This window comes from Protopterus annectens, chromosome 1.part1, assembly GCF_019279795.1.
Source record: "Protopterus annectens isolate FY-2018-M chromosome 1.part1, PAN1.0, whole genome shotgun sequence".
NCBI classification, from domain to species: domain Eukaryota; kingdom Metazoa; phylum Chordata; order Ceratodontiformes; family Protopteridae; genus Protopterus; species Protopterus annectens.
Window position 1 is genome coordinate 1,494,248,489 of NC_056726.1, and position 142,692 is coordinate 1,494,391,180.

Here is a 142,692-nt window from a genome sequence, read left to right on the forward strand (position 1 = left end):
TAGAGCCTTCTCTGACCATTGTTTGCAGCTGATTGTGGCAACCAGTGGTTTATGCTGTGAGCCTACTGTTTCACTAAAGATAACTTTGCAATCACAGATTCTAGCCCACTGCTCTTTCCTTACTAGAAGGAATTCTACCTGGGTTGCATGCCAGCCACTTCTGATCTTGTGACTGCCTCTCTTTTTGAGCCATATGTTGGCTGCTGTCAAGCTATTTGCCAGACAGAAATCAAGAATGGCCTCTCCTTCTTTATTCCTGTTGCCCCACCCATGTAGACCCAAGCAGTCCTCATATCCTGTTCTGTCTGTCGCAATATTTATTTATTTAACATTTGTTGACCGAGAAAGTCCAACTAGGACAGAGTGTATTTTCAGCAGAGGCCCAGGGAGAAATTTCCCAGATGCATGTCTTTCGAATTTGAGAGGAAACTGGAGTACCTGGAGGAAACCCATGTGAACTCAAGGAGTACATGTAGACTCCGCAAAGAAGGCACCCCAGCTGAGAACTGAACTGGAAAACCTCTTGCTATGAGGGGACAATGTTAACCATTGCACCACTATACTTCCTGTCTGTTCTGATATGTGCATTCAAGTCACCCATTATCAACACCAATTCATGTTGTCCTGATTTATCTAGTAGGTCCTGCAGCTGCTGTCTGAATGCAGTCTTTTCCTCATTGTCACAGTCCTGCTGTGGGGTACAGGCTGAGATTATGAATACTGCCCTATCATAGGCTGAGATTATGAATACTGCCCCATCATAGGCTGAGATTATGAATACTGCCCCATCATAGGCTGAGATTATGAATACTGCCTCATCATAGGCTGAGATTATGAATACTGCCCCATCATAGGCTGAGATTATAAATACTGCCCCATCATAGGCTGAGATTATGAATACTGCCCTATCATAGGCTGAGATTATGAATACTGCCCTATCATAAACTGAGATTATGAATACTGCCCTATCATAGGCTGAGATTATAAATACTGCCCTATCATAGGCTGAGATTATGAATACTGCCCCATCATAGGCTGAGATTATGAATACTGCCCTATCATAGGATGAGATTATAAATACTGCCCTATCATAGGCTGAGATTATGAATACTGCCCTATCATAGGATGAGATTATAAATACTGCCCTATCATAGGCTGAGATTATGAATACTGCCCTATCATAGGATGAAATTATAAATACTGCCCTATCATAGGCTGAGATTATGAATACTGCCCTATCATAGGCTGAGATTATGAATACTGCCCTATCATAGGATGAGATTATAAATACTGCCTTATCATAGGATGAGATTATGAATACTGCCCTATCATAGGCTGAGATTATGAATACTGCCCTATCATAGGCTGAGATAATGAATACTGCCCTATCATAGGCTGAGATTATGAATACTGCCCTATCATAGGATGAGATTATGAATACTGCCCTATCATAGGATGAGATTATGAATACTGCCCCCATCATAGGCTGAGATTATGAATACTGCCCTATCATAGGCTGAGATTATGAATACGGCCCTATCATAGGATGAGATTATAAATACTGCCCTATCATAGGATGAGATTATGAATACTGCCCTATCGTTACACTGAAGTCTGGCTGCCATGAGTCGGTCACTAATTCTGATGACATCCTCACTGCTTTCTAAAGTGTCTTCCTCACTACAATTCCCACAACATGCCTGGCCTGTCCTCTTCCTGAGTAGTAGGATTTGGATCTCAAGCCAAATGGTTTTGCTGCACTGCCCTTGCATCTTATCTACTGAATTCATATGATGTCCATCCTGCTTTTTACCAGCATGTCATTGACTTTTAAGCTCCATTCTGTCAGTGGACTTACAGTGAGCGTTGCCATTCTTAGTTCATGTTTGGCAGGTTGATTGGTTTTACATCCAGCTTTTGCTAAACAAAGCTATCGCAGGTAACTCAAGCCAGGTAAGTGGACACTGACTAACCAGTAAGCCACTGACCCAGGGCTGCTGGGCTTATAACAGGTGCACACTGACCAACAGGGACACATACACCTCTCCCACTGTTAGCAAAGGTCCCTGGTGAAAATAAGAATAGGACACAACCTCAACCTACTTATCTCAGGCAAATACCCATGCCCATTTGGTAACATTATCATATTCAGTTGACATAAAGGTTAAGATCTATGGCTTCCATGCACAAGGTTCAATCCTGACCACTGGCCATTGTCTGTTTGAAGTTTGCATGCCCCACCCCCCCCCCCCATCTCGGTGGGGTCTCTCCCATCTCATTAAAAACATGCTGAGTGTTTCCATCTCAAACTCACTCAAGAATGGAGCTGTTGATAGCAGCACAGACTCTAAATGGTACCCTATAGGTGGAACAGTTGTATAGTCTAACCACTTTGGGCATAAATTGTGCTGTACAGTATCCTCAAGATAGGAAGACACAGATCACAGACTGCATGCTCTGGTAGGGCTGGCCACTCGACAGTGTAAAATATGACTCTTGGTGAGCCGTATTTTCTTCTAGATACATGGGATGTCCAGCCTCCTCCTTACCATCATGTCATCCATTTCCAAGCTCTGTCGTTCTATGTCCTTAAGTAATCAAGTCAGTGGAATTAATCAGATTTGCCTTACAAACACAAGGTGCAGGGTTTGAGTCTCACAAGGGATAATTGGCTATGCTTAAAAAATGGCTCGCAAGGGCAGTTAGCTTAGTACTAACCTATGAACCTATGAACCTATGAACCTAAGATGTCTCAAACCCTCCAGCTGCAAAAGGTAATAGCTTTTGTTAATATTTGTCAAATGTTATATTGATAAGTATTAATATAAATCATATTAATTAACTTCATATTCTGATATGTTTATAGCATCAGTGGTGCAACAGGTTGCACATCTGCATCTGATGCTGGAATATCAGAATGGTGTGACTTCTAATCCTACCCAGTTACATTGAAAAGACTTGGAGAAGTTTTCCAAAGCCATGGCTACATTTCCCCTAACAGTATTAACATCACCCGAGATAACCCCTATAAATAGACCATTAGCCTTAATAACCCAGTCAGGAAAGGATAAATATTTTTTAGAAGTGTAAAAACTAATTGTGATGTATATATCCAGCTATTTACCATCAATTTCTTTTACCAGCTTAACACTGTTTATTTATTATTGTTTTTTCAGTATTGTATTCTGTTGGAGTTTTAAGAGATTTTGGTTAGGATCAGTTAGAAAAAGTTACCAAAGAAATCCTTTGCAAACAGTGAATAACATCAACTAATTAGTGGGAAGAGGTGAGAAATAGCATTCCTCATTTAGCTAGAAATATTTGGAGGCATCTCTAGTTAGCTGGAGTACTTGTTTGGCTTGCTTGCTGTACTCTGCCTTAAAATTTATTTTGAATTGAAGTTTTTCATTTAAGGTTTGGTTACTTCTATTTTTTATCTTTTTCTTGTATTACACTTGTTTTGTTTTAAGTTTTCTGTTCCATTGGAGTTTTAGAGGTCTTGGCTTGGGTAAGTTCGAAAAGTTAGCAAATAATTTGTTATTTATTTATTTGACATTTATTTACTAGGATAGTCATTTTCGGTGTAGGCCTAGGGAGAAAAGCTCCACATACAGACATATCAGTAATTCCATCAACAAAATGAAATTTACAGCATACAGTTAGTTTAACTGTATAACATGCAACACAGTCTGAAACATCTTTACATACTACATGGTCAAAAACAGTGTTAATGGTGTACAGATAGTGCCTTAAGAATACACAGATGGTTAACATGATAGTTATAGTACACACATGGTTAACATGACAGTTATAGTACACACATGGTTAACATGATAGTTATAGTACAATAATTTTGAGGAGGATATGAGCAGTACAAGGAACATATATATTGGAACATGTAAACATGGTACTCAGATTGACTATAGTGAGATTTGTAGGAGATGGAGATTCCAAGAATAATTTTAGTGTTAACAGCACAGTTTGGATGAGATGAGTCTACTCTTATCTTCTATATACGTAAATGCCATGTTCATTGTGAATATAGTGAGTGTCCCTCTAATTCATATCAGAAAGACTCCTAATTCCTGTGTAAGGGAGAGTAGTAACATATGAGTTTTAAAGTGCAGATATAGTGGGAGCTGAGAGATTGGGAAACAGAGAGAGAGTGAATAATAGGACCTTGTAGCATAATGGTGGTTTAAAGAGAATGAAAGAGAAGAAAATAATTCCTTTGCAAACAGTCAATAACATTAGCTAATTAGTGGGAGGAGCTGAGAAATAGTATTTCTCATTTACCTAGAAGTATTTAGAGGCATCTCTATTTAGCTGGAGTGCTTGTTGGCTTGCTTGCTGTACTCTGCCTGATATTGCTGATCTCTGTCTGCATTTTATTTTTTTCCCACCCAGTCACCGGACTATTATTGTATTCTTAAACTTGGTGGCTTTTGAGTTGTCCAGCCCTGCTATAAATTTGATGTTTGACACTCCTCCCAGTCCCATCTCATCAGCTCATTCTACTGAATTCAGAGATCAGCCCATACATGTCAAGCAGAGTGCCTCTTTGGACCTCTTCAAGAGGAACCTTGATGATTGGATGGGAGAAAGGAGATTCACCCCAGGGATCACATCAGTCACCCTGCTAGACAGGGGTCCAGGAAAGTAAATAATGTGGGAAGAAATAGCCAGGGAATTGTTATGGCTAGGCTTGTATAGGCCCTAGGGCTGATAGCCTAGTACCAACCTATGAACCTATGAATAGGTTCATAGGTTCATAGGTTCATACTAGGCTATCTGCCCGAGGGCATTTACAAGCCTAGCCCATAGTTTTGTGGCTTACGCCACCCCTTTAGTTTGGAGAAACTATGCCCATTATTTTGCTGTGCCTCTGTCGAGCTGTGACACTGAGGTAACCCCTGGGGTGTATCTGCGATCTCCCATCCATTGGTCAAGATTCCTCTTGAACAAGGCCAGCGAGGTGCTCTGCCTCACATATACCGGGATTTTGTTCCACAGCATAGGGAGTCTTTGGGTGATGAATCAGTTAGGAAAGCCCGCTCCCTTAGTTTCTTAACCTTGAATTATTTTCTGTTTCCTCCCTTCTCAGTTAACTTAAAAATGCACTTTATTGAGCTGTTTAAGTATCTGGGTTTCTTCCTACATTATTACTTTATTTTGCTGCTTGTTCTTAAAAGTGTTCAATTGCATTTATTCTGCTGCATTTACTGCTGCTTGTCAGTAACCTGATTAAATTATGACTGTTATTCTAAGCCTCTTAGTTTTGGTTTAAGCACTTCTGCTTCATGCCAGTTGTTTTATATTAAGAAGGTTTGTAGTCTGCACTCTTGTGAGAAGAGAGGGTAGTCTCTGCCTTTCTGAGCTGGGAATGCTGGTTTAAGGCTTATTGCGCCTGTTGTGCTAAGTATGTTTGTTTTGGTTCAAACACTTGGGTTACAAACCAGTTATTTTATAATACGATGATTTGTGGTCTAAGCTCTTGTGGCTGGAGAGGATAACCTACACCCTTCTAAGCTGTTAATTGTTGGTTGAAGGCTTATTGTGTCTATTAATCTGAACATGTATTAGTTCTGGTTTAAGCACTTCAGCTCCAAACCAATTATTTTGCATTAGCAAGGTTTGTGGCCTAGACTGTTGTAGCAGGAGAGTGTAAGTTACAACCTTCTAAGGTGAGAATTGCTGGTGAAGGCTTATTGTGCCTGTTATACTAAGTCTATTTGTTCTGGTTCAAGCACTTGGGTTTCAAACCACTTATTTGATATAAGGAAGATTTGTAGTCTAAACTTTTGTAGTAGGAGAGGACAGCCTACACCATTCTAAGCTGGGAAGTGCTGGTTGAAGGCTTATTGTGTCTCTTATTCTGAAAAAGTCTTAGTTCTGGTTTAAGCACTTGGGCTCCAAATCAGTTATTTTACATTAGGAAGGTTTGTAGGTATAGACCCTTGTGGCAGAAGAGTGTAGCCTTGTGGGAGTATTCTACTGAATTGCTGCTTTATTTAAACTGTTTTTGCTGTTATGGCTGCAATTTTCTGCACTTCGAATTTCTAGTACTTCTGCATTTTATAATACAAACTAAATTCAGGCAATAAAACCAGCCATCTTACATTATCAAGGCCCCTCTGTAGCAGAGGTGTGCAGCCAAGGACCCATATAAGTTTGGGACTGCTGGAATAAAGCTCAGTCTTGGGATTTCCCTTTGGTTACTTTGCTTAAAATCTTTTAACTTCACTTGCATTTAAGTATCATGTTTGCATAGGTTTGCTCTGAGTTTACAGGAGTTGCACAGAGATTGCCTGCTGCCATCTGGGCAACTCAGTTGTGCATTGTGAAGCACTGGTGCAGTTTTCTACCCCTAGCCCTCCATAGAATATCCACTTTTTATTAGTTTTCCAGCAAAACCTGGTCCATCTACGCCACACCCCACTAGTTAATACAGTATATACCTGCCATACCAGACAGTTTCCCACCATTACTCGAGCCATCCTGATTGACATGGGCATCCTGAGGCAATGTGGCCATTGTCTCACGTATACTGACAACCAGTTACTCCTAAAACAAATTCAACATGTGAGAGATGTAGCTGTACTATAAATTTGGAATCAATTATCATACATAACAACAAACCAGATACCAAACAGGTTGTCAGCACACACACTCTTCACCTCTTGCACATAAAGCTCACGACACATAAACTCACATATGCAGAACTGCTTGCTAGAAGCCTACCTAAAAACCAGAGGCCTCCCAATGGTAAATCTACTGCATACACTGCAGACCCACCAGACTCCACTACACATAATAATGCACACAACAGTTCTCACCCAATAAGCCCCTATGGCAAAACACCTCAAAACCAAATGTTTTCGTACAGGCAACTCCACAGCAGGACACACAGATGTCCCCCTCACCAGGCTCAACAAGGAGAATGTCATGGTCAGCTGCCTGTCAGGTGTTAGGATCCCTCAGATCATGCACTCACTCAAGTCTCTCAGCAACAGCTACTGGTATGAGTCTGAAATATTCCATGTTCATAGGCTCATATGATCATAGGAAGCTACTAGGCTAATTGCCGTATGGCCCTTAAAAGCCTAGTCAAATTCTTATCCTTACTTCCATGATCAGCACCTATTGCCCCTGTCCAGGAGGGACACGGGTGGAACCTCTGTGGTGAATTTACAGTCACCCATCCAATCATCCAGATTGCAATTGAAGAGGGCCAGTGAGGTGCTCTGTTTGACATGAAGTGGAAGTCTGGAGTGAATGACTTGAGACATACCTCACTGGACTATATGAAGAGAGACATGACTGAGCTCTCTGATTATGTGTCCCAGGCAGGTATGTCCCTAGCCTTAATCAGCATTCTACCTTCACCCAGGATGATGCTACAATATAAATAGAAAATTATTGACTTCAACAATGGGCTTAGCTTCTGGTGTCAGTCCAGGGGAATCCAGTATCTCTCAGCCTGTGGAGATATGGTCGACAGACCAGGCTGCTTGGTCAGAGATGGTCTTCACCTGTCACCGCTTGGCTTTCAGTTACTGGCAAAGGTACTTGCCTCTCTCATAATGCATTTTTTAGGCAATGTCATAGCAACAAAATTCCCAACGTAAAAAAAAAATCCACTAGAGACAAATTCAGGGTTATGCTGCTTAATGTTAGCAGTCTAAATTGAAAACTGCATTCACTTGAAACACTTTGTAAGATGATGATGTCTGTGCAGTCAGTGAGACTTGGTTCAAGGCCATGGAGAGCACCCTGGCCTTGCAAGGCTACAATGCCTTCCACACATTCAGACCTCAAAACAAGCATGGAAGAACCAAGGCAGAGGTGTATCCATTTTCATTAAAGACAAATTCACCTCAAGACTAGTCAAACAGTACAACTCCCTAGAGTTACTCCAAGTCCAATTAACTATAGGTAAAACCCCCTTCATTATCATTGTTAGCTATAGGTCCCTACCACGAACCATGAGAACCACTGTGCCTACCTGGACCTACTTCAATCACTCATTATACAGCCAAACACCTTGCTCATGGGTGATTTCAACTATTCTTTCATCAACTGGGAGTCATACATGAGCACAAACACACTTGCCATAAGGTTCCTGGACTTTGTTAATACAAATGTTCTAGAACAGATAGTCTGCACCCCCACAAAGGGCTCAAATGTTCTAGACTTAGTACTCATCAACATAGGGGGTCTCTGCACTACCCCCTGTGTGTTGCCCCCCCCCCCTCTGGTAAGGTCTGATCAAAAATCAGTCTCATTTGAAGTAACAATCATATCTGACCCCCATCAAGAGTAAAAAGGATGAAAATTTTCTCCAAAGCAAACTACAGCCTCCTAAGTGATGGCATAAATAGTTTCACCTTCCCTGCTACCACTGTCAACAATGACTCCTATACAGAGGTGTACTCAAATGCCCTGTATAAACACCTATACAAATGTATAGCTGCAGCTGCACCTGAATGGATCAAAACAAGGTCTTTACAAAAAAAAGCCACCCTGGTGGGCATTACACATAAACAGGTTATACAAGAAGAAGAAACTAATGTCTAATAACAAGAGGGAAATGACTTAACAGAGGAAGGACACCCTCCACAGTCTGAACAGTCAAATTAGATATCTGGTAAAGTCCTCTAAAGCTAATTATAAAGCTAAACTAGCATCAGTAAATACACATGAACAGGTTATACAAGAAGAAGAAACTAATGTCTAATAACAAGAGGGAAATGACTCAACAGAGGAAGGACACCCTCCACAGTCTGAACAGTCAAATTAGATATCTTGTAAAGTCCTCTAAAGCTAATTATAAAGCTAAACTAGCATCAGTAAATAAGGATAAGCACAAGACATTCTTTAGCTACATCAGAAATCTAAAAGGGCAGGCCAAACTAGTAGTGGACGGTACCACTCATACTGACCCTGAGGACATTGGTAGCCTGCTACTAGACAGATATAGTGCAAACTTCACCCCCCCCCCATTCCCACCAGCCATGCTCCAAAGCACACTTGTCACCAGTCCTTTACCTAATATCTCCAAAGAGCAGGTCATAACTGCACTCCACATGGCCAAAAACACAGCCTCTATGGGACTAGATAGCATCTCGTCTGCCTACTAAATGGTCTACAACAGGACCTAGCAGAACCACTTGGCACACTCTTCAACCACAGTCTAAGTACTGGATTTGTCCAAGCAGAGTGGAAAACAGCAACAGTAATTGGTGCAGTGATGCAGCAGTTAATGCTGTCGCATCACAGCAAGAGGTTCTCTGGTTCGATTCTCGGCTGGGGTGCCTTCTGTGCGGAGTTTGCATGTTCTCCCTGCGTTCATGTGGGTTCCCTCTGGGTACTCTGGTTTCCTCCCACATTCTAAAGACATACTTCTGGAGCATTTCTCCCTGGGCCTCCGCTGAAAACAGGATCTGTGGAACCTAGTCGGACTTTCCCGGTCAATAAATGTTAAATAAATAAAATAAAAATAATTCCCTTATAGGTTCATAGGTTCATACTAGGCTATCTGCCCTAGGGAATTTATAAGCCTAGCCATAGTGTGTTTGGCTTTTGTCACCCATTTTAAATTAATTTTGCTATGCCCTTTTTCGAGGTTAGTATACTGTGCCTCTGTCTAACAGTAACACAGAAGTGATACCTGGGGCAGACCTACGATCTCCCATCCACTCATCAAGATTCCTCTTAAAGAGAGTCAATGAGGGACTCTTCCTAACTTGGACTGGGATTTTATTCCAGAGTGAAGGGAGCCTCTGGGTTATGAATCTGTCCCTCCAGCATGTCCTATTTATTTCAGTGCTGAGGTTCAAGTCTCTCGAGTGCGTAGTTCGATGGGATTTGGATTTTTTGAGGTGCAGCATGTCCATTAATTCCACGTTGGACATGACTTTATACGTCAGGCACAGATCGCCTCTGAGCAGGTGGTATGTCACTGAGTAGAGCTGGAGTTTCTTTAACCGGGCAGCATATGGCATCTATTTGAGCCCTTTGACCCTCTTGGTGAGGTACTTTTGGGGTCTTTCCAGTTGCTGCAGGTGTCTGGTAAGGTACATCCCAAAAGGGGCATTGTACTCAATTATGGGCCTGATGAGGGATGAGTAAAGAGGCACGATGACCTCCCCTGATCTAGATGTGAATCCCTTCATGATTAGGTGGGCTATATAAAATGTTTTTCTAACCACTTTGGCCACGTGGTTGTCAAATGAGAGATTACTATCAACTTGGGTCCCCAGGTCCCTAATTACTTCTTCTGTACTTAATGGATTACCACCTATGTGGCAATTTGTGGGCACTTTGTTTTTGCCAGAGGGGATGACTATACACTTTTTGGCGTTTAGCTTGAGGTCATGGCTCTGGCACCAGTTGTTTGTTTCTATGAGGCCCTTTTGGAAGATGCTTGTGTCGGCTGGAGAGTCGATTATGGCCCCCAGTTTGCAGTCATCTGCGAACTTGGTCAGCCACAGTCCTTCCATGTTGGCCTGTACCTCCGAGAAATATATACCGAACAAGAGAGGTCCCAGGACTTAGCCTTGTGGGACGCTACTTGTAACTGGTTTGGAGTCTGACATGGCTCCAGCAATTCTAACCATGTGGGTTCTGTCCTTGAGCCAGTTTGCAACCCATCTAGTGACATAGGGGTTTATAGTTAAGCTGGTGAGCTTATCTATAATGCCGGAGTGGGGTATTGTATCGAAGGCTTTTGCGAGGTCCAGGTAGGCTGTGTGGACCACCTTCCCCTTGTCAATGGCCTTGTTGACTGTTTCAAAGAAATCAACCAGGTTTAAGAGGTAGGATCTGTCCTTAACAAAGCCAAACTGGGTAGGATCAGGTGTCTGTAGGTCCCCAATATCTTTATTTCTGAGGTCCATGATGATCCTTTCCATAGCTTTGCAGACCAAGCTAGTCAGGCTTATGGGGCGATAGTTTCCAGGATCCGTTGAGGCACCACCTTTGTGGAGAGGGACCACTGTTGCTGTACGCCACTCTTTGGGTACATATCCTGTAGTAAGGCTGAGATTGAACAGTAGTTTTATGTTTGGGTTTAGCTCTTCTTGGAGTTCATGTAGGACGCAGCCCGAGACACCGTCTGGTCCCATTGATGCTGTGTTTTTTTGCTTTGGAGAGAGCAGCTCTTACCTGAGCATCTGAGATCTCAGGGGCACAGCACTCTGCTGGGATAGATATTTGCCCTTTTGGTGGGGAGGGGGGGAGAAGTTTGCACTGAACCTGTCAGCTAGGATGTTGGCAATGTCTGTGGGTTCGGTGTATTTTTTGTCATGTTGGACTAATTCTGAGCATATCTGGGAATTCCCACCCAGGTTCCTAACATAACTAAAGAAAGCCTTGTGATTATCCTTAGTGTCCTGTGCAATTTTTCTCTCGAAGCTGGCCTTAGATGATTTTATGAGTGCCCATAGTTTTTTGCTAATACTGATCAGAGATGCCTTCCCTTTTTGGGATTTTGCTCTATCATGTAGTAGCTTCCTCCTTCTATTGTATAGTTTGTTTGTGGCTGTGGTCCACCAGACAGGACATCTGCCTTTGTAAGATTGGGTCTTGGTTTTATTTGGGATTGCATGATCCATGCATTCCTGAAGATGTTCATAGAATGCATTTATAAAGGATTCTGCGGTCTGGGCCATATTTTCCACAGGCCCGGGGGCTTTGAAGGATTCCACCTCGGTTTTGAGGAGTGTGAAATTTGCTTTAGAGAAGTTTTTCAATGTAGTTTTCAGGGCAGGGGGTGGAGTCGGGATGTGAATATCCAGTGAGATTAGTTTATGGTCTGATCTTACCAGTGCGGGATACACTTCTGGTCTGGAGCATAGAGTCCCCATGTTGGTGATGATCAGGTCCAGTATGTTTTCCCCTCTTGTGGGAGTGGTAACAAGTTGTTCCATAGCATTTGAGTTTATAAATTCTAGGAACCTTTGGGTTAGGGTGTTGGAGCTAGAGTAATGCTCCCAGTCTATGTTTGGGTAGTTGAAGTCGCCCAATATAATGGTGTTTGGAGATACCTTCATATTTTCCAGTGTTCTCAGGAAGGCCGAGTGGGGTTCCTGGGTTTGGGAGGGTGGTCTGTAGCAGGCTATAAACTGGAAGGCAGTTTTACCCACTGTTAGTTGCACATGGATAGTCTCTGATGCTTTGTGCTGTGCCACCAACCTGGAGGTGTGGGTATCTTTGACGAATATTGATACTCCCCCTCCTTTTGTGGTTCGGTCCAAGTTTTGGGGCCGAAAAGCATGGTATGAGGTATAACCTGGTAGTGCTGGGGTGCTCTCGGGAGCCTGGAACCAGGTTTCTGTTACTGCACAGATATCGATGTTCTCCATGCTAAGGAGAGTTTTGAGTGCGTGCATCTTGAGGTTTGGACTTCTGGCGTTGAGTAGGATTACTCTTAGTTTCTTATCCCTTGTGATGCCTATGGAGGTGGGTTTGTCTTTTGAGCCTTGCCTAAAAAAGGCACTATGGGGGTAGCAAGAGCCTTTGCCAATATCCAAAAGCCTAGGGGTGACAGGTGCAAGCCGTTCCTAGCGAAGCATCGTGGCTTGTCGAGCATGTCATCCCAGGCTGACAGGCATTGGATCCCCTTTGAATGACACCAATACTAAAGCCAGTTGTTGAAATTGATCATTTTGTCTCCATATTGTGGCATCATTCTTGGTGCGGGTAAGATGCTACTCAAGGTCAGGGTCATACTGGCCTGGGCTACATGCTCAGAGAGCTCCTCTATGTCTCTTTTCATGTAGTCCAGGGAGGTACGTCTCAGGTCATCCACACCAGCAAAGACAATGACTGAGTCATATTTGTACTTGCCCTGGAGTGACCTGAGTGCTTGTGTTATGTGGCAGATCCTAGTGCCCGACAGGCAGCTCACCGTGACCTTCTCCTTGTTCAGCCTGATCAGCGGGACGTCAGTGTGCCTGATGATAGAGTCACCTATTACAAGTGTATCAGGTGTGTTGTTTACCTTATGGGCTGTGACTGTTCGGCACACTGGCTTTGTGAGCTATGTGTTGCACATGTTTTGTTTTGGGGTAGCGGTTGCTTGGGTGTCTGCTTTGGACAAAGGGGATCCATCATCCGACCCTGGGAACTATAGACTCATAAGCCTAACCAGCCTTATCTGCAAGGTCATGGAGAGAATTATCATGGACCTTATCAGCAAAGACATAGGTGGCCTTTATATTCTTGACACAACCCAATTTGGTTTCGATAAGGGTAGAGCATGCTTATTAAACCTGGTGGACTTCTTCAAGAATGTCACCAAAGCCTTGGATGAAGGCAAAACAGTATATACAGTCTATCTTAACTTAGCCAAGGCTTTTGACATAACCCCCCCCCACCACCACCACCACTCAGGCATCATTAGGAAACTCACCCAGATTGGAATTAATCCATATGTCACTAGATGGGTAGACAACTGGCTCACCGACAGAACACATACAGTCAAAGTTGGGGATTCCACCTCTATCGGTAGACCAATTACCAGTAGTGTACCACAAAGATCTGTGCTGGGCCCACTTATTGTTTAGAATCTATTTCTCAGAAGTCCAGACAAAACAGATGCCCTTTGGCTTACCAAGTTCAACTATGACTACCAACTGGAGAAGTCACTGAGTTCCCCAATGATGCTGACATACTACCAAAACAGCTTACAGACAAATGATTGGTTCCAAAACCATGGACTTAAACTAAATGTAAAGGGAACGTTCCTGCAAATTACAATATTAACAGTACCCCCCTTAGCTCAAACCTGTGGTGAGAGATTTGCAAATACAAGCTGATAGCAACCTTAACTTTGATCACCAAGTGTCCATACTGGAAAAGCAGACCTTCTATGTTGCACATATCATAAGTAAGGGCATCACATCCAGAGCTAAGGATGCTATAAATCCTCTTTATTTATCCCTCATCAGACCACTAATAGAGTACAATGCTCCCTTCTGTATGTACCTCACCAGACATCTGCGGCAGCTGGACAGACATCAGAGGTTTCTCACCAAGAAAATCCAGGGCTTTCAAATGTGACCTACATGGCAGACTGAAGGCCCTGTCACTGTATTCTTTATCTTTCTAGGTTGCTTAGGGGTGACTTGTGCTTGGCCTACAGAGCAGTCCTGACCCTGCCCTAATGGAAATGTTGCACATCCACAAGTCAAATGGGACAAGATTCACTTGCTCTAGTGACCTTAACCTAGCCTGTGACATTAACAGGACATGCTGGAAGAGACAGATATGGCCCCCAGAGATTGCCACTCCTTTGGAACAAACTACAACTCATACTCCCAGCCTGACATTGCTGCAACATTGTCTTGCTGGGGTATATGCTTCAGTTATTAAAGGTTGCTTTGGTGTGTTGTGTCATGACTTAATTCAGAAAGTCAGGCTTACTAATTAATATTCACTAATGCACACCACTCTGTGTGGAGTCCTCTTTCTAAAGCATTGAATCTTGCTCAGCATAAGGTGTAGCTCCCATGGCCATTTTCTGCCTGTGGTTTACAAAGCAGTCATTTTAGCATTTCCTTAGAAGCAAATGTGAGCAACTTTAAAAGAAAAGTGGATTTAAGAGTATAATTGACACAGACATTGTTCTGCATAATATTATCTACAAATGTAGCATCATTTAATACAGAGTCACCTCCAGCTATTCTCGTAATCCGCAGGTGATACTGAAAAGCTCACTGTTTTTATCACTTCTACAAATAACTCAGAACAGAAACATCGCAGGAATATAAACACTGCACTTAGACAACTCACAATTACCAATAAAATGTCAGTTATTTAATTGTATATCTCATTTACAAGAAGGTCTTCAACATGAGTCTTAAAAATAACTAGTTTTTCCTGAAAGCAAACTATTGAATTTGTGGTGAATATTCTGTATTCATTGCTATCAAGACTATATTAGCTTTCTTACATTTCTCCTTGGGCAGGACAGCCTTATAATATACTTGGCTTTCTGCTTGAACAACGCATATGTACCTATCTGCCCTTTTATATATCACTGTGTATGCCTATCTGCCCTTTTATACATCACTGTGTCCTATCTGCCCTTTTATATATCATTGTGTTCTAGCAGCCCTTTTATATATCACTGTTTATGCCTATCTGCCCTTTTATATCTCACTGTGTGTACCTATCTGCCCTTTTATATCTCACTGTGCGTACCTATCTGCCCTTTTATATATCACTGTATCCTATCTGCCCTTTTATATATCACTGTGTCCTAGCAACCCTTTTATATATATCACTGTTTATGCCTATCTGCCCTTTTATATACCACTGTGTATGCCTATCTGCCCTTTTATATCTCACTGTGTGTACTTATCTGCCCTTTTATATATCACTGTGTCCTATCTGCCCTTTTATATATCCCTGTGTATGCTCATTTGTACCTGGATCATGGCTGATAAGGGTCAGATTGCTAGTCCACCTATGTAGTTAACAAACAAAAATAAATGAATACATGCATACATAGCATACGTACATACATATGCTTTTTTCAAAACTATTTTATTTCAAAAAAGAAGCAAAAAGTTTTGCACAGCTTTCTACTTTTACACTGTTACTGCAGTTCCATCTAGAAAGCATTACCTTACAGAATGTACATTGCAGCCCATGAAAACTATTTCCTCTTACATACCTTAAAACTGGAAGACAGCTTGTGGAAAAACCACGTCGGATCTCCCCCTGCCAGAACTTACTCCCTCTTCCTCTCACCTTTTTGATGATCTCATCCATGGAACCATATATAAAAAGTTCCTTCTTTATACTGAGTGTTTGCTTTGAGTCTTAAACCCTATATTGCCTGAATCTTTACCATAAGTGGCAGCTAGGACACAGACATAAACCTCTACTTCTACAGGCGGTACAGCTATGACCGGTGACCTATTTCATCTGAGTTACCTAATATTGACTGTTATTCTCTGGGGTTCACAGGGTGGCCACGGTAGTGCAGTGGTTAGCATTGCTGCCTCAAAACAAGAGGTTCTCCAGTTCGATTCTCGGCTGGGGTGCCTTCTGTGCAGAGTCTGCATGTCCTCCCTGTGGTCGTGTGGGTTTCCTCTGGGTGCTCTGGTTTCCTCCCACATCCCAAAGACATGCTGCAGGTGGATTGGACACTCTAAATTGGCCCTAGGTGTGAGTGTGCCTTCTGTGGAAGGTTGGGCGCAGGGCTGGCAACTCGACACCGTAAAACTCCACTGCCAATCAATGTGCAGACATGGTGATCCGCTGTGGTGACCCCTAACCGGGAAAAAGCCAGAAGAAGAAGATTCTCTGGGATTCACACATTCACAGGATGTCCTTAAGTTTCTCCAACTGATATCCTGTTACACCTTTTCACTGCTAATTTCACTCTGTTTGAGGTTATCCCACTCTGTCTTCCTAACCATCTTGCCATAACTACCAGGCAGCACTCTGTGCTTCTTTCACCTTTAATTTTAATTTCCCTCACTGTGTGCCTCATCAGTCATGGTAAGGGTTAACATGATTTCATAGGTTCATAGGTAGCTACTAGGCTATTGGCTCTAGGGCCTATATAAGCCTGGCCAAAAAGGTACCCTGGCTTTTGCCACCCAAGAAAATTATTTTCCTTTGCCCCTGTCAAGCAGAGCCACAGAGGTGATCCCTGGGGGGACTTTCCTATTTCCCATCAAATCAAGATTTTTCTTGAAGAGTGCTAATAGTTCATAGGTTAGTACTAGGCTAACTGCCCTTGCAAGCCATTTTATGCCTAGCCAATTATCTCTTGTAAGACTCAAACCCCACATCTTGAGTTTGTAAGGCAAATACCTTAACCATTAGGCCACCCTCCCAATCCTAATGAGGAGCTTTGTTTGATATAGATAGGTAGTTTGTTCCAGAGTATGGGAAATCTCTGGGACAGGAATCTATCCCTCCAGCATGTTCTGTTTATTGCGGTGACAAGGTTTAGGTCCCTAAAGTGTGTAGCTCGGAGGGATTGGGATTTCTTTAAGTGGAGCATGTCTAACACCTCTGGGTTTGACATAGCTTTGTATGTTAGGCAGAGATTGCCTCTGAGTAGGCGATATGCGATGGAGTAAAGCTGGAGTTTTTTGAGATGGTCTGTGTAGGGCATCTATTTGAGGCTGGTAATCCTCTTTGTGAGGTATTTCTGTGGCCTTTCCAGTTATTGTTGATGTCTTGTGAGGTACATACCAAAAGGGGAGTTGTACTCTATAATGGGTCTAATCAGTGACAAGTAGAGGGGAACAATGACCTCTTTTTTCCTGGATGAGAAACCTTTTGTGATGAGGTGTGCAACGTAGAAGGATTTCCTGACTACTGTGGCGATGTGATTATCAAAGGACAGACTACTGTCCACCTGTGTCCCAAGGTCTCTTATCACACTTTCATTGTTAAGTAGACTACTACCTATGTGGTAGCTCATGGGTACAGAGTTTTCACCAAAGGGGATGACAATGCACTTTTTTGCATTGAGCTTCAGACCATGGCTTTGACACCAGGCATCTGTCTCTGTGAGGCCCTTTTGTAGGATGTCCACATCATTAGAAGTTTCAATTATGGCTCCTAGTTTGCAGTCATCTGTGAACTTCATTAGCCAAACACCTTCTGTGTTAGCCTGTACTTCAGGAAAGTATATACTGAACAGGAGAGGACCCAGGACTGAACCCTGTGGTACTCCACTTGTCACTGGTCTGAAGTCAGATTTGGAGTCTGCTACTTTCACAGTGTGGGTTCTGTCAGTGAGCCAGTTGGTGATATAGGGATTTATACCTAGTTTAGTGAGTTTATCTATAATTCCAGGGTGGGGGATGGTGTCAAAAACCTTGGTGAGATCTAGATAAGATGTGTGAACCACTTTACCCTTGTCTACGGCTTTGATGACTGCTTCAAAGACGTCTATCAGGTTTAGGAGACATGATCTGCTTTTTACAAACCTGAACTGGTGGGGTCCAGAGTTTGGAGATTACCAATGTCTTTGTTTATAAGATCCATGATGATATGTTCTATGGCATTGCAGACCAGCCTCATTAGGCTAATGGGTGGTAATTCCCGGGGTCTGTGGTGGCTCCCCCTTTGTGGAGTGGGATAACCATCACTGTGCGCCATTCAGTGGGCACAAAGCCTGAGGTGAAGCTATGATTGAACATGGTGCTTAGGTGGGGTTCCAGTTCATTCTGCAGTTTGTGTAGAATGCAGCCAGAGATGTTGTCAGGTCCCATGGATGCTGTGTTCTTGGCTTTGGAGAGTGTGGTTTTTACCTGTGCAGCTGTGATTACAGGAACTTTGCATTCTTCCGGTATAGAGATGAGCCCTTTAGGGGGTGATGGGAGGTAACTTTAGCACTGAACCTATCTGCCAGGATGTTGGCAATATCAGTTGGTTCTGTATATTCAGTGCCATTGTGCTGTAACTCAGAGCAGATCTGAATGTTGCCATTGAGATTCTTGACATAGCTATAGAATACTTTGTGGTTGTCTTTAGAATCAGTGGCAATTTTGTTTTTGTAACTAGCTTTGGAGGATTTTATGAGGGATCTCAGCTTCTTACTGAGGCTGACCAGGGAGTTCCTCCAATCATGGGATTTTACTCTTTTTTGCAACAGTTTCTTTCTTCTGTTGTAGAGTTTGTTTATGGCAGGGGACCACCAGATTGGCTTCTTATTTTGGAGGAGATCATCTTGGTTCTGTTAGGGATAGCATGATCCATGCACTCGTGCAAGTGCTTATAAAGTGCTTTTATGTAGGATTCAGCAGTCATACCTGTATTGTCCATCTTCATGGGTGTCATGACGTTTGCCACTTCTGTCTTAAGAAGTGTGAAGTTGACTTTGAAGAATTTTTTTACGGTGGTTTCCCTAACGGGGGTGGGGAGGTGGGATGTGGATGTCTAGGGTGATTAGCTTGTGGTCAGATCTGACCAATGAGGAATTGACCTCTGGTGTGGATCACCGGTCACCCATGTTGGTAATGACCAGGTCTAGGATATTGCTGCCCCTGGTGAGTGTGTGGATAAGTTGATCCAAGGCATTGGAATTTATGAATTCCAGAAAATGTTTGGCAAAAGAGTTGGTACAGGAGTAGTTTTCACAGTTAATAGTGGGGTAGTTGAAATTTCCCATCATTAGGGTGTTGGGTTGTACCCTAATATTTTCCAGTGTATCAAGAAATGAGGAGTGGGAATCCTGGGGCATGGTGGGAGATCTGTACAAGTTACAGTTTGGATTGCAGTCTTACCCAGAGTTAGTTGCACTTGGATAATCTCGGATGCATTATGCTGAGCAACTAGCTTGGAGGTGTGGATATCCTTAATGAATATGGACATGCCTCTGCCTTTAGTGTTTTGGTCCAAGTTAGGTGGCCGAAAGGTGTGGTATGAATTATAGCCTTGTAATGCAGGGGTGCTCTCTGGAGCCTTGAACCAGGTCTGTGTCACTGCACAGATGTCGATGTTTTCAATTTTAAGGAGTGCCTCGAGTGAATGCATTTTGAGGTTTAGACTTCTGGCATTGAGTAGCATTATCCTCAGATTTTGCTTGCTTGTACCTGTTAAAGTGGTGAATTTGTCATTTGAACCTTGCCTAAAAAAGGCACTATAGGGGTGGCAAGGGCCTTAGCCAGTATCTGGAATCCCAAGGGAGACAGGTGCAGGTCATCTCTGGCAAAGCATCGTGGTCTGTCGATCATGTCATCCCAGGCAGACAGATACGGGATCCCCTTAGAATGACACCAAAAGCTTAGCCAATTGTTGAAGTCAATCATTTTGTCCTTGTACTGTGGTATCATTCTAGGTGATGGCAGGATGCTACTCAGGGCTTACCTGCCTGGGCTACAAGATCAGAGAGCTCCTCTGTGTCTCTTTTCATGTAGTCCAGGGAGGTACGTCTCAGGTCATTCACACCAGTATGAACAATGACATTGTCATATTTGTACTTGTTGTGGAGTGACCTGAGTGCGTGCATTATGTGGCGGATCCTGGCATCCAACAGGCAGCTGACAGTAACTTTCTCCTTGTTTAGCCTGGTGAGTGGAACATCAGTGTGCCTGACTATAGAGTCACCTATGACTAGAGCGTTGGGTACATTGTTATGCCTTATGAGCTATGGCTGAGTGGCACACTGAGTTTGTGGGCTATGTGTCATTTGGGTTGTGTTGCGGGGTGGAGGTTGCTGATGTTTCTGCTTTGGAGGTCTCTGTTGCTTGAGCAGAATTTTATTGAGAGTCTCCGTGAATGTAGGTGTGTGTTTCATGTTTATATGTGTGTGTTTTGATGGTGTAGGTTTTGAGGGAATATGTGATGAGTGTGGTGTGGTGCAAGTGTTTACCTTCTCCTCTTGACTGTCTAGTCCAGTCTTGGGTGAAGAGAGCTTTGCTTCCAGTTTCGCTATATAAGTGCACCTCTCACAGGTTGTAGTGTTGGGTGGTAGGAGGAGAGGGTTGTCTGTGTAAATGAGGCATTTGCTGCATTGCCTCAAGATGCCCAGATTCATCAGGTAGACAGGGGAAAACACCGGGAGCTGACCCTTAGACATGCCTGGATAGGTGCTTATTTATTAAGTACTAAAAACTGTTTTCCTCTAGACAAGTGAGGAATGTTGAGTGCTGTAGTAATTTGTAGTTTATGTAGTGCTTACAATGAGTTCTGAACAAGTGCTGAGCTCAACGAACAGATTTTAGTGCTAAAACTAAAAAAACTTGCTAGTTCTAAGGGAAAATTTGAGGAGCAGACTTTATGGCACCGGGAATAGTTTAACCCTAGCTAAGCGGCAATGCATAAAGTGTATTTTTTTTTAATATAACAGTAGCAAATGAGCAAACTAATTTAAACAAATTAACCAGTAAACCAATAAAAATCTAAAAACTGAACCCCGTTCCATCAGTCGTCAATCAGACAAGTTCTAACTGCACACTCCTGCCACAAGGGTGCAGGGGAACCTTCTCCAAAAAAGATGGTCTGGATTAGTGCTCAAGTTATACAAAGAAAGCTAGATTCAGCAGGTCTGAATTTAATCTATGCTACAGCAAACAAGGCACACCAATTTCAAAAAGAAACAGTTCAAATAAGCAGGCACAATAAGCCTTTAACCAGAAACTCCCAGCTCAGAAGGGCAGAATCCAGCCTCTCCTCCCACAAGAGTGCAGACCACACCTTCTTAATGTAAAATAACTGGCCCAAAGCCCAAGTTCTTAAACCAGAACTCCTGTTTTCTCATTACATGTGTTGTCCAATGAACTTTATATTCCTATTCATCCCTTGGTTATATGTATGCGTCTGACAGGTATATTAACAATGTGATAATATAGTTGTGTTTTGTGTCCATTAGAGAGAACCCCAGTCGTAAGTTACAGTAGCATATTTCCATATGTCATATGCCATGATTCTAATGTTAGCATTGCAAAATTGTCACAGTTGAAATAAATTGTATGTTAGATATACTTCAATGTACTGGACAGCATACTTTACTTTTATCAGTGACAAGGCATATTTGACCTTATGTGATTGCTATCTACCTGAATCACCCATTTCAGGGTATTTGCCATTTACTGTCTAATGTGAAGATGGATTCCACACTCATGGTGTACTGTGCTTGATTTGAATACAGTGTGTACATTTAAGGTTATGCTTTACTTTTTTCTGTATTTTTCAGCAGTCTGGGAGCAGGTCTAGCTGAAATGGTTTGAAGGTAAGCCCTATTTATTTGGCCTTGATTCTTGAGAAATTCTGACTGGCAGAGTCCATTTTTAGCAAAGACCTAGGGAGAACAGCTCTTTAAATTGCATTGTACAGTGGATGCTGCTCCGGGTAAGACAGGCAGGCAAGCAAACAGGAGTTAAAGGAGTACCGCACCCACAAACTCAAAAAACATGTTTAAAACATCATGGCATGATGTTTCCTACACTTTAACAGCACTCTGGGATTATTTACAGGATTTTAAATATTTTTATATGTAATTACAGACTCTGACCACCTGGAGTCCAGCATACTGACGTGGTTTTGATAAATCAGGTGGCCACTCAGTATCCCACGAGTCATTGTTTGGCTCACAAATGTTACATCATGCAGGCCTCCATTTGCCTAAAGCTCTTGTCATTTCATAGATGTTGCATGCATACAAAGTTCTGAGTAAAACAGAACAGTTAAAGTAACATTCCCTGCTGCTGAATGACTACTTAAAACTGAAACAGTGCAAATGTCACAGAACACACACAAAGTGCTGTTTACTGCTGCCTTTTTTTCTAATTTAGTTTAAGTGGCACTAATTTGTGAGACAATGAATTCCAGTCTTTTTACTTCTCCCCTCCCCCGTAACACCTAGCTTCCCTAGCTGTCAAAGTCCTGAGGCTAATTTGACTTGGTAATTTCATTGACTGGCAGATCTCAGCAGGGTGCTTGACTCATGTAATTCAATCTTTGCTCTAGCATTTCTTTTGTTACAGGGGACATTTTTTATTGCTGCACTGTAGCCATGGCCTTACTTGACTGCATTAGCATCCAGTTTATGTAGCAACTTCTGTAACATCTTGCACCAGAGAGCTAAATAAAACTTTTAAAATATTAAACCAGTTTAGATCTTTATTACTGTAAGTGTCTAAGGTATCACTTCATGCTTCCACCTTGCTAAAAATGATTTACATGCGCAAAGTGTGTTGGTATTCCGTGTTTGCCTACATATTTTTTTACTGCACTGGTTGGTTCGCAAAAAAACATTCTGCAGTGTCCCTGGATTTGTCTTTGCACATACAAACCACATTGCTATATTTTCCCCTTCTTTTTCCCCTTCTTTTTTCGTGTGTCCAGAAGTCACTTCTCACAAAATATATATTTTTTTTAATAAAGGACATCAAGGTTAATTTACCTTGAATCAGATAATGGATGACACTGGAAAGAATCACTGTAGAAATATTTGTGCTTGGACTAAATCCCTTACTGAATATTTTCCAGACATACAGTTGAATTGGTGCTATGGCTTTAATTATCCACCATTACATACCAGTTTTGCAGTGTAGTAACCACCTGCCTTGCCCATATACCTTTAGCCATGAATATGCAGCTACTCCTGTTCATGTATGTGAATTCATCTTCAGACTTACGGTGTTGAAGCTACACTGAATTCTAGGTGCTTGTTCAGGTTTCACATGGGGCTTGCTTAAAGCTACTCTTAGTTTAAGCCACTATGAATAGGTTGCACTGCCACCTCTGATAAGAGGGTAATTTTTTAATGATTTTTTTCCCCGCACTGCACACTAGCGGTATCTGGTGCAAATACAAGAGAAGTATGCAAGCGATAAACCACCAAAGTATCATTTGCCATGCAGAATGTACAAGTAATACATACCAAATTTCTGTGTTTCAAAACATCGCTGTTACTACACTACTACTGAATAAAAGGAACATATTGAAATGTAACATAACCTGTTATCAGATGTAATTACGATTTTTTTCCTGTCGTAAATATTTTCCATGATTCTCTGGCTTTTTTGTTTCATTCACTTAACTAGCTACCTGTAGGTTTGCTCTTTCTTAGCAAGTTGCAGTTAATATTTTGTTATCCTTTTGTTTACCTGTTAGTTTGAATGGGCACACTATGAACGTTTGCAGCTGTAGTCCCTTAACTGTTGCCTTGCATATCTTGCATAAGGCAGATCTGAATTCTCCATTGCAATGTTCAGTTCCTATATCAGGCAGTATCAAAATGTTTGACTTAAAGTTTCTTACCTTAGTATTTTCGGGACAGCAATCAAATCTCTTCACCCCCTGTAAAATACAGCAGCTACCACTCATTTCTCATGTTCATCCGTTCTTGAGCTAGCATTATCCACATCATAGTGCCACGTGACATCCCAACTTGCCTGTTATTGTGCAATACCTGTCCATACAGGAGAAGATTAATGCATACACCTAACTATATAGCAGCAGTCATCAGTACTTACATGATGTATTCACAAGCTGGCTTTTGGTTACAATGTGCATATGGAGCAAATACTGCATATTGCACTATCGTGACAAGCCTCTGTACCACTTCACGGTAGCCAGCCTCACAGAGGTCCACTCGCACCACAACATTACTTGCAGCTGCATCCAGATCCACTCATCTCACCACTTTCATAACACTCCTGCAGCTATGCATACTATCCCAAACATGCCTCCTCTTGCCATTTATGCATTATGTTAATCTCACTTCTGTCCACAAAGACCAGTCCCTACAACTGCAGCTGCCAAACAAGCGCCACTACACTGCATGCACCACTTCACGGTATCCAGCCTCAGACGTCCACTCACACCACAACATTACACACATGGTCCACCACAGTTAATGTGATATTACTTCTCACCAACAGTTTAGCATAGTTTCTCCAACTAATGACCTCAGTACAACACAACCACCAGGTCTATACCAATACAAGTAATTCACAAGTCCTCGGACAAGTAGTGCATATAGGGACTTAGTGACATATGTCTCACTAACTGCTAGTCTGCTCTTTCATTTTTTCAAATTGAGCTAAGAGAAGAGTTGCTTGGTTTAATAGAGATAGATAGACAGATAGACATAATAAGATCAATGAAAGAAATAGACTGCAGTAGGTCAATAAACCCCCAAAGGTCAGAAGTCTGATAAAACAAATGAACTCAGTAATTAGGACTGGCCATAGAGATCCATGCAATATAACAGAAGTAAATAGGATATATTACTGTGCTGCTAAATTAATAACTGATAAAGTTCTACCACAAGAACACAGGATAGTGAGGGAAAGGAAGGGGAGAAATCAAATACCATCATGGAAGTATTGAATAGAGGAAAAGTATAAAGCAACTAAGACAAGAAGTGGCACTGTTAGAAGAGTATAGAAAAGGGAATAGATCAACAAAAATACCCAGAAAGATAGACGTGATAAAAGCAATGCGCAGTATTAGAACAGACCAGGCTCTACCATGCACTATCACAAATAAACTAAAAATCTCAGCACAGGCAGATAAACGTAAAAGATACACATTTATATATAAAGGAAAAATGCAAGATAAACAATTTATTGATGACCCAAAAAAGTTTTATAGACAGTTGGGAAACAAAGTAAAAGGAATTGAAAGACCACGAAATAAAAACGATATCAGTACAATTTTGAGAAGTATATAACAAATATGCTAAATGGATAGAAGAAATAAAAGAAATAATAAGAAGTTTAAAAGTACAAAATATGAAATGGGATGACATAACACCAGGGAGATTGAAACAAAGTTAAGAAAAGCTTCTAATTGGAAAAACCCAGGCCCAGATGCAGTACCTGATTTTCTGCATGAAGATTTAGCCATGAGTAAGAACTATTTATATGCTCACCCCGAACAGACACCAAGCTGGCTAACCACAAGAAAAACAGTGCTCCTACTGAAGAGTGAACCTGCAAGCTAACTTAAAAATTATAGACCAATAACGTGCCTTCAGATGACATATAAACAATACACAGGAATTGATGCCGACAAAATTTATAGTCATTTAGAAGAAAACTCAATTATGGCAATAGAACAAAAGGGCAATAAAAGAAAGTCATATGGAACAAAGAACCATTTGTTGTTCAATAAATTCATAGTGAAGAACTGTAAAAAAGGGAAGAATCTAAGTATGGTATGGATTGACTACAAAAAAGCATTTGATAGTATCTCACATTCACGGATAAAAGAGTGCTTAAAAATATGAAAGATACACCCTACACCGATCAACTGCATTACAGTGACCAGGAAACAGTGGCTGGCCACTTTGCAGTTAAGCCATGATAAAGGGCAAATTATTATTCCAGGGATAAAAATTCAAAGGGGGTATATTCCAGGGTGAATCTCTGTCACTGCTGCTATTCTGCCTTGCCCTTAACCCATTAAGCTGTCTACTTAACAGCTTAGGCCATGTTTTAATTTGTCTCCTAGAAAACAACAAAGTATAAAAACGTCTCATCTTCTCTTTGTTGATGATTTGAAACTGTGTAACTCATATGATGGGGAACTAAAAGTACAACTGCAAGTGATCAAAACCTTTTCAGATGATATAAGAATGTCATTTGGTCTTGATAAACATGCAAAAGCAACATTTAAAGCAGTAAAACTGCAACAGCAAAAAAATATCAGCTTGTGAGAAGAATGTAATATAAATGAACTTGAGCAAGAGGAAGTGTATAAATATCTGGGAACTGATGAACGATCAACAATAAAACATGAACAAATGTGAATAAAACTTACTAAGGAATACTTTAGAAGACTTAAATTAATACTGAAAACAGTATTGACATCTAGGAACAAAATCTAAGCTATAAAACAATTTGGTCCTCCTGTCCTAAATTACAGTTTTGGAGTGATTGAATGGCCCCCAAAATGTGTTGGATGGATTAGATACGAAAACAAAAAGGATGCTTCATGCTCATCAAATGACTTATAAAAAAAATTAGTGCATACCAAGATTATATATTCCCCATTCTGAAGGAATGATGGGCCTCCTTGAAATTGATTACATGTGTAGATCTGCAATCAAGGGACTCCACACATATCTGCTGACCTCACAAGACCCAAACATAGTGAAACTTTTGAAACATGATTAGAATAAATCTAAGATGACTTCTCTGTTTAATCTAGCAGAAGCATATCAGCGTCAATCAGGAATGAAATTCAAACCAGAAGTGGATAAAAAACATTTAGCAATTGAATGTGCCAAAAACAAAAGAAAGAATATAAGGTGAAGGACCAAAAGAGAAGACAAGAAATGTGGAAAATGCATAAATATAGTTGCAAGCCTCGAAAACTTTTAGAAGACCCTCATGTTGATCAGGAATGAATGCAGAAATGGTTAAAGAGAAGCAAATTCAAACCAAGAGATGAAAGACTGATATTGGTGTCCCAAGATAGAACTGATCCAATAGACGCTGGTTTTCAAAGTCAATTGAACATGTGTAGGTTTTGTAAAACTGAATTGGAAACAGTGGCACACCTCATTGCTTGTTGTAACACACTAATGGCAGAAGGACTGTAGTGACTCATCAAACGATATAGGGGTTGATACCTAGTTTTTTTAATTTCTCCAAGTCTTTTGTGATTCTAATACCATGAGAGGAATGGACCCCACTCCTAAGTAAAAGTCCTATTAAAGTTTAGGAAATTAGTATTGTTTCCATCTTTGATGTCAGCCAGAAGTGCTCTTCGCAGCATCTGCAATGCACCCAGTAATGACTCCTCCTGCAATTCACATTGGGTTCTATGTATCGGTACATAAGACACTGTAGTCAATGGGTGTAGCGATTTCAGTGATCAATGCTACTTTTGTCTTCTTTTCATGAACTACTATATCTGGTTTTCCTGCATCTATTTTTTGAACTATTGGTAATACCTGATCTCAGGCAATATAAACTTCATCATTCTCTATAATGCTTTACGGCTCATGTTTTCAATGCTTTTTAGCTACTTCAGTATTGTAATGTTCACAATCCCCAATGCAATAGTTTTGACGCATCATTATGCCTTTCAGTATGTAGGCCTTCTGCCTTTATTGTGATGTGTGACTGTTTCCAATTCTGTTTTACCAAACCTGCATTTTTTTCTATTTCTCCAACATGTTCAATGTACTTTGTAAACTAACGTATATGCAGTCCACTATCTTGGGCTGCCAATATTAACCTTTCATCTTTTGGTTTAAATTCATCTCTCTTTAACAATCAATATGAGTTGCTCCAGCAGTTTTCTGTACTTGCAACTATATTTATGCATTTTCCATATTTCTTGCCTTCTCATCTGATCCTTCACTTTCTATCCTTTCTTTTGTTTTTTTTTTTGGCACATTTATTTGCTGCCTGATGTTTATCTACTTCTGGTTTGATTTCCATTCTCACTTGACACTGATGTGTTTCTGATAAGCTAAGAAGAGAAGTCATCTTAGACGTGGTCTCTTCACATTTTAAAACTTTTTCTGTTTGATCTTGTGAGGACATCAGATATGTATGCAGTCCAATGATTGCGGATCAATACATGTAATCAGTTTTGAGGAATCCCATACCTCCTTCTGAATGGGGAATATATAATAGGTTCATAGGTTCATACTAGACTATCTGCCCTAGGGCATTTATAAGCCTAGCCAGAATGTGTTTAGCTTTCGCCACCCATTTTAAATTAATTTTGCTATGCCCTTTTTCGAGGTTAGTATACTGTGCCTCTGTCTAACAGTGACACAGAAGTGATACCCGGGGTAAACCTACAATCTCCCATCCACTCATCAAGATTCCTCTTGAAGAGAGTCAATGAGGGACTCTGCCTAACCTGGACTGGGATTTTATTCCAGAGTGAAGGGAGCCTCTGGGTTATTTATCTGTCCCCCCAGCATGTCCTATTTATTTCAGTGCTGAGGTTCAAGTCTCTCAAGTGTGTAGCTCGATGGGATTTGGATTTTCTGAGGTGTAGCATGTCCATTAATTCTGGGTTGGACATGGCTTTATATGTCAGGCACAGATTGCCTCTGAGCAGGTGGTATGCCACTGAGTAGAGCTGGAGTTTCTTTAACCGGGCAGCATATGGCATCTGTTTGAGCCCTTTGATCCTCTTGGAGAGGTACTTTTGGGGTCTTTCCAGTTGCAGGTGTCTTGTAACGTACATCCCAAAAGGGGCATTGTACTCAATTATGGGCCTGATGAGGGATGACTAAAGAGGCACGATGACCTCCCCTGATCTAGATGTGAAGCCCTTCATGATTAGGTGGGCTATATAAAATGTTTTTCTAACCACTTTGGCCACGTGGTTGTCAAATGAGAGATTGCTATCAACTTGGGTCCCCAGGTCTCTAATTAATGGATTACCACCTATGTGGTAATTTGTGGGCACTTTGTTTTTGCCAAAGGGGATGACCATACAGTTTTTGACATTTAGCTTGAGGCCATGGCTCTGGCACCAGTTGTCTATTTCTATGAGGCCCTTTTGGAGGATGCTTGTGTCGGCTGGAGAGTTGATTATGGTGCCCAGTTTGCAGTCATCTGCGAACTTGGTCAGCCACAGTCCTTCCATGTTGGCCTGTACCTCCAAGAAATATATACTGAACAAGAGAGGTCCCAGGACTGAGCCTTGTGGGATGCCACTTGTAACTGGTTTGGAGTCTGACATGGCTCAAGCAATTCTAACCATGCGGGTTCTGTCCTTGAGCCAGTTTGCAGCCCATCTAGTGACATAGGGGTTTATATTTAAGCAGGTGAGCGTATCTATAATGCCTGAGTGTGGTATTGTATCGAAGGCTTTTGCGAGGTCCAGGTAGGCTGTGTGGACCACCTTCCCCTCGTCAATGGCCTTGGTGACTGTTTCAAAGAAATTGCCCAGGTTTAAGAGGCAGGATCTGCCCTTAACAAAGCCGAACTGGGTAGGATCCAGTGTCTGTAGGTCCCCAATATCTTTATTTATGAGGTCCATGATGATCCTTTCCATAGCTTTGCAGACCAAGCTAGTCAGGCTTATGGGGCAATAGTTTCCAGGATCCATTGAGGCACCACCTTTGTGGAGAGGGACCACTGTTGCTGTACACCACTCTTTGGGTACATATCCTGTAGTAAGGCTGAGATTGAACAGTAGTTTTATGTTTGGGTTTAGCTCTTCTTGGAGTTCATGTAGGACGCAGCCCAGGACACCGTTTGGTCCCATTGATGCTGTGTTTTTTGCTTTGGAGAGGGCAGCTCTTACCTGAGCATCTGAGATGTCAGGGCAGCAGCACTCTGCTGGGATAGATATTTGCCCTTTTGGTGGGGAAGGGGGGAGAAGTTTGCGCTGAACCTGTCAGTTAGGATGTTGGCAATGTCTGCGGGTTTGGTGTATTTTTTGTCATTTTGGACTAATTCTGAGCATATCTGGGAATTCCCACCCAGGTTCCTAACATAACTAAAGAAAGCCTTGTGATTATCCTTAGTGTCCTGTGCAATTTTTCTCTTGAAGCTGGCCTTAGACGATTTTATGAGTGCCTGTAGTTTTTTGCTAATACTGATCAGAGATGCCTTCCCTTTTTGGGATTTTGCTCTATCATGTAGTAGCTTCCTCCATCTATTGTATAGTTTGTTTATGGCTGGGGTCCACCAGACAGGACGTCTACCTTTGGAGGATTGGGTCTTGGTTTTATTTGGGATTGCATGATCCATGCATTCCTGAAGGTGTTCGTAGAATGCATTTATAAAGGATTCTGTGGTCTGGACCGTACTTTCCACAGGTCCGGGGGCTTTGAAAGATTCCACCTGATATACACTGATTTTTGTATATCATTTGAAAGCATGAAACCTTTTTTTGTGTGTTTTCCTGTCCAACTGATCCAATACCTTTTGGAGCCAGTCAATCACTCCAAAACTGTAAGTTAGAACAGAATGAGCAAATCGGTTTATAGACTGGACATTGCTCCTAGATGTCAGAGATGTTTTCAATATAAATTTTTAGTCTTCTAATATATTCCTTACCAAGTTTTATTCACATTTGTGAATGTTTTTAATGTTGATCTTTTGTCAATTATCAAATATTTATACACTCTCTCTTATTCAAGTTTTTGTATACCACATTCCTTTCCCAGGCTAATAATTTCCTGGTGCTGCAGTTTTCCTACTTTAAAGGTTGCTTTTGCACATTTATCAAGACCAAATGACATTCTTATATCATCTGAGAATGTTTTGACCACTCCCAGCTGTGCTTTAATTTCTTCATCTGATAAACTATAAAGTTTTAAATCATCTGGAAAAAGATGAGGAGAAATCTTTACACTTTGTTTTCTGTAAGCCAAATTGTAGCCATGGCCTAATCTATTAAATGGACAGCTTTCCTAGGTTAAGAGCAAGACAAAAGAGCAGCCATTACAGAGAGTCACCCTTGCATGTCCCCCTTTGAATTTTTATCCCCGGCATAATAAATTGTCCTTTATTATGGCTTAGCTGCAAAGTAGTTTTCCAGTGTTTCATGATCACTGTAATGTAATTCATCAGTGTAGGGTGTATCTTAAACATTTTAAGCCCTCTTTTATCCATGAACATGGGATACTGCCTCAAATGCTTTTTTTTTTGTAGTCTATCGATGCCATATTTAGATTCTTCCCCTATTTACAGTTCTCCATCATAACTTTATTTAACAACAAATGATCCTTTGCTTCATATTTATTTATTTATTAAATGGCTTTCTTTTTTTACCCTTTTGTTCTATTGCCATGATTGAGTTTTCTTCTAAATCATTATAAACTCAGTGCCAGTGTATAGTTTATATATTGTTGGAAGGCAAGTTAATGGTCTGTAGTTTTAGGATATTTTGCAGATTCACCCTTAAGGAGGAGTATAGTTTTTCCTGTAGTTAACCAAGTTGGTGTCTGTTCAAGGTGTTCAGATAAATACTTCTTGGTCATGGCTAAATCTTCATGTAAAGATGTTAATACTTTTAGCCAAAAGTTAGGTATTGCATTTGGGCCTGGGTTTTCCATTTAGGAGTTTTTCTTAATTTTGTTTCAGTTTCTCTTGCCATTACTTCATTCCATTTCATATCCTGTACATTTCAACTTCTTATTCTTTCTTTTACTTCTTCTATCCATTTAGCATCTTTGTTGTATTCCACAGGATCTTCATAGGTATTTCTCTAAAATGTGTCTGTTTCTTCTGTTTTTTGTTGTGTTTCTATTCATTTTGCCTTATTTCCTAATTCTCTATAAAACTTTTATGGATCATCAATAAATTGTTTATTTTGTACTTTTCCTTTATATTTATCTGCATTTTTTTCTTCTTTTGCTGATATATTTAGTTTATTATTTACAACAGTGTACAATACATCTGGCCTGTTCTGATATGGCATATTGCTTTTATCAAGTCTATCATTTTGCTTATTTTTGTTGATCTGTTCTCTCTTCTGCACTCTTCTGACAATGATACTTTTCTTAATTGCTTTATAGTTTTCTCTGTTCGATACTTCCATGATAGCATTTTATTTTGCCTCTTCCTTTTCCTTACTGCTGTGTTTCTTTTGTTGTAAGATATTATCTCTTATTAATTTAGCTGCACAGTAATATATCCTATTTTTGGTTTACTATCATAATGTCAAAGACAAAATAATTTTTAATGAAAAGATCAAAATAAAATCTCAAAAACAAAAGCAACATTTACCCTAAATGTCGAATGTCAAAAACAGGACAATCGACATTCCACATACCAGACTTCCAGTTTCGAAAGTCCCTATGTCCTTTTACATTTTTGCAAAGGGCAAGCCCCACTGTGCCCCCACACCCCTTGCAAATCATATATACCATCTGCGAGATCGCACTACAGTGAGGAAAGGGTAAATTCCCCGATCGTCAGTGCACCGTTATCTCCATTCACAATGTCAAACCCATAATAATGAATCACTCTTTACTTTCGTTATTATGAGTTTGTAGTATTCCAGTTCAGCATTCTGCAACTTTAAAACTGTACTTTCCTCTAACTGACATTCGATCAACTACATTTCCAGCTTATGATAGTAAACCCCTATTATCTTCTGTCATATCACATGAATTTCTATGAACAGTCTTGATTACTGTGGTCATTTGTTTTATCAATTTTTTAATATTTTGGGTCTTATTGACTTTCTGTAGTCTTTTTCTTTCATTGATCTTATTATGTCTATTCATCCCTATCAAATCAATCAATTCTTCTCTTGGATCATTTTCTTTTAAACTAAGGACACAATCTTTGTTACCAATTATCTGTGAGTGTTCTATGGAAAGTTCCAGAAAATCTTCCAGTGCCCTATTCTCTTCAGCTTCACCCTATGTCATCCATTGATCTTTCGTATGGGAACTCACTGGCCTGTCACACCATAACATTGACTGCATCCGATTTGCTATAGTTTCCTATTCCTTCCCTTGCTTTGCAACTCGAACAGAACTTTTGTGCTGTTATGCAACTCCAACAAAACTTTTGCACTGGTTTCCTACTAAAGGCTCCAAAGTATGTTTGCATGGCACTGATTTCTCCTTAATTTGGGGATTCATTTTTCTATCATGCTACATCATCATAGTTAGATTTTTTTACACTAAATCCTTTGCTTTGTTCCTGTTTCTTTAACTTCTCCATTACTAATTATTGTTTCTGCTTTGCCCCTTTGTTTATTTTTTGTATTGTAAAATTTTCCATATCTGATTGCTTTGCTTGTATTTATCTTCAAATATTTTTGGTGTTGCTTTTTTTCTATTGATTAGTTTTGCTTTCTCATTTGCATAAATATTGCACCATATTAAATCTCTTTTTCTTTTCCATATTTCTTCTTTAGATGTCTCCAACTCCTCCTGTTTCTCCTTACTTGAGGAACTCATTGTTCTATCATGCTGTGATATAATCTATGTTGGACTTTCTACACTACACCCTTCACTTCTCAGGTATTCTATAACTTCAATTTCTATTTTTTCAACTTCTTAGGTTCATAGGTCCATAGGTGTTTATTAGGCTAATGGCCACAAGGGCCTTTATAAGCCTAGCCATGCATCCCAAATCTCTGGCAAGGGCTAATACCCTTAATAAGTGTAAGCAGGGGCTTGCAAGATTAAACATTTACAAGCAAGGGCCTGGGCTATGAACCATTTACAGGTTGCCTGTGTCCATTAGAGATGTAGGTGCTAAGCCAAAGATGAATTTCTTGTTCCCCATCCAATCGTCCAAGTTGCACTTGAATTGGGTTAGGGAGGAACTCTGCTTCAAAGGAATGGGGAGCCTGTTCCACAGATAGGGTAGTCTCTGGGATGCATACCTGTTTCTCTAGCAGGCCCTATGTATATCACAGGCAAGGTTTAATCTTTAGAATGGATAATTCTGGTGATGTTTGTTTTGTGGATATGCAGGAGGTCCATCAGACTGGGGTCTGACAATGCCCTGGATGCCAAGCATAGAACTCCTCTCAAAAGCCTGAAGGAGACAGAATATGGGGATAGGGTCTTGAGGTGGTCTTCATAGGACATTTTACTTAAGCCCTGTATTATTTTAGTGAGGTAGCTCTGATGACATTCCAGTTCTTGAATAGGCTAGTGTTGGGTACAAACCGAAGAGAGCATTGGACTGAGTGATAGGTCTGATGAATGCTCAATACAGAACAATGACTTCCTTGGGTTTAGATGCCATACTTCTGCTTATAAGTTGTGCAACACAGAATAATTTTCTCACTACTGTAGACACATGATGGGCAAAGGCTAGATTACTGTCTGTGTGTATCCCTAAGTCCCTGACAACAGGGTCATATCTAAGGGGTGTGTTGTCAATATGATAGTTACCAGGGGTGGATTGCTTTCCAAAGGATACTATTATGCATTTCTTGGCATTTAGTTTTAGACTATAGCTCTGACACCAGCTGTTTTTCTGTGTCAGCCTCTCCTGGAGAACATTTGTGTCAGTGTGGAATTCAATGACAGTTCCTAATTTGCAATCATCAGCAAATTTAGTCAGCCAGAGAACATTGACATTGGCCTTGATTTCAGAGAAGTAAATATCACAAAGGAGCAGTCTAAGGACAGATCCCTGTGGGACTTCACTTGTGACTGGACTTTTTGTAGAGGTGGACTCCCCAGTTCTAACTTCCTGGGTCCTGTCTGTGAGCCATTTGGCTATTCACGGGGTGACATATGAATTGGTACCTAGCCTCTTGAGTTTGTTAACAATGCCCCAGTGGGGTATTGTGTCAAATGCCTTGGCCAGGTCAAGGTAGGCAATGTGAACCATTTTACCCTCATCCATTGCTTTGGTGAACTTCTCAAAGAAGTCTACCAGGTTGAGTAGGCATGATCTGCCCTTGACAAAACTAAACTGGGTTTGGTCGAGTGTCTGGAGGTTTACTATATCACTACTGATCATTGCCATGATATTTTTTTCCATGGCTTTACAGATAAGACTAGTGAGACTTATGGGTCTGTAGTTTACAAGGTCTGTAGATGGCCCACCTTTATGCAGAGGGATGACTATTGATGTTCTCCATTCATGAGGAATGAAGCCTGTTTGGAAGCTACAGTTAAATAGCAATTCCAGAGGCCTTGATTGGCCATGTTTCATGCTATTTAGAAGGCATCCTGGGATATTGTTTGGGCCCACTGATGCAGTACTCTTAGCCTTAGAGAGAGCATTAAGGACCTGTTCCCTAGTGATAACAGGGTGAGTTATATTTGATGGTATTTCCTGATGGAAGTTTGAGGGGGAGAGAGGGGTAAAGTTGGAAATGAATTTATCTGCCAGTAGGTTTACTATATCTTCTGGCTCAGTATAGGTGGCTCCATTTACAATGAGCTCTGCAGACAATTGTGTATTGTCTTTGAGGTTGCAGACATAGTTAATAAATGCCTTGTGGTTGTCCTTGGCCTGGGCCTTCTGCTTTACTAATCATATGTTCTATGTTCCCCCTTGTGATCTCATTCTTTTGTATTGTGAACTTTTCCATATCTGGGTACCGTTGCCTGTATTTTTCTTTGAATATCTTTGGAGCTGCTTTTTTTGTATTTACTAATTTGGTTCTCCACTTTGCATAAATATTGCACCATATCAGATCTCTTTTTCTTTCTCATGTCCATATGAATTTTTATACCTTTCAAACATCTCTAGATTTTGTTTTTTATATTTTTGATCTTTGTCGCTTTTTTTTCCAAATGGTTCAAGGTTTCTTTATCTGTATAATATTGTTCATGAATCTGTTATATTAATGAACACAAATTTGTATTTGATGCTTTAGACAGTTTTTCTTGTACAAGTATTTTTTCTTTCCTCTGTTTTCTCTCTTAATCTTTTTGTATGTCTTCTGTCCAGAAATTCTCAGCTTCTTGCATAATAGTAACAATACATAATTTCTTTCTTATCATCAATAGTCCACTCTATCATCTTTTGGCTCTTTTTTTGGCCTATCACTTTTTATGATTTTTGTGGACTACTACTTCCTTCTACAACAGGGGGTCATCCTCTCATGTGCCTGACTTAACCCCACTGTAGGAGTATTTACATGTCTTGAGGATTCTACGTTGTCATTTTTTTCCAGTCCTGGCACACCAGTGCACCTACCAAGATTGAACACTTTTTTTATCCTGGTATTTGTGCACCCAGCTGTCTTTTTTAATTTTTTAACCTACCTCTGTCCATGAGATATGCTATATAAAATACCGTCTATATATCAGTGTCATCTTAGTGAGATTTTTAAAAACATAGTCCATCTTGTGAAGGTACTCACCAAGACTTCAGGAGGAATTAAATTCCAGCAATATTACTCTCCTTTGTTTGCTGATTCTTTCATCTCTCCATTTGTACCCCCAAATGGAGTGTCATCTCTCCATTGTACCCCCAAATGGTGTCATCTCTCCATTGTACCCCCAAATGGAGTGTCATCTCTCCATTGTACCCCCAAATGGAGTGTCATCTCTCCATTTGTACCCCCAAATGGAGTGTCATCTCTCCATCTGTACCCACAAATAGAGTGTCATCTCTCCATTTGTACCCACAAATGGAGTGTCATCTCTACATTTGTGCCCCCAAATGGAGTGCCATCTCTCCATTTGTACCCCCAAATGGAGTATCATCTCTGCATTTGTACCCCCAAATGGAGTGTCATCTCTCCATTTGTACCCCCAAATGCAGTGTCATCTCTCCATTTGTACCCCCAAATGGAGTGTCATCTCTCCATTTATATACCCAAATGGAGTGTCATCTCTCCATTTGTACACCCAAATGGAGTGTCATCTCTCTATTTGTACCCTCAAATGGAGTGTCATCTCTCCATTTGTACCCCCCAAATGGAGTGTCATCTCTCCATTTGTACCCCCAAATGGAGTGTCATCTCTCTATTTGTACCCCCAAATGGAGTGATATCCCTTACAGTTCACATACCTTCTTCCCAAGTCACCAGGTGAGAGCCTGCATGACCTTGTGTAAGTCACTTAAATTGACCTTGATCCTGATTTACCTTGTGGTTAACAAATGAGTATCACTGGGGGCTTGTCTACAAGCCACCCACACTGTTATCATGACTCCCGCATGTGGCATGTATGTTACCTTTAACAATGGTTTCTAATGAATACCTTCTCACTGGCGAATGTTATTAGTGACATCAAATATGTCCTGGAGCCCTGGCTGAACACATTCATCAGAAATCAACAGAGTGCAACAGATTATAGATACAACTGTGCCCTATCCTATTCTAAACCAGGGGAATTTTGGATGCTGTATCTTGGCTTCTGAAGGATGCATGGCAGGATCTTGTGGTGTCATGCAGTATGACCCAGGTGCATATGCTAAACCAGGGGAATTTTGGATGCTGCATCTGTTCTTCTGAAGGATGCATGGCAGGATCTTGTGGTGTCATGCAGTATGACCCAGGTGCATATGCTAAACCAGGGGAATTTTGGATGCTGTATCTGGTCTTCTGAAGGATGCATGGCAGGATCTTGTGGTGTCATGCAGTATGACCTAGGTGCATATGCTAAACCAGGGGAATTTTGGATGCTGCATCTGTTCTTCTGAAGGATGCATGGCAGGATCTTGTGGTGTCATGCAGTATGACCCAGGTGCATATGCTAAACCAGGGGAATTTTGGATGCTGTATCTGGTCTTCTGAAGGATGCATGGCAGGATCTTGTGGTGTCATGCAGTATGACCCAGGTGCATATGCTAAACCAGGGGAATTTTGGATGCTGTATCTTGGCTTCTGAAGGATGCATGGCAGGATCTTGTGGTGTCATGCAGTACGACCCAGGTGCATATGCTAAACCAGGGGAATTTTGGATGCTGCATCTGTTCTTCTGAAGGATGCATGGCAGGATCTTGTGGTGTCATGCAGTATGACCCAGGTGCATATGCTAAACCAGGGGAATTTTGGATGCTGTATCTGGTCGTCTGAAGGATGCATGGCAGGATCTTGAGGTGTCATGCAGTATGACCTAGGTGCATATGCTAAACCAGGGGAATTTTGGATGCTGCATCTGTTCTTCTGAAGGATGCATGGCAGGATCTTGTGGTGTCATGCAGTATGACCCAGGTGCATATGCTAAACCAGGGGAATTTTGGATTCTGTATCTGTTCTTCTGAAGGATGCATGGCAGGATCTTGTGGTGTCATGCAGTATGACCCAGGTGCATATGCTAAACCAGGGGAATTTTGGATGCTGCATCTGTTCTTCTGAAGGATGCATGGCAGGATCTTGTGGTGTCATGCAGTATGACCCAGGTGCATATGCTAAACCAGGGGAATTTTAGATGCTGCATCTGTTCTTCTGAAGGATGCATGGCAGGATCTTGTGGTGTCATGCAGTATGACCTAGGTGCATATGCTAAACCAGGGGAATTTTGGATGCTGTATCTGGTCTTCTGAAGGATGCATGGCAGGATCTTGTGGTGTCATGCAGTATGACCTAGGTGCATATGCTAAACCAGGGGAATTTTGGATGCTGCATCTGTTCTTCTGAAGGATGCATGGCAGGATCTTGTGGTGTCATGCAGTACGACCCAGGTGCATATGCTAAACCAGGGGAATTTTGGATGCTGTATCTGGTCTTCTGAAGGATGCATGGCAGGATCTTGTGGTGTCATGCAGTATGACCCAGGTGCATATGCTAAACCAGGGGAATTTTGGATGCTGTATCTGGTCTTCTGAAGGATGCATGGCAGGATCTTGTGGTGTCATGCAGTACGACCCAGGTGCATATGCTAAACCAGGGGAATTTTGGATGCTGTATCTGGTCTTCTGAAGGATGCATGGCAGTATCTTGTGGTGTCATGCAGTATGACCCAGGTGCATATGCTAAACCAGGGGAATTTTGGATGCTGTATCTGGTCTTCTGAAGGATGCATGGCAGGATCTTGTGGTGTCATGCAGTACGACCCTGGTGCATATGCTAAACCAGGGGAATTTTGGATGCTGTATCTGGTCTTCTGAAGGATGCATGGCAGGATCTTGTGGTGTCATGCAGTACGACCCAGGTGCATATGCTAAACCAGGGGAATTTTGGATGCTGTATCTGTTCTTCTGAAGGATGCATGGCAGCATCTTGTGGTGTCATGCAGTACGACCCAGGTGCATATGCTAAACCAGGGGAATTTTGGATGCTGCATCTGTTCTTCTGAAGGATGCATGGCAGGATCTTGTGGTGTCATGCAGTACGACCCAGGTGCATATGCTAAACCAGGGGAATTTTGGATGCTGCATCTGTTCTTCTGAAGGATGCATGGCAGGATCTTGTGGTGTCATGCAGTATGACCCAGGTGCATATGCTAAACCAGGGGAATTTTGGATGCTGTATCTGGTCTTCTGAAGGATGCATGGCAGGATCTTGTGGTGTCATGCAGTATGACCCAGGTGCATATGCTAAACCAGGGGAATTTTGGATGCTGTATCTGGTCTTCTGAAGGATGCATGGCAGGATCTTGTGGTGTCATGCAGTATGACCCAGGTGCATATGCTAAACCAGGGGAATTTTGGATGCTGCATCTGTTCTTCTGAAGGATGCATGGCAGGATCTTGTGGTGTCATGCAGTACGACCCAGGTGCATATGCTAAACCAGGGGAATTTTGGATGCTGTATCTGTTCTTCTGAAGGATGCATGGCAGGATCTTGTGGTGTCATGCAGTACAACCCAGGTGCATATGCTAAACCAGGGGAATTTTGGATGCTGTATCTGTTCTTCTGAAGGATGCATGGCAGGATCTTGTGGTGCCATGCAGTACGACCCAGGTGCATATGCTAAACCAGGGGAATTTTGGATGCTGCATCTGTTCTTCTGAAGGATGCATGGCAGGATCTTGTGGTGTCATGCAGTACGACCCAGGTGCATATTCTAAATCAGGGGGATTTTGGATGCTGTATCTGTTCTTCTGAAGGATGCATGGCAGGATCTTGTGGTGTCATGCAGTACGACCCAGGTGCATATGCTAAACCAGGGGAATTTTGGATGCTGCATCTGTTCTTCTGAAGGATGCATGGCAGGATCTTGTGGTGTCATGCAGTACGACCCAGGTGCATATGCTAATCCAGGGGAATTTTGGATGCTGCATCTGTTCTTCTGAAGGATGCATGGCAGGATCTTGTGGTGTCATGCAGTACGACCCAGGTGCATATGCTAAACCAGAGGAATTTTGGATGCTGCATCTGTTCTTCTGAAGGATGCATGGCAGGATCTTGTGGTGTCATGCAGTACGACCCAGGTGCATATGCTAAACCAGGGGAATTTTGGATGCTGTATCTGGTCTTCTGAAGGATGCATGGCAGGATCTTGTGGTGTCATGCAGTATGACCCAGGTGCATATTCTAAACCAGGGGGATTTTGGATGCTGTATCTGGTCTTCTGAAGGATGCATGGCAGGATCTTGTGGTGTCATGCAGTACGACCCAGGTGCATATGCTAAACCAGGGGAATTTTGGATGCTGCATCTGTTCTTCTGAAGGATGCATGGCAGGATCTTGTGGTGTCATGCAGTATGACCCAGGTGCATATGCTAAACCAGGGGAATTTTGGATGCTGCATCTGTTCTTCTGAAGGATGCATGGCAGGATCTTGTGGTGTCATGCAGTACGACCCAGGTGCATATGCTAAACCAGGGGATTTTGGATGCTGTATCTTGGCTTCTGAAGGATGCATGGCAGGATCTTGTGGTGTCATGCAGTATGACCCAGGTGCATATGCTAAACCAGGGGAATTTTGGATGCTGCATCTGTTCTTCTGAAGGATGCATGGCAGGATCTTGTGGTGTCATGCAGTACGACCCAGGTGCATATGCTAAACCAGGGGATTTTGGATGCTGTATCTTGGCTTCTGAAGGATGCAAGGCAGGATCTTGTGGTGTCATGCAGTATGACCCAGGTGCATATCTTCTGAAGGATGCATGGCAGGATCTTGTGGTGTCATGCGGTACGACCCAGGTGCATATCTTCTGAAGGATGCATGGCAGGATGTTGTGGTGTCATGCGGTACGATCCAGGTGCATATCTTCTGAAGGATGCATGGCAGGATCTCGTGGTGTCATGCGGTACGACCCAGGTGCATATGCTAAATCTTTTTCATTGCATGCACTGATGCATAACTACATACTTATGAGGCAGTTACAGCAGGTGGGACTATTGCAGGTGGAATATCTCACAGCACATAAGGCAGTGGAAGCTGTGCCACATGAGGTTTGAGTGAAGGACCCAGCAACAGGGGATGAAAATATTAGATACAGGCAGGTGGGTTCTGCTGTATGATTGGCAAAGAGGCAGAGGATTGCTCACAGATTTGGATCATAGCACTGTATAAACACTACAGTAAAAGTGATGTATGCAAACCCAACAGCAAATATGCTGCCCATGCATAGGTTGGCTGCACTGTGCATCAGACATAAGTAACTCAAGTAGTAAACTACAAAAGGCAGGGCACAGATATAATTGTCAGAAGGTTTACACTGAAGAACAGGTTTGCAATATCCAAAAAAGAAATGTGTGAAGACGCAGTGAGAATAAAGTTTAAAATGATAAATACCTCATTTATTGCCCATTGTGGTAGATGTGAATTGAGTGTAATAGTGTGAGAGGACAGGTCATTTATGAAAGGCTGGGTTATACATTGGAAGAAAAAGGTACTTGAGTGTGCAATAAGATTGATTTAAATGTGTTATAAAACAGGGCTCCTGATGCTTCCTCTCACCATGAACAGGTTGTAATAGTTGAAATTTTAGAGACCATGGTTGTAGTTAGAAATGTATTCGTAGGAATCCCGATTGACACAAGCTGTGACCCAACAGTTGATGAACTGACCATATGTTGAACTTATGCATATGCACTAATCATTGATGAAAACAATTAACTGATTGGAATGAGACTATTCCCATGCTAAACACTGAAAACAGTTAATATTCAGTTACTTTGCACAAAGAACAGACTAATGTTACTAGGCTAACATGCACACCTCACTGAAACAAACCTTACTCTGCGCAAAGAACAGGCTAATAGCATGCACACCTCATTGAAACAAATGTTACTCTGCATAAGGAACAGACTAATGTTACTAGGCTAATAACATGCACACCTCATTGAAACAAACGTTACTCTGCACAAGGAACAGATATGTCCTTGTCGCCCACCGGACTAACTTCATAGCTCATACCCTACTAGCCTTACTTCATCCTAGCATGTTCTTCTATTTAGAACCTGACATGTTCTTCTATTTAGAGAACTCACCAGCTCTCACCTCAAATCACAATTAAAATTATTTACCCTTATCTTGTCTATGTACCTCTAAAGGAAACTTATTCCATGCGTAATTATTACAGCATTAATCAATCATAATTTTTATTATCACTATATTGGTGTCTTTTTTCTAATGTAAATTTTTTTTGTCTGTTTGATTGTTTGATTGGAGCTTCTCCTCTCGCCTCTCTACTGAAAATGGACATGTATCCAGCTAGACTAGCCCGGTTAACAAATGTAAAATAAATAAATAAATAAATAAACAGATTAATGTTACTAGGCTAATAACATGCACACCTCATTGAAAAAAAATTTACTCTGCACAAGAAACAGGCTAATGCTACAAGGCTAATAACATGCACATGTCACTAAAACAAACGTTACTCTGCACAAAGAGCAGCCTAATGTTACTACATGCACACTTCACTGAAACAAACGTTAATCTGCTCAAAGAACAGGCTAATGTTACCAGGCTAATAACATGCACACCTCATTTAAGCAAACATAACTCTGCACAAGGAACAGATTAATGTTACCAGGCTAATAGCATGCACACCTCACTGAAGCAAACGTTACTCTGCACAAAGAACAGGCTAATGTTACTAGGCTAATAACATGCACAACTCATTGAAACAAATGTTACTCTGCACAAGGAACAGACGAATGTTACCAGGCTAATAACATGCACACTTCATTGAAACAAACGTTACTCTGCACAAGGAACAGGCTAATATTACCAGGCTAATAACATGCACACCTCATTGAAACAAACGTTACTCTGCACAAAGAACAGACTAATGTTACTACATGCACACCTCACTGAAACAAATGTTAATCTGCACAAATAACAGACTAATGTTACTAAGCTAATAACATGCACATCTCACTGAAACAAATGTTACTCTGCACAAGTAACAGGATAATGTAACTAGGCTAATAACATGCACACCTCATTTAAACAAATGTTGCTCTGCACAAGGAACAGACTAAAGTTACCAGGCTAATAACATGCACACCTCACTGAAACAAACGTTACTCTGCACAAGGAACAGACTAATGTTACTAGGCTAATAACATGCACACCTCACTGAAGCAAATGTTACTCTGCACAAGTAACAGGATAATGTAACTAGGCTAATAACATGCACACCTCATTTAAACAAACGTTACTCTGCACAAGGAACAGACTAATGTTACCAGGCTAATAACATGCACGCCTCATTTAAACAAACGTTATTCTGCACAAGGAACAGACTAATGTTACTAGGCTAATAACATGCACACCTCACTGAAACAAACGTTACTCTGCACAAGGAACAGACTAATGTTACTAGGCTAATAACATGCACACCTCACTGAAGCAAATGTTACTCTGCACAAAGAACAGACTAATGTTACTACATGCACACCTCACTGAAACAAACATTACTCTGCACTAAGAACAAACGTTAATCTGCACAAAGAACAGACTAATGCTAGTAGGCTAATAACATGCACACCTCACTGAAACAAATGTTACTCTGCACAAGTAACAGGATAATGTAACTAGGCTAATAACATGCACATCTCACTGAAACAAACGTTACTCTGCACAAAGAACAGACTAATGTTACTGCATGCACACCTCACTGAAACAAACGTTACTCTGCACAAGGAGCAGGCTAATGTTATTAGGCTAATAACATGCAGACCTGATTGAAACAAACGTTACTCTGCATAAAGAACAGGCTAATGTTACCAGGCTAATAATATGCACACGTCACTAAAACAAATGTTACTCTGCACAAAGAACAGACTAATGTTACTGCATGCACACCTCACTGAAACAAACGTTACTCTGCATAAAGAACAGACTAATGCTAGTAGGCTAATAACATGCACACCTCACTGAAACAAACGTTAATCTTCATAAAGAACAGACTAATGTTACCAGGCTAATAACATGCACACCTCATTGAAACAAACGTTACTCTGCACAAAGAACAGACTAATGCTAGTAGGCTAATAACATGCACACCTCACTGAAACAAACGTTAATCTTCATAAAGAACAGACTAATGTTACCAGGCTAATAACATGCACACCTCACTGAAACAAACGTTAATCTTCATAAAGAACAGACTAATGTTACCAGGCTAATAACATGCACATCTCACTGAAACAAACAGAACAATGAAAAGTGATCAAACAAAAAGAATAAGGACCAAAGATACAGACGCAGACAAAGACAGAGAGAAGAAGGAAGAACGTTGAAACAGAACAATGAAAGGAAATGGCAACAGTTTTGTTTGTTTCTTCATTAATATATGGTGCTGCAGATCAAATCACTAAAAACAAAACACTAACATAGTTATGATGGTTGTATAATATTTAAAGGTTTATTTTTGCTTTCAGTCTTATATCATTTGACCACATTATGTATTTGATCTCTAGTCTTTAAGTGTTTATGTTAAAAAGCTGTACATAAATGTTCTGACATAATTAAACATTATTTGGTTATAATTGTATGCTTCAGGAGTATTGGGAAGCAGCAGGTTTAATTTGGCAGTTTATTCATAATTATGCACAGGTAACTTTTGCTGTCAAAGCTTGCATTGATCAATTTTTTCTAATGTTACATTAGAATGCAGCTATATTAATATAAGCTAATTTTGATCAAAAATTACTTTTAATTGTATCACGGATGAGTTTTGGCCCAGGATAATCACTGACGACAATTCCTAGTCTTCCTTTTCGTCCAGTAATGTAGGAATGAAGTTTGGGATTCATTTTTCGTGCTAGTTCACGTGGTGCTTGTATACCAGATGTGAAACTTGAAAATGTTATGAACAGGGTATCACCTGAGCTTGTCTGTGCTTTATCTAGGTGAGCTTTGACCTCGTCCCACTTTTCATCTTCTCCAGCACTCCAAGTGTCTTCAAGATCTGCTGATGTGAAGTCAATTCCCAAATCGTAATCAAAAAAGTCTCTTAAAACAACAATCTTTCCACGGCATTCTCTCACATTTGGAATAATGTTTTTCAAATAAAATCTTTCTGCAGGATATTTACTAATTTCTGCCCTTAGTGTATCAGTGAAAGACCTTGTATTGCCTTCTGGTTTATACTCCTCCCTAATTCGCATAAGAAGCACTTCAGATGGATTGCCGTCCAAGTATGATATCATTTGCGACACTACGTCATTAAAATTACAATGCAGATAGAAGGCTTCATGATGGATCGGCAAACCATTATTGAAATGCCTACATCTAATGTCAAAGAATCGAACTCCAAGCCTCATTTGGGTATTTAAAGAAAGGCTTTGGCACCAAACCCAGATCAGGTCTCCATGACGGGCCATACTGTCATGTGTCCCAGGAATTGAAAGCTGTGATATTTTCTTCTCATCAGGAATAGATTTCATCCAGTCTTCATTGTATGATTCAGGTGGTGGGTCATCTGGCACATTCCAGTAATCAGGATCTTTAGCATTAATATTTCCCATTATTTCAAGGTATACCTAGGAAAATTTTAAACACAAGTAAGAAAAATGTTAACAACAACAAACAACTGTAGAACAGAATAAACATGGATATTACCAGAAAACATCACTTCCAACAAAATGCTAGAACAAAGTTGTTGCATTCCAACAGTATTGCAAAATTGAACTGGACAAGGATAATTCCGAGGCAAAATGACAAAACTTAAGAGCAATGGCTCAAATTCACAAATAGTATCTTCCACTTGCAGAGGGTAAAAGGAGCAGTTTTGAAAGATCACAGGAAATGTGACTCACAAAAATGTTAGCTGTAATGAGGAAGGAGCTCATATCAGCTAACTTCATGCCTCTGAATTGCTTGGTGTCACTGCTAACCTTAATCAGCACTTACTTGTGGAAATCATCTCTGGACAACCGTGCATATCATTGGCACATGCACACCTCCATTCACTTTCCCACAGACATGGGTGCACATACATGCACACACGCAGCCTGCTGCAGCCTCTTGTTATTTCCCTGCCCCTCATAATTTACAGATGCTTACATTCAGTCAGTTATACCAGACATTAGAGCTTCATTCTTCAGGTTCAGAATCTCCATAATGATGCTAGACTTGTAGCTCCAGTACCTTTTTCAGTTAGTCAATGTAATATTAAGAATGTCTTCTTAGTATTGTCTAACGTTCCCACATGGACACATCCCCAGCACTCAACTGTCCCTAAGTTTATGTAACATCCCTTACTTTGCCTCTTATACCTACCCTGTCCTTTTGTAACTCATGAATCATCACACTCATTCAATAATGCCAGACATTAGAGTTTCATGTTTCTTACTGTTGGGAAAATACTTCAGGATGGAAGGGCTAATGGGTCCTTTTGTATAGAGGACTAAAGTTCTGCTGCAGTAAGACACTGCTCTCTGTATTAAAAGAACAGAGTTTGAAGCATTTCCCCTTGTGTGTTTTAATGAGTTAAGGTACTGTTTAAATAATCACTCTGGCTCGTAGTGTTAGTGCAGAAGACTAAAGCTTTGCTTTCTTAAGGTGCTGGATTCTGTACTAACCGCACAGGGTTCAAAATCAAGCTTTTTAAGTGACTTATGGCAAAATTTAACTAATGCTCTGCCATCTAGTTTTCTCTATATGTCTTTCATCATGCACAACAATCTGTCATTGTATTACATTTTCAATTTCCTTACTGTGATTTTCAAAACTTCCCTGGTGTCTAGTGTATCCCCCCACTATTCTGTGATTTGCTCATTACTCTAGGAAAGTTTGGAGGTATTGCAGCCCCCTCCACATAAACACACACATTAACTACCATGAGTACATATCAGCATTTTCATGTGGTGGTTAACACCAACAGTCCATGCATCATGTTGATGCAGGCTCCCCCCTTACTATCTGCCACACACACACACTCACAGACATGCGCGCAACCATATGCCACATACCCCATACCTGTTCCTTAGTTGTCAGAATGCCCCTGATGTCTCCTTTGTTTTTCCTCCCCTCTGAATGCATGGATGACTAAAGTCAGTTAATCAAGTCAAACATTAGAGTTTCGCCCTGTGAAAGCATGGATGACTAAAGTCAGTTAATCATAGGTTCATAGGTTCATGGGTTCATAGGTTCATACTAGGCTATCTGCCGAGGGCATTTACAAGCCTAGCCCATGGTTTTGTGGCTTCGCCACCCTTTAGTATGGGGAACTATACCCATTATTTTGCTGTGCCTCTGTTGAGCAGTGACACTGAGGTAATCCCTGGGGTATATCTGCGATCTCCCATCCATTGGTCAAGATTTCTCTTGAACAAGGCCAGCCAGTGCTCTGCCTCACATATACCGGGATTTTATTCCACAGCATAGGAGTCTTTGGGTGATGAATCTATCCCTCCAGCACGTCCTATTAATAGCCGTGTCGAGGTTTAAGTCTCCATGCCCTTGTGGCTCTGGCGGATCTAGATTTTTGAGGTGAAGCATATTCATCAAATCTGGGTTTGACATGGCCTTGTATGTTAGGCAAAGGTCACCTCTGAGCAAGCGGTGGCGACTGAATAGAGCTGGAGTTCTTTCAGTCGGGCAGCATAGGACAGATGTTTGAGACCCTTTATCCTTTTGGTGAGGAACTTTTGTGGCCTCTCCAGCTGCTGCAAGTGTCGGGTCAGATACATTCGAATGGGGCATTGTACTCAATCATTGGTCTGATGAGTGATGAGTATAGGAGACTATGACCTCCCTTGATCTAGATGAGAATCCCTTCATGATAAGGTGGGCAATGTAGAAGGTCTTCCTAACTACTTTAGCTACATGGGTGTCGAATGACAGACTACTATCAACCTGGGTCCCCAGGTCCCTGATAACTTCTTCTGTACTCAGTGGATTGCCACCTATTTGGTAGCTAGGGGTAACCTTGTTTTTCCCGAAGGGTATGACTATGCATTTTTGGCATTTAACTTTAGGCCATGGCTCTGGCACCAGTTATCCGTTTCTGTGAGACCCTTCTGAAGGATATCTGTGTCAGATGTGTTTTCTACTATGGCGCCCAGTTTGCAGTCATCTGCAAACTTTGTCAGCTCATAACCCTCCTGTGTTTGCTTGTACTTGGAAAAGTAGATGCCAAACAAGAGTGGAGCCAGGACTGAGCCCTGTGGTACACCACTTGTGACAGGCTTTGAGTCTGACATGGCCAGCAACTCTGACCCTGTGGGTTCTGTCACTCAGCCAGTTTGCAACCCATCTTGTGATGTATGGGTTAACATTTAAGCTGATGAGTTTTTCAATGATACCCGAGTGGGGTATTGTATCGAAGGCCTTGCCAGATCGAGGTAGGCTGTATGGACTGCCTTTCCCTCATCAATGGCTTTGGTGACTGTTTGAAAAAAGTCAACCAAGTTTAGAAGGCATGATCTGCCTTTGACAAAGCCAAACTGGGATGGATCCAAAGTCTGCAAATTCCCTATGTCTTTATTTATGAGGTCCATTATGATCCTCTCCATGGCTTTGCAGATAAGGCTTGTCAAGCTAATGGGCGGTAATTTCCAGGGTCGGTGGAGGCACCGCCTTTGTGAAGTGGGACCACAGTTGCAGTCGCCACTCCTGGAGTGCGTATCCAGAGGTAAGACTATGATTAAACAGCTGTCCTAGCTGTGGGTTTAATTCCTCGTTGAGTTAAATTGGAGCACACAGCCGGGGACACCATCAGGTCCCATGGATGCTGTGTTTTTTGGTTTGGAGAGAGCAGTTCTCACTTGGGCGTTGGAGATGTTTGGGGGCTGCAATGGCTTGGTATAGATATCTCTCCTTTTGGGGAGGGAGATGTTTGCGCTGAACCTGTCAGCCAGTATGTTGGCAATGTCTGTAGGATCAGTAATCTTCACATCATTTTGAACTAGTTCTGAGCATATCTGGGAGTTTCCTCCCAGGTTTCTAACATAGCTAAAGAAGGCCTTATGATTGTCTTTTGAGTCTTTAGCTATTTTTCTCTCAAAATTTGCTTTGGATGATTTTATGAGAGCTCTTAGTTTTTACTTATAGTGATCAAGGGTGTCTTACCTTTTAAGGATTTTGCTCTATCTTGTAGTAGCTTCCTCCTTTTGTTGTAGAGTTTGTTTATGGCTGGGGTCCACCAGAGTGGGGCTTGCCTTTGGTACAAAAGAGTCTTTGTTTTGCTTGGGATTGCCTTATCCATGCAGTCCTGCAGGTGCTAGTAGAAGGCATTTGTAAGTGATTCAGCGGCTTGAGTACTGTTTTCCGTTTCGGGGGCCTTAAAGGAGACCACACTAGTCTTTAGAAGTGTGAAGTCGGCTTTGAGAAGTTCTTTACTGTGGTCTTTTTATTTCAGGTGGGGTGGGATGAGGACCTCCAGCGAGATTAGTTGTGATCTGATCTCACCAGTGAGGGTATACTTCCGGTGTTGAACATTGTGCTCCCATGTTCATTGATGATGAGATCAAGTATGTTTTCTCCTCTTGTGGGGATGGTGACTAGTTGTTCCATGGCATTTGAGTTTATGAATTCCAGGAACTTTTGGGCTAGGGTGTTTGGGCTTGAGTAGTGTTCCCAGTCTATATTAGGGTAATTGAAGTCACCTAGTATGATGGTGTTTGGTGATACATTTATCCCCTCTAGTGTTTTCAGGAAGGCCATGTGAGGTTCCTGAGTTTGTGAGGGTGGCCTGTAACATGCTACAATTTGCAGAGCAGTCTTGCCTATGGTTAATTGCACCTGGATGGTCTCCGATGCATCGTGCGTTGCCACCAGTATTGAGGTGTGGGTGTCTTTGATGAATATGGATACCCCCCCCTCCTTTCTTGGTATTGTCAGGATTTTGGGGCCGGAACGCATGATAAGAGGTAAAACCTGATAGTGCTGGGGTGCTCTCAGGAGCCTTGAACCAGGTTTCTGTCACTGCACAGACATCGATGTTCTCCATACTGAGAAGGGCCTCGAGTGCGTGCATTTTGAGATTTAGACTTCTGGCATTGAGCAGCATTACCCTTAGTTTTTTCCTTTTTGTGTTCTAGGGTGGTAGGTTTAGAATTTGAGCCTTGCCTAAAAAGGCACTATGGGGTGGCAAGAGCCTTTGCCAATATCCGGAATCCCAGGGTGACAGGTGCAAGCCGTCCCTTGAGCAGCGTGGCTTGTCCAGCATGTCATCCCAGGCAGACAGACATTGGATCCCCTTTGAATGACACCAGAGTTTAAGCCAATTGTTAAAGCTGATCATCTTATCTCTGTATTGTGGCATCATTCTTGGTGAAGGTAGGATACTGCTCAAGGTCAGGGTCATACCTGCCTGGGCTATAATCAGAGAGCTCCTCAATGTCTCTTTTCATGTAGTCCAAGGAGAGTGCGTCTCAGGTCGTTTACACCAGCGTGGACAATGACTGAGTCATATTTGTACCTGCTGTTGAGAGACCTGAGTGCTTGCGTTATGTGGCGGATTCTAGCGCCCGACAGGCAGCTTACTGTGACCTTCTCCTTACTCCAGTCTGGTGGCGGGGCGTCAGTGTGTCTGACTATGGAGTCACCAATGACTAGTGTGTCTGGCATTGTGTTTGGCCTTAAGGGCTGTGACTGTTTGACACTCTGACTGTGAGGTCTATGTGTTGCAGGTGTTGTGTTCTGAGGTGGTGGTTGTTTGGGTGTCTGCTTTGGTGGCCTCTGCTGTTTTGGTAGATTTTTGATCAGAGCCGCCCGAGTATGTCTTTGTGTGTTTATGTGTATGATTTGAGGTTGTGATGGTACTATGTGAGACTGGGTCTATAGTGTGTGTGGTAACCTTCTCCTCCTGACTGGTCTTGCCAGTCCTATGTTGAAGAGCTCAGCCTCCAGTTTGGCCGTATAGTTGCATCTCTCACATGTATTTGTGTTTTGTGGGAGGTGGAGTGGGTTGTCTGTGTACATGCGGCAATTGTAACATTGCCTCAACATTCAGGTTCACCAGCTGAGCAGGAGAGGACACTAGCAACTGATCCCTCGACATGCTAGAAGGACTAGACAAAAACTTTAAAAGAGATTCGAGGGCGTGGGGGACCGAGAAATGGGGGTTTGCCTTTTTGGGGTGCTATCTATAAGAGTGCAGTATCAAGGTAATAAGTACTGTAGGAGCAAGTGCTAGGTTTAACAGATAGAGAAAAGTCTACTTGGAGTCAAGTAGAGATGATCTTTTTAGGTATTAGAGAAAGTGCTAGTAACAGGGATGCTTAAAGGTAAGATTGAAAAGAATGCACTCTGCAGTGTGCACTAGAGAAGTTAGATATGAAAGTAGGTAACTTGAGTTTTACCTGTTTAAAAGTTAAGGTTTAGTGGAGAGTTACTATTTTTAAAACAGCAAGATGGACTGAAAGGGGGTAGTTACTTTTGTATTTTGGTACTATGAAATACTGGGATAATAAATTTAAATAATTGAAGGGGTGGGATTTCAAAAAGTGATGGTTTTGTGATTACTCACATAAGCCAGTGAAAGTAGAGAGAAATGAGATATATGGTCAGATTAACATAAGAACAAAGGTGGGCAACTAGAAAGACAGTTCCTTAAATAGAAATTTTAGTTCCTAGCTCCACCCCTCTGTTAACAAGTGATTTAAGTGACCTTTTCTGTCTTATGAATGAGTCCTTAATTAATCAGTTCTTATTTCTGCCTGACTCAGAACAGAGAGAGCTGTGGTCTCTTTTGAAGTTTTAATATGCTGTTAAACAGAATGCAAGCAAAACACAAGGTAAAGAAAACAAACTACAGTATTCAAAATATAGAAAGGCAATACAGAAATACAAAAAATAACAGCAAACTAACCTTTCCTACACAGCAAAGTGTAGCAGAGTCTGGATGAGCCTTTCTGGTAAAGCCTAAAATAAATTCCCACTGTCAGTCTCGAACCCAGGACCTTGGTAACATTAGTCCGTATGACCTACCACTAAGCCATGCCTGCTTTTTTTTTTTTTTTTTTTTTTTTTTTTTTTAGAGTTAGACATTAGAGTTTCGCCCTGTGAAAGCATGGATGACTAAAGTCAGTTAATCAAATCAGACATTAAGAGTTTCGCCCTGTGATAGCATGGATGACTAAAGTCAATCATGTCAGACATTAGAGTTCCACTCTTCTTATTGAGCAGAATGTTTACTGCAATTTTAGGTCTGTTGCTCTAGTAACTTTTTTAGTGATTCAACTGCATTTCAAACATTTTCCCTGATTTCAACCAGCATTCCTCCCAACTTTGTTCTGAAGACCCCCACCCCATGCAGAGATACATCCTTACAGGACATTCCTTCTGTTTCCTAGTGATGTGCTCTGCCCCTCTTCTTCAATTGGGTGGGAGGGTGGCCTAATGGTTAAGGTGTTTGCCTTACAAACACAAGGTGCAGGGTTTGAGTCTCACAAGGGATAATTGGCTAGGCTTAAAATGGCTCGCAAGGGCAGTTAGCTTAGTACTAATCTATGAACCTATAAACCTATTACTACTGAACTGTATTACTACTGAACTGTTGCAGTCCTAATGCCCAAGATACTTATTATATTGTACAACAATTGTCACTACACAAACATATTAGGTTAGTGCTACTGATTGCTGTACCAATGCTGGAGGGTACAGAGCCCCCCCCCCTTTTCTGCTTATTTTTGTAAATTTTATTTTTTGTGTAATACTATTCCTATTGCCTAATGGAGCTGAGGACTATTATTTTCCCTGGGAGATTTGAGAGTGCAGAGTTTTAAAACTGCACCTGAAACTCACTTAGACAAAAAAGAAAGCTACCAAAAGGGCAAATCAGGTAATTGCCATGGGGACAATGTGTTGGGGGCATGACTGGTCAACCCTGGTTGCTCTTTAATGCATATCAGCTTTTAAAAGCCTGTATTGAATTTGCAGTCAAATCTGAGTGTTTCATATGTGGCCTTAACAGTAGCAGGTTTGCTAAAGTTTAAAAGTAAAAAAAATATCTCTATACTTTTTGTCTAAAACCTGAGCACTGTAGTGCTCACTACAGAGTATAAACTGCAGCAAGCAGTTTGCTACACTTCACTAAAATGAGAGCAAGTAGGATCTGGAGTAGAGTGCAGAATGGGACCTGACTGGCTGGAGAAGGAGGGAGGGTGGGTGTTTGTTTTGTGTAGCTGGATAACTTAGAGGTACAGCTATGGGGCTTCCTTCGCCCCCATATATGCTGACCTCTTTATAGCATACCTGGAGGAATGTCTCATATATGATCCTTTGCACAACATTTACTTGAGGGAGATGGATATTTGGAGACGTTATCTTGATGATTGTTGGATGGTGTGGCATGGATGTAGACTATTTGATGGAATTTGTGGAACATTTGAACAGCAATGTTTGGGGTATTGAATTCTCTATAACATACCATAAGTGTACCATTGACTTTTTGGATGTCACGGTATATCGGAATGAGGACAATACCTAAGCACTAAAATACATAGGAAGTATCCACAATTTAATACACTACTTCATTCTTCCAGTATGCACCCATACACCATCCGCAACATCCCTAAATCACAATATCTGCGTCTTAAACGTATTAATTCATCTCCTCAGGATCATGAAGATGCCATCCAGGATTTAAATTATAGATTTCTTGATAGAGGTTATTCTATGAGGGACATATCTAGTGCCAGGTTGTGGACAGACCAGCAGTCTAGATCAGATCTTTTAAAATATCAGAGTAGGGATACTGTTAAAGGTGATACCATTAGATTTATTACCACATTTGGGAAAAATCATCAATTGATCAGAAGTGTGTTGAATAACAATTGGAATATACTTTTGGCTAATGAACATCTTCGTCATATTTTGACTGACGAATGTTCTATTTCTTACAGGAGGGGCAAAACTTTGGGCACGTTATTTTCTCATTATAAACATCAGGACAGTGGAGGTGCAACATATAGACAACTTACCCTTTCTGGTGATGAGTTGTTGGGGACTTTCCCGTGTGGTCATTGCACTTCCTGTTTAAGTATTAACAAAACTAAGGAATTTTCTAGTGCCAATACTAGTAAGATATTTGATATACGTATATTTGCCAATTGTTCAACATGCTGGGTGATTTATTTAGCCATATGTCAGTGTCAAGCTTTTTATGTGGGTAAAACCTCAAGGTCCCTCCGAACTAGAATTGGAGAACATCGTAGTGACATTCGGACTCATAAAATCAGTAATGCATTATATCAACATACTGTTAAGCATCCATCTGCTAAATTTATATTTTGTGCCATTGATAAAGTACAGGGCAATAGGTCCAACCAGACTGGTTGGCAGAGTGTCCTAAGTATGAAAGAGAAATACTGGATTATTCACCTGGGAGCTCTTTTTCTCAGGTTTGAATGACCATTTGTAATGTATTTTTATATATATATTAATAATATATATATATATTTGTTAGTTATTTAACACCACATCTTGGCCTTATATTATTGTTATTCACATTTATATTTTTGTCTAAATTGTATTATTCATGCACTGTTTGTGCATTTAAGAATTCCTACTTATTAGTTAGGTTTCAGTGTGAAGCATGTCTTTAAATCTGATTTTGTAACTAATTGGTAACCATTTGGCCATTGGTTGATTAATTATGTATGTATATATAAGGAGCATGTCCTATGGAATTATTATGGTTGTTATCCTCACTGAAGAAGGTACTATACCGAAACTAGTTTGAGGTTATGGAGAGTGTTTGTGTCTTTGACACTATTTTACTTCATTAAAGCCTTTGGGAACCTGTTGCTGGCTCTTGTTTGTTCCTGCACTTTAATGCATATCAGCTTTTAAAAGCCTGCATTGCATTTGCAGTCAAATCTGAGTGCTAGTGCTTCATATGTGGCCTTAACAGTAGCAGGTTTGCTAAAGTTTAAAAGTAAAAAAAATATCTCTATACTTTTTGTCTAAAACCACTACAGAGTATAAACTGCAGCAAGCAGTTTGCTACACTTTAAAAGAAAAAATACATTTTTTTTTACTAAAATGAGAGCAAGTAGGATCTGGAGTAGAGTATAGAATGGGACCTGACTGGCTGGAGAAGGAGGGAGGGTGTGGGTGTGGGTGTTTGTTTTGTGTAGCTGGATAACTGGTTAGTGTGCCAGTAGGAGTAGTAGACTTTTTTTTTAATTCTTCACTTGAAGAGCTGAGAGCATGGAGTGTTAGTTTGTGGGACTGGCACTGGGCTCTGGTTGAACCAGCAATGCTACTGTTTCTTTTTCCTTTTTTAATCTAAGTGCCTTTCAGGAACAGTCGTAAACAGATATCCCTAGTAGCTTATGTTTTCCTGATCCAGAATTGTGTCATTAAGGCATGATCTTAAAGACTCATCATAAACCACATCTATTGTAAATGCTGTTAAGGCCAGGAGTTATCTGTGGTGTTTACTGTTCCATAACCAATCTGTAAGTGGCATTAAATTATGAGAGTTATTTGTGGTGACCAGTGATTCCCTGACCCATTACTTTACCGTTATCCTTGGTGTCTAGTATCCCCAACCCACATCTCTGCAGTAATTCCTGGTTTCTAGTCTCAATCCTCAACCTTCATCTTCTGTAAGTGCTGTTAAGGTTCAAGAGTTATCCCTGGTGTCTGGTGTTGTTCCTAACCCACATCTTCTGTAATTGCCATTAAGTCATGAGAGTCATCCTTACTGTGTAAATGGTTCTCCTGATCGATGTCTTTACTGTTATCCCCTGTGTTTAGTGTATCCCTAGCCCACATTATCTTTTTTTCCCCAAGGTACCTTTAAGGCACAATATACAGAGTTCATCATGATGTCTAGTGTCCTCCACCCTTAAGTGCTGTTAAGGCATGATATTTAACAGTTGTCCTTGGTGGCTATTTTTCCCCTGACCCTAAGGCATGGTATTTAATAGTTATTCTTGCTGGCTAGTGTTCCCTTGATTTAAAGTGCAATTAAGCCACAATGTTTAATAGTTCTTCCTATTGACTAGTATTCCCCTGACCTTAAGTGTTGTTCATAGATGAATACTAGGCTAACTGCCTTGAAGGGGCATTTAACTGTAGTCAATATCCCCAGGTCAGAAGCAAACCTGTACCTTGCATCTATGAGGTGAAGACCTTAACCATTATGCCAAACCCATCCCTTATTTATGCCAACCACACTACCCCAATTTTAAGGCACAATTTTTGACACTTATCCCTGGTGACTAGTGTTCCCCCCAGTGATGCAGGATTTGCTCATTAGTCTATGGAAGTGTACAAGTATGGCAACCTCCCATTCCCTCACACATATATCTCACCTACTACCTTACTAACCTTCCACTGCGACCTCCTAGCAGACACACTCTTACACATGCACTCACACATGCAGCCACACATCCATGCACACATGCATACATACCACTAACATTATCTGTCCACTAAATTCAACAACATTTATCACAAGAGGTTACTAGGCTAATGGTCCTGTGGCACTTCCAAACCTAGCCAAGAGTTTATCCCCAAAAAGAAACCTCAGTCAGCACCTGTCACCCCTGTCAATGAGGGACACAGTTGGAACGCCTCAGACAAATTTGTGGTTTCTCATCCACTCATCTAGGTTGTGCTTGAAGAGGGTGAGCAAGGTGCTTTGTTTGACGTGCATGGGAAGTCTATTCCAGAGATGTGGCAGCCTCTGGGAGACAAACCAGTCTCTCCAGCAGGTTTTATTGATGTTGCATATTAGATTCAGGTTTTTTGAGCTGGTAATGTGTGAGGAGTTAGACTTACAGATATGGAGGATCTCTAGTAGGGCAGGGTCCAAGATTGCCTTGTAGGTGAGACATAGATCACTCCTGAGCAATCTGTATGATACCGAGTAGAGTGATAGTGATTTGAGCCTGTCTGCATAGGACAGGTAATGGAGGCCATGGATTCTCTTTGTGAGATATTTCAGTGGCCTTTCCAGTTGGTGCTGATGCTTGGAGAGGTACATCCCAAATGGGGCATTATACTCCATTACTGGTCTAATGAGGGAGGAGTATAGAGAGGTAATAACCTCCTTTTTTCTGGATGCAATCCCTTTGCTTATAAGATGAACCAAGTAAAAGGATTTTCTGACCCCTGCTGCTACATGATGGTTGAATGTGAGGTTGTTATCAACCTGAGTGCCCAGGTCTGTCACCACAGGTTGTGTGCTTAGGGGATTGCCATTGATGTAGTAATCAATAGAGGTTGTGTTTTTGCTGAATAGTATGATGAACCATTTCTTTGCATTCAGCTTTAGGCCATGACTTTGGCATCAGTCATTAGTTGCTGTGAGAGCCTCTTGCAGTATGTTAACTTAATTTGGGGAGTTAATGACAGCACCCAACTTACAGTCATCCACAAACTTGGTCAGCCACAGGCCCCTTGTCTTTGCCTGGACCTCTGAGAAATAGATGCCAAACAGTAGGGGTCCCAAGACAGATCCCTGGGGAACTTCGCTAGTGACAGGTCTGCTATCAGAGGTGGAAGTTCCTATTTTGACTTTGAAGGTCCTGTCAGTGAGCCAGTTGGCCACCCACCTGATGAGACAGGGATTTACACTGAGTTGTGTTAGCTTTTCGATGATGGCCGAGTGGGGGATTGTGTCAAAGGCCTTGGCCAAGTCAAGGTAAGCTGTATGTACTGACTTTCCCTCATTCAGGACCTTGGTGACAGTCTCAAAGAAGTCAAACAGGTTCAACAGGCAAGATCTTCCCTTGACAAAACCAAACTGGATGGGGTCAAGGGCTTGGAGAGTGCCTATGTCCTTGTTTATGAGATCCATAATATTACACTCCATGGCTTTACAGATCAGGCTTGTCAAGCTAATGGGGCGATAGTTTCCAGGGTCAGTAGTGGGATCACTTTTGTGCAAGGAGATAACAATGGAAGTTCTCCACTCTGCTGGAATGAAGCCAGTACTTCGGCTGTGATTGAATAGGGTGATCAATGGAGAAGCCAGTTCTTGCTGGAGATGGTGCAGAATACATCCTGGGATACTGGATGCTGTGTTCTCTGCCTTGGATAGGACTTGTAACACTTGATCTACAGAGATGTGAGGTGCGGGACAAGTATCAGGGGATATCGAAAGGGCCTTTGGGGGAGAACTGGGTGGTGAAGTTTGCACTGAACCTATCTGCTAGCAGGTTGACTAAGTCAATAGGATCAGTGTAAGTGACACTGTTTGTGAGAGTAACGAACAGGTTAAAATGGATTTCAGTGGATTTTTTCCAAAAATGTAAAATAAATGTTCTGAATTTCATTGTGTATAGTACACACAGTTAACTGACTTGGCAAAAACATATAGCTTGGCATTCATTTTTAATAAGAATCAAAAGTAAAATATTTTATTTCTTATAAACTGTGCAGCTTGTAAAATGTATTATCTACAAGCAGGTGAAGACAAACTCTTGTATGTAGCTGTGTCTTGTCAATATGATATTCAAGATAGGCCAAGGAAGAAAGGAGTTATTCTTCAGAAACAGAATGTTTAATATATGGAAAACAGACTGTAAGCAGACCAGCTTGAGAGGAAATACATATTATTCTGGCAAATTTACAAAACTGCTGATGCAGGCAGAAAAGACACTATAAAGATTGGGACTTTGAGAGACTTTGATTATTCTAAGCTGAAGTACATTTGATTCATTACCTTTCATTGTTAAACTAGATGTCAACTTCAGATGCAGTAAACGAATGTCATAACAGCAGAACTGTTTCAGTGTTTTCATTGATTAAAGGTATAGACTACCTAAATAGTGCAGTACAACTTTAATCTTAACACTGTTAAATACGAATTCAGAACAAATCTGGGCTTTGCCACGGAGGTTCCTGATGTAACTGAAAAAGACTTTATGTTTCTCTAAATATCGAACAGGTAACTGTTTCACCAAGCTCTATATGCTATCTAATGTCTTCTGCTTTTAATTGTGTCTGACCATGTGAATTGTGGGTCCCTATTAGGGAACACCACGAACCATTGTACATAATCACTTTATTTTTATTCTTTGTTGTAAATGTTTTTATATTTTTTATATTTTTAAATGTTATATTTGTCTATTTGGAGCTTTTCTCCCCGGACCTCTGCTGAAAATGGACATATATACAGTCGGACTATCCCTTTAAACAAATGTAAAATAAAATAAATAAATAAATTTGCCTTTGGTATGGAGGCTACTTTTGATCCGTAATTTGTCTTGGAGGTTTTCACTAGTGATCTAATTTGCTTGTTGAGGGTAAGGAGGGAGTTTTTCTGGTTTAGAATTTGTTCCCTTTTACCCTTGGACAAGAGTTTCTTTCTTTTGTTGTAAAGCTTGTTGATAGAGGATGTCCACCAAACAGGTCTGTGTTTCCTTGAGGAGCAGGTTTTAGTTCTATTGAGTATGGCTGAGTCTGTGCAGTTGTGCAGATGCTTGTATACTGCATTGGCATACTTCTTAGTATAGTTGTCTGTGTCCTCTGAGGGAGGTGGTGGTGTGAAGCCAAAAATACCCTCCCATAGGAGGTTGTATCAGCTTTTGAGAATTTTTATAGCTTGATTATGACTGGGAGGGTGGTTGGGAGAGAAACTTTGAAAGAGATAGTCCAATGATCTGATCTCACCTGGGAAAAACATACTATGCTAGGGGGACATCGGTCACCCATGCTGGTAAGAACCAAGTCCAGAATGTTATATCCCCTTGTGGAGGATGAGATGAGCTGACCCAGTGAGTTAGAATTGATGATGTTGAGGAATTGTTAAGAGAGGGCATTAGTTCAAGAATAGTTCACCCAGTCTATGGTGGGATAGTTGAAGTCACCAAGGATCAGGGAATTAGGGGGTACCTTGATGGAGTCAAGTAGATCCAGGTTATTGGAGTGGGTGTCCTGAGTCATTGAGGGGGGTCTATAGCTAGCTATAACTTGGATGGGTGTCTTGCCAACTGTCAGTTGTACCTTGAGAAGTTCCAGTGTGTCATACTGGCAAACCAGTCTGGTGGTGTGCCTGCTGTTAATGAAGATAGAGACACCACAAATCTTAGTCTTCTCAACCTCATTTTCAGGTGGGAATGTGTGGAATGAGGTATAACCTGGTAAGGCAGGGGTGCTCTCCGCAGCCCTGAACCAAGTTTCCATGACAGTACAGACATCAGGATCCTCAGTGCAAGGAGGGTCTCCAGTTAGTCCCTTTTCAGGTTAAGGCTCAGAGCTTTAAACAGCATGACCTTCAATTTACTTTTTGACAGATCTTTTAAGTTGGAAGGTTTGTCTTTTTGATATTGCCTAAAAAATGCACAATGATGTAACATGGCTGTGGAGACAGCCCACTGTGGTGCTGCATGATATTACACAGCTGTAGAGAAATCCTACCATGGTGCTGCATGATGTAACATGGCTGTGGAGACAGCCTACCATGGTGCTGCATGATATAAGAAGGCTGTAGAGACAGCCTACCTTAGTGCTGCATGATATAACACAGCTGTGGGGAAAGCCTACATTGTGTGGCATGATGCAACATGGCTGTGGAAACAACCCACTTTAGTGCTGCATGATGTAATATGGCTGTGGAGAGAGCCTACCATGACACTGCATGATGTAATGTGGCTGCGGAGACAGCCTACCATGGTGCTGCATGATATAACACAGCTGTGGAGACACCCTACCATGGTGCTGCATGATGTAATACAGATATGGAGTGATCCTACCATGGTGCTGCAAAATAAAACACAGCTGTGCAAACATCCTACTGTGGTGCTGCATGATATAACACAGCTCAGTGGACAGCCCACTGTGGTGCAGTATGATGCAAGATGGCTCTGGTGACAGCCTACTATGGTGCTGCATGATGTGAAACAGCTATGAAGGCAGCTTGCTGTAGTGCTGTATGATGTATCATGCCTCTGCAGACAGCCTACCATGGTGCTGCATGACATAACATGGATGTGGAGATAGCTTACTGTGATGCTGCATGATGTAACATGACTGTGGAGAGAGTCAGCTTTATTACTGCATGATGTAATATGGCTGTGGTGCTGCATGATGTAACATGGCTGTGGAGATAGCCTAACATGGAGACCACCTACCATGGTGCTGCATGATTTAATACAATACAGAGACAACCCACTCTAGTGCTGCATGATGTAACATAGGTTGGTACTAAGCTAACGGCCCTTGCGAGCCATTTTAAGCCTAACCCAATTATCCCTTGTGAGACTCAAACACTGTACCTTGTGCTTGCAAGGCAAACACCTTAACCATTAGGTCACCCTCTCAACCCCCATGGCTGTGGAGACAGCCTACCATGGTGCTGCATGACATGACATGACTGTGGAGACAGGATACTATGGTGATGGCATGATGTAACATAGCTGTGGAGACAGCCTACCATGGTGCTGCATGACATAACACAGCTATGGAGACACCCTACCATGGTGCTGCATGATGTAATACAGCTGTGGAGACATCCTACCATGGTGCTGCAAGATAAAACACAGCTGTGAAAACAACCTACTGTGGTGTTGCATGATATAACGCAGCTCTGTCGACAACCCACTGTGGTGTAGTATGATGTAAGATGGCTCTGGTGACAGCCTACTATGGTGCTGCATGATATAACATGGATGCGGAGAGAGCCAGCTCTGTTACTGCATGATGTAACATGGTTGTGAAGACAGCTGGCTGTGGTGCTGCATGATGTAACACAGATGTCCCAAGACAAGTGTCAAGTGGAGTACCTCAGGCTTCAGTCCTGGGACCACTCTTGTTTGGCATCTACTTCTCTGAAGTACAGGCCAACACTAAGGGACTCTGGCTAACAAAGTTTGCAGATGACTGCAAACTGGGAGCCATTATTGAATCCCCAAATTATGTGGATATTCTACAAAAGGGCCTTACAGAAACAGATGCCTGGTGCCAGATCCATGGGCTCAAGCTTAATGCCAAGAAATGTATAGTTATCTCCTTTGGAAAAAAAATGTACCCATGAATTACCACATAGGTGGCAGGACACTAAACATCGAAATTGTGATGAGAGACTTAGGAACACAGGTGGACAGTGGTCTCACTTTCGATAACCACATCACCACAACAGTCAGAAAATCCTTCTATGTGGCACACCTCATCACTAAGGGCTTTTCATCCAGAAAAAAGGAGGTCATTGTACCACTGTACTCACCCCTCATTAGACCCATTATAGAGTATAATGCCCCATTTGGTATGTACCTCACAAGACATCTGCAACAGCTTGAAAGGCCACAGAAATACCTCACTAAAAGAATCATAGGCCTAAAGCAGATGCCATATGCTGACTGTCTAAAAAAACTCCAGCTATACTCTGTAGCATATTGTCTACTCAGCGGCGATTTCTGCTTAACATACAAGGCCATGTTAAACCCTGAGCTGTTGGACATGCTCCACTTAAAGAAATCCCAATTCTTCAGAGCCACATGCTCCAGGGATCTAAACCTTATCATCACAATGAACAAAACATGCTGGAGGGATAAGTTCCTGACCCAGAGTCTCCCCATACTCTGGAATAGACTGCCCATACATGTCAAGCAGAGCGCCTCATTGGCCCTCTTCAAAAGAAACCTTGATGATTGGATGGGAGATAGGAAATTCACCTCAGGGATCATGTGAGTCACCCTGCTAGACAGGGGCCCAGAAAAGTAAATATTGTCGGATGAAATATCCAGGGAATTGTTATGGCTAGGCTTGCATAGGCCTTAGAGCCGATAGCCTAGTACCAACCTATGAACCTATGTAGAGACAACCTACCATGGTGCTGCATGATGTCACATGGCTGTAGAGACAGCATACTATGGTGCGACATGATTTAATACAATACAGAGACAACCCACTGTAGTGCTGCATGATGTAACATGGCCATAGAGACAGCCTACCATGGTGCTGCATGATATAACACAGCTGTGAAAACAACCTTCTGTGGTGCTGCATGATGTAACATGGCTGTGGAGACAGCCTACCATGGTGCTGCATGATGTAACATGGCTCTGTAGACAGCTTAGCATGGTGCTGCATGATGTAACATGGCTCTGTTGACAGCTTAGCATGGTGCTGCATGATATAACACAGCTGTAGAGACAACTCACTGTGGTGCTGTATGATGTTACATGGCTCTGGAGACAGCCTGCCATGGTGCTGCATGATGTAAACCAGCTGTGAAGGCAGCTTGCTGTGGTGCTGTATGATGTGTCGTGCCTCTGCAAACAGCCTACCATGGTGCTGCATGATATAACATGGCTGTGGAGATAACCTGCTGTGATGCTGCATGATGTAGGATAGCTGTGGAGAGAGCCTGCTCTGTTGCTGCATGATGTAGTACAGCTGTGGAGACAGCATACTGAGGTGCTGCATGATGTAACATGGCTGTGGAGACAGCCCGCTCTGGTGATGCATGATGTAACACAGCTGTGGAGACAACCTACCATGATGCTGCATGATGTAACACTGGTGTGAAGCCAGCTTACCATGGTGCTGCATGATATAAGACAGCTGTAGAAACAGCCTCCCATGGTGCTGCCTGATATAACACAGCTGTGCTGACAACCTATTGTTGTGCTGCATGATGTAACATGATTATGGAGACAGCATGTTGTGGTGCTGCATGATTTAAATCAGCTGTGCAGACAGCCTACAATGGTGTGTAACAATGTAAAATGGCTTTGGAGACAACCTGTCCCAGTGCTGCATGGTTTAACACAGCTGTGCAGACAGCCCACTGCAGAGCTCATGATTTAATATAGCTGTGGAGAAAGCCTACAGTGGTGCTGAATTATATAACATGGCTGTGCAGACAACCTACCATGGTGCTGCATGTTGAAACATGGCTTTGAGACAGGCTTCCATGGTGCTGCACGATGTAACATGGCTGTGGAGACAGCCCACTGTGGTACTGCATGATATTACTAAGCTGTGGAGACAGCCTGCTGTGGTGCTGTATGATGTAACACAGCAGTGGAGACAGCCTACCATGTTGCTGCATGATTTAATACAGCTGTTGAGACAACCCACTGTAGTGCTGAATGATGTTACACAGCTGTAGAGATATCCTACCATGGTGCTACATGATGTAACATGGATGTGGAGACAGCCTACCATGGTGCTGCATGATATAACAAAACTGTGCAAAAAACCTACAATTGTGCTGCATGAAATAACACAACTGGGTAGACAACCCACTGAGGTACTGTATAATGCAACATGGCACTGGAGATAACCTACTGTGGTGCTGCATGGTGTAACATGGCTATGAAGACAGCCTACCATGGTGCTGCATGATAACATAGCTGTGGAGACAACTCACTGTGGTGCTGAATGATGTAACATGGCTCTGGAGACAGCCTACCATCATGCAGCATGATGTAAAATAGCTGTGAAGGCAGCTTGCTGTGGGGCTGTATGATATAACATGCCTCTGCAGACAGCCTACCATGTTGCTGTCTAATATAACATGGCAGTGGAGACAGCCTGCTTTGGTGTTTCATGATGTAACATGGCTGTGGAGAGAGACAGCTGTGTTGCTGTATGATGTAATACAGCTGTGGAGACAGCTTGCTATGGTGCTGTATGATGTAACTTGGCTGTGGAGCTGAATGATGCAACACAGCTGTGGAGACAGCCTACCATGGTGCTGCATGATATAACATAGTTGTGTACACAGCCTACCATGGTGGTGCATGAAATAACACAGTTGTGGAGAAAACCTACCATAGTACTGCATGATATAACACAGATGTGGTGACAACCTACCATGGTGCTGCATGATGTAACATGGCTGTGGAGACAGCATATCATGGCACTGCATGATGAACCACAGCTCTGGAGACAACCTAACAAGGTGCTGCAAGATATAACATGGCTGTGGAGACAGCTTACCATGGAGCTGCATGATGTAACATGGCTGAGAAGACAGCCTGTTGTGGTGCTGCATGATTTAAAACAGCTGTGCAGACAGCCTACAATGGTGTAGCATGACATAACGTGGCTGTGGTGACAGCTTACCATGGTGCTGCATGATGTAACTTAGCTGTGCATACAACCTACCATTGTGCTGCATAATAAAACACAGTTGCGAAGGCAACTTGCTGTGATGCTATATGTTGTATCATGCCTCTGCAGACAGCTGACCATGGTGTTTCATGACATAACACAGCTGTGCAAATAACCTATAATTGTGCTGCATGAAATAACACAGCTGGGTAGACAACCCACTGTGGTGCTGTATGATGTAACATGGAGACAGCCTACCATGGTGCTGCATGGTGTAACATGGCTGTGAACACAGCCTACCATGATGCATGATAACACAGCTGTGGAGACAACTCACTGTGGTGCTGTATGGTGTAGCATGGCTCTGGAGACAGCCTAACATTGTGCTGCATGATGCAAAACAGCTGTGAAGGCAGCTTGCTGTGCAGCTGTATGATGTAACATGCCTCTGCTGACAGCCTACCATGCGGCTGCCTGATATAACATGGCAGTGGAGACAGCCTGCTTTGGTGTTTCATGATGTAACACGGCTGTGGAGAGAGCCAGCTGTGTTGCTGCATGATTTAATATAGTTGTGGAAAAAGCTTGCTGTGGTGCCGCATGATGTAACATGGCTGAGAAGACAGTTTGCTGTGGTGCTGAATGATGCAACAGAGTTGTGGAGACAACCTACCATGGTGCTACATGAAGTAACATAGTTGTGTAGACAGCCTACCATGGTGCTGCATGATGTAACACAGCTGTGGAGACAACCTACCAAGGTGCTGCAAGATAAAGCATGGCAGTGGAGATAGCTTACCATGGAGCTGCATGATGTAACATGGCTGTGGAGACAGCCTATCATGGTGCTGCATGATATACCACAGCAATGGAGACAGCCTACCATGGTGTTGCAAGATGTAACATGACTGTGGAGACACCCTATAATGGTGCTGCATGATATATCACAGCTGTGGAGATAGCATACCATGGTGCTGCATTATGTAACATGGCTCCAGAGACAGCCTACCATGGTTTTGCATGATATAACACAGCTGTGCAGACAGCTTACCATGGTGCTGCTTGATGTAACACAGTTGTGTAGGCAGCCTACCATGGTGCTGTATGATGTAACATGGCTGTGGAGACAGCCTTCCATGGTGCTGTATGATGTAACATGGCTGTGGAGACAGCCTACCATGGTGCTGCATGATATAACACAGCTGTGCAGACAACTTATCATGGTGCTGCATGATGTAACACAGCTGTAGAGACAGCCTACCATGTTCTGCATGGTATAACAGCTGTGCAGACAACTTCCCATGGTGCTACATGATGTAAAACAGCTGTGAAGCCAGCTTGCTGTGGTGCTGTGTGATGTATCATGCCTCTGCAGACAGCAGACCATAGTGGTGCATGTTATAACATGGCTGTGGAGATAGCCTGCTGTGGTGCTGCATGATGTAACATGGTTGTGGAGACAGCCCACTGTGTGCTGCATGATATAAGACAGCTGTGGAGACAGCCTGCTATTGTGGTGCATGATGTAACACAGCTATTGAGACAGTCTGCCATGTTGCTGCATGATTTAATACAGCTGTTTAGACACCCCACTGTAGTGCTGCATGATGTAACACAGCTGTGGCACATTCTATCATGGTGCTGCATGATGTAGCATGCCTGTGGAGACAACCTACCATATTGCTGCATGATGTAACATGGCTGTGGAGACAGCCTACCATGGTGCTGCATGATGTAACAGTTGTGGAGAAACCCACCATGGTACTGCATGATATAGCATGGCTGTTGAGACAGCGTACCATGGAGCTGCATGACATAACATGGCTGTGGAGCCAGCCTGCCATGGTGCTGCATGATATAATACAGATGTGTAGACAGCCTACCATGGTGCTGCATGATGTAACACAGCTGTGGAGACAACCTACCATGGTGCTGCATGATATAACACAGCTGTGATGACAGCCTACTAAGGTACTGCATGATGTAACATGCTGTGGAGACAGCCTACTATGGTGATGCATGATATAACACAGCTGTGCAGACAACTTACCATGGTACTACATGATTTAACATGGCTATGGTGACAGCCTACCATGGTCCAGCGTGATGTAATATGGCTGTGGAGACAGCCTACCATGGAGCTCCATTGTGTAACACAGCTGTGCTGACAGCCCACCATGGTGCTGTATGATGTAACATGGCTGTGGAGATAGCCTACCATGGTGCTGCATGATGTAACTTAGCTGTGCAGACAACCTATCATGTTACTGCATGATGAAACATGGCTGTGGAGACTGCTTAACATGGTGCTACTTGGTATAACACAGCTGTGGAGGCAGCCTACCATGGTGCTGCATGCTATAACACAGCTGTGCAAACAACCTAGTGGTGCTTCCTGATATAACACAGAATGATAGAGAACCCACTGCAGTGCGGTTTGATGTAACCTGGCTCTGTAGTTAGCCTACTATGGTGCTGCATGATATAACACAGCTGTGGATACAACTCATGGTAGTGCTGTATGGTGTAACATGGCCCTGCAGACAGCCTACCATGATACTGCATGATACAACATGGCTGTGGAGATAACCTGCTGTGGTGCTGCATGATGTAACATGGCTGTGGAGAGAGCCAGCTCTGTTGCTGCATGGTGTAATACTACTGTGCAGACAGCCTGCTGTGGTGCTACATGATGTAACACAGTTGTGGAGACAGCCTACCAAAATGCTGCATGATGTAATATGTTGAGAAGACAGCCTATCATGGTGCTGCATGATATAACACAGCTGTGCAGACAACTTACCATGATGTTACATGATGTAACATGGCTATGGAGACAACCTATCATAGTCCGGCATGATGTAACATGGCTGTGGACACAGCCTGCCACAGTGCTCCATTGTGTAACAGCTGTGGTGACAGCCCACTGTGGTGCTACAGCTGTGGATACAGCCTGCTGTGGTGCTGCATGATGTAACACAGGTGTGGAGACAACCTACCATGGAGCTGCATGATGTAACATGGCTGTGGAGAGAGCCAGCTTTATTGCTGCATGATGTAATACAGCTGTGGAGACAGCCTGCTGTGGTGCTGCATGATATAAAATGGCTGTGAAGACAGGCCACTCTGGTGCTGCATGATGTAACACAGCTGTGAAGACAACCTAACATCGTGCTGCATGATGTAACATGGTTGTGTAGCCAGCCTACCATGGTGTTGCATAATGTAACATGGCTGTGGTGACAGCCTGTTGTGGTGCTGCATGATCTAAAACAGCTGTACAGACAGACTACTAAGGTGCAGCATGATGTAACATGGCTGTGGAGACTACCTACCCCAGTGCTGCACAGTGTACCATAGCTGTGGAGACAGCCAACTGTGGTGCTCATGATGTAACATGGCTGTGGAGACAGCCCACTGTGTGCTGCATATTACTCAGCTGTGGAGACAGCCCACTGTGTGCTGCATGATATTACTCAGCTGTGGAGACAGCCTGCTATGGTGGTGGATGATGTAACACAGCTGTAGGGACAGCCTGCTATGGTGGTGGATGATGTAACACAGCTGTAGAGACAGCCTACCATGTTGCTACGTGATTTCACTCATTATCCCTGTGTACCGTCCCTTGGCGCCTTGGTACTTACATCCGAGTGCTCTCTGAGGCGTTAGGAATTGTATGCTGTTCCACCCGAGTGCCTTCCACCATCTCCAGTAACATTAATGTCATATTTTAGCTGAACTGTTAAAAACTAAGTTGAAAAATTACCTGAAATTTGTCATTTACCTTCTCAACTTAGCTTTCAGTGTGCAGTAACATAATGGTCAAATTTGATTTTTTTAAGAAAATTGGCTTGCTGTGAACTCTGTATCTTCTTATGATCACAGCAAGCTGGACACATACATGAGCAAGAGACCTCAATCTATGTTGGGCAAATGAGAAATTAAGACCTTTTAAGGCTAGCAACTGCAGTCCTACCTGGTACAATCATACCCATCTTAAAACATGCATTAAATTCCTTGCAAATCAATTTAGATAAAATGGGACACTGTACACAGAATCTCACTCTAGTAATTCAAAAGACACTGAACAATTACCACCTTCACTTTCACTGTAGTTTCTATGTTGCTGTGACTGCTTCAGCATCTGAAATGCAAAAAAAAAAAAAAAAAAAAAAAACTTCAGCTTAACTTCTACTGTTAAACTAAACTAAAGTAAACTTCTTCTTCTTTTGGCTTTTCCCAGTTAGGAGTCGCCACAGTGGATCGTCTGTCCACTCATGATAGGCAGTGGAGTTTTACGGTGTTGAGTTGCCATCCCAATGCCCAACCTTTCACAGAAGGCACAGACACACACACTCACACTCACACCGAGGGCCAATTTAAAGTGTCCAATCCACCTACAGCATGTCTTTGGGATGTGGGAGGAAACCAGAGCACCCAGAGGAAACCCACGTGACCACAGGGAGGACATGCAGACTCTGCATAGAAGGTATCCCAGCCGAGAATTGAACAGGAGAACCTCTTGCTGTTAGGTGGCAATGCTAACCACTGCACCACTGTTAAAAAAATGAGAGTCTGGGTTACTGTGCAGAAGTTCGTGTGACATGCTCATTTCCTGTGTATATATACCACCACCGATCCCCTGCCTTGCACCTCCTGCTTTGGCCCTTGAGAGGTTGAACTCTGCCATGAATGCTGTAGCTGAAACACCCCTTTGCTCCCCATCCAGTGAACAACTGATTCCCTTTCCCAAGGAGTGACAAGAAGGTAAAACATGCACATACTTCTAGGTAAGCTGGGGTTTGAACTTTTTTGTATTAATTTCTTTTGGGAGTGGGGTGTGCAGCCTGAACTTCAAGAAGGTATTTTGATATGATAGGGAAATAAAACATAGACAATTGCAGTATACTGAATGGCTAATTCAAAAAAGCAGAAGCATGCACAACCACAAGTATAATGCCAGCTTTTACAACTGCTAGTGCACTTGAATAACGATTGTGCATCATAATGCTTTGTGCAATTGGTAACTGCTACCGTTAAACAGCAGAAACAACAGTTTGTGTTACTGCAACAGACCTTTATCAAAGGCAGATCCATCTTATTTTTACAGCACAGTTAATCTCAATGCTTACACAGCCATATAAATCTATCATAATTCATTCACTGTGCAAGTAATATAGTGCTAACATTTTAAGTTTTTGGTTGATGAAATTAACCCTTTACTCTTAATCTATTATAAATTGCTTTATGTATTACAAACTGCCAGCAAGTAAAATGTGCAGGGACTCATTAGTGCAGCACCATAAGCTTAACAAGCCTGGTCTGCAAAGCTATGGAGAGGATCATAATGGAACTCATAAACAAGGACATATGGGACTTTCATACCTTGGACCCAACCCAGTTTGGCTTTGTCAAGGGCAGATCTTGCCTTTTGAACTTGGTCGACTTCTTCGAAACAGTCACCAAGGCCATTGATGAGGGAAAGGCAGTCCATACAGCCTACCTTGACCTTGCAAAAGCTTTCAACACAATACCCCACTTGGGTATTATAGAGAAACTTACCAGCTTAAATGTAAACCCATATGTCACAAGATGGGTTGCAAACTGGCTAAAGGACAGAACCCACAGGGTTAGAGTTGCTGGAGCCATGTCAGACTCCAAGCCGGTTACAAGTGATGTCCCACAGGGCTCAGTCCTTGGCCCCCTATTGTTCGGCATCTACTTCTCAGAAGTACAGGCAAACATAGGAGGACTATGGCTGACAAAGTTTGCGGATGACTGCAAACTGGGTGCCATAGTGGATAGTACATAGGACACAGACATCCTTCAGAGGGGTCTCACGGAAACTTATAGCTGGTGCCAGAGCCATGGCCTGAAGTTAAATGCAAAAAAGTGTATAGTCATACCCTTCGGGAGAAACAAGGTAACCCCAAGCTACCATATAGGTGGCAACCTACTAAGCACAGAAGAGGTTATCAGGGACCTGGGGACCCAGGTTGACAGTGGCCTCTCGTTTGACACTCACATTGCTAAAGTGGTTCGAAAGACCTTCTACATTGCCCACCTGATCATGAAGGGATTCACATCCAGATCAAGTGAGGTCATTGTTCCCCTGTACTCTTCACTTATCAGACCAATGATTGAGTACAATGCCTAGGCTTGCCACCCCTTCGGTTTTTTTCCGGACTATCAGGAAATCAAACTGATTCTCTGGTAGTCCGGAAAACACTGTACAAACTCCGGTATTCTGTTTCAAAAAGGAAACAGACTATCGGAGTTGTAAATCGGCTGATTTACTATGCTTTTCTTACAGAAAAGCATAGCAAATCAGCCAAAAGCAGGCGGCAGGAGCGAAAAAAGAGGGCGTTCCCGTTGATCGGCTGATTTACTATGCTTTTCTTACAGCAAAGCATAGCAAATCAGCCAAAAGCAGGCGGCGGGAACGAAAAAAAGAGGGCGTTCCCGTTGAGTGATGCTGTCGTGACATCACAAAATGGGCGGTATGTTGGCGGGAGAGGGGGTGGGGTGGGCGGGGTTACTGGTGACGCGAGGGGCGTGGCGTGGCTCCGGTTTTAGCCATGAACGAAGGTGGCAACCCTAACAATGCCCCATTCGGGATGTATCTCACCCGACACCTGCAGCAATTGGAGAGACCCCAAAAGTTCCTCACCAAAAGGATAAAGGGACTCCAAAACCTGTCATATGCTGCCAGACTGAAGAAACTCCAACTCTATTCAGTTGCATACCATCTGCTCAGAGGTGACCTGTGCCTGACATACAAGGCCATGACCAACCTGGAATTAATGGACATGCTCCACCTCAAAAAATCCAAATCCACCAAAACCACTAGAGCAAGAGACTTAAACCTTAGCACAGATATAAATAGGACGTGCTGGAGGGATAGATTTATCACCCAGAGACTCCCCATGCTGTGGAATAAAATCTCGGTCCATGTGAGGCAGAGAACCTCGCTGGCCCTGTTCAAGAGAAATCTTGACTGGTGGATGGGAGATCGTAGGTTTATCCCAGGAATCATCTCTGTGTCACTGCTGGACAGAGGCACAACAAACTAATGGGCACAGTATTTCTAACATAAGCCACATAACTTTGGGCTAGGCTTATGAATGCCTTAGGGCAGATAGCCTAGTATAAACCTATGAAGCTATGAACAACACATGGCATACTCCACAATGTTTTGTCAGAGCTTTCAATATAACAGTAAATGCTACACAAGTTTCAATGTTATAACAGGCTACCAGGAAGATAGTAATTTTTTTTGATTGAGCAGACATTTTGAAGAACATCAGCTACTGTCCAGTAATAGTTGCACTGGGTGTTTGCTGGAAGATGGTTCCAGTTTGCAGAATTTTTTTCTCCAATAGTTTGGATGATGGGGCTCTCAAAGGCCAGTGTACCATCACTTTGAGGCATAAATAATTATGGGGATGTTCTGTGTTAAGTTTATTTTTGAGAAAAAGGCTGCAACTGTTACATATTAGCTTGTGAGTAAGGGCTGAGAACAGTAGTTTAGATCTGACTGTCACAGGAAAAGAACTAGCTTTGGTCAGGGTTGGACAATAATGTTCAAGCCTGAGAGAGAGAGAGATTAATATATCTGCATATATTGCTGACTGTAGTTTGGATGCTGTGTATGTTTTGGGATGATTGGAGAGTTATGATGGAGAGAGCATATTCTAGGTGTGGTATATGCACATTTTTGCAAGGTCACTTCTGGCTTGAAGGGTAATGGTTAAAGACTGAACATGCAACTTGCTGCTAAATATTTACAGCTATGTTTTTGACTGTTGAGTTAGGATGGCTATCAAACAGCACTGAGGGAGTTTTTGAAAGGTTAATACAAAGAATTTTTTTTCCTGAGCCAGTACATTCGAGCATCCTGAAATACCTGTCTCCAACACTGTTGTGCAATACCAGGCAGATGGATCATAGGTTCATAGTTTCATAGGTAGGTACTAGACTATCAGCCCAAGGGCCTATGTAAGCCTAGCCAACAAGATTCGCTGGCTTACGCCACCCAAGAAAGTTACTTTCCTGTGCCACTGTCGAGCAGAGACACAGAAGGATCTTTCTAGCGATCTACATGTCAAGTGGATAAGTTACATATGATATTACAAAATATGTTTGGGTGAAAGGAAAGGCTTAGTGAGCTATGTTATTACGGATTTTACAGTAGTTGTAGCATTGATCAACCAGATATTTTGGACAATATCTGGACAATATTTCTACCTTTGTCAGCCATGCATCTTATTCTAATCAGAGGGATGGAGCAGTGAGATAAAAGTTATCACTACTTTTGCAGTATTTCTTTCATGGATCAAACAGATAGATGGTTAAGATATTTCTGACGATTTCTGTGATTCTAATCAGTGGATGGCTCAGTGATATTAATTTTATTACTTGTACACTAATTCTGGCAAGAGCCAACCATATATCTTGGGCAATATTTCTGGCTGGCAGTCATGTGTAGCTATTTATCAGGTGGAGAGTCCCTTCTTCTGGTCTACCTTGTCTCAGCATCAGATGGGGAATCCATCTGTGTTTGGGAATGAACTACTATCTTGGGTATCTACTTGTAGATTGTCCATATCCCATTGGAAATTAATGTCACAAACACCTTAAGTTGCAGCTTAAAGTCCTCCACCTGGAGTTGTGACTTAATTAAGATAATATTCATGACATCATCTGATGTGTTGCTGTATAGGAAAATGGAATCCTCCTCAAGCTGTGTTTCCTACAGCCAGGTAGAGTGAGTAGATACTGGGCATGTCATCAGTGAGCTAAAGGAAATGCTATTGAGTGCATTTCATAGGATTCTTTGTATGCTGCTAAAGTTCTATGTAGAAAGGCCAAAGCGTATTCTCATCATCTCATGGTGACCCAGAAAACCATGTTTCTGTTCCACTTTAACCTGTCCAAAGATGATTCTAGTGTAAGCTATTGGAGCACTTGCATTATGGTATGCTTATGGCCTCCTCTTGAAAAACCTGGTTGAAGGAAATTGGAGTCTTGGCATGTTCAAGTGTTCCATCCATCCATCCATCATCAACTCCTTATCCCATTTTGAACATGGGGTCAGGGTGTCACTTCAACAATGACAATCATCTTGAGCCAAGTTTTACACCACTGGGTGGCTATCCCTGCCATGGTGGTTCATCTGTACCACACACACACACATACTTATGGCCAGTTTAGAGTGTCCAATCCACCTACTGCATACCTTTAGAATGTGGGAAGAAACCAGAACACCCAGAGGAAACCCATGTGACTGCAGGGAGGACGTGCAGACTCCACACAGAAGGCACCCCAGCCAAGAATCGAACCAGAAAATCTCTTTCTAGTGTAAGTTGTTGGAGGTCTGGCACCATTCAGTGCTGTAAATCACTTGAAAGCTTGCCAACAGCATTATTACATATTCATTTGCAAGATCTTCACAGGAAGATCTTGGATGCATCAGGAAACATTATTTTGAGCTGCAGAGAAGTCTTCCCTCAGACAGGCCTATTTCTCTATGTCTTCCCCCCACTGTCCTTGCTACCCAGGGTACTGCTGAAGATAAGTGACGTGAATGTTCATTCCCATTTGTTTTGGAAAAAATACCTGTTTGCCACATACATGTGTTTCTAGGTTTTTCATTGGACTTTTTTCAGGAGTCTTCTGGATCTCTTGCAGTTTTTTTTTGGCCTCTTTCCCCTGGATGGGCTGGGTTTTGGGAATTTTTTATAGTGTGGAGCAGATGGAGCTGTTTAGAGACAGCTTATCCCCGTCTTTCTTCCCTGTCTTTTTTGTGGCATACATTGACTTTCCTGTTTTCGTACTGAGTGTATTTCCATCTGCGGACATCTGTCAGTCCACCTGTGGACATCTGCCAGTGGTCCACCTGTGGGCATCTGTCAGTCCACCTGCAGACATCTGTCAGTCCACCTGTGGACATCTGCCAGTGGTCCACCTGTGGACATCTGTCAGTCCACCTGCGGACATCTGTCAGTCCACCTGTGGACATCTGCCAGTGCTCTCCTCGTTTGAGGTACACCAGTCCACCTGTGGACATTTGTCAGTCCACCTGTGGACATCTGCCAGTGCTCTCCTCATTTGAGGTCCACCGGTCCACCTGTGGACATCTGTCAGTCCACCTGCGGACATCTGTCAGTCCACCTGCGGACATCTGTCAGTGCTCTCCTCGTTTGAGGTCCACCGGTCCACCTGTGGTCATCTGTCAGTCCACCTGCGGACATCTGCCAGTGCTCCCCTCATTTGAGGTACACTGCATACCTTTTGTTGATGCTTCTGTTCATGGTGTTCACCTTATGCTGCAGGCAGGATGAAAGGCCCTGACCTTCCCTTTGACATAGGAGTCCTCCAGCCACTTGACCCTGCTTTCCCCCAGCTAGTTGACCCCAGGGTACCAGCTTCATAGACAGTCTGTGTGCCATCTGTCTGGTTGTACTGTTACTGTTTTTACATTTGTCAGTTTCCGCTACATCTAGTTAAAGCTTTGCTATCTCCTTCACTGCTTCATGTATTACATTTGGCTGTGTATCATTTTCAGAGTTCTTCACCTGTCATGTAGTAACTGTTTGTGTAGCTAGGGACCAGCCAGCTGTACAGCTGTATTTAGAGGGATTTGATTTCATACAGACTTGCTTACTTATAAAACTGCATTTGTTCATGTTAGGGTTTTGCTTTTCAGGGTCCAAAGGGCAGTCATGATGCTGTGCCCCAACAAGAAGCTGCATTTTTGGAACAGGTGGTATATGTACTAGGAAATGTTATTGTAGGCTTGTATGTGGAAACATTTCATTTTAGGTGCATGTATACCTGAACATAATTATAAAGATGTTGCTTGGGAAAATAATTCATTGTGTCTCAGGGAATGCTTGTGCATACATGGTCTCACTGCTGAAGTGATTGCTAGGCCAATTTGTGTAATTTTGGTGCCTGTGCATACAGAATGCAAACAACTGGAAGGGTTACTGGGGACATATTGAAAGTCAGTCTGCAAATTACATTGGGTTACATCACTTCTGCTTGTATTATTCTATTTGGGATTATACTGCCTGAGTGAGATACAGGTCATCACTAGGTAACTATTGACAGCATGGAGCTAACATATTTTTTGTGCATTTCTCCTGGCTTTGTCAGTCATGCGTGGAATTTAGGTGGGAGGAAGGGCTCAGTAATATCTAAGTTATACTGTTTGACTGAACGACTGAGGTCTTCTCCTTACTGATGATACTGAGTCAGTGTTACATAACAGCTGCACAATGTAATATAATGAATGCCTACTCAACAGGTTATGTGCACCAATTATCACCTTTGTCTGAGCATGCATAACTTTGCAGTAATGAAAGGAAGGTCATTATCACATAGCAATACGTGGAGTTACAATATAGCAGTGAGTCATTATCACTTTTCTGGGAAAAGTCTCAGCTGCTGTCACTGTTATTCACATAAGTACAAGTAGTTATCACTTTGATGAATGCACAAGCAAGGTTGTATTTTTCCCTGCTTGGAGTCATTGCAAGCAACCCCCCCCATTCTTCATCAACTGCCTACCCTCCTAAACCCCTGATTTTTTCTTGCTGTATATATACATATATGTGTGCATGTGTGTGTGTATATGGATATATATGTATGTACATAATGTACTTGCACATATATACATTGGTCACATGCATGTATATGTGTGTACATATATATATATATATATATATATATATATATATATATATATATATATATATATATATGTATGTGTGTGCATGTGTGTATATGGATATATATGTATGTATATAATGTACTTGCACATATATACATTGGTCACACACATTTATATGTGTGTATATATATATATATATATATATATATATATATATATATATATATATATATGTGTGCATGTGTGTATATGGATATATATGTATGTAAATAATGTACTTGCACATAAATACATTGGCCACACACATGTATATGTGGTATATATATATATATATATATATATATATATATATATATATATACATATATATATATATATATATATGTGTGTGTGTGTGTGTGTGTGTGCATGTGTGTGTATATGGATATATATGTATGTACATAATGTACTTGCACATATATACATTGGTCACATGCATGTATATGTGTGTGTGTGTGTATATATATATATATATATATATATATATATATATATATATATATGTGTGTGTGTGTGTGTGTGTGTGTGTGTGCATGTGTGTGTGTATATGGATATGTATGTAAGTACATAATGTACTTGCACATATATACATTGGTCACACGCATGTATATGTGTGTATATATATATACATATATATATGTGTGCATGTGTGCGTATATGGATATACATGTATGTGCATAATGTACTTGCAGATATATGCATTGGTCACATGGATAATATATATAGAATTATGGTGATTGTGCGTATCTCAACATTTTCCTGAAGGGGTCATTTGGGTGAATGTTTCATTTAGGGACATGTGCAACATGTATTAATGAAGATGTTGGTAGGGGAATAATTCATTTGTATACCAGGGAAGTGCTTGTGCATACATGGTCAGACTGCTAAAGATCGTAATAAAGATACGGTGCAACAAGTATAGGCTATCTATAGCTCAGGTTTCAGTGATGGTTGTTATTTTTTGTTTATGTATTCAGGTTACAAGAATAATTTATTATCTGTTAACAATATACACATACTGCATTGAGGTAAACTGATGCGTCTTATTGTAACCAGAGTGATGGTCAGATTCGATAACTTGAATTATTACTTTTCTGACTAATTCTTACATGGATGACCCAGATACATTTGACATTTCTGCTTGTATTACTGCACTTCTGCTTATACTCAGTAGTTGGGCATGTTTCCACGCTTTGTCAGTCATGGGTGGAAATTAGGAGGTAGGAGGAAGGGCTCAGTAACATCCAAGTGTTGTACTATTTTGACTGAATGATAATGAATGCCGCTGCACTCCCCACTAACCTGTATTAGAACATGCTAATGCAAAACCTGTGTGTGTGTGTGTGTGTGTGTGTGTGTGTGTGTGTGTGTGTGTGTGTGTGTGTGTGTGTGTGTGTGTGTGTGTGTGTGTGTGTGTAGTAGGTATGTACCTCTGCAGAGTCATCACCACTGATGTACCTAATGCAAAGAATACTGCCCCTGTGGCTAGGTTGGAAGATGTACATGGGCTAATCAGGTAATGCATATGTTATACATATCTTCTGTCAAACATCAGTAGTAATCTGTTTGCATTTTCTTTTCTGTGCAGGTTTGCCCACTTTCTGACACTGACATGGCTTCATGACCAGGAGAACAACAAGTGAGAGTGTGGGTATGTAACCATTCCTACATTCACTGGGCTGCCAGCCATGCCTCCAAAACTGAAAACCAGTACAACTTGAGCTTCCCCACATCCAGTGTGAATGTATACTGGATTGCAAGAAGAGGTATGCGTTAGAGCAGAGTACTGCAGTTTTTGGAACAGAAGTGTTCCATCTACCCTGAGACCGACATCCTTGTGCTGCACATTGGAGGGAATGATGCCATCAGTCAACCACTCGGAAGGCTATGGTTTCAAATCACAGCAATTTTTGAACACCTGCTGTCATGGTGGGCACCTTGTCATTTTGTGTGGTCTGATGAACCAAGTCAAACCAGAAACCACGAACAACATATGAAAAGCACCAAGCCACTCAGGAAACATACACATGTGCTAAGATGGTCGATAAGATTTTGCAAAAATACATTAAGATGGAACGACAGATTAGTAAGGATTCCTGGAGTTTTTTGAAGTCCGTTAATAATTTAAACTTTTCACCTGAGTCCTATTTCTTGACAGTTGATGTAAAAGAGCTCTATTCCTCTATCCCCATGAAGAAGGAATTGAATGGACGAGTAACATGCTTAGGATGTTGGGATCACCTGATAGTGAGATTAAACTAGTTGGTGAGCTCATTGATACAGTCCTATCATACAACTTTATAATGTTCAACAAAGAGATATACCATCAAGATATAGGAGTAGCTATGGGCTCCCCATGTGGGGCCAGCCTGGCGAACCTGGTGATAGCATTTTGGGAAAGATCCTTTGTACTAGCTAACAATACCTTCAAAGATAACATCATGTTTTACACCAGGTTCCTGGATGATATTTTCATTCTGTTTAAAGGATCTGAGAATGAATTAAAAAGCTTACTAACCTATTTTAACAACAGCACTAGTTTTCTAACTTTTACATACAAATACAATAAAGACTCCATTGAATATTTAGACGTCCACCTCACCAAAGATTACCTTGACAACAAATACATCTCCAAGATTTATAGAAAGGAAACATATTCTAACATGTTCCTACATTTTACTAGCTGCCATCCTAGTTATCAAAAAAAGTCAGTTGTCAAAGGTCAGATGGTGAGAGCAGCGAGGATGACGTCTAGAGAAGATGACTTTATGGTGGAATGTTCCACCCTAACAAATTTCTTTCTACAAAGAGGGTACCCGTTAGAATTCATAGAGAACATTTCAGATGAAGTTAAACTGAAAAGGCAGTTAGGAGTCTATGTTCCTTTACTAAATGGAAATTGTGACCCGGTGAGAAATAGAACTGAAGTAGAGGCTACAACTGTTGATAGTCCATCTAGTTTCCTTTGTAGCTTTTCTTTCACTTTTAGCATAGATGCCTATGCAATTAAGAACATTGTAATTAAAAACTGGGATTTGTTGACCAATGATGGCCACTTTAGAACACTGTTCCCTGACAAACCCAAAATTATTTTCAAGAGGGGGACCAACTTAAAGGGAATTTTAGAAGGCAACAGGCCAACCTTCTCTAGCAAAGTAGGAATGTATAAGTGCAATATGTGCACGTACTGTAAATATATTGAAGAGGGAACTAATTTCTTAATAAGAGATACACTGTATAAATCAACAGTTAAGTTTACCTGTCAGAGCAAGCAGGTTGTTTACCTGGCTAAATGTTCCCAATGTATGGCATTCTACATTGGTAAAACTGACAGGAAACTTAAGAACAGGATCTATGAACATATTTACTGTATAAACAAAAATAAACTTGACAATGCCTTGGCTAAGCATCATAGTGAGAATCCAGGCCACAAATTTACCTTTCATGCCATTGACAAATTGGTAATAGATGATAGAGGGGGACCTGAATCTCTTAAGCTTGAAAGGGAAGAGCTCATCTGGCAATTGAAAACTAATGCCAGTCAATAACCTGGGATTAATGAAATGACATCTATAAAATGTATTTTGAGATTAAAGAACCTCGAAAGATGACATTCATGGTTCATCTTAGAAGTTTAGTTGTCATTTCATTACCTTTATTGTTTGTAATAACATGCTAAACTAATAACAATAATAAATAAAAATAATGCATGAGTGTTCAACTCATATATTAAATTTATGTATTTTAATTCAGTTTAAAACCTTCTAGTTTAAATAGTTGAAAACACACATACACATTCTTTTGCTTATAAGGTTTTTGAGTCTATGGTTCTTGCGACTGTTTGGAGTCTATTAGTCTCCTAATGTTAACATTCTTTAAGGTTAATTCATGATAATTTGTATGTTTTATTTGAGCCAATATTAATGCCATTGGTCGAGGACTAGACTTACTTGTACATGCATTGAGTTGATTGTGTCATTTGTTTTAGAACTTTAAGAAGGATAGTATAATGAGTATATGCATTAAGTTTAGAGTATTTTAATACTATAAGTTTTGTAAAAACGTTACTACTGCTTTTATTTTCATTTTTATATTAATTTTATATTTTTCTAAACTCGCTTGCATTATTCTAAAATGAAAAAAATAAAATGAGGACTTGCAGGCATTAGCGATATTGGCGCTTAACTGTGCTCCATTTGTGAGCCTGCTTTTTAAACCGTATTGACTGTTCCTTTGCTACTTAGCTCTATTTGTATGCCTTAATTGATTAACTGCTGGGCGTTTCACGCCACAGTTTTTATACTGTTGGTAACTGTATGTTTTTTTTTAACCTTTCTGAAGAAGTCGGGGCAGGCGCTCTGACGAAAAGTGTATGTTAAAAGCGCACTTCAAAGGATTTATTAAATTTACTTGTCGCTTTTTGAGTGTTTTTGAGTGTTTCCTGAGTGGCTTGGTGCTTTTCATATTTTGTGTGGTCTGACATAATTCCTCAACAGATATGGAAAACAGCAAACAGTCAACAGGTAGTGCACAAGGCCAGACATTTACAGAATGGGTTCATGCATGGCTTGATGCACAGGGTCGGTGCATCTACAATCTGTCATGACAGCATCACTGCAGAAGATGTTCACCTGTTCAGAAGGGATGTTGTTCACCTAACTGAGGGAGGGCATTGCGCTGTTCTTGACTGACCTCCACAATGGTGTAAGGAGAGCTACGGAGGACTGGTAATATGCAGCTTATGAGAAGAATGGAAAACACCCACGACCAAGTAGGACCAGTATGGTAAGTAAAACTCTATTATGAGATGTGTTGTGTAAAATATGGAAAACATCCATGGCCAAGTAGGGACCAGTATGGTAAGTAAAACTCTGTTATGAAATGTGTTGTGTAAAATATATTTGTATGAGTTTGGCAAATAACTGTGGTATGGAGCTGGTGAGGATGCTGAGAAAGAACAACTGTTTTAGGAGAGTGCTACCATGTACAATCTAATATGTCTATGATCATGCCGCAATATGTCTGTTTTTAGTATGCTTTTATCAGGCATGTGTAGAGTTTAGATGACAGGAAGGGCTTGCTAATACAGAACTTGATCCCTTAGGTCCATTGTTGAATGGACACATGTAAAGAGAAAATGCATAGGTAAGGCAGACTGCTGACATTGAAGAAGGTTGTGACACTGCAGTGGTATCAGCTGTTTGAGAGGGTAGCCAGCACAGCTATCGGACAGATCAGATGGCCTTGCCTGCCACTGAAGTCCCATGCCTGTCCTGGGTTCATTAGTGGAGTGGCTTGCTTTTTCTCTTTACATGTAACCATTCAGCAGTATGTTGGCTATACCAAGAATGCAATCATATGTGTCTACATGGTAAAACAACTGCTTCTGAATGCTATACACATGTACAGCTATCAGTTTTGTTAGGACTCAGGTTATGGAAATTATGATTTTTGTCCTATTTTAGTAAATAACTTCGCAAGGGAGAATCTGAATGTGCTAAGTAATACCTCATTTTGAAGACAGTTTTGATGGTTACAAGATGGTAAAAGAATTGAGCCTTTATGTTGTTCACATGTGAAGATATCAACATTTTTGGGACTTAGGTTATGGAAATTTTTTTTTCATGTTTTGGTAAATAACATCACAAGGGAGAATCAGAATGTGCCAAGTAATACCTCATTTTGAATATAGTATTGCTAGTTCCAATATGGTAAAAGAATTGTACCTGTATGTTGTACATGTGCAGATATCAAACTTTGTTTCAAAGTTAGGTTATGGAAATTATGATTTTTTTCATATTTTGATAAATAACTTTGCAAGGGAGCATGTCAGTGTACCTAGTACTATCTCATTTTGAAGACAATGTAACTCCTTACAACATGGTAAAATAACTATGTCTGTGCACTGTATGCATCTACAGATATCACAGTTTGTTTAGTCTTGTAGGATTATGAAAATTATAAATTTACAATACTTCTCATTATTATGCCCATATCTTTGCAAAGGAGCATGGTGATGATGCAAATGATGCATCATTTTGAAGCTGAAATTGTGATGCACAACTTCTATGCTGATATGTAGGCCCTGTCTGTTAGAGGTCATGAGATATTATGCTTTGTTTATCAATTATGAGAAATATTATATTAATCATATTTCTGTGAATATCTCCGTAAAGGAGCATCACACAGTACTGGCTAAGGTATCATTTTAAAGCTGACATTCATACTAACAAATTACATGGGTCTACATGGTACATTGACCAAGATATTGTACTTTCCTTTTCCAAAAAGGTAAAACATATGCATAATATCAGTATTCCTTGCCAAATATTTAATAATGACTTTGATATGCACTATCAATATTTATAGTGTTGGAAAGGTCTGTATCTGCTGAACACCTTTCGTGTCTACATTTTTAGTCTAGCTCCTATAGTTAAAGAGTTATGAACATTTGTTTTCTGTATGGTATTAGAAATGGATTTTCTGAAAATGAGCTCAGGCTGCACTGTTGTTCCTATGGTGGAATTAAGCAGGCAGATTTTTCAGAGCTGCTCCAGAGTGAATGAGTTAATACAGCTGATGAGACAACCCACTGTAGTGCTGCATGATGTAACAAAGCTGTGGTGACATCCTATCATGGTGCTGTATGATGTAGCATGGCTGTGGAGACAACCTGCCATATTGCTGCATGATGTAACATGGCTGTGGAGACAGCCTACCATGGTGCTGCATGATGTAACACAGCTGTGTAGACAACCCACCATGGTACTACATGATATAACATTTATTTATTTTATTTTATTTTATTTTACATTTGTTGACCGGGTTAGTCCAACTGGATACATATCCATTTTCAGTGGAGAAAAATATAAAATATAAAAATATAGTGACATAAGCTAGGAAATTGAGACAGGCAACATTAAAAATACAAAAATATAACAGTAGGTAAAAAGAAAAATTCAATTAGTGATATAAGTTAGTAAAGATGAGTAATTAGGGCTTAATAGTGGTGGCTGTGGAGACATCTTTCCATGGAACTGCATGACATAACATGGCTGTAGAGACAGCCTACCCTGGACTACATGAAAAGAGACATAGAGGAGCTCTCTGATTATGTAGCCCAGGCAGGTATGACCCTGACCCTGAGCAGTATCCTTCCTTCACCAAGAATGATGCCACAACATAGAGACAAGATGATCAGCTTTAACAATTGGCTTAATTTCTGGTGTCATTCAAAGGGGATCCAGTGTCTGTCTGCCTGGGATGACATGCTTGACAAGCCACGCTGCTTCACAAGGGACGGCTTGCACCTGTCACCCCTGGGATTCCGGATATTGGCTAAGGCTCTTGCCATCCCCATAGTGCCTTTTTTAGGCAAGGCTCAAATTCTAAACCTACCACCCTAGAAAACAAAAATGGGAAGAAACTAAGGGTAATGCTGCTCAATGCCAGAAGTCTAAATCTCAAAATGCACACACTTGAGGCCCTTCTCAGTATGGAGAACATCGATGTCTGTGCTGTGACTGAAACCTGGTTCAAGGCTCCTGAGAGCACCCCGGCACTATCAGGTTTTACCTCATATCATGCGTTCCGGCCCCAAAACCCTGACCATACCACAAAAGGAGGGGGTGTATCCATAGTCATCTAGGATACCCACACCTCCAGGTTGGTGGCAACGCACGAAGCATCGGAAACCATCCAGGTGCAATTAACCATAGGAAAAACTGCTCTACAATTTGTAGCATGATACAGGCCACCCTCTCAAACTCAGGAACCCCACACAGCCTTCCTGAAGACACTGGAGGGTATAAATGTATCTCCAAACACAATTATATTGGGTGACTTCAGCTACCCGAATATAGACTGGGAACATTACTCAAGCCCCAACTTTCTAGCCCAAAGGTTCCTGGAGTTCATAAATTCAAATGCCATGGAACAACTAGTCACCGTTCCCACAAGAGGAGAAAATATACTAGATCTCATCATCACAAACATGGTGACAAAATGCTCCACACCGGAAGTATATTCCTCATTGGTGAGATCAGATCATAAACTAATCTCACTGGAAATCCACATCCTGCCCCCACCCCAAACAAAAAAGACCACAGTGAAGAACTTCTGTAAAGCAAACTTCACACTACTCAAGACTGGTGTGGTATCCTTCAAGGCCTCCAAGCCAGTGGAAACCACAACCCAAGCTGCAGAAGCCCTTACAAATGCCTTCTACGAATACCTCCAGGACTGCATGGATCAGGCAATCCCTAATAAAACCAAGACTCTTTCCACCAAGGGCAAACGTCCAGTCTGGTGGACCCCAGCCATAAACAAACTTTACAATAAGAGGAGAAAGCTGTTACATGATAGAGCAAAATCCATAAAAGAGAAGACACCCTTGATCATTATTAGTAAAAAATACGAGCACTCATAAAATCATCCAAGGCCAACTTTGAGAGAAAAATTGCCATAGATTCAAAAGACAATCATAAGGTCTTCTTCAGCTATGTTAGAAACCTGGGTGGAAACTCCCAGATATGCTCATAATTAGTCCAAAATGATACAAAAATCACTGAACCCACAGACATTGCCAACATACTGGCAGACAGGTTCAGTGCAAACTTCACCCCCTCTCCCCCCCAAAAGGAGAGATAACTATCCCAGCTGAGTGTAGCCTCCCAGACATCTCAAATGTGCAGGTGAAAGCTGCTCTCTCTAAAGCTAAAAACACAGCATCAATGGGACTGGATGGTGTCCCTGGCTGTGTGCTACACGAACTCAATGAGAACTAAACCCGCACATAAGGCAGCTGTTTAATCTTAGCCTAACCACAGGATATGTGCCCAAGGAGTGGCGTACAGCAACTGTGGTCCCACTCCACAAAGGCGGTGCCTCTATGGACCCTGGTAATTACCGCCCCATAAGCTTAACAAGCCTGGTCTGCAAAGCTATGGAGAGGATCATAATGGAACTCATAAACAAAGACATAGGGGACTTGCAGACATTGGACCCGACCCAGTTTGGCTTTGTCAAGGGCAGATCATGCCTTTTGAACTTGGTCGACTTCTTCGAAACAGTCACTAAGGCCATTGATGAGGGAAAGGCAGTCCATACAGCCTACCTTGACCTTGCAAAAGCTTTCGACACAATACCCCACTCGGGTATTAAAGAGAAACTTACCAGCTTAAATGTAAACCCATATGTCACAAGATGGGTTGCAAACTGGCTAAAGGACAGAACCCACAGGGTTAGAGTTGCTGGCGCCATGTCAGACGCCAAGCCGGTCACAAGTGGTGTCCCAAAGGGCTCAGTCCTTGGCCCCCTGTTGTTCGGCATCTACTTCTCAGAAGTACAGGCAAACATAGGAGGACTATGGCTGACAAAGTTTGCAGATGACTGCAAACTGGGCGCCATAGTGGAAAGTACATCGGACACAGATATCCTTCAGAGGGGTCTCATGGAAACTGATAGCTGGTGCCAGAGCCATGGCCTGAAGTTAAATGCCAAAAAATGCATAGTCATACCCTTTGGGAAAAACAAGGTAACCCCAAGCTACCATATAGGTGGCAATCCACTAAGCACAGAAGAGGTTATCAGGGACCTGGGGACCCAGGTTGACAGTGGCCTTTCTTTTGACACACACATTGCTAAAGTGGTTAGAAAGACCTTCTACATTGCCCACCTGATCATGAAGGGATTCACATCCAGATCAAGTGAGGTCATTGTTCCCCTGTACTCTTCACTTATCAGACCAATGATCGAGTACAGTGCCCCATTCGGGATGTATCTCACCCGACACCTGCAGCAATTAGAGAGACCCCAAAAGTTCCTCACCACAAGGATAAAGGGACTCCAAAATCTGTCATATGCTGCCAGACTGAAGAAACTCCAGCTCTATTCAGTCGCATACCATCTGCTCAGAGGTGACCTGTGCCTGACATACAAGGCCATGTCCAACCCGGAATTAATGGACATGCTCCACCTCAAAAAATCCAAATCTACCAGATCCACTAGAGCAAGCGACTTAAACCTTAGCACGGATATATATAGGACATGCTGGAGGGATAGATTTGTCACCCAGAGACTCCCTATGCTGTGGAATAAAATCCCGGTCCATGTGAGGCAGAGCACCTCGCTGGCTCTGTTCAAGAGAAATCTTGACCGGTGGATGGGAGATCATAGGTTTATCCCAGGAATCATCTCTGTGTCACTGCTGGACAGAGGCACAACAAACTAATGGGCACAGTATTTTTTAACATAAGGGGTGGCTTAAGCCACAAAACTTTGGGCTAGGCTTATAAATGCCTTAGGGCAGATAGCCTAGTATAAACCTATGAACCTATATAACACAGCTGTGGAGACAGCCTACCTTGGTGCTGCATGATATAACACAGTTGTAGAGACAGCCTACCAAGGTGCTGCATGATGTAACATGCTGTGGAGACAGCTTACCATGGAGCTGCAAGATATAACACAGCTGTGCTGACAACTTACCATGGTGCTACATGATGTAACATGACTATGGAGACAGCCTACCATGGTCCAGCGTGATGTAACATGACTGTGGAGAAAGCCTACCATGGTGCTCCATTGTGTAACACAGCTGTGGTGACAGCCCACTGTGGTGCTTTATGATGTAACATGGCTGTGGTGATAGCCTACCATGGTGCTGCATGATGTGATGTAGCTGTGCAGACAACCTACGATGTTACTGCATGATGAAATATGGCTGTGGAGATCACCTAACATGGTGCTGCTTGATATAACACAGCTGTGGAGGAAGCCTACCATGGTGCTGCATGATATAACACAGTTGTACAAACAACCTAGTGGTGCTGCATGATATAAAACAGCTCGATAGAGAACCCACTGTGGTGCAGAATGATGTAACAGGGCTCTGGAGACAGCCTTCTATGGGGCTGCATGATATAACACAGCTGTGGAGACAACTCACTGTGGTGCTGTATGATGTAACATGGCTCTGCAGACAGCCTGCCATGGTGCTGCATGATATAACATGGCTGTGGATATATCCTGCTGTGGTGCTGCATGATGTAACATGGCTGTGGAGAGAGCCATCTCTTTTGCTGCATGATGTAATACAGCTGTGCAGACAGCCTGCTGTGGTGCTGCATGATGTAACATGGCTGTGGAGACAGCCTGCTTTGGTGCTGCATGATATAACACAGTTGTGCAAACAGTGTACCAAGGTGCTGCATGATGTAACATGCTGTGGAGACAGCCTACCATGGTGCTGCATGATGTAACATGCTGTGGAGACAGGCTACCATGGTGCTGCATGAAATAACACAGCTGTGCAACCTACCATGGTGCTGCATGTACCATGGCTATGAGACAGCCTACCATGGTCCAGCGTGATGTAAGACAGCTGTGGAGCCAGCCTGCCATGGTGCTCCACTGTGTAACACATCTGTGGTGACATCCCACTGTGGTGCTTTATGATGTAAAATGGCTGTGGAGATAGCCTACCATTGTTCTGCATGATGTAACTTAGCTGTGCAGACAACCTACCATGTTACTGCATGATGAAACATGGCTGTGGAGACCATCTAACATGGTGCTGCTTGATATAACACAGCTGTGGAGACAACTCACTGTGCTGCTGTATGATGTAACATGGCTCTGCGGAGAGCCTACCATGGTGCTGCATGATATAACATGGCTGTAGACATAGCCTGCTGTGGTGCTACATGATCTAACATGGCAGTGGAGACAGCCAGCTCTATTGCTGCATGATGTAATACAGCTGTGCAGACAGTCAGGTGTGGTGCTGCATGATGTAAAATGGCTATGGAGACAGCCCGGTCTGATGCTGCATGATGTAACACAGCTGTAGAGACAAATTACCATGGTGCTGCATGATGTAACATGGTTGTATAGCCAGCCTACCATGGTGCTGCATGATATAAGACAGCTGTGGAGACAGCCTCCTATGGTGCTGCATGATATAACACAGATGTGCTGACAACCTTCCTTGGTGATGCATGATATAACACGGCTGTGGAGACACCCTATTGTGGTGCTGCATGATGTAAAACAGCTGTGCAGACAGCCTACAATGGTGTGGCATGATGTAACATGGCTGTGGAGACAACCTACCCCAGTACTGCATGGTGTAACCCAGCTGTGCAGACAGCCCACTGCAGTGCTCATGATGTAACATGGCTGTGGTGACAGCCTACCATGGTGCTGCATGATGTAAAACAGCTGTGAAGGCAGCTTGCGTGGTGTTGTATGATGTGTCATGCCTCTGCAGATAGCCTACCATGGTGCTGCATGATGAAAGATTGCTTTGAGAGGGGCTACCATGGTGCTGCATGATGTAACATGGCTGTGGAGACAGCCCCCTTTGGTACTGCATGATATTACTCAACTGTGGAGACAGTCTGCCATGGTGCTACATGATGTAACACAGCTGTGGAGACAGCATACTATGTTGCTGCATGATTTACTACAGCTGTTGAGACAACCCACTGTAGTGCTGCATGTAACACATCTGTGGAGACATTGTACCATGGTGCTGCATGAAGTAGCATAGCTGTGGACAGCCTGCCATATTGCTGCATGATGTAACATGGCTGTGGAGATAGCCTACCATGGCACTGCATTATATACCACAGCTGTGCAAACAAGCTAAAATTGTGCTACATGAAATAACAGTTGGGTAGACAACCCACTGTGGTGCTGCATGATGCAAGATGACACTGGAGACAGCCTACCATGGTGCTGCATGTTGTAACATGGCTCTGGAGACAGCCTACAATTGTGCTGCATGATGTAAAACAGCTGTGAAGGCAACATGCTGTGGGCCTGTATGATGTAACATGGCTCTGCAGACAACCTACCATGCTGCTGCCTGACATAACATGGCAGTGGAGACAGCCTGCTTTGGTGTTTCATGATGTAACATGGCTGTGGAGAGAGCCAGTTATGTTGATGCATGATGTAATACAGCTGTGAAGACAACCTGCTATGGTGCTGTATGATGTAACATGGCTGTGTAGACAGCCTTCCATGTTGCTGCATGATATAACATGGTTGTGTAGACAGCCTTCCATGGTGCTGCATGATATAACACAGCCAGGAAGAAAGCCTACTATGGTGCTGCATGATATAACACAGCTGTGGCGAGAACCTGCCATGGTGCCACATGACGTAACATGGCAGTGGAGACAGCCTACCATGGTGGTGCATGATGTAACATGGCTGTGGAGACAGCCTACCATGGTGCTGCTTGATATAACACAGCTGTGGAGACCACCTACCATGGTGCTGCATGATATATCACAGCTGTGGAGATAGCCTACCATGGTGCTGCATGGTGTAACATGGCTGTGTAGATAGCCTACCATGGTGCTGCATGATATAACACAGCTGTGAAGACCACCTACCATGGTGCTGCATGATGTAACACAGGTGTGAACAGCCTACCATGGTGCTGCCTGATATATCACAGCTGTGGTGACATCCTACCATGGTGCTGCATGGTGTAACATGGCTGTAGATACAGCCTACCATGGTGCTAAATGATATAACAGCTGTGCAGACAGCCTACCATGGTGCTGCATGATGTAACACAGTTGTGGAGACAGCCTACCATGGTGCTGCATGATGTAACATGGCTGTGAAGACAGCCCACTGTGGTGCTGCATGATGTAACACAGCTGTGGAGATAACCTACCATGGTGCTGCATAATGTAACATAGATGTGTAGACAGCCAAACATGATGCTGCATGATATAAGATAGCTGTGTTGAAAACCTATTATAGTGCTGCATGATGTAACAGGGCTATGAAGACATCTGTTGTGGTGCTGCATGATTTAAAACAGCTGTGCAGACAGCCTACAATGGTGCGGCATGATGTGACACGGCTGTGGAGACAGCGTACCATGGTGCTGCATGATGTAACTTAGCTGTGCAGGCAACCTACCATTGTGCTGTGAAGGCAGCTTGCCGTGGTGCTGTATGATGTATCATGGCTGCGGAGACAGCCTACCATAGTGCAACATGATATAACAAAGCTGCAGAGACAGCCTACCATGGTGCTGCATGATGTAACACAGCTGTGTAGACAGTCTACCATGGTGCTGCATGATTTAACATGGCTGTGGAGACAGCCTGACATGGTGCTGCATGATATAACACAGCTGTGGAGACAGTGTACAATGGTGCTGCATGATGCAACATAGCTGTGGAGACAGCCTACCATGGTGCTGTATGATAAAACACAGCTGTCCAGACAACTTTCCATGGTGCTACATGATGTAACATGGCTGTAGAGACAGCTGTGAAGGCAGCTTGCTATGGTGCTGCATTATGTATCATGCCTCTGCAGACAGCTGACCATGGTGCTGCATGATGCAACATGGATGTGGGAAGAGCCAGCTCTGTTGCTGCATGATGTAATACAGTTGTGGAGACAGCCTGATGTGGTGCTGCATGATTTAACATGGCTGTAGAGACAGCCCACTGTGGTGCTGCATGATGTAACACAGCTGTGGAGACAACCTACCGTGATGCTGCATGATGTAACACAGCTGTGGAGACAGCCTATGTTGCAGCATGATTTACTACAGCTGTTGAGACAACCCACTGTAGTGCTGCATGTAACACAGCTGTGCAGACATTGTACCATGGTGCTGCATGAAGTAGCATGGCTGTGGACACAGCCTACCATATTGCTGCATGATGTAATATGGCTGTGGAGATAGCCTAACATGGCACTGCATTATATACCACAGCTGTGCAAACAAGCTGTGCTACATGAAATAACAGCTGAGTAGACAACCCACTGTGGTGCTGCATGATGTAAGATGGCACTGGAGACAGCCTACCATGGTGCTGCATGTTGTAACATGGCTCTAGAGACAGTCTACAATTGTGCTGCATGATGTAAAACTGCTGTGAAGGCAGAATGCTGTGGGCCTGTATGATGTAACATGGCTCTGCAGACAGCCTACCATGCTACTGCCTGACATAACATGGCAGTGGAGACAGCCTGCTTTGGAGTTTCATGATGTAACATGGCTGTGGAGAGAGCCAGTTATGTTGATGCATGATGTAATACAGCTGTGCAGACAACCTGCTGTGCTGCTGTATGATGTAATATGGCTGTGGAGACAGCCAGCTGTGGTGCTGAATGATGCAACAGAGCTTTGGAGAGAGCCTACCATGGTGCTGCATGATATAACATGGTTGCGTAGACAGCCTTCCATGGTGCTGCATGATATAACACAGCCATGAAGAAAGCCTACCATGGTGCTGCATGATATAACACAGCTGTGGCGACAACCTGCCATGGTGCCACATGACATAACATGGCAGTGGAGACAGCCTACCATGGTGGTGCATGATGTAACACAGCTGTGTTGACAGCCTACCGTGGTGCTGCATGATATATCACAGCTGTGGAGATAGCCTACCATGGTGCTGCATGATGTAACATGGCTGTGAAGACCACCTACCATGGTGCTGCATGATATATCCCAGTTATGGAGATAGTCTACCATGGTGCTGCATGATGTAACATGGCTGTGTAGATAGCCTACCTTGGTGCTGCATGATATAACACAGCTGTGAAGACCACCTACCATGGTGCTGCATGATGTAACACAGGTGTGAACAGCCTACCATGGTGCTGCATGATATATCACAGCTGTGGTGACATCCTACCATGATGCTGCATGATGTAACATGGCTGTAGATATAGCCTACCATGGTGCTGCATGATATAACAGCTGTGCAGACAGCCTACCATGGTGCTGCATGATGTAACACAGTTGTGGAGACAGCCTACCATGGTGCTGCATGATGTAACATGGCTGTGAAGACAGCCCACTGTGGTGCTGCATGATGTAACACAGCTGTGGAGATAACCTACCATGGTGCTGCATAATGTAACATAGTTGTGTAGACAGCCAACCATGATGCTGCATGATATAAGACAGCTGTGAAGACAGCCTACTATGCTGCTCCGTGATATAACACAGCTGTGTTGAAAACCTACCATAGTGCTGAATGATGTAACAGGGCTATGAAGACATCTGTTGTGGTGCTGCATGATTTAAAACAGCTGTGCAGACAGCCTACGATGGTGCGGCATGATGTGACATGGCTGTGGAGACAGCGTACCATGGTGCTGCATGATGTAACTTAGCTGTGCGGGCAACCTACCATTGTGCTATGAAGGCAGCTTGCCATGGTGCTGTATGATGTATCATGGCTGTGGAGACAGCCTACCATGGTGCTACATGATATAACATGGCTGTGGAGACAGCTGACCATGGAGCTGCATGATGTAACATGGCTATGGAGATAGCCTACCATAGTGTTACATGATATAACAAAGCTGCGGAGACAGCCTACCATGGTGCTGCGTGATGTAACACAGCTGTGTAGACAGCCTATCATGGTGCTGCATGATTTAATATGGCTGTGGAGACAGCTGTGAAGGCAGCTTGCTATGGTTTTGTATTATGTATCATGCCTCTGCAGACAGCTGACCATGGTGCTGCATGATGTAACATGGATGTGGAAAGAGCCAGCTCTGTTGCTGCATGATGTAATACAGTTGTGGAGACAGCCTGATGTGGTGCTGCATGATTTAACATGGCTGTAGAGACAGACCACTGTGGTGCTGCATGATGTAACACAGCTGTGGAGAAAACCTACCATGGTGCTACATGATATAACTTGGCTGTGGAGACAGCTTACCATTGAGCTGCATGATGTAACATGGCTGTGGAGATAGCCTACCATAGTGCTACATGATATAACAAAGCTGCAGAGACAGCCTACCATGGTGCTGCGTGATGTAACAGCTGTGTAGACAGCCTACCATGGTGCTGCATGATTTAACATGACTGTGGAGACAGTCTGACATGGTGCTGCATGATATAACACAGCTGTGGAGACAGTGTACAATGGTGCTGCACGATGTAACATAGCTGTGGAGACAGCCTACCATGGTGCTGTATGATATAACACAGCTGTCCAGACAACTTTCCATGGTGCTACATGATGTAACATGGTTGTAGAGACAGCTGTGAAGGCAGCTTCCTATGGTGCTGCATTATGTATCATGCCTCTGCAGACAGCTGACCATGGTGCTGCATGATGTAACATGGATGTGGAAAGAGCCAGCTCTGTTGCTGCATGATGTAATACAGTTGTGGAGACAGCCTGATGTGGTGCTGCATGATTTAACATGGCTGTAGAGACAGCCCACTGTGGTGCTGCATGATGTAACACAGCTGTGGAGAAAACCTACCATGGTGCTGCATGATGTAACATGGTTGTGTAGCCAGTCTACCAGGGTACTGCGTGATATAAGAGGGTGGCCTAATGGTTAAGGTGTTTGCCTTACAAACAGAAGGTGCAGGGTTTGAATCTAACAAAGGATAATTGGCTTGGCTTAAAATGGCTCACAAGGTCAGTTAGCCTAGTACTAACTTATGAACCAATAAACCTATATAAGACAGCTGTGGAGACAGCCTACCATGGTGCTGCATGATATAACACAGATGTGTTGACAACCTGCCAGGGTGCTGCATGATGTAACATGGCTGTGGATACAGACTGTTGTGGTGCTGCATGGTTTCAAATAGCTATGCAGACAGCCTACGATGGTGCATCATGATGTAACTTTGGCTGAGGAAACAACCTACCCCAGTGCTGCATGGTGTAACACAGCTGTGGAGACATCCTACTGTGGTGCTCTTGATGTAACATGGCAGTGGAGACTGCCTACTATGGTGCTGCATGATGTAACTTAGCTGTGCAGACAACCTACCATTGTGCTGCATGATGTAAAACAGCTGTGAAGACAGTTTGCTGTGGTGCTGTATGATGTATCATTCCTCTGTAGACAGCCGACCATGGTGCTGCATGATATAACATGGCTGTGGAGACAGCCTGCTGTGGTGCTGCATGATGTAACACAGCTGTGGAGAAAACCTACCATGGTGTTGCATGATGTAACATGGTTGTATAGCTAGCCAACCAGTGTGCTGCATTATATAAGACTGCTGTGGAGACAGTCTACTATTGTGCTGCATGATAAAACACAGCTGTGTTGACAACCTACCATGATGCTGCCTGATGTAACATGGCTGTGGAAAAAGAATGTTGTGGTGCTGCATGATTTAAAACAGCTGTGCAGACAGCCTACTATGGTGCTGCATGATGTAATATGGTTGTGGAGACAGCCTACAATGGTGCTGCATGATGTAACATGGCTGTGCAGGCAACCTATCATTGCATGATGAAACATTAATTTGAGACAGGCTACCATGGTGGTGTATGATGTAACATTGCTTTGAAGGCAACCCACTGTTGTGCTGCATGATGCAACACAGCTGTGGAGACAGCCTACCATGGTGCTGCATGATGTAACATGGTTGTGGAGACAGCCTGCCATGGTGCTATATGATATAACACAGCTGTGTCGACAACCTACCATGGTGCTGTATGATGTAACATGGCTGTGGAGACAGCCTACCATGGTGCTGCATCATGTAACACAGCTGTGTAGACAACCTACTATGGTGCTGCATTATATAACATGGCTGTGGAGACAGCTTACCATGGAGCTGCATGATGTAACATGTCTGTGGAGACAGCCTACCATGGTGTGTCATGATATAACACAGCTGTGGAGACAGCCTACTATAGTGCTGCATGATGTAACACAGCTGTGGAGACCGACTATCATGGTGCTGCATGATGTAACATGCTGTGGAAAAAGCCTACCATGGTGCTGCACTGTGTATTACAGCTGTGGTGACAGCCCACTGTGGTGCTTTATGATGTAACATGGCTGTGGAGACAGCCTGCCATGGTGATGCATGATGTAACTTAGCTGTGCGGACAACCTACCATGTTGCTGCATGATGAAGCATGGCTGTGGAGATAACCTACTATGGTGCTGCATGATGTAACTTCATTGTGGAGACAGCCTCCCATGGAACTGCATGATGTAACATACTGTGGAGACTGCCTTCAATGGTGCTGCATGATATACCACAGCTGTGAAGACTACCTACCATAGTGTTGCATGATGTAAAGGAGCTGTAGAGACAATCTAACATGGTGCTGTATGATATAACACTGCTGTGGAGACAGCCTACCATGGTGCATGATGTAACATGGCTGTGGAGACAGCCTACCATGGTGTTGTATGATATAACTCAGCTGTGGAGACAACCTAACATGGTGCTGCATGATTAAATAAAGCTGTTGAGATAACCCACTTTAGTACTGTATGATATAACACAGCTGTGGAGACAGCCTGCTGTTGTGCTGCATGATATAACACAGCTGGGAAGAAAGCCTACTATTGTGCTGCATGATGTAACATGGCTGTGGAGAAAAGCTACCATAGTGCTGCATGATATAATGCAGCTTTGCCGACAGCCTACCTTGGTGCTACATGATGTCACATGCCTGTGGAGACAGCCTACCATGATGCTGGATGATGTCACATGGTTGTGGAGACAGCCTACCATGGTGCTACATGATGTTACATGGCTGTGGAGGCAACGTGACATGGTGCTGCATGATATAACAAAGCTGTGGAGACAGCCTAGCATGGTGCTTCATGATGTAACATGGCTGTGTAGGCAGCCTACCATGGTGCATGATGTAACATGGCTGTGGAGACAGTCTACAATGGTGTGGCATGATATAACTTAGCTGTGGAGACAGCCAACCATGATGCTGTGTGTTATAAGACCACTGTGGAGACTGCCTACCATGGTGCTGCATGATTTAACATGGCTGTGGAGGCAGCCTATCATGGTGTTGCATGATATAACTCAGCTGTAGAGACAACCTACCCTGGTGCTGCATGAATTAATAAAGCTGTGGAGACAAACCACTTTAGTACTGCATGATGTAGCACTGCTGTAAAGACAGCCTAACATGGAGCTGCATTATGCAATGTGGCTGTGGAGATAGCCTACCATGGTTCTGCATGATATAACACAGCTGTGGAGACAGCCTGTTGTGGTGCTGCATGATATAATGTGGCTGTGGAGGCAACTTGCCATGGTGCTGCATGATATAACACAGCTGGGAAGAGAGCCTACTATGGTGCTGCATGATGTAAGATGGCTGTGGAGACAAGCAACCATAGTGCTGAATGACATAACACAACCATGGTGACAGTCTACCATGGTACTGCATGATAAAACACAGCTTTGAAGACAGCCTACCATGGCGCTGCATGATGTCACATGGCTTTGGAGACAGCCTACCATGGTGCTGCATGATGTAACATGGCTGTGGATGCAGCCTGTTGTGGTGCTGCATGATTTAAAACAACTGTGCTGACAGCTTACAATGGCACAGCATGATGTCACATGGCTGTGGAGACAGCATACCATGATGCTGCATAATGTAACATGGCTGTGCAGGCAACCTACCATGGTGTCACATGATGAATCATGGCTTTGAGACAGGCTACCATGGTGCTATATGATGTAACATGGCTGTGGAGACAGCCTGCTGTGATGCTGCATGATACAACACAGCTGTGGAGACAGCCTATCATGGTGCTGTATGATGTATCATGGATGTATAGACAGCCTACGATGGTGCTGTATGATATAACACAGCTGTGGAGACAGCCTACCACGGGGCCATATGATATAACACAGCTGTGGTGAAAACCTACCATGGTGCTGGATGATGTAATACGGGTGTGGAGACAGCCTACCATGATGCTGCATGATGTAACATGGCTGTGGAGACAGCATACCATGGTGTTACATGATGAATCATGCCTTTGAGACAGGCTACCATGGTGCTGCATGATGTAACATGGCTGTAGAGACAGCCCACTGTGATGCTGCATGATGCAACACAGCTGTGGAAACAGCCTACCATGGTGCTGCATGATGTATCATGTTTGTGTAGACAGCCTACCATGGCACTGTATGATATAACACAGCTGTGGAGACAGCCTACCATGGTGCCATATGATATAACAGCTGTGGTGACAGCCTACCATGGTGCTGGATGATGTAATACGGCTGTGGAGACAGGCTACAATTTTGAGGCATCATGTAACACAGCTGTATAGACAACCTACAATGGTGCTGAATGATGTACCTTGGCTTTGGAGACAGCCTGCCATGGTGTTGCATGATATAACACAGCTGTGGAGACAGCCTACCATAGTGCTGCATGATGTACCACAGCTGTGGAGGCAGCCTATCATGGTGCTGCAGAATATAACACAGCTGGTGTAACAGCCTACCATGGTGCTGCATGATGTAATACGTGGAGACAGCCTACCATGGTGCTCCATGATATAACACAGCTGTGCAGACAACTTACCATGGTGCTACGTGATGTAACATGGCTGTGGAGACAGCCTACCATGGTCTGGCGTAATGTCACATGGCTGTGGAGACAGCCTACCATGGTGCTGCATTGTGTAACACAGCTGCGGTGACAGCCCAGTGGTGTTTTATGATGAAACATGGCTGTGGAGACAGCCTACCATTGTGCCATATGATATAACAGCTGTGGTGACAGCCTACCATGGTGCTGGATGATGTAATATGGCTGTGGAGACAGCCTACAATTTTGAGGCCTCATGTAACACAGATGTATAGACAATCTACAATGGTGCTACATGATATATCATGGCTTTGGAGACAGCCTGCCATGGTGTTGCATGATATAACACAGCTGTGGAGACAGCCTACCATGGTGCTGCATGATGTACCACAGCTGTGGAGGCATCCTATCATGGTGCTGCAGGATATAACACAGCTGGTGTAACAGCCTACCATGGTGCTGCATGATGTAACACGTGGGGACAGCCTACCATGGTGCTCCATGATATAACACAGCTGTGCAGACAACTTACCATGGTGCTACGTGATGTAACATGGCTGTGGAGACAGCCTACCATGGTCTGGCGTAATTTCACATGGCTGTGGAGAAAGCCTACCATGGTGCTGCATTGTGTAACACAGCTGTGGTGACAGCCCACTGTGGTGTTTTATGATGAAACATGGCTGTGGAGACAGCCTATCATGGTGCTGCATAATGTAACTTAGCTGTGCGGACAACATACCATGTTGCTGCATGATGAAACCTGGCTGTGGAGACCACCTACCATAGTGCTGCTTGATATAACACTGCTGTGGTGGCAACCTACCATGGTACTGCATGATGTAACATGGCTGTAGAGATAGCCTACTATGGTGCTGCATGATGTAACATGGTTGTGGAGGCAGCCTTCCATGGAACTGCATGATGTAACATGACTGTGGAGACAGCCTACCATTGTGCTGCATGATATACCACAATTGTGAAGACAGCCTACCATGGTGTTGCATGATGTAAAAGAGCTGTAGAGACAGCCTACCATGGAGCTGCATGATATAACACTGCATTGGAAACTGCCTACAATGGTGCTGCATAATGTAACTTAGCTGCACGGACAACCTACCATTTTGCTACATGATGAAACATGGCTGTGGAGACTGCCTATCATAGTGCTGCTTGGTATAACACAGCTGTGGTGGCAGCCTACCATGGTGCTGCATGATGTAACATAGCTCTGGAGATAGTCTACTATGGGGCTGCATGATGTAACATGGTTGTGGAGATGGCCTCCCATGGAACTGAATGATGTAACATGGCTGTGGAGACAGCCTACCATGGTGCTGCATGATATACCACAGTTGTGAAGACAGCCTACCATGGTATTGCATGATGGAAAAGAGCTGTAGAGACAGCCTACCATGGGGCTGCATGATATAACACTGTGGTGGAGACAGCCTACCATGGTGCTGCATGATGTAACATAGCTGTGGAGACAGCCTACTATGCTGCTGCATGATGTAACATGGTTGTGGAGATAGCCTACTATGGTGCTGCATGATATACCATGGTTGTGGAGACAGCCTACCATGGAACTGCATGGTGTAACATGGCTGTGGAGACATCCTACCGTGGTGCTGCATGATATACCACAGCTGTGGAGAGAGCATTCTGTGGTGCTGCATGATATACCATAGCTGTAAAGACTGCCTACCATGGTGCTGCATGATGTATCTGAGCTGTAGAGAATGCCTAACATGGTGCTGTATGATATAACACTGCTCTGGAGACAGCCTACCATGGTGCTGCATGATGTAACTCAGCTGTGGAGACAATCTACCATGGTGCTGCATGAATTAATAAAGCTGTGGAGACAACCCACTTTAGTACTGCATGACGTATCACTGCTGTGGAGACAGCCTGCTGTTGTGCTGTATGATATAACACAGCTGGGAAGACTGCCTACTATTGTGTTGCATGATGTAACATGGCTGTGGAGACAAGCTACCATAGTGCTGCATAATATAATGCAGCTGTAGAGACAGCCTACCATGGAGCTGCATGATATAACACTGCATTGGAAACCGCCTACAATGGTGCTGCATAATGTAACTTAGCTGCATGGACAACCTACCATTTTGCTACATGATGAAACATGGCTGTGGAGACTGCCTATCATAGTGCTGCTTGGTATAACACAGCTGTGGTGGCAGCCTACCATGGTGCTGCATGATGTAACATAGCTCTGGAGATAGTCTACTATGGGGCTGCATGATGTAACATGGTTATGGAGACGGCCTCCCATGGAACTGAATGATGTAACATGGCTGTGGAGACAGCCTACCATGGTGCTGCATGATATACCACAGTTGTGAAGACAGCCTACCATGGTATTGCATGATGGAAAAGAGCTGTAGAGACAGCCTACCATGGGGCTGCATGATATAACACTGTGGTGGAGACAGCCTACCATGGTGCTGCATGATGTAACATAGCTGTGGAGACAGCCTACTATGCTGCTGCATGATGTAACATGGTTGTGGAGATAGCCTACTATGGTGCTGCATGATATACCATGGTTGTGGAGACAGCCTACCATGGAACTGCATGGTGTAACATGGCTGTGGAGACATCCTACCATGGTGCTGCATGATATACCACAGCTGTGGAGAGAGCATTCTGTGGTGCTGAATGATATACCATAGCTGTAAAGACTGCCTACCATGGTGCTGCATGATGTATCTGAGCTGTAGAGAATGCCTAACATGGTGCTGTATGATATAACACTGCTCTGGAGACAGCCTACCATGGTGCTGCATGATGTAACTCAGCTGTGGAGACAATCTACCATGGTGCTGCATGAATTAATAAAGCTGTGGAGACAACCCACTTTAGTACTGCATGACGTATCACTGCTGTGGAGACAGCTTGCTGTTGTGCTGTATGATATAACACAGCTGGGAAGACTGCCTACTATTGTGTTGCATGATGTAACATGGCTGTGGAGACAAGCTACCATAGTGCTGCATAATATAATGCAGCTTTGAAGACAGCCTACCATGGTGCTGTATGATGTCACATGGCTGTAAAGAAAGCCTACCATGATACTGTATGATGTCACATAGCTGTGGAGACAGCCTGCCATGGTGCTGCATGATATAACACAGCTGTGGAGACAGCCTACCATGGTGCTGCATGATGGAACATGGCTGTATAGGCAGCCTACTATGCTGCTGCATGATGTTACATAGCTGTGGAGATAGCCTACTATGGTGCTGCATGATGTAACATGGTTGTGGAGACAGCCTACCATGGAACTGCATGATGTAACATGGCTGTGGAGACATCCTACCATGGTGCTGCATGATATACCACAGCTGTGGAGACAGCCTTCTATGGTGCTGCATGATATAGCACAGCTGTAAAGACTCCCTACCATGGTGTTGCATGATGTATCTGAGCTGTAGAGAATGCCTAACATGGTGCTGCATGATATAACACTGCGGTGGAGACAACCTGCCATGGTGCTGCATGATTTAATAAAGCTGTGGAAACAACTCACTTTAGTACTGCATGATATAACACTGCTGTGGAGATAGCCTACCATGGTTCTGCATAATACACCACAGCTGTGGAGACAGCCTGCTGTTGTGCTGCATGATATGACACAGCTGGGAAGACAGCCTACTGTTGTGCTGCATGATGTAACATGGCTGTGGAGACAAGGTACCATAGTGCTGCATGATATAATGCAGCTTTGAAGACAGCCTGCCATGGTGCTTCATGATGTCACATTGCTGTAAAGAAAGCCTACCATGATACTGGATGTCATATGGCTGTGGAGACAGCCTACCATGGTGCTGCATGATATAACACAGCTGTGGAGACAGCCTACCATGGTGCTGCATGATGGAACATGGCTGTGGAGGCAGCCTACCATGGTGCTGCATGATGCAACATGGCTGTTGGGACAGTCTACAATGGTGCAGCATGATATAACTTAGCTGTGGAGACAGCCTACCATGATGCTGTGTGTTATAAGACAATTGTGGAGACTGCATACCATGGTGCTGCATGATGTAACATGGCTGTGGAAACAGCCTATCATGGTATTGCATGATATAACTCAGCTGTGGAGACAACCTACCTTAGTGCTGCATGATTTAATAAAGCTGTGGAGACAACCCACTTTAGTACTGCATGATGTAACACTGCTGTGGAGACAGCCTAGCATGGAGCTGCATTATGTTACATGGCTGTGCAGATAGCCTACTATGGTTCTGCATGATTTAACACAGCTGTGGAGACAGCCTGCTGTGGTGCTGCATTATATAACACTGCTGTGTAGACAGCCCACTGTGGTGCTGCATGATGTAATAAGTCTGTGGAGGCAACTTACCATGGTGCTGCATGATATAACATAGCTGAGAAGACAGCCTACTATGGTGCTGCATGATGTAACATGGCTGTGGAGGCAGCCTACCATGATGCTGAGTGATGTCACATGGCTGTGGAGACAGCCTACCATGGTGCTGCATGATATAACACAGCTGTGGAGACAGCCCACCATGATGCTGCATGATGTAACATGGCTTTGGAGACAGCATACCATGGTGTTACATGATGAATCATGGCTTTGAGACAGGCTACCATGGTGCTGCATGATGTAACATGGCTGTAGAGACAGCCCACTGTGATGCTGCATGATGCAACACAGCTGTGGAAACAGCCTACCATGGTGCTGCATGATGTATCATGTTTGTATAGACAGCCTACCATGGCGCTGTATGATATAACACAGCTGTGGAGACAGCCTACCATGGTGCCATATGATATAACAGCTGTGGCGACAGCCTACCATGGTGCTGGATGATGTAATACGGCTGTGGAGACAGCCTACAATTTTGAGGCATCATGTAACACAGCTGTATAGACAACCTACAATGGTGCTAAATGATGTACCATGGCTTTGGAGACAGCATGCCATGGTGTTGCATGATATAACACAGCTGTGGAGACAGCCTACCATAGTGCTGCATGATGTACCACAGCTGTGGAGGCAGCCTATCATGGTGCTGCAGAATATAACACAGCTGGTGTAACAGCATACCATGGTGCTGCATGATGTAACACGTGGAGACAGCCTACCATGGTGCTCCATGATATAACACAGCTGTGCAGACAACTTACCATGATGCCACGTGATGTAACATGGCAGTAGAGACAGTCTACCATGATCTGGCGTAATGTTACATGGCTGTGGAGACAGCCTACCATTATGCTGCATTGTGTAACACAGCTGTGGTGACAGCCCACTGTAGTGTTTTATGATGAAACATGGCTGTGGAGACAGCCTACCATGGTGCCATATGATATAACAGCTGTGGCGACAGCCTACCATGGTGCTGGATGATGTAATATGGCTGTGGAGACAGCCTACAATTTTGAGGCCTCATGTAACACAGCTGAATAGACAACCTACAATCATGCTGCATGATATATCATGGCTTTGGAGACAGCCTGCCATGGTGTTGCATGATATAACACAGCTGTGGAGACAGCCTACCATGGTGCTACATGATGTACCACAGCTGTGGAGGCATCCTATCATGGTGCTGCGGGATATAACACAGCTGGTGTAACAGCCTACCATGGTGCTGCATGATGTAACACGTGGAGACAGCCTACCATGGTCTGGCGTAATGTCACATGGCTGTGGAGACAGCCTACCATGGTGCTGTATTGTGTAACACAGCTGTGGTGACTGCCCACTGTGGTGTTTTATGATGAAACATGGCTGTGGAGACAGCCTATCATGGTGCTGCATAATGTAACTTAGCTGTGCGGACAACATACCATGTTGCTGCATGATGAAACCTTGCTGTGGAGACCACCTACCATAGTGCTGCTTGATATAACACTGCTGTGGTGGCAACCTACCATGGTACTGCATGATGTAACATGGCTGTAGAGATAGCCTACTATGGTGCTGCATGATGTAACATGGTTGTGGAGGCAGCCTTCCATGGAACTGCATGATGTAACATGACTGTGGAGACAGCCTACCATTGTGCTGCATGATATACCACAATTGTGAAGACAGCCTACCATGGTGTTGCATGATGTAAAAGAGCTGTAGAGACAGCCTACCATGGGTCTGCATGATATAACACTGCATTGGAAACCGCCTATGATGGTGCTGCATAATGTAACTTAGCTGCACGAACAACCTACCATTTTGCTACATGATGAAACATGGCTGCGGAGACTGCCTACCATAGTGCTGCTTGGTATAACACAGCTGTGGTGGCAGCCTACAATGGTGCTGCATGATGTAACATAGCTCTGGAGAAAGTCTACTATGGGGCTGCATGATGTAACATGGTTGTGGAGATGGCCTCCCATGGAACTGCATGATGTAACATGGCTGTGGAGACAGCCTACCATGGTGCTGCATGATATACCACAGTTGTGAAGACAGCCTACCATGGTATTGCATGATGGAAAAGAGCTGTAGAGACAGCCTACCATGGGGCTGCATGATATAACACTGTGGTGGAGACAGCCTACCATGGTGCTGCATGATGTAACATAGCTGTGGAGACAGCCTACTATGCTGCTGCATGATGTAACATGGTTGTGGAGATAGCCTAATATGGTGCTGCATGATATACCATGGTTGTGGAGACAGCCTACCATGGAACTGCACGGTGTAACATGGCTGTGGAGACATCCTACCATGGTGCTGCATGATATACCACGGCTGTGGAGAGAGCATTCTGTGGTGCTGCATGATATACCACAGCTGTAAAGACTGTCTAACATGGTGCTGCATGATGTATCTGAGCTGTAGAGAATGCCTAACATGGTGCTGTATGATATAACACTGCTCTGGAGACAGCCTACCATGGTGCTGCATGATGTAACTCAGCTGTGGAGATAATCTACCATGGTGCTGCATGAATTAATAAAGCTGTGGAGACAACCCACTTTAGTACTGCATGACGTATCACTGCTGTGGAGACAGCCTGCTGTTGTGCTGTATGATATAACACAGCTGGGAAGACTGCTTACTATTGTGTTGCGTGATGTAACATGGCTGTGGAGACAAGCTACCATAGTGCTGCATAATATAATGCAGCTTTGAAGACAGCCTACCATGGTACTGCATGATGTCACATGGCTGTAAAGAAAGCCTACCATGATACTGTATGATGTCACATAGCTGTGGAGATAGCCTGCCATGGTGCTGCATGATATAACACAGCTGTGGAGACAGCCTACCATGGTGCTGCATGATGGAACATGGCTGTGGAGGCAGCCTACTATGCTGCTGCATGATGTTACATGGCTGTGGAGATAGCCTACTATGGTGCTGCATGATGTAACATGGTTGTGGAGACAGCCTACCATGGAACTGCATGATGTAACATGGCTGTGGAGACACCCTACCATGGTGCTGCATGATATACCACAGCTGTGGAGACAGCCTTCAATGGTGCTGCATGATATAGCACAGCTGTAAAGACTCCCTACCATGGTGTTGCATGATGTATCTGAGCTGTAGAGAATGCCTAACATGGTGCTGCATGATATAACACTGCTGTGGAGACAACCTACCATGGTGCTGCATGATTTAATAAAGCTGTGGAAACAACCCACTTTAGTACTGCATGATATAACACTGCTGTGGAGATAGCCTACCATGGTTCTGCATAATACACCACAGCTGTGGAGACAGCCTGCTGTTGTGCTGCATGATATAACACAGCTGGGAAGACAGCCTACTATTGTGCTGCATGATGTAACATGGCTATGGAGACAAGGTACCATAGTGCTGCATGATATAATGCAGCTTTGAAGGCAGCCTGCCATGGTGCTTCATGATGTCACATTGCTGTAAAGAAAGCCTACCATGATACTGGATGTCATATGGCTGTGGAGACAGCCTACCATGGTGCTGCATGATATAACACAGCTGTGGAGACAGCCTACCATGGTGCTGCATGATGGAACATGGCTGTGGAGGCAGCCTACCATGGTGCTGCATGATGCAACATGGCTGTCGGGACAGTCTACAATGGTGCAGCATGATATAACTTAGCTGTGGAGACAGCCTACCATGATGCTGTGTGTTATAAGACAGTTGTGGAGACTGCCTACCATGGTGCTGCATGATGTAACATGGCTGTGCAGATAGCCTACTATGGTTCTGCATGATTTAACACAGCTGTGGAAACAGCCTATCATGGTATTGCATTATATAACTCAGCTGTGGAGACAACCTACCTTAGTGCTGCATGATTTAATAAAGCCGTGGAGACAACCCACTTTAGTACTGCATGATGTAACACTGCTGTGGAGACAGCCTAACATGGAGCTGCATTATGTAACATGGCTCTGCAGATAGCCTACTATGGTTCTGCATGATTTAACACAGCTGTGGAGACAGCCTGCTGTGGTGCTGCATTATATAACACTGCTGTGTAGACAGCCCACTGTGGTGCTGCATGATGTAATAAGTCTGTGGAGGCAACTTACCATGGTGCTGCATGATATAACATAGCTGAGAAGACAGCCTACTATGGTGCTGCATGATGTAACATGGCTGTGGAGGCAGCCTACCATGATGCTGAGTGATGTCACATGGCTGTGGAGACAGCCTACCATGGTGCTGCATGATATAACACAGCTGTGGAGACAGCCTACCATGGTGTTGTATGTGATGTAACATGGCTGTGGAGACAGCCTGTTGTGGTGCTGCATGATTAGAACAGCTGTGTAGAGAGCCTACCATGGCCATGGTACAGCATGATGTCACATGGCTGTGGTGACAGCCTACCATGATGCTGCATGATGTAATATAGCTGTGGAGATAGCCTACCATGGTTATGTATGATATAGCACAGCTGTGGAGACAGCCTGCTTTGGTGCTGCATGATATAATACAGCTGTGGAGACAGCGTGCTGGGGTGCTACATGATGTAACATGGCTGTGGAGACAAGCTACCATAGTGCTGCATGACATAACACAGCTGTGGAGACAGCCCACTATGTTGCTGCATGATGTAACACAACTATGGAGACAGCCTACCATGGTGCTATATGATAATAACATGGCTGTGGAGACAGCCTACTATGGTGTTGCATGATATAACTCGGCTGTGGAGACAACCTTCCATGGTGCTGCATGATTTAATAAAGCTGTGGAGACAACCCACTTTAGTACTGCATGATGTAACACTGCTGTGGAAACAGCCTACCATGGAGCTGCATTATGCAACATGGCTATGAAGATAGCCTACCATGGTTCTGCATGATATAACACAGCTGTGGAGACAGCCTGCTGTGGTCCTGCATGATACAACACAGCTGTGGAGACAGCCTACCATGGTGCTGCATGATGTAACATGGCTTTGAAGGCAGCCTACCATATTACTGCATGATGTAACATGGCTGCAGAGACAGTATACAATGGTGCAGCATGATGTAATATGGCTGTGGTGACAGCCTACCATGATGCTGCATGATGTAACATAGCTGTGGAGATAGCCTTCCATGGTTATGCATGATAAAACATAGATGTGGAGACAGCCAACCATGATGCTGCATGCTATAAGACAGCTGTGGAGACTGCTTACCATGATGCTGCATGATGTAACATGGCTGTGGAGACAGCCTACCATGGTGCTGCATGATTTAATATGGCTGTGGAGACAGCCTACCATGGTGCTGCATGATTTAATATGGCTGTGGAGACAGCCTACCATGGTGCTGCATGATTTAATACATTTGTGGAGACAACCCACTGTAGTTCTGCATGATATAACATGGCTGTGGGGACAGCCTACCTTGGTGCTGCATGATATAACACAGCTGTGTGGACAACCCACTCAGGTGCTGTATGATGTAACATGGCTCTGGAGACAGCCTACCATGGTGCTGCATGATGTATCATGGCTGTAGAGACAGCCTGCTGTGGTGCAGCATGATGTAACATGACTGTGTAGAGAGTCAGCTGTGTTGCTGCAGGATGTAATACAGCTGTGGAGACAGCCCGCTCTTGTGCTGCATGAAATAACACAACTGTGGAGACAGCCTACCTTGGTGCTACATGGTGTAACATGGCTGTGGAGACAGCCTACTATGGTGCTTCTTGATATAACATCCTCCATAACCTATATTATCATCCTCCATAATATATATTCAGTCCACTTACTTAACACTACCTCACTATTCACTATCAGTTACCTCTCTTACCTCCAATGATGAACTATAACCCCTGCGTACTATTCATCCCTGAGTCTGTAGATTTCAGCACCTCTGCAGATCTCAAATATTTATTGGAAACAGTGACTATTATTTTATAATTATTGCTGCTTTATGAATTTTTGTCTCACATTGTATAATCCTTCTTAACCAATTACCTCTGTATTAACTAATATACTTACTATGTAAATACTGTAAAATTCTAATGTTTTGTAATAACTTGTATACTGTGGAGATTTTCTCCTTAGGCCTCTGGTAAAAAAGGGCTATTCAGCACTGTCAGACCATCCCGGTCAACAAATGTAAAATAAATAAATAAATTAATAATAAAATAACATGGCTCTGGAGACAGCCTGCCATAGTGCTACATGATGTAACATGGCTGTAGAGACAGCCTACCATGGTGTTGCATGATGTAACATGGCTGTAGAAACAGCCTACCATGGTGCTACATGATGTAACATGGCTGTAGAGACAGCCTACCATGGTGCTGCATGATATAATACACTGTGGAGACAGCCTGCTGTACTACTGCATGATGTAACAGGACTGTGAAGACATGAGACAGGATTGTGCTGCATGATGTAACACGGCTGTGCAAACAGCCTGCTGTGGTGATGCATGATGTAACATGGCTGTGGAGACAACCTTCCATGGTGATGTATGATGTAACACAGCTGTGGAGACAGCCTACCATGATGCAGTATGATGTAACACAGGTGTGGAGACAGCCTATCATGGTGCTGTATGTATCACAGCTATGGAGACAGCCTACCATGGTGTTGCATGATGTAACATGGCTGTAGAAACAGCCTACCATGGTGCTACATGATGTAACATGGCTGTAGAGACAGCCTACCATGGTGCTGCATTATATAATACACTGTGGAGACAGCCTGCTGTACTACTGCATGATGTAACAGGACTGTGAAGACATGAGACAGGACTGTGCTGCATGATGTAACACGGCTGTGCAAACAGCCTGCTGTGGTGATGCATGATGTAACATGGCTGTGGAGACAACCTTCCATGGTGATGTATGATGTAACACAGCTGTGGAGACAGCCTACCATGATGCAGTATGATGTAACACAGGTGTGGAGACAGCCTATCATGGTGCTGTATGTATCACAGCTTTGGAAACAGCCTGCCATGGTGCTGCATGATGTAACATGGCTGTGGAAACAGCCTGCCATGGTGCTGCATGATGTAACATGGCTGTGGAAACAGCCTGCCATGGTGCTGCATGATGTAACATGGCTGTGGAGATAGCCTACCATGGAGCTGCATGATTCAACAAAATGTTATTAACAGCTAAGTAAAATTATTTACTTTGTACATTAGATAGCAAATTCACTCTCAACCTTTTTCAGTGGCAGTCAGCATGAAAGAGTCTAATCTCATAAATACATCCATAGATGGTTCTTTTCATTCCAGATGCAAGCAATATTCCCAGCATTTTTGTAAATAGGCCACCATGTGCTATAAAATAGCTGTGTGATGAGTTTCAGTATAACTACATAGGAAATATTGCTGAGGATCGTGTGAATCTGTTAAATTTACTGTTAATTAATATAAATTGAGTAAGTTGGATGACAAAAATGCAAAAGCAACATTCAGTTGACCCTGGAGGTAGTTTTTTTTTCCAGAAGAAAAACATCCACATCACCACCTCGAATATATATATATATATATATATATATATATATATATATATATATGTGTGTGTGTGTGTGTGTGTGTGTGTGTGTGTGTGCGTCTGTGTGTGTGTTCATAGATTAGTGGTAGGCTAACTGCCCTAGTGGGTCATTTTAAGTATAGCCAATTAACCCATGTGAGAATCAAACCCTGTACCTTGTGTCTAGTACAACAGTGGAGAAAAGAGGGCACTCCACTGTTTATAAAAGTTGCCATAGTCTATCAGCATTCATAGAAATATCTGTTGATAGACTTACGTGCTCCCATATTGATGTAGTAAACAAAGGGCATTTATTACATTTCACAACTGGCAAAAAGGATATGTAGGATTATGAGTGGGTCAGAGATCTTAACTGCTTTATTATGTGTTTCATAACATGGATGCCAATAAATTCATCTCACGAGTGAAGCTTGAGAGGTGAATCCTAGCATCCATGTTGAGAACACATAATAAAGCAGTTATGATCACTCACCCACTCGTAATTCTTTAAAGTTCATACAGATTGATCTTCTTCATGCACTACAAATTAATCAAACCTTAGATTTAAAAAAATGCATTGTGGTGTTCTGGTTTTGAAAACCAGTAAAGCAGTTGGGGGAGTGGGGTTGATGTCTGTATATATTCCCTGTCTAAGCGAAGCAGTTTAATTCAAAATCCTTTGTGTACTTAGCAGACAGTAGACAGAAACAGGAGTTGAAATTAAACCATCTCATGTCCTGTTGCTGCTGTTTTCTGGTCAATGTTGTATGCTTTAGTGCTGACCTGACCTTAACAATGCTCAGAGAGGTGCTTAACAATTCTTAAGAACCTCTCTAAGCATTGTTAAGGTTCAGTCTTGTGCTAAAGTAGCACTGACCCAGGGAATCATTTAGACATTTTTTACTGTAACGAGGGTAGTCCATGTACTATAAGGTTGTTATGTACTTTTTAGCAAGTTTTACATACAGAGCAGACATAACAGTACTGGAAATCTTTCAGAGCTTTAAAATCTGTAATACACTTTTCACCTTCACACACACACACACACACACACACACACACACACACACACACACACACACACACACACACACACACACACACACACACACACACACACACACACACACACACATAGCAGAGTGAAGTATCTAACACCTTTTAAAGCCATTAGTGGATTAGAGGTACACTTCACATCTGACTGCCATCTGTAGTGTATTACAGATTTAAGCTAAAAACATTTCATTTTATGATGCATTTTTTCTCTCTCTAACTGGTAGTACACTAGATAAGCTAAAGCATCATGCACTACAAAGAATTACAATCAGCTTTCTCTGATCATAAGCCACTAGTTATGCATTCCTGAATAGATGTCAATATTCACAGCAAGAGCAAAGCTGGCCTTAACATCTATTTATCAAACAAATAAGCAAAATGACCTGAAACCCAGTCATACGTCTCTGTGTTTTTATTCCTCCTAACTAGGGGCACTGCAGAAGAGACTTTGAAAACAACTTGGACATCCTTTTTTATTGCCTTCAGCTGACCACATCAAACCAAAAACCACTGAGGTAAAAAACTGTAGGTTGGTGGTAGCTAACACTTTCAGACTACAAAATTAACTTTGTCTAACCTATGTCATGTAACCTGAGACTTTCTTATCTTTTAAACAACATGACCACTTACTATTACAAAATGAATGTTACAGAACTTTTATCACAAAATACAGAAATGGTAGAATAGAATATTACAGAGTGGTTTGATGCCAATGAACTAAACTGAGGTGATCTCATAAAATAAATCTAATGTTTGAGACTAACTGCATTTAAAGGAGGACTTCCCCTTTAACTAGAAATTGTTCTCAGCTTGCCCCTGTGAAGAAGGTATTTATATCTACTGTGTTTATCTTTTTAATAAGTAATTAAATGAAATTCCATTATTGAATTTATCTTAGTTCCGAATGCCCTTTCCAGGGCCTACTCATGAATAGGACAGCATCTGTTTGCATACTTAGACATGATAATTGCTCCAGAGCATCTAGTCAGTCCTGACTGTCCCTTATGAACACATAGCACATGTATGCATGTTTATATGTTTATGAGGCATGTGCAGGGATGTGCATAGGTAGCATCGCCAACATCACTGGTCGGCAAACAGGATTCTGTGGCTGCATTAGCAATTTTGTATCCTCCTAGTAGAACCAGGCTGTAATTGGTAGTATCAGACATTGCTGAACATACTGCAGCCATATTACCTAACTTTGCAGACTGATCCTGCCTTAACCTTTTGTGCTTCAGCAACATAACAAGAACTGTTCTACACTGATCATTTAAACAACTGCAATTTTCAGCAGTGGCTTTCATCAGTGCTCTTTAGACAATTTGAGCATTTCTTCTAGTAGATATTTTCATTTTGTTTTTATTACACACCTTTACACAAGCAGCTCTACTTTTACATCTATCAACAGTGTTTTGCCTTTTTAATGTCCCTTTCTGATATTCATACCTCTCAACTTTGTAGAACAAGAAATATGAACAAAGTCAAAATAGTATGGGATAACGGTCCAAACAATAGGGACAAATTATAAACATTGATCTAAAAAATTTAGAAAGTTACTAGAATAAAAGATTTTGTGAAGGATATCATATCTGAAACATATATGTCTGTCATTATTTAGTGACCTCCGGTTGTTTGTCATCCCGCACCCTTGACACAACACAAGCCTACTTTCCTTGGTGAATTCCATCCTCACTGATTTGTAAGAAAACCACACATTCTGTGAGGAATGAACCAAAAATAGGAAAGAAAATCTTGACATTCTGCAAAAATCTGGACAGTTACGAGGCATACTGATATTCATTATTAAGCATGCTTACAGAGATAATTATTTAACTACTTATTCATCAGACTCTAGGATTTCTTTGAAAGAATATGGCTTCTGTCTGCACCCATTAAAGACGTAAGCTGTACTTTCTTATGATTGTGCCTCTCATAAATACCAAAGAATAATATAGTCAAACTCATTTATAATTTTACTACTGTGCAAAGGCAGAATATAAAACAAATGAAAATATTTTCCAAGCATATTTTATAAGAACAAAGGTATATATATATTTTTAAAAAAGCTTTTATAATTAGAAGTTATGTACCTACCATAACGTTCCATGTTAGTTGTCTTCTCTCGCCTTCTTTCTTGCTGGATGGGCTCGGAGCCGATCCTCAGCTCCGACTTGGCACTTGCTAAGCTCGAGAGTCACTTTTACCAGCTCGAGGCAGCCCCATATCCCATGATGCAAGGCGGTAAATACCCAGATCTCGTTTGGTACCTAGAGGGAAAAACTGCCTAGCATAAAAACTTTCCTACTAAGGAAAGAAGAGCAACTAGCCTAAAGGGCTGTAAGGGGAAACCAGATAATTAAAATCTAGAACTAACTGGTGCCCAAGGAAGAAATCTTCCATAGACAAGGGAGATCAATGTCTGTCCAGGCAAGGGGGACAGGAGGGAGGGTCACAAGAAAGAAGGCGAGAGAAGATAAATAACATGGAACGTTATGGTAGGTACATAACTTCTAAATGTTAAGTTGTCAATCTCGCCTTCATTCTTGCTGGATGGGACCGCGTCCCTAGCACCTCTATCCTGGGTGGCTCAATGGAACAGACTCTTGAGAACCGTGGAACCAAAGCTAGCTCTATCTCTGGAGGCCAAATCCAATTAGTAATGAGAAACAAAGGTATGAGGAGTGGCCCAAGTGGCTGCTGCACAAATAGTATCTAAGGGTAGCCTAGCCTGAAAAGCTGTAGAAGTGGCTAGGCCTCTAGTGGAATGTGCTTTTGGTTTTGAGCACAGTTGTTTGCCCCTAAGTTGATAAATGTCAGAAATGGTGGAAGATAGCCATCTAGATAGGGTCACTTTGGAAACAGGGAGACCTTTCTTATTTTCAGCATAAGAAAGAAAAAGCTGATCAGACTTCCTGAATTGCTTTGTTCTGTCCAAATAATATCTGAGTTGGCGGTGAACATCTAGGTAATGCAATTTTTGTTCCGATCTGTTGGAATAATTAGGAAAAAATACAGGAAGATCACTGGATTGGTTTAAATTTGTTTTTGAAGCAACCTTGGGCAAAAAGGATGGATTAGTTCTCAAGGATACTCTGTCCTTGTGGAAATCCAAATATGGGGGACGAACAGAGAGGGCATGAAGTTCTGACACTCTCCTAGCCGAGGTAATAGCGACAAGGAAGAGTGTCTTCCACGAAAGAAACTTTAGTGAAAATGAAGCAGCTGGCTCGAAAGGAGGAAGAATTAAGGATGTCAGCACTAGATTTAGGTCCCATTGTGGTGGAGGGCTCCTGACAGAAGGCTTCAGGAGAAAAATTCCTTTCAGAAAAGCTTTGCAAAGCTTGTGGGACATAATGTTGTGATCTGCAAACTCGACATGAAAGTTCGAGATTGCTGCCAACTGAACTTTGACTGTGGAAGATGAAGAACCTGAGTGAAAGATTTCCGCTAGAAAATCCAAGACTGCATGAACAGGGGCAGTAATAGGATCTATGTTCCTCGATTTCGCCCAAAGGGAGAAACGTTTCCACTTGCTAGAGTAAATCCTTCTGGTAGAGGATTTAAGAGAAGCTACTATGATATCTCTAACGGGGTTAGAGATCATAGGAAGCCTGGCTAAGGAAGGAAGTGGAGCAACCAAGCTGTGAGGTTGAGAGAAGGAATGGACCGATGCAGCTGACCCGATTGGTGGATCAGAAGATCTGGCACTGGGTCCAGGTGCCACGGCTGCACCAAAAGATGACAATGAAGGAACGGAAACCAAATTTGTCGAGGCCAATAAGGGGCAATGAGAATCATTTTGGCTCTCAAAACGGTAGCTTACTGGAGTACCTGTGGTATCAATGGAAAGGGAGGAAAGGCATAAAGAAGTCCCTGGGGCCAATCCTGGGTAAGAGCGTCTCTGGGGGGATGGCCCGGAAGTGGGAAGAGAGAGAAGAAGTCTGGGCATTTGCTGTTTTGGGGAGTAGCAAAAAGATCGCAGCATGGGCGGCCCCACTTCTGAAAAATCTCCTCCACTATAGATTGCTTGAGAGACCACTCATGAGGCAAGAGTATTGCTCTGCTCAATTTGTCCGCTAATATGTTGGTTCTCCCAGGGATATGCGTTGCTACCAGAAACCGATGAGAGGAGATTGCCCATTGCCAAAGCCTGAGAGCCTCTCGATACAAGGGATAGGACTTGGTTCCACCCTGCTTGTTGATGTACCACACTACGGACATGTTGTCCATGTGAACTGCAATCGTTCCTAGTGGAAGAAAGTCATTGAGGGCTTGCAACATTAAAAGCACTGCTCTTATCTCTAGGACATTTATGTGCAGGTGGTATTCGAATGGTTGCCACGTCCCATGAACCATCCTGCCCTGATAATGACCTCCCCACCCTATCAGGGAGGCGTCCATAGTGACTGTGGCTACCGGGGCCGGGGAAACAAAGGGTCTGCCCTGATGGACTTGGGGAGAGGAAATCCACCAGGATAGATGGTTCTTGCAAGTTTGTGTCACCAGGATCTGGTGACGCATGGGAAGGTGTTGGAAGGACCATTGGGTGAACAACATCCATTGCAGGAGACGCATGTAAAAACGGGCCAAAGGAAGAAGAGTGATGGAAGCTGCCATGAGGCCCAATACTTTCAGGACCAGTCTGGCTTGCACCTTTTTGCTGGCAAGGATGATCCGCACATGGTTTTTGATATCTAGGATTCTCTGGCTCGTTAGGTTTGCTGACATCCGAGCAGTGTCTAAATTTGCGCCTATAAAAGTAATAGATTGGCAGGGCAATAAGGAGGACTTTTCGTAGTTGACCAAAATTCCTAACTGACTGTAGAGACGTAGGGTGTAATCTCTGGCTTGGAGAAGTTGATGCCTGGTGGTGGCTGAGAGGAGCCAGTCATCGAGATACGGAAACACCTGGAATCCTTGACGTCTCAGGTGAGCCGTGACCACTGCCATGCATTTGGTGAACACTCTGGGGGCTGTAGTGAGACCAAAGGGCAGGGCTCTGAATTGAAAATGACTGGACACCAGCTGAAAGTGGAGATACCTTCTGGAGCGTCTGCGGATTTTTATGTGATAGTACACGTCCTGAAGGTCTATTGAGCACATCCAGTTGTCTTTGCCTAAGAAGGGCAAAATCGATTGAAGTGTGACCATCTGAAATCTTGTCTTTTTCACAGATTTGTTGAGTCTGCTGAGGTCCAATATTGGTCTCCAGTCTCCCGTCTTTTTGGGAACCAAAAAGAACCTTGAGTAGATTCCGGGCTCTAAATGGTCTGTTGGAACTGGCTGAATGGCCCTTTTTTGTAGAAGCTTTGATACTTCTAATTTTGCAATTTCCCTTAGACCGGGTGGAATGTCTGGAAGGGAATTTTTGTGAGGGAAGGGACTTTCCTCGAAAGGAATCTTGTAACCCTCGGATATGATCGACTGTACCCATTTGTCTTGAGAGAGGGAAAACCAGGCTTCTGGGTACAGCAATAATCTTCCCCCGACTGCCTCCAAGGGTGGACAGTCGGGCAACACCTCAGGGATGCTGGAAGGGCTTGTCAGAGAGGGGCTCTCTGCTGCCCTGGTTCTGCAGACCCCCTCTGCCCCTAGGGTGGCATCTATGTTATTACCCCCTCTGCCTCTAGGGGTAAACTGACCACGTGTGTCCGGCGTGACTCCCTGAGATTTTCGGAACCACATCTTTCCCCCCTTCTGTCCTTTGGGATAAGGCCTAGAAGGGGTGGAGAAACGGACTCCTACGGCAGAAAGAGTTTTGCCGTCTTGCTCACACCTGGTAAACGTATCCTTCACCTGAGGGCCAAACAATGTTGACCCATCAAAGGGAGAGCTTGTGAAGGACGCCTTAAAGGGGTCTGCAAAATTACAGAGCCGCATCCAGGATTGACGTCTAAGAGCCACTCCTGTCCCTGCAGCTCTACTCGCTCCATCTGCTGCATAAGAGATTAGCCGCATGGAGGAGTTGGTTATGGAGTTAAGGATTCCTAGCTGAGAGGCAATCTTCTCCTGAGCCCCTGCAGCTGAAGGATCCTGTACTACTTCACCTAATTCTTTAAGGATGTCCCTTTGAAGTCTGGTGAAGTGACATAAATAATTCAGCGAACGCATGGCAAAGGTCGCTGAGGAAAACATCCACTTACCATACCTGTCCATGGTCCTAGACTCCTTGTTAGGAGGATGGACTGGTACAGAAGGATCTGCAAGTTCCTTCTTGGTGGCGGCCGCCACCACCATGGCATCAACAGAGACACCTTTTGTAAGAAATTGTTTCTCGGTAGGGGCTGTAATAAATTTAGAAGGCCTCCTGGGAACTGGTTCCACGGAATCAGGAGATGCCCATGCCTTCCGAGCTATCACCTCCATGAGGGGGTCAAAAGGCGGAGACACCCAGGAGGTGGAGGGTCGAGATCCAAAGGCCTCCAGGTATACCGACTCATCCTCAGAGGGTTTAATGGAGGGCCAGTTTCCCCTCTGTTTTAGGAGTTCTAGGATGTCTGAGAAAGAGACATCCTCAGAGGGTGATCTTGGGGACCCCTCCGACTCATCTAAGTCAGTATCTGAAGTGGTAGATTCAGGGGAGTCTAGGTGCTTTCTCTTACAGGTCCTCTTATGCGGAGGATCTCCTGACGGGTCAGGAGAATCCTCGGAAGAGGGGTTTCTTCCCAGTGGGGAAACCTGAGGTGATGGATCTGTCGGTCCGGGAGCAAGAGAGTGGGAAGTGACATCTACAGGCACCATAGAGGGAGGAGCTAGTGGAATAGACTGCTGACTGAGCCTGGGGGCCAGTACACTCCTCATCACCTCAAAGGCTCCCCTCCCAGGGAGATCCGAGAGACCCCGCTCCGAAGAAATGGGGGCTCCCTGGCCCACCAAAAGTGAAGGCTCCGAGGCAGATGTCGGAGCCGAGCTCACCAAGGCCGAAGCCCCGAGGGGGAGAGCAGGGTCGGACAAGGGTCCGATGCCACTCGCCCCCTTGGAGCAGACCAGGGAAGCCCGACCACCGGATCCCTCCAAGGAAGGTCTCAAGGAGGAGATAAGAGTAGAAGCTGAAGGAGCATAAAGGGGTGGTATCTGCCCTGCAGCCGTAGCAGTGACTATTCCAATAGACTCCAGCTCCGAGCTCTGGAGGAGAGTCGAAGGAGGAATTAGAAGAGGGTGTGGACTAGTAGTCGTCTGTTGAGACAGACTATGAAGCATTTGGGCTAGTGCCTGTGATTTTAACAATCTGCTTACCACTCTCTCCAAATCATGGACTGAGAGCCTGGAAGACCTAGATGATCAGCTCCGATGGCTCCGTTCTGAAAGAAGAGGAGAGGTCGGAGCCGAAAGTATAGGCTCCAAAGAGGGAGACCTGGATCGCTTTCTCGACTAAGCCATCGGAGCCGAAGAACCCTCGGTTCCAGACGGAGCCGACAACTTATCGGCTCCAAGCCTGGTCAAAGATGCATCGGCTCCAGCCAGAGCCGACACAGGCAAGGAAATAATGTTATCGGAGCCGGCCGGTGCCGATATCGAACTCTTAGATACATGGTGGTCGAAGCCGGATGGAGCCGACACCAATGTAGCAGTCAAAGAATCGGCACCGATAGCCATCGGTGCCGAAGATTTGGTCAAAATAGGATCGGCTCCAGCCGGAGCCGATCTCGACTCCAAAGGAGTCGGAGCCAGGGCCGGAGGCTTAGTAGCAGAAGCCTGGGCCTTGGAGGTCTTAGAGGGCTGACCCGAAGCAGACTTGGCCGGGAAGCCCTCTGGTTTAAGTAAGCCCCTTAAAATTAACTTATTTCTCCTTCCCTGCAGGACTCTCTGGCTGAAGGAGTGACAAATAGCACAGGAGTTGTGCAGGTGGAGAGGTCCCAGGCAATAAATACAAGAAGTGTGACCGTCTGTTAGAGACATTTTCTGACAGCACGAGTCACACTTCTTGAAGCCTGAGACCCTCGGTTCTTTGGACATGGTAAGAAGTACACAAAACACTCTACTCACACAGTCCCAGACTCAGAAAATTAACTTAAAAGGGAGAAAACACACTCACACACACACACCCTGAGAGGAAGGGATGGGAGAGGATTAAGGCCCGACTAAGGAAAAACAACTAGGGAAACAGTAAACTAGAAGTTAGAGACCTTAAAACTATCTAAAAGTGACAAATACAATGAGAAAAATAAGGGATGGGGTGACTAATATCTGAATAAAAATTCACTTACCAAGAGCTGGTAAAAGGAAGACCTCATCAGCGAAGCGGCAAATGAGATCTAGGTATTTACCGCCTTGCATCATGGGATATGGGGCTGCCTCGAGCTGGTAAAAGTGACTCTCGAGCTTAGCAAGTGCCGAGTCAGAGCCGAGGATCGGCTCCGAACCCATCCAGCAAGAATGAAGGCGAGATTGATAAACTCCTTGTAGCCTTAACCAAGTCACATAATAAAGCTGGGGACTCATTATTTTCAAATTCTGTCGGGAAAATCTGGAATCAACTACCTCATGAAATAACAAACCTAGACTCTACATCCCTTTTCAAAAGACATATCAAAGAACATCTTAAAACTCAATGGCTGTGTCCTTGTGCTAATCCTGACTGAAATTACTTCTCCACTACTCCCAACTTCCCCCCTCTTCCCAACTGTGCCTCTAAATAACTTATTTTAATTGTTGACAGTTTTATCTTTGATATTGTCTCTACCATTTTTTTCTCTTCTTCCCTCCTCCATGTTATCACATCTTGAGTCTTTTGTATCTGATTTTTATTTATCTAACTGCAGAATGTTGCTTACCTTGTAATTTTATTGTTAACCAGCTATTTTCTGTTAAATTGTTGTTTTGCTTTCGTTAATTCATACATAAGTCCGCCTTGTACTTTTTGTATTATGCTTATTATATTTTTTTATTGTTAATGATTATTTACTACCTGTAATTGGAGCTTTTCTCCCCGGGCCTCTACTGAAAACGGATATTTGTCCAGCTAGACTAGCCCGGTCAACAAATGTAAAATAAAAAAATAAAATAAAAATTGACAACTTAACATCATAGGTTTAGCAGAAGTTTAACTTTAAGGAAAACAGCTGGTGTATACTTTTTGTCTACACTACTTAACTCTTACTAACATTTTTGTTGTGTTTGCTAGCTGTGCAACACATGCTTTAAGTTTGCAAGAGACAAAATGTAACACTTTCTTCCCAATAATGTATTTTGATGGTTTCATTTTGAAATATTTCACATTTCTGGGAAACAAGTCACTAGCAGTAGTTAAGTCCTCAGTCTTTAAACTTTCCCATGAATAACAATTGCAGGTAGTTCTAGAATGATTTTCTTTGCATCCAAAGAATGTCTTTAGCATCATGAAACAAATAATACAACTTTTGAGAGCTGGATGTTTAGTATATAGTAATGACTTTCCTCCTGCTTATATATGTGGTGAACACACCACCTAGCTAAGAGTGAAATGCATCATCTCTCTATATATTGGTGTCTTGTTATATGTCATGCTGAGAAAAAATTCTATAAATGCAGACACCTTTAACTATAAGTATCTTAACTTTTTGCTGTATAAGAAAATTGGCTTTTTTTGAGCATTAACCCTTAGCTTGCTAAGCAAGTTTTTTTACGACCCTTTCATTAAACAAGAGTGACAGTACAATAATGGAAGGACTGTTCTTTATGCCGTACCGTCACTAACAAATGATACTTCCTATCTGTCTAGCCACGTCTCTGTCTAGCTGTATTTCAAACCATAACACCTTATTTCTGTAGTATGGTTAAGTGCTACTACTGATACATTTGTTATAGTGCTACCTTGTACAGAAAACCACTAAGTGTGCAAATTCTATAAAGCTAACTGCAACAGCACCTTATTATGATTCGTGTCTGAATAAGTGTGCATCTTACAATGCACGAACATTAAAGCACTCTCCTAAAAACATAGCTTCAACAATTTTTTTCAAACCTAAATTTGTCTCTAAACTGATGTGGTATCCCTCTATCAAACTAAATCTTCCAGCTACCATTCATTAACATTTAATTGAATAAACCTGCATAATAAATCAATATAAATTAAATAGCATTTCGATACTGTAGTTACCTTAATCAAACAGCACTTCACTGAGATGTTCAGATACCTGAGCAGCTTTTTCAAATGATGCTTTTTCCTAGTGTGTCTAGCCTGTTATAAAGGTGAGCAGATATGCACTCTACATTCTTCTGTGTAGATGTAGGCACATATCCTGAATTGCTTCACTTGCTTTTTCTTCACTTTTAACCCCTCCTCCCAAGGCTTTTTTTTTTCAAATCATTCTGTTTTCTTGGCACAAAGTGTTTTTTTTTCTGTGTGTGTGTGTCCTTATTTTATTGGATGTTTCACATAGTCATACCCATACTATGAAATAGTTTTCTTCAAAAATGGCAGAACTGACACGATCTCCTAAAATGATCACATAATTAAGAAGGACAAGAATGTTGTTATTCTTTCCTGTCTTTTTATATTTAAAACAAGTGGTGCATTGCCTCAGAACTGACTAGCACCATTTATCAGAAGTAAGATATTCCTTTTAATGTTGCCAAATGTAGTTGACTTTGGATTTTTTTATTACTAGCATTTATATAATTCTTTTGAAACATTTAATTACAGTATATGGGACAGTATGTCAAATAGTTATTTATACTAAATTATATTAGTTTTATTCAGGTTTACAATTTTAATGATTTATAAACATTTCACAATGTACCTATAATACGTCAAATTGTTCACTAGTGTCAGTCTGACCTTATGGAATGTCCAATACATTCCTTTCCAGTTTCTGGCTCATTCACTAAATACGGTTCATTTTATGACAGTAAAGTAAAGTATAATTGAAGGTGACTGTGATAATGATATTGAATACTTATTCTGTTATTTTTTTTTCAAACTGCTTAATTTCTGCTGTATATTTGGAAAAGGATGCTAAAAATGGAGCTGCCAGGTAAGAGGAAAAGAGGAAGGCCTAAGATGAGGTTTATGGATGTGGTGAGAGAGGACATGCAGGTGGCTGGTGTGACAGAGCAAGATGGCGACGACAGGAAGAAATGGAAAGAGATGATCTGCTGTGGCAACCCCTAACAGGAATAGCTGATAGAAGAAGGAGATCTACCTATCCTGCATGGTCCTTCTTCTATTCTCCTGGGTCTCTGTTTTCTTTCCCATTGCTTGAACATTGAACACCCAGATAATCCACTTCTTATGTGCTTTTTATCCTTTCTATTTGCACACTGCCTCATGCCTCCTAACTGATGTTTGCATCCAAACAGAAATGCCTTCATTGTACACCTAGCAATGCTAAACAACAAACTGTGCTTCTTTGCCTTAATAGGAATCAGCTGCAATGAGAGGGATTTCAGGCCTATTACCCAACTAAGAGTTAAATTTCCTGGCCTTAGAGTAAAGGCAGGAAGCCAAGAAGGAGTCGCCAAGGAATGAGAAAGAAATTCATATTGTCACCTAAAGGATGGAATCCACAAAAATATTCCTGAAGCCAAAAAAGCTGATGAGTCATTCCTGCATGTCAAGCCTTGAAATGTTGTTTTTTTTGGAAATGTTGGAAATATGACTTGGAACTGATGCCCTGCTTCTGATTCTGAGAAGAATATAGTGAAACCCTTATTTTGTTTTGTTCTCTCCTCAGCTGAGCTTCTCATTTTTCATGACACTACTTAACATAAAGAGCTACTGAGAACTGTTTCTTCTGAAGACTTCAGCATATTGCTGTTATTATGCAAAGCTTCACCTTTTCTGCAGAAAGTTCTAAAGGATTTAAAAACAGTTGTATTTATAATATGAAGTTACATTTGAAACAGCAATCAAACTGTATATATGACATTTTGTGGGTACAGAAATTAATACAGCACATCGTTCATGAGAAAGTGCAGTCATTAAGTGAGATTAATATTATGCAACATTTTGGTGAATTAAATGTGTTTTATTGGCATATACAACCATTAACAAACAATCATAATACAATAGAGATGTTAAAGTGTTTGATTCGATAAACAAACTACATTTGTATGCTGTAGTTTTAGATGCAGAAAGCTAACCCAAGGTAAATGCCTGAAATGCTGTACTAAACATGAACTGAAATGTAGACATAAGGTAACGGAATGCATACACAACTTAGATTCTACTACAGTTGCAAATTCCAAGTAGCACTGCTTGATTTTGCTAACGTTTTCTTGAGATGTGTTGTTGAATAGCTCAAATGTAATTTTAAAATGTAGCTTGTTTGACCATTTGCAGATGGGGTTCCTGTCAGAAGAACAAAGACGCATTATATCGAATGTGTCTTTGTCGAACTGTAAATGAGGAAATCGCAAAATGACAAAGCGGCTTTTAAGTGAATTATTTCCCTGTGAAAGAAGTCACTTGGCTGCTTCTGTCACTTTGCTGTTTTCGGCATTGCAGTGCGATCTCAGAGTTGCTATATTTAAGTACGGGGTGGTGTGGGGAGCACACCCCCACTTAAAATAGTGTTTAGTGTGGGGTTTTTTTTGGGAGCAGCAAATTTTTTCCCTGAGAAAAAATATGCTGTTCTGCTGTTCGCTCTTTTTTCTTTTCGTTCTTTTGTGGTCAATATAACAGCATTCGCTCTTTTGAGCGTTCGTTGTTATAACATAGCCCCAAAGAACAGCACCAAGATGTGCCCTATGCAGACCTCTTCAAGAGTCTCAACACTCAAATATTCTATGCAAATTTGAATTTATACATGTGATCGCTGCACTCAGGGTTGTGTTTTGCATTTGGGGACCCCCCAGAAAATTTCAAGTTGGGGGCACCCTAGGCACTACCAGTGTAAGTATCACCCTGCCACTCCCACCCCTCTTAAGCAACCTTTTAGTTTATGCTGCAAGCTTTTAGAAGTAGTGCATATAGTCTAACCTGTAGTTACAATGCTCTTGCATTACAACAGATCAGTGTACCACACTATGTTGGCCCATCTCACAAAGGGACATTCACAGTTACTGGCCTTGAGTTGGAACAATGATACATCACAACAAGTCTATGTAACTGTCTGGACTTGGGAGAAATAGCACCCTAGGCCTACTGTTTCAGACCCCACACACACGTGCATGCACACACACACACACACACACACACACACACACACACACACACACACACACAAGCACCCTCCAGTCCTCCTCATATGATGCACATAACATTTTTCCTTTCTTTTTATACATTTTGCCTTTTTTTTTTTTTTTCAAAACACCATAACTTTCTATATGCTAAGAACTACATTAAGTTTTTTTTTTCCTTTTTACACAACATTTTCATCCAATGATGGCATAAACAAAAATGATGATAAAAAGAAGAAGAAATTCAGTGTTTCTGTTCAGCTTTAGTTTTTCTGGCATCCTTTCAACATGCCTTTCCTAACGAACGCAGTACAGTTGTAATCATTTAGGAAACAGCACAAAAAAAAACACAGGATCCAAGAAGCCGTAGGGTTATAGATGCACTTTGAAGTGTTTTCCCAACCTTTTAATCCGACGGTGGCCTAAACTAAAATTATGAGAAAGAAAATAATTTGCCTTATTTTTATTTTTTGTCTTTCAAGGAAGGTATTAAGTTGTGCTCAAGGCTAAATGGTCAAAGGTGACAAAATAGTAGCTCATAATAAGTTAACAAGCCAATTGCTGTGAAGATACACAGGTCTATCTCCGAATACTGCCTGCCTCCCTAACCTCCCCCCAAAACAGACAGTCACTCCTTATGGATCCCACTGGTGTTAGATTGGGATAAAATCAGAAGTACAAACTGCCACAGTCATCTATTTCAAGAAACTGCTGACATACATTTAAATAGCATGCCTCCTCACTCCTCACCCATAGCCGCCAAAGACAGCCACTGGTTTACATTCCTTGATGTGTGACTGTGAAGAAGGTGAACAAAATAATGATGGTGAAGTAACTGAAATAAAAGTAAAACAAACGTTAACCACACTATCCTTAGGCCAAATATAAGCTATACTGATCTCCTGTGCACACCTCTAAGGTTTTACAGTGAGGAAAATTAAAGAAGTAATAACCACACAACCCCCCCCCCCCCACACACACACATGTAAGCTAAAGTAGTTTTCTGCACACACACATCTAAGCAGGGCTGGTTTTAGAATGGGTGTAGTTGACAGCAGTGGCCATCATCAGCTTTACCCTAACAGGGTCATATCACAGCCCTGAGCAGGTTAAAGACCATAATCAGAAAATTAATACATGCTTTTCTTCTCATTTTTCCCAACCAGAAATAGCTTTTGTGTGGCCCCCCCCACACAGTCAAGGATGACTGAGAGCCTCCTGTATCCATTTATCCAGTCTAGAGAGTATGGGCCACCAGAATCCTAGAAGATCTAAGTGTCTGAATGTTTTATGATATATTTTATGCCTTACTTTTGAAATATAATCACTTGTTAGCTGCATTTTTTTACTCATACCCAAGAATAACATGTATCCTAGCATTACTGGGTGTGTGCACATATAAAAATCATTGATATGTTTTACAGACACACACAAGTATAAGCCATAGCAGTATTAGTCTTGTACTTAATTCAGCAAATAGTAATGCAGTGTGCAACACTGATACTCCTACATCACATCAGTGACTGCTGTTTAGCAGTCATCAAACAGCAGCAGGGGTAAGTCACTTTTATTTACCTCATTAAGGAGTAAGGCATGTATGTTACTGTTCCTGATTTCACAGACCTTCCCTGGTTTTGCTCTGTCTTTGTAAAAAGTTTGATTTGCTGGTAAATCATTCAAAATTACACAGTCAATAAATCCAGACATCAGAGATTATATTATTGTCCAAAAATGCATGTTTATGCAGCAGCTGTTATTCTATTAACCTTTTAAGTGAATTATAGTAATATTTAAAGTGTGTTCTTGATTTTGAGACTTTATTCTGCTATTATTTTTGGCACCGAGTTGAATTCTTCGGCAAAGAAGTTGTGAGTTATAGTATCGGTGTTTCTGCCATATTTGTAAAACTCCATGAAAGAGAAAACCATCCCTGAGGAAGGTGTGCACTGAGATCGGTCACTCTGGGCTGCTGACCTCTGTAGTGATTAACTTCCTCATGTCCATTATCAGCTTTATCCTGAAAGGGTCATATCACAGCCATGTTCAGGTTAAGGACCATAATCATGAAATTAATACATTTTTTTATCCTTAGTTTTCCCCAACCAGCAGCAGCTTTTATGGGGCCCCCACACAGTCAAGGATGACTAAAGGACCCCCTGCAGCCATGGGTATTGCAGGTACCTAATGCAGGCTATGTTGTTAGTTTTAGTGGAAATAATGTCTACCAGTAGGGTTTGTGGCATTACATCAGTGGTAAAATATTTCATGGAATTGTGAAGGCTGTTACCTGATAAAATACTGTTACTATAACCAGAGATATCTTTGAATTTTAAAGGAGACACAAATATGAGTTATTATCCACATGGTTTCTTAAGTATACAAGATTGCTGTACTAGCTTTTGTTGGTTTGACAGACATGTTACAAATTATTAGGATAACATAACTTGCCGTTGTTGGGAGCCCCCCAGGAACTGGGGGCCCCCAGCAACTGCAGGGTTTGCTGGTGCCTAAAGCTGGCTATGACTGCACTTTTATCCATCTATAGCCTAATTTATCCTACCGATGATATGCATTTAACACTATGAAAAAGAAAAATGAAAGGCTCATGTCCCTCCATGACTCCTACAACAGTTTCACCAAACATTGAAAGATAGAGATAAAGCTTGCTCTTTGCAGAAAAAAGCTCAAACTAACCATTCAGAAGATCAGCAGTGCCAACATGTAAAACCCAAAGCTAGTCTAGATACTATTTATTTAACATTTGTTCAGTGGGAAAGTCCGATTTGCAAGGAGCCATTTTTCAGCAGAGGCCCGAAGCAAAATGCTACAAACACATGTCCTTGTAACATGGGAGGAAACTGGAGTATCTGGAGAAAACCCACATATGTGCAGGGAGGACATGTAGACTCCACAGAGAAGGAACCACAGCCAAGAATCGATCATTGGAACCTGTTGATATTAGGCGACAACCGTAACTGCTACTCTACTGCACCATCCACTAGGGAGCCACAGAAGCAAATCTACAATATATTAGGTGAGAGCAAGCATTTTTATTAAGGGTAACCCAAATATTTCTGGCAAGATATAAAATGTCCAGGAAAATGTTTCTTTTTCTCTAAAATGACAACTAAAAAAAACCCCCTAACTATTATACTAAATAATGAAATCAAACAAAATATCTCCATCCCTCAGTTCTCAAACACAAAGCTTTTTACAAATGTCTATCTTCAACAACAGCAGCTCCATTGAAGTCTATGTTATATTTATAAATAAATGGTTTATTTATTTTTATTTACTTATTGCTATTGGATCACCAGCTAAGTAGTCTAGTCAATGACCATTTTCAGCCACAACCAGGCCTCAAGTGAAAGAGCAGTAAGGCACATCACATTTAGACGAGTGCACACATAGTCAGTGACTAGAACTGAGGTCTAGGAAGCCACTAGAGTGCCTTATCCAATTTTCCAAAAGCACTATCTGCATGATTGGCTTGCTCAAAGTCATACAGTAGGGGAACGGAGGTCGAGAGAATCACATTCCACAATAGAGGAAGCAGGTCATTAGTTGCTCATAATCTTTATAACCTTTATTATCTGTACAGCCTGACTACTTTAAACTATCTAAAATTCTCCTTTAAAAGAATTACAAAGTTGCATGAAAAACTAGGTACGTCTTACCCTCACGAGTTACATACTATTCACACAGACATTTAAGTTTAGGAAGATATCTAACATACATTTATTATTGACTCATGTATTACCAAAATTACTCCCAATAGCTTCAAACGTGCTTTGCTAGTATCAGCTGCAAACATTGCTGACCTGGCAACTGCTTCAGATTCTTGTCCCATTACTAATATTTCTGTTAGTCAAAATTCTGGAAAAACTCGTTTAACAGCAAATACTTGAGCACATACAAAAGCGTGACATACCTGTAGATAAGCAATATCATTTCAGACTTACCTGCAGCACTAAATGCCACCTTTTATTCCTTAGTATATAATATAATGACACATACAATAATATGGATAAAATAACTTCACACTTGCTATTTTTCTAGATTGAAAGATTTTTGCTACAGTGAATGATAATACACTTCTACAAAATGAAACAATTGTGGCTTTTATAAAGAAACCACCCTGGAACTCCAGTACTACCTTTTAACTGAATATATAGTGTCATGGAAAATAACTATTCAGAAACAGACAGCACAGTAAGGTGTGCTCCTCAGGGTACAGTACCTGGGCCATTTCTTTTTTCTGTACTTATAAAACATTTCCCCTCGGATGTCCCTCACATTAATTGTTCCCCTTATACAGATGGTGTTATTATAACTACACCCCATCAGTCACTGAAAATCCTTTGTAACAAATTACATCTAGATTTTTCACCCTATTTGGAACTAGTTAACTAAAAGCGGGCTGAATACTGATACAAGTAAAACAAAATTAATGCTCTTCCAACAGATAAGAAATTATACAACACTACAAAGATTTCACTCACATTTCGAGACATGAGACTACTTCCCAAAATAAACAAAAGCTCATATGATCAATATAGTCTCAATGATTCCTTATTTATAAGGGGATTTTGGTTTGCTTATATAAAATAGAATATTTAACAATTCTTAGTATGATGAAGATATCTGTGTATTTCAAAATTGCGTGGAAACTTTGTAGTTTCCTGTACTTCACCAACATTTTTTTAGTTTATTTTTCTTTGTATGCTTTTTTCTTCTTTGATAGGATTGTGGCCTTCATCATCTCCAAACTGGCAAAATATTGAAACACCTAATAGTTCCATACAAGTGTTGTCACCTGCTTACCCTGGAAGCTGGAAAAATATTTCTATAAATATATTACTCCCAAAGCTTGAATATGCTCTCCCGTCATTTCACTCTTCTTTAAGAATACATATTCTTCAACGTCACAAAAAGCAAAATATTAAATTTTGTTGATGTTTCACCATCTATTGAACATGACCATGACTCTGTTCAAAATACTGACTGGGTAGTAATCACTTATAATGCTGCCCTTCAGTCAAATTCACTTACATTTAACCTTATACATTAAACACACTGCCCACCACTAAAAAACATACAAACGTCTGCAAGTTCTGTACTTCTTCCATACAAAATGACACTGCTCTCCATTTTCAGTCACTATATACTGCCGGACTATTTTTGAATACGCCTGAAATAGCACCAGCATCTTGGAAAACATTTCCACATAAGATACTCAATGCAATAAAAATATGGCAATGTTTAACAAAGAAAAGAAAAGCTACAAAAAGAAAGCAAACCCAAATATTTTAGGGGCAAAGGTTAATGTCATATTTTTTGACAAACATGTTTAGTTCCAATCTAATTCTCTTTCATGCACTTATATGACTATTCTCATGCATTTCTACTCGGTGTAAATAATGCAGCTACTCACTGTGGCCATCCTCTAAACTGCCCCTATCCTTTAAGTAATTTGTATCTTGACTTTTTGTGCTATCCTTATTTAAACTTTCATCACCAAGTTCTGTGTAATTTGCTTTGCACGAGACTTACATAATGACTAGACTATCAACAATGTTTTGTCAAAGTTTAACTAATGCTGCATTTTCATATTGTATAACGAATATGTTACTTGATTAATGTAACAATATTTTATTGTCAGTGTTAATTCACCATTTCGTTGACATTATCTCTTCATATCTGTATTGTCTTCGTACTGTTGACCCAGGTCATGGCAGTATATGCCACTTGGACCAGCTTATTTTCTTGGTTAGTAAAAGAATATTAATGCAATAAAAAATGAGTGTATTCATCTTTAATTCTATCAGGCTGACTTGTATGTAGCCTAGAAAAGGTTGGCTTTGTGGATAACACCTGGTAAGGTAAGAGACATTCTTGAGCAGTTTCCTTATCAGTAAGATCATGTTAAAAAGACTTTACGTTAGACTTTGTACATAACATCTAGTTTTTGTGTAATTTTGAGAACTATTTAGCTTCTGGTCATGTTTTAGTTCTGTATCCTAGTTAGCCCTAGAAGTTTGTTTGTGTCAACTAGATCCAAAAATCTGCTGTCATCTGGGTATTTGCTGAATTGTACGATATCTTCATTAGAATTGCATAGTTTGAAAACAAAAATACATTTAGTTTTGTCTATATTAATGATACAGCATGGCTGTAATGTGTTCACTGCAAATGTTTTGGAAGCATGCATCAGTGTAACATAATCCATACGTTTTGCTAAATTTATTTGGGGTTGGGAGGATAGCCTAATGGTTAAGGTGTTTGCCTTACAAACACAAGGTGCAGTGTTTGAGTCTCACAAGGCATAATTGGCTAGGCTTACAATGACTCGCAAGGGCAGTTAGCCTAGTACCAACCCTTGAACCTAAGAACCTAGTGAACTGGAATGATTTGGCATTTTATTCACAAATATGTTAATAACAGAAGGAGATCTAAACTTGATCTTTGAGGAACTCCAGTTAAGATGCATTGGGACAGAAACAAAGATTTGTTCCAGCTATCAGTTACCAAGACAGACAGAAAAATAAATAAATAAGTAAATACATACATACATACATACATACATACATACATACATACATACAATGATTGAGGCAAGATGAAGCAATACAAAATATATGGCAGCATTTTTCTGTATTTTACTTTTCTAAGTACCTTTTGGGAAAATCAAGAATTGTACTGGATAAATAACCTGCATCTGGCTTCTACACTATGAATTCTGAAAAAGTCATAGAGTGTATCATAGCTTGGTCTAAAACAATGCAATATAATGTATCATTTAAGCAGTGCTGTTCATTGGAGGTAAAAGAAGGACTGGTGGGAATACATTTATATGAGGATGCAGAATGGATAGAACTTTCCTCTCACAATAATTCCTGCCTTTTTAGGTTCTTTAATGTATTAATTTTTAACAGGGTAAGTTGGGTAAGCATATTGATTGTCAGACTTTTTTCAGGCAGCTTTGGCAGGGGTACAAGTAAAACACACACACACACACACACACACACACACACACACACACACACACACACACACACACACACACACACACACACACACACACACACACACACACACACACACACACACACACATATAATATTTTGTCTATATATATATATATATATATATATATATATATATTTCTTTAGCTTATATATATATATATATATATATATATATATATATATATATATATATATATATATATATATATATATATACAGTCATACAGCAACAGTCATCCCCCCTGCACAAAGGTGGGCCATCTACAGACCCTGGAAACTACAGACCCAAAAGTCTCACTAGTCTTATCTGTAAAGCCATGGAAATAATTATTATGGAGATGATCAACAGAGATATAGTAAACCTCCAGACACTGGACCCAACCCAGTTTGGTTTCATCAAGGCCAGGTCATACATACTCAACCTGGTAGACTTTTTTGAGAAGGTCCCAAAGCAATGGACGAGGGAAAAATGGTTCACACTGCCTACTTTGACCTGGCCAAGGGATTTAAAACAATATCCCACTCGGGCATTGTTGACAAACTCTAGAGGATAGGTACAAACCTGTATGTCACCCGGTGGATAGCCAAATGGCCACAGACAGGATCTCTACTCTCCAATACACATGGACTCAAATAGCAAATTTCAGCATTTAAAGCCTTATGGCTGTATTTAGCTGGCACAATGGTGCAGAGGTTAGCATTGTTGCCTCACAGCAAGAGGGTCTCTGGTTCAATTCTCAGCTGGGGTGTCTTCTGTGCGGAGTCTGCATGTCCTCCCTTCACTCACCTTGGTTTCCTCCAGGTACTCCGGTTTCCTTCCCTGGGCATTGTACATTACTTGGCATTTAATGGAGCGGTATCACTTGTGGTTAATGCAGATTGTACCCTGCTCACCAGGTGGTGCCTTGATGTGTACAAGTGCAATCTATGGCACCCAGTACTCAGTGTAGTGCACTACATCATAGAACTGTTGCATATTGCTGACCCTTTCCTCAGAAGTAAGGGGAAAATATATGTACTCACTGGCATATATGAGCATAGCATCCAGGAATCGGTGGAGTATCCCAGATGCTGATGTCTGTGACATCCCCATCATGTCCTCAGCTGGTCTGTGAAATGTTTGGCTCTGGCTCTTAGTTGAGGGCAGCAGAGCTCACAGAGTTCTTGTAATGTGTCCCTGTCCACCCTGTAGTGCTCTATAATCTCCATCTCATGTAGCACCTGGAGGGGTACCCTGGGCCTGAACACTCTTCTCCTTCTTGGCCTATAGCCCTACTGTCAGCTGCACCACCAGCATTGACTTCAGTTTCTAGCACATAGAAATGTACAATAGCTGCAGCAGCCCCTAGCATTGTCTCACTTAAAATTTCCAAGTCTCTACTCCAATGGTATTGAACTATCAAGGGAAAATCAGAATGTAGGCTACATGGATACTTTATACATTTTTTTTTGAATAAATCCACCATGTGGGATTAGCTAATTAGAATGCAGCTTGCCTAATTAGGCTGTAACTAGCATGATTTAAAGCACCTGTTTGAGTGCTCAGTAGTGCACTATGTACACTTTCGCTCAGCTCCACGCACCGTCACATAAATAACATAAGAATAAGAAAAATATATAATTTTAATCTCTGTTTTTTTGATGGCATAAATGAATGGAACATTAAAAATGCAGATAAGCTTATACATCTTGTACTTGAACCCAGGACCATCAAAACCATAGCCCTACACATACAGGTGCGGCCACAGGAAGAGTTACATAACATGACTTTTATTGCTCAATTTCCTATGGGTGCAAGCCAGCACGCAAATGTGTAACCCTACAGGATTGAACAAATCAACTGATTATTGGCCTCATTTGTATAATGACGGTGCTGACAGCCTGGAATCTACATGGTTAGTAGCCATGTTACCATGTTGCCAAGTTAGTAGCCATGTAAGTAGGGCAACTGCACAGGAACACAATATTGAAAACACAAGGCAGGGTATTACTTTGCTTATATATGTGATACATAACACATTATGCATACAGTACATTATAATACTCTCATGTGTTGCATGATGTACAAGTTTATTCTTCATTTGGGGGTGGGGGACCAAAGATGCATTTGTGTCATGGCAGTTACAATGGTATTTTTTTGTTTTTTGATAGGAAGACCGATTTTCTAGCATCCACAGTGTGTACTTAAGTTCTAATATGTATGGTGCTAACTGGTAAGGTTAATTCTGTCAATATTTCAGGAATTATACATTGGTCTTGTTTCTGTGTAGACTCCTGTGTGTGGAAATTCAAAATGTACACTGAGTCTACACAGTTTCATTTTATCTTGTTTGATCACGTATTCATGTTAATTTGCTTTATTAGCATAAATTTCAGCTACTTATGCTGAAATTGGCATTCCATGAAAGTTTCCGTATTTGTGAGTGAGTGCGCTTAATTGTGTGTCCATACATGGAGTTTACTGAATCTAAAACTTGCTGTGCCTATGTATGCATTGCACTGTGATGCACTTTATTGGATTCCCCCAGTTCTTTTAAGTTATATGGGTTATATGGAATGAAAGAATAAATAACATTATGTTTAATGGTAAATAGATTTTAGCAAGTATATTAAGTAAAATCAGATGGTTATGAAAAAAGGAGTGTGGGTCAAACAAGGATGAAAATTAGTATGACTGTGTCAAAAGATTTGTGTATGTATATATATATATATATATATATATATATATATATATATATATATATATATATACAGACAAAGGCTTCCCCCTTACATATGCAACATCACAAGTTGCCACTCTTTTCAAATCCGAAACTAAAAACCACCTCCCAAACTCCAAAACCTTTTCTTGCCATAACCCCCCATGAATTCAAACACCTCTACCTGTCACAAAGTCTACAAAATAAATTTGTCTTTTAGCCTGTCATAGTCTTCAACAATATCCTCTAAACATCTCACACTTAATCAACAATCAGGGAAGTTTAGTACTACAAGTCAGTCAAAGTAGCTCTAAAACTCTACTATGTATACACTTTGAACCCATTTTGCTACTGCTAATGTATAATTAACAGTCAACCAGGAATTTTAGCATAAAAATGTTGAATCAAGCTGTTAATACAACATTCCACCTATACTACATTTCTTGTCTGAACATAATGCTTGAACTTAGCTGTCAAACTGTATTTTGCACGTTTTGTTTCACTTAAACACTTTACTGTATTATAATCAGCTAATATTATTTAATCACATTTATTGTTTTCCTTTTTTTAGCCTTCTTATTGTACAATGTTACATTCATATATATAATGTAAACTTTGTATTTCTGGAGTTTTTCTCCTCGGGTCCCCACTGAAAATGGGCCATTGGCTCATTTGGACTAACCCAGTTACCAAAATGGCAAATAAATAAAATATATGTGTTTGCGTGTGTGTGTGTGTGTGTGTGTGTGTGTGTGTGTGTGTGTGTGTGTGTGTGCGCGCGTGTTTGTGTATATCTTTGTACACTTGTAAGTATTTGTAAATATGTAAATATTTTGTAAATGAGAGGTATTTTTGTATACAAATAAAGGACCCCTACTCTTTTTTGATAAGTAGTACAGGACCTTTTCTATTATCACAGTCAATATTTCAATCAGATGGTTTCTCAGCTTAACATTTCATCTGAAGGGCAGCACATAAAGGAGTGCATCACCTCCTAATAGGTTCATAGGTTCATAGGTTGGTACTAGGCTATTGGCCCTAGGGCCTATACAAGCCTAGCCATAACAATTCCCTGGCTATTTCTTCCCACACTATTTACTTCCCTGGACCCCTGTCTAGCAGGGCGACTGACATGATCCCCGGGGTGAATTTCCTTTCTCCCATACAATCGTCAAGGTTCCTTTTGAAGAGGGCCAAAAAGGCGCTCTGCTTGACATGTATAAGCAGTTTATTCCAGAGTCTGGGGAGTCTCTGGATCAGGAACCTATCCCTCCAGCATGTTTTGTTTATTGTGATGACAAGGTTTAGATCTCTGGAGCATGTGGCTCTGAGGGATTTTGATTTCTTTAAGTGTAGCATGCCCAACAGCTCTGGGTTTGACATGGCCTTGTATGTTAAGCAGAGATCACCTCTGAGTAGACAATATGCGACAGAGTATAGCTGGAGTTTTTTAAGGCAGTCAGCATAGGGCATCTGCTTTAGGCCTGTGATTCTTTTAGTGAGGTATTTCTGTGGCCTTTCCAGTTGTTGCAGATGTCTTGAGAGGTACATACCAAATGGGGCATTGTATTCTATAATGGGTCTAATGAGGGATGAGTACAGTGGGAACAATGACCTCATTTTTTCTGGATGAAAAGACCTTAGTGATAAGGTTTGCCACATAGAAGGATTTCCTGACTGTTGTGGCAATGTGGTTATTGAAGGTGAGACCACTGTCCACTTGTTTCCCTAAGTCTCTTATCACACTTTCAGTGTTTAGTGTACTGCCACCTATGTGGAAATTCATGGGTACATGTTTTTTCCCAAAGGGGATAACTATACATTTCTTGGCATTGAGCTTGAGCCCATGGCTCTGGCACCAAGCATCTGTTTCTGTAAGGCCCTTTTGTAGAGTATGCACATCATTTGGGGATTCAGTAATGGCTCCCAGTTTGCTGTCAACTGCGAACTTTGTTAGCCAGAGTCTCTAAGTGTCGGCCTGTACTTCAGAGAAGTAGATGCCAAACAAGAGTGGTCCCAGGACTGAACCCTGAGGTACTCCACTTGTCACTTGTCTGGAGCTGGATTTGGAGTAAGCTACTTTTACAGTGGGGGTTCTGTCAGTAAGCCAGTTGGCAACCCATTGAGTGACATAGGGATTAATGCCCAGCTTAAAAAGTTTATCTATGATTCCAGAGTAGGGGATGGTGTCAAAGGCCTTGGTGAGGTCCAGATAGGCTGTGTGGGCTGTCTTACCTTTGTCCATTACTCTGGAGACTGATTCAAAGATGTCAATCAGGTTCAGGAGACAAGATCGGCCCTTCACAAACCCAAACTGGGTGGGGTCCAGTTTTTGAAGGTTGCCAATGTCTTTGTTTATAAGTTCCATGATAATATGTTCCATGGCCTTGCAGATCAGGCTCATCAGACTGATGGGGTGGTAGTTCCCAGGATCCAAGGTGGATCCCCCCTTGTGGAGTGGGATAACTGTAGCTGTGCACCACTCAGTGGGCACAAAGCCTGAGGTGAGGGTATGATTAAACATGACACTTAGGTGAGGTGTGAGTTCATTTTGTAGTTCATGTAGTACACAGCCCAGGATGTCATCTGGTCCCATGGATGCTGTATTCTTAGCTTTGGAGAGTGCATTTTATTTTACCTGTGTGGCCGTTATTAACGGAATTTGGCAATCTTCCAGTATTGAGATGGGCTGTTTAGGGTTAATGTTGCACTGCAATATCAACAATTTGAAAAGCAATCCAATCACTTAGGCAAGGAAAGGAATTCACAGACATATATTCTTCTAGTATCACTAGAATGTTACCTGCTGAACCATTGTAGAATATGAACAGCCAAAGCATGTGTTTGAGGGAATTGAGTATGTGACAGTCTGTATGTATTAAAATGTACTGTGTACTGTGAACTTTGAATGAACTCTGAGCAATGGAAAAATACTAAAAACAAGAGTCTGCTTGAAAGCAGGAAATGTGCCTTATATGGAAGTGTATCCGATTTTCTTTCTCTGCCTAGAGATATGATGATGTGAACTGCCTCATGTTTACGGGTAAACCTTTAATTGGTTAATTGCCCTGTATAATGATCTAATTGGTTCATTTTTATATTTTTGTACTGTCAGCAATATAACCAGTATATAAGCTTGTTTATTCATTTGTTCTGGGAGTCTCCCTGGTGCTTTCCATGAGGCTCCCACATGTGTGTACTGTAGTTAATAAATACCACTGAAAGAAAGAAAGAACTGTATTTGTTTTCATTTTCAAGGTAATGTGTAATGTAGCAAGTGGTGCCGTTTACTCGGATCTGAATTGAGAACAAGCTGCAGCAGTCAGGAACTGAATGAAATACTGCCAACAAAAGGGCCCATAACAGATTTTTCTGTTTCGGCAGTATTTCTTTCATTTTTCTGCACCTGTCTGCTTTAAAGATTTGCAAATATTTTTTTTTTTTTTTATGCAGAAAATTATATGATTTCTCTCATTCAGTTGTTCTGAGGTAAGTGGCATGCATTTCTCTTCTGCTATTAAATGTGCAGTATGAGTGTGGGTTAATATGGAAATACTGGCGACATACGTATGAAAGGAGGAATGATAGTGGGGTAACAAGACATTTATATAACGCCTTAGCTAAACCTGTGTTAAACAAGTATAGGTTATTGAGTGAAAATGGGAGCGAATGCGGGAAAAATAACAGAGCCAGAAAGAGTTACACCAGCTGGTTATATGTTTTATCGTGTGTCCCAGGGCAGTTGTATGTTTTTAAATCAGTGGATCGCCCTTACTAAAAATGACGGTGACCTTGCTTTTCCCAAAAATGGTAGTTTTAATAAAGATATTTTGACTAATTTGCAAAAGAAATTTAAAAAGAAAGGAAGAATACCAGGGTTGTGCTGGGCAGCTTTTAATGATTGGATGTGTGAAGCTAAAGAACGGGAAAAGGACTCGGTCATCAGTAGTCTTAAGGACAATCAAAAGAAACTAAAAGAGCAGATAAAGGAACTGCGACATACTGCGAGTAATCTAGATGTAGCAAATGGTAAATGCTTAAGGGAACCACCCTTTAAGGGATTATATCCTGTACAGGAATTAAGTAAATTACAAATAACTGAATCATCTGAGGATGATAACTCCTGGTTCCCCTCACCCCCTACGACTTTTCCACCGCAATATCAGCCTCACAGGTTCAAGATGGAGCAGTGAGCTCCACAACAGAGGGTGAAGGCTGGCGGAGAGAAGAGCAGACCACACCCGACTCTGAAAGTGGAGATCAGGCAATGTGGGGGTCAGCCTAGCAGACCAATTTTAAAACAACCTGACCAAACAGATACAGGTAAACCATCACCTAGACTAACCTGTTCTAAGACACAAAAACAGCAGAAAATAAAAGCACAAATGCTTTTTGACCCTAGGTCTAGCCGATCGAAAATATATCACAATAAAAAAGCCATATATTTACACAAGGGTAAATATTACAAACAATGTCCAATTGTGATAGAAGGCAATGACAGCTACAGTGGTCTGGGCAAATCTAATTCTGATTCTGACTCTGAATCGGGCACTAGCCCATCAGATGAAGAGGGAGTATTCCCATTGAGAGAAGTCCCAAACCGGCACATGCTAGGGATGCGGGACAACTGGCTACTGTAGTGGTACCTAGGGCGTGGTCAGCAGTTGATTTTCAAGTGATCACTAAATCACTTCCGCCTATTCGTAACAACCCAGCGAAGTTTCAACTCGTATTGGCAGGACATATCTGTTTGCAAAATCCTACCATAGAAGAGGTTAGAGCTGTCCTCCAATACGCTGTCCCAGCAGATCTCATGAAACGTATCTGGGATCATGCTAATGTTCCTACCCCAATACCGAAGCACAACACACAAGGGGAGAATGGATTTGAAGCGGTTAGGCAATGTATAGTTGATACTATCACTGTAATAGTGCCACCTACCTGCAATTGGTTGAAAATTAAATCAATCATACAGAAAGAGGATGAGCCTATAGACGAATACTTAAATCGACTCACTGAAATCTTTGAGGCATATTCCGGGTACCCAGAACCCACCAAAGGACCAGCACAAAGTGGGCTGTCAGCTGCCTTTGTAGATGGGTTACGCCCTCAGGTGAGGGACAAGTTAAAGGAAGTATGCTTAAACTGGCCTAGTTTGGGCTTACATGAGTTAGTCCAGCAGGTACAATACCTATCTGACCATTTAGCTAAAGAAAAGAAGGATTTACAGGAGAAATTAGTAAAAGCACAAATCCAAATGTGTAGCGCTTTTGGTCAGTGGGGTAGAGGACGAGGGAGAGGGAGGGGTGGATGCCAAGGAGCAGGAAATCAGAATAGACAAAACTGGCAGGGAACTCAGTCAGCTCCACCCCAGAATTCTAGTAATCAGACAGAGTGTTTTAATTGTGGTCAAGCAGGCCATTGGAAAAATGAGTGTCCATATTTGGCTGAGCAACCTGCACCATACACTGATGCGCTGCAACAGTGGAATTCTAACTGGATGCCGTCCAATCGAAAGCAATCCCAATGAAGGTTCCCTGAACAGAAACAACAGCAATTGTGTCCTTTTATTCCTGAGGATCAGGATGGACCACATGTTATGTTACTGGTTAAAAATAAACCTTATCCATTTTTAATTGATACTGGAGCTACTAAATTCATGCTAGCTGGCAAAGCAGCCATAAATGTTCCCCTATCCGACAAAATAACTAGAGGGGTGGGTGTCTCTGGTATGCCTATTGAGTATTCTGAAAATATTCCAGTCCCAGTAACTTTGGGACCTCTGCAGGATAACCATGCATTCTTAGTAGGACCCTAAGCACCTTTAAATCTATTAGGAAGAGACTTGCTTTGCAAAATGGGGGCCACCATTTTTTGCACAGCTGATGGAGTTTATCTCCAAGTGCCTTCAGACCAACAGGATAGTACCCTGGTAGCTTTAGACGACTCCGTCATTTTACAGACGATGTGTATCCAGCCAAATTCTGACAGAAACAAGTATTTGCATTCCCTACCCTCTCACCTGTGGACTACTCATGACAATGATGTAGGGTTTTTCACCTCAGCTACTCCTGTAAAAATAACCCTAAAACCAGGAGCAAAGTTACCGCGAGTACCACAATACTCTTTGACAGCTGAGGCTATATCTGGTATTGCCGCTGTTATTTCTGCATTAGAACAGCAAGGGATCATAGTACCCACCACAAGCCCATGTAACACCCCAATATTACCAGTGAAAAAACCTGGCAAACAAGCTTACAGATTTGTGCAAGACTTGCAGGAAGTTAATAAAGCTTTTTTGCCTGTTTTCCCAATTGTACCAAACCCAGCTACTATTTTGAGCTGTATCCCACCTATTGCAAAATGTTTTACGGTAATAGATATTTCATCAGCTTTTTTCTCTATTCCAGTGCATCCCGACAGTCAGTATTTGTCTGCATTTACCTACAAAGGTCAGCAGTATACATGGACTCGATTGCCCCAAGGATATGTAGAATCCCCAACCTTATTTTCTAGAGAAATGCATAGACAGTTACAGGATCTGCAACTACCATCACGTTCAGTTCTAGTCCAGTATGTTGACGATATTCTTATAGCTTCACCAGACAGTAACTCATGTAGGGAAGATTCCTTTCTAGTGTTAAACTTTTTAGCTACATGAGGGTTTAAAGTAAATAGATCAAAATTACAATTCTGTCAGGAAAAGGTGCAGTATTTGGGACATATTATTACAATGGGTTCTCGTCAAATACTCCCACATCGCATAACTTATATTTAAAATTCCCCATGCCCTGTAACTCAGAGGCAGCTTCGAGGATTCCTTGGCCTAACAAGATACTCTAGACAGTGGGTGCCTAATTTTTCGGAAATTTCGGCCCCCCTGTTATAACTCTTAAAAAAAGATATTACGGAACCTTTACCCTGGTCATTACAACACGATGAGGCTTTTCAGGCTATCAAGACAGCCTTGGTAAATCCTCCTGCCTTAGGGTTGCCAGATTATTCCAAACCTTTTGTTTTCTTTTGTTGCGAGTGAAACAAGACTACCTTGGGTCTCCTAGCCCAGCAACGCACTGGAGGCTACCAGCCTATTGCTTATTACAGCACTCAGCTAGATCTGGTTGCCTCTGGTTACCCAGCTTGCTTACAGGCTGTAGCAGCTGCTGCTGTCTTGGTTGACATGGTGGCTCCACTAACCCTGGGACATGACACTATACTAGCAGTCCCACATGAAGTTCAAGTGTTACTTTTGAAAACAAAAACACAATATCTTTCAAATGCACGTCTTACTAAATATGAATTAAGTTTAATAAATAACCCCGCCCTGCAAGTCGTACGCTGCCCACCACTGAACCCTGCATCTTTAATACCAACATCGGATGAGGGCGAACCAGATGATTGTGTGCTTGTAGTTAACTCTGTTCTTTCTCCTAGGTTACACTTGTATGACACTCCTTTGCAAAATCCTGATTTGGTTCTTTTTGTTGATGGATACTGCTTACAAACAAACTTCGGAGAATTCCAAGCAGCTTGGTCAGTCTGTACTCCAACTGAAGTTTTAAGGTCAGCACGATTACCCCCAGGCACTTCTGCGCAGGCTGCAGAACTAGTGGCCTTATTGAATGCATGCAAAATAGCTAAGGACAAGTCTGTTACTATATATATATACTGTCTCCCGTTATGCCCATGGTGTTGTTCATGATTTTGGTATACTATGGAAGGAACGAGGGTTTTTAACTTCTTCCGAGGCACCCGTTAAAAAACATTTTTATATCAATAACTTGCTACAAGACTTATTGTTACCATCAGAACTTGCTGTTGTTAAATGTACAGCCCATCAATCTAATAAGTCTTTTGAAACTAAGGGCAATAATTTAGCTGACTGGGCTGCTAAACAGGCTGCTCTCTCACAAACTGTTCAGGGACATTTTTTGCAGCCTTTGCAACCAATGGTTACTTTTGATACCACAGTGTTAAAAGCTTTACAGGATGAAGTTCCAGAATCAGAAAGGAGAACATGGCTGACTCAAGGTTGTTTTAAATGCTCTGATCTCATTTGGCAACATCCAGATGGCAGATTGGTCTGCCCAATGTCCATGTTAAATTCTCTTATTAAAGCATATCACTTGCCAGTTCATGTCGGGGTACAAGCATTAATAAAACAAATCCAAAAGGATTGGTTTGCCCCAGGACTTTATGCTTCTGTACAGCATTTTTTAAGCATGTGCTCCATTTGTTTACAGTATAACATTTCAAATGGCACTATGGCTCCCGCACAACCACTGCCAAAACCATTGGGACCATTTTGCGCTTTGCAATGGGATTTTATTGAACTTCCACCTTGTGCTCATTTCAAATATGTTTTAACTGTTGTTGATGTTTTTTCTGGGTGGTTAGAAGCTTACCCATGTGCTAAGAATGATGCTATTTCAGTTGCTAAGAAACTTTGTTATGAATTGATACCTCGTTTTGGTGTTCCCTGTCAAATATATTCAGACCATGGAACACATTTTCCTGCTCAGTAAATTGATTCACTGTGTAAAATGTTAGGCATCAGTCTAAAATTTCATTGTCCGTATAGACCACAGGCATCAGGTATTACTGAACTCATGAATCAGACTCTGAAAACCAGATTGGCTAAAATTACTACTGAAACTGGCCTTACTTGGGTAC

The 142,692-nt window shown here is 42.2% G+C and overlaps 1 protein-coding gene across 1 annotated transcript; it reads right to left on the reverse strand.

The window, feature by feature from the left end:
* Nucleotides 1-44,586: 44,586 nt before the first annotated feature.
* LOC122811107 (1-phosphatidylinositol phosphodiesterase-like) lies at nucleotides 44,587-121,397 on the reverse strand. Its single transcript, XM_044082696.1, has 2 exons — nucleotides 121,270-121,397; nucleotides 44,587-45,687 (listed from the first exon to the last, which is right to left on the reverse strand). Exon 2 carries the CDS (start codon nucleotides 45,670-45,672, stop codon nucleotides 44,845-44,847), a length of 828 nt encoding a protein of 275 aa, XP_043938631.1. The 5' UTR covers nucleotides 45,673-45,687; nucleotides 121,270-121,397; the 3' UTR covers nucleotides 44,587-44,844.
* Between the last annotated feature and the right edge of the window lie 21,295 nt (nucleotides 121,398-142,692).

Bases quoted from the DNA above. Each gene is read 5' to 3' on its own strand.
- LOC122811107 (XM_044082696.1), bottom strand. From the start codon at position 45,672: ATGGGAAATATTAATGCTAAAGATCCTGATTACTGGAATGTGCCAGAT.